This window comes from Mytilus galloprovincialis, chromosome 7 (assembly GCF_965363235.1).
Source record: "Mytilus galloprovincialis chromosome 7, xbMytGall1.hap1.1, whole genome shotgun sequence".
Classification (NCBI taxonomy): domain Eukaryota; kingdom Metazoa; phylum Mollusca; class Bivalvia; order Mytilida; family Mytilidae; genus Mytilus; species Mytilus galloprovincialis.
Genome location: NC_134844.1, coordinates 42908834 through 43053012, shown reverse-complemented (window position 1 = coordinate 43053012; position 144179 = coordinate 42908834). Strand labels below are relative to the sequence as shown.

Below are 144179 nucleotides of genomic sequence, written 5' to 3'. Positions count from 1 at the left end.
GGAAGCAGATTAAAATCTTAATTTGTCTTGATATATGCAGGCGGAAACACTTTTGAAACAGAACAAAAGAATCGAAGCTCTGTGTTTATCGAGAAAGCGATAAATGTTAACTGTAATGTTTGATATAGTAAAAAAAAATTAAAAAGTTAATAGAAACAAATAAAACGACAATTTTCTTATTTTAAAAACACCATTTGCATAAGTTTTCAATGTATCTATTACATAGTAATGCAAAACAATAAGATATCAAGTCGACGACATGGTTCTTATCGGGGCCTTTTATAGCTGACTATGCAGTATGAGCTTTGCTCATTGTTGAAGGCCTTACGGTTACCTATAGTTGTTAATGTTTGTGTCATTTTGGTCTTTTCTGGATAGTTGTCTCATTGGCAATAATACCACATCTTTTTTATATATAGTATCTATAAGTTGGATGTAGAAAATGCATAACCTCCGATTTTTTTTTTATCACGGACGGAGAACATATCAATCTTTTAGTTCAGAAATTTTCGTGTCTGTCCTTCCATTATGTGAATCAAGAAAAATCGAGTGCACCTTTTTATGTTAGGGCATGTTTGGGGTGTATATTTTGTCTTTAAAACGTACAAAGCAAGAGTATTTTATATAACATCTCGCTTCAGATTCTATCATTATTATATATCAAAGCTACAGGTTGACTTTATAACGTAAAAAAATGACAGTACGAAAAGATGAAATATATGGGTCAAGTGAATCACAAAAACAGAGTAGGTGTGTTCGAATAGCTATTTTTTCTAAAAGTACTTGACGACAGTCTTTTAATTTGGATGATGAAAATGGATATCTTCGAAAAAATATGATTGTCTTGTGTGTGATAACTAGGGTTTATAATCTTCAACTACTGAAAATGTTTAGTCTGCCCTTCCACGAAATATTTAATTAGAATTTTTTTAAATGCTTAAGAATTTTCAAAAATTCCATCTGACATCCGAACAGACAATATTTTTAAGTTGAATCAATGCAGACAAGATCATTAACTAATGCTCATTAGCTAGTGGATACATTTGTCTTTTAAAATATAACTGACATATAACGATCGATCGTAATGGTGCTATGTGGATAAATTTATCAGTTTTCAAGAGCAAAATTGGCAGAGCATCATCCCTACCATGGCTTCCATTTCTACGATTGTGAGCATGAACTGGCGTAATGGGGAGATAATTTTGAAGAAGTAGAATCCTGACTGTATGAATAACATTTCTGTATATATACAAATTGACAACGTTCCGCCTTGTGATACGCTTTTCGTACAATACTATTTTAAGGATCTACTTTGCTGGAGCTCACCTTCACTTGTTTATTCGAATGATATTTTCAAAATGTTTCTGTTATTTTATTTGCATGACAAAATGAAAGACGATATAATATCAATGGGTGTACATGCAAATTTTTGGCATTTTTAAAAATGTGTATTTATTATATGTCTTTTAACGGAATCCCAGAAACAAACAAAAATCTTTTGTCGAGCAGTTGAAGGCTGTGCACCGCATTTTTTTCATTATGCTTGTAAGGTGTCATTTTATCGCGCTTTTGTAGCATTTTTTCCTTCCTGTTCATTTGCATGTCTTTTGTCAAATTCATTTTAAAAATTAAACCCTCTACTGTAAAAAAGATACATATGGTAATCTTTGCATTTGAAGCACGTCTTATTTTCTTCTACCTATAGGATAAAACTCTCATATTAATATGTGTATACCAACACGATTAATCATTTGATATAAAAAGATAGTTATATAAATACGGATATTTCTTAGAATTGAGGGTCATCCTTTAAAAGTTACGGTCATCATTTACAAATTACGGTCATCTTAAAAGCAGTTACGGTCAGCCTTGTTATGAATCTCTGATTCTGTTACGGTCATCTCGATTGTGATTTACGGTCATCTTGGCGATTTTTTCAAATCGAATTTCCCGTTTCATGAACATTTCTCGGAAGTAATTAGTGATTTCCGAGTGATTCTTTTATAAATTTACATCGTTTCAATGTATGATTTGTAAAGAAAATGATATAGAAACACTTTAACAGACAATACAGAAACTGACCTAATTTTTCATCCGACATCTTGGGATGACCGTGAATGCAGTTACGGTCATCAGCTTTACCCCAGTGATTATCATACAATGTGTAAAGAGGAGAGAAGAGCCGTACACCCAATGAACGTACGGGTAATACTCACACCCGTTGAGGGTAGAGGTTTACCAGCAGCACTAGACCGAAATAAAACTGTTTACTAGACTGCGGTTGGATTAACAAATGTCCTTTGGAAACTTATTTGTAAATATTATTTGTTTAAAAAGGTATGATAAAAGAAAATATTTCAAAGTTTTGCAAAATTTGTGTTTTTTATCAAGAAAAATTCATGATGAAGACTCAATTAATGATTGATCTGTTGTTCAAAAGTTTTGGAACTTTTAAATTTTAATCTGTACTGATCAAAAATTCAAAAATTACGAAAAATGCCAAAAGCCTTACAAACGTATATAATACGTATATAAACGATTCGGATTTTTTCAATACCTTCTCTGAGGAAACTATAGCGAATTGTGTACTATATAAGGATTTAAAACCGTTTACATAGTATGCTAACCTCTGAAAGAAGCAGCTTGTTTTGTTTCGTATTAGGTTTGAGAATCATTTTTTTTTTTGTGTCTAGCTTTTGTCTTTTACATTATTTTGTGTTTTGCTACTGTTTTTATAGAAAAGGGGGGTGCCGTGACATAGATTATTTTAACGATAAACTTCAGCTATAAAATGAGTCAATATGTTTAATGTTCAGTTAATAGGTTACCATTTTATAGCTGACTATGCAGTATACATGTGTGTTGCTCATTGTTGAAGCTTGTACAGTGACCTAAAGTTGTAAATTGCTATGCCAGTTGGTCTCTGGTGGAGAGTTGTCTGAATGGTCATCATGCATACCACATCTTCTTCTTATTATGTATCTCTCTTAATCATGAAAAAACGTGCACCAATGTTTCATAAAACTCTTTGACGGTATGGCAAGGTTATGTACTACCGGTATTTTAATTATTGCATTGCAATGCACACACATATTATAGATTTATGAGGGTCTGGATGGGATTTACTGAATAGAGAATAATAGGCGAAACGTGCAAAATAAATGGCCCATCAAAATAAAGAAAAGAGAAAAATACGCCAAAATATTAAGAATAATGAATGACAGGGTGTTGAAATATTAAGAATAGAGAAAAATTGGCTGGATTTATGAAGAACGGAAGTACAAAATAGGTGTATAAAAATATAGAAGAACACAGAATAGAAAGACCACCATCAAGACCCTCAGATATGTCTTCCTCTACTGTTTATGGCATTGCCGTAATGGATTTTCTCAGAAGTACAGTGACTGATATCAGAGTGTAGGATACACGACAGCATAATTATTCTTTATTAAACTAAAGTAAACAAAACACGATGAAACCAACTGACACAATGGCTTTAATAGTCGTGAAATATTTGCTGCGTGACTTTAAGTAAAAAAAACCTACTCAAATCATACATCACCATATTTGCTACAAAAACATAACTGACAGTCCTATCAGATTTATATGCTACGATTTTTTTCAGTCATCAGCCCACATGGGGAAAAAAAGTGACGCTCGAATAAAAGGAGATGTTTTGTATACGTCAATGAGACAGCAACCGAACTACAGTAATAACCGAAAGACATCTAGAGGGAGACGTGTAGACTTCAACAAAAGACAAGAGTTATAACATTATGTCTCATAAGTGCTATCATATTTGATATCCTTTTTTTTCAGCCAACAGTGTACTCGGAAAATCAATTGTGAAGTAAAAATAAATTAACTCGTTGATGTATTCATAAAAACTACGACACATAGACAGAACACCACACAAACACAATATGTCTCGCTCTTAGTTGTCTCGATTTCATGAGATATAAATGAAGTCAACAGAAACAATCAACGATCTGCTATTACCACGTCACTTTTTTAATAAGGGGGGACATTTCTTATTATTTCTTTTTTTTTAGTGGGGGGGGGGGGGGGGTTACGATATGACATGCGACCACTAACGAATGTCATTCGGCACTGCTGCAGAATGACGTTTAGGAAATAAACTAGTTGAATGTATTTAAATCTAAACCATCCCACTTTCCATTATCATACAATGTGTAAAGAGGAGAGAAGAGCCGTACACCCAATGAACGTACGGGTAATACTCACACCCGTTGAGGGTAGAGGTTTACCAGCAGCACTAGACCGTAATAAAACTGATTACTAGACTGCGATTGGATTTTTAAATGTGCTTTGGAAACTTATTTGTAAATATTATTTGTTTAAAAAGGTATGATAAAAGAAAATATTTCAAAGTTTTGCAAAATTTGTGTTTTTTATCAAGAAAAATTCATGATGAAGACTCAATTAATGATTGATCTGTTGTTCAAAAGTTTTGGAACTTTTAAATTTTAATCTGTACTGATCAAAAATTCAAAAATTACGAAAAATGCCAAAAGCCTTACAAACGTATATAATGCGTATATAAACGATTCGGATTTTTTCAATACCTTCTCTGAGGAAACTATAGCGAATTGTGTACTATATAAGGATTTAAAACCGTTTACATAGTATGCTAACCTCTGAAAGAAGCAGCTTGTTTTGTTTCGTATTAGGTTTGAGAATTATTTTTTTTTGTGTTTAGCTTTTGTCTTTTACATTGTTTTCTGTTTTGCTACTGTTTTTATAGAAAAGGGGGGTGCCGTGACATAGATTATTTAAACGATAAACTTCAGCTATAAAATGAGTCAATACTTTTAATGTTCAGTTAATAGGTTACCATTTTATAGCTGACTATGCAGTATACATGTGTGTTGCTCATTGTTGAAGCTTGTACAGTGACCTAAAGTTGTAAATTGCTATGCCAGTTGGTCTCTGGTGGAGAGTTGTCTGAATGGTCATCATGCATACCACATCTTCTTCTTATTATGTATCTCTCTTAATCATGAAAAAACGTGCACCAATGTTTCATAAAACTCTTTGACGGTATGGCAAGGTTATGTACTACCGGTATTTTAATTATTGCATTGCAATGCACACACATATTATAGATTTATGAGGGTCTGGATGGGATTTACTGAATAGAGAATAATAGGCGAAACGTGCAAAATAAATGGCCCATCAAAATAAAGAAAAGAGAAAAATACGCCAAAATATTAAGAATAATGAATGACAGGGTGTTGAAATATTAAGAATAGAGAAAAATGGGCTGGATTTATGAAGAACGGAAGTACAAAATAGGTGTATAAAAATATAGAAGAACACAGAATAGAAAGACCACCATCAAGACCCTCAGATATGTCTTCCTCTACTGTTTATGGCATTGCCGTAATGGATTTTCTCAGAAGTACAGTGACTGATATCAGAGTGTAGGATACACGACAGCATAATTATTCTTTATTAAACTAAAGTAAACAAAACACGATGAAACCAACTGACACAATGGCTTTAATAGTCGTGAAATATTTGCTGTGTGACTTTAAGTAAAAAAAACCTACTCAAATCATACATCACCATATTTGCTACAAAAACATAACTGACAGTCCTATCAGATTTATATGCTACGATTTTTTTCAGTCATCAGCCCACATGGGAAAAAAAAGTGACGCTCGAATAAAAGGAGATGTTTTGTATACGTCAATGAGACAGCAACCGAACTACAGTAATAACCGAAAGACATCTAGAGGGAGACGTGTAGACTTCAACAAAAGACAAGAGTTATAACATTATGTCTCATAAGTGCTATCATATTTGATATCCTTTTTTTTCAGCCAACAGTGTACTCGGAAAATCAATTGTGAAGTAAAAATAAATTAACTCGTTGATGTATTCATAAAAACTACGACACATAGACAGAACACCACACAAACACAATATGTCTCGCTCTTAGTTGTCTCGATTTCATGAGATATAAATGAAGTCAACAGAAACAATCAACGATCTGCTATTACCACGTCACTTTCTTAATAAGGGGGGATATTTCTTATTATTTCTTTTTTTTTAGTGGGGGGGGGGGGGGTTACGATATGACATGCGACCACTAACGAATGTCATTCGGCACTGCTGCAGAATGACGTTTAGGAAATAAACTAGTTGAATGTATTTAAATCTAAACCATCCCACTTTCCATTATCATACAATATGTAAAGAGGAGAGAAGAGTGGTGAGCCGTCTATGATTTACCCCGTACACCCAATGAACGTACGGGTAATACTCACACCCGTTTAGGGTAGAGGTTTACCAGCAGCACTAAACCGTAATAAAACTGTTTACTAGACTGCGGTTGGATTTTCAAATGTGCTTTGGAAACTTATTTGTAAATATTATTTGTTTAAAAAGGTATGATAAAAGAAAATATTTCAAAGTTTTGCAAAATTTGTGTTTTTTATCAAGAAAAATTCATGATGAAGACTCAATTAATGATTGATCTGTTGTTCAAACGTTTTTGGAACTTTTAAATTTTAATCTGTACTGATAAAAAATTCAAAAATTACGAAAAATGCCAAAAGCCTTACAAACGTATATAATACGTATATAAACTATTCGGATTTTTTCAATACCTTCTCTGAGGAAACTATAGCGAATTGTGTACTATATAAGGATTTAAAACCGTTTACATAGTATGCTAACCTCTGAAAGAAGCAGCTTGTTTTGTTTCGTATTAGGTTTGAGAAACATTTTTTTTTTGTGTTTAGCTTTTGTCTTTTACATTGTTTTGTGTTTTTCTACTGTTTTTATAGAAAAGGGGGGTGCCGTGACATAGATTATTTAAACGATAAACTTCAGCTATAAAATGAGTCAATACTTTTAATGTTCAGTTAATAGGTTACCATTTTATAGCTGACTATGCAGTATACATGTGTTTTGCTCATTGTTGAAGCTTGTACAGTGACCTAAAGTTGTAAATTGCTATGCCAGTTGGTCTCTGGTGGAGAGTTGTCTGAATGGTCATCATGCATACCACATCTTCTTTTTATTATGTATCTCTCTTAATCATGAAAAAACGTGCACCAATGTTTCATAAAACTCTTTGACGGTATGGCAAGGTTATGTACTACCGGTATTTTAATTATTGCATTGCAATGCACACACATATTATAGATTTATGAGGGTCTGGATGGGATTTACTGAATAGAGAATAATAGGCGAAACGTGCAAAATAAATGGCCTATCAAAATAAAGAAAAGAGAAAAATACGCCAAAATATTAAGAATAATGAATTACAGGGTGTTGAAATATTAAGAATAGAGAAAAATGGGCTGGATTTATGAAGAACGGAAGTACAAAATAGGTGTATAAAAATATAGAAAAACACAGAATAGAAAGACCACCATCAAGACCCTCAGATATGTCTTCCTCTACTGTTTATGGCGTTGCCGTAATGGATTTTCTCAGAGCTACAGTGACTGATATCAGAGTGTAGAATACACGACAGCATAATTATTCTTTATTAAACTAAAGTAAACAAAACACGATGAAACCAACTGACACAATGGCTTTAATAGTCGTGAAATATTTGCTGCGTGACTTTAAGTAAAAAAAACCTACTCAAATCATACATCACCATATTTGCTACAAAAACATAACTGACATTCCTATCAGATTTATATGCTACGATTTTTTTCAGTCATCAGCCCACATGGGGAAAAAAAGTGACGCTCGAATAAAAGGAGATGTTTTGTAAACGTCAATGAGACAGCAACCGAACTACAGTATATAATAACCGAAAGACATCTAGAGGGAGACGTGTAGACTTCAACAAAAGACAAGAGTTATAACATTATGTCTTATGAGTGCTATCAGATTCATATTTTTTCAACCAGCAATGTACACGTAAAATTCAGTGTATATGAATAAAAGGAGATGTGAGGTATACGTCAATGAGACAGCAACTAAACTACACAAATAATCGCAGCCTTCTCACGGAGACGTGTAAAATCTTCAACAGAAGACAAGTGTCATAACCTTATGTCTCATAAGTGCTATCATATTTGATATCCTTTTTTTTCAGCCAACAGTGTACTCGGAAAATCAATTGTGAAGTAAAAATAAATTAACTCGTTGATGTATTCATAAAAACTACGACACATAGACAGAACACCACACAAACACAATATGTCTCGCTCTTAGTTGTCTCGATTTCATGAGATATAAATGAAGTCAACAGAAACAATCAGCGATCTGCTATTACCACGTCACTTTCTTAATAAGGGGGGATATTTCTTATTATTTCTTTTTTTTAGGGGGGGGATTACGATATGACATGCGACCACTAACGAATGTCATTCGGCACTGCTGCAGAATGACGTTTAGGAAATAAACTAGTTGAATGTATTTAAATCTAAACCATCCCACTTTCCATTATCATACAATGTCATTATCATACAATGTGTAAAGAGGAGAGAAGAGTGGTGAGCCGTCTATGATTTACCCCGTACACCCAATGAACGTACGGGTAATACTCGCACCCGTTGAGGGTAGAGGATTACCAGCAGCACTAGACCGTAATAAAACTGTTTACTAGACTGCGGTTGGATTTTCAAATGTGCTTTGGAAACTTATTTGTAAATATTATTTGTTTAAAAAGGTATGATAAAAGAAAATATTTCAAAGTTTTGCAAAATTTGTGTTTTTTATCAAGAAAAATTCATGATGAAGACTCAATTAATGATTGATCTGTTGTTCAAAAGTTTTTGGAACTTTTAAATTTTAATCTGTACTGATCAAAAATTCAAAAATTACGAAAAATGCCAAAAGCCTTACAAACGTATATAATACGTATATAAACGATTCGGATTTTTTCAATACCTTCTCTGAGGAAACTATAGCGAATTGTGTACTATATAAGGATTTAAAACCCTTTACATAGTATGCTAACCTCTGAAAGAAGCAGCTTGTTTTGTTTCGTATTAGGTTTGAGAAACATTTTTTTTTGTGTTTAGCTTTTGTCTTTTACATTATTTTGTGTTTTGCTACTGTTTTTATAGAAAAGGGGGGTGCCGAGACATAGATTATTTTAACGATAAACTTCAGCTATAAAATGAGTCAATATTTTTAATGTTCAGTTAATAGGTTACATATATTTCTTTTCGTTATAAGGCTTAACGAATACCGTTATGCGTAGTAATTTGCACGGGTGGATTCACCCGTGCATACCTAAGCGGGAATTAAATCATTCGACGGTTTGCATTCAATCAGTCTACACGTTTAATTCAATTGCTGTTAAGGTCTGTTTGACTTTTTTCTACTTCATGTCTGACGAGGAAGTCCAAAGTTCTCCTGGATGTGCACTCGCAAGAAGTCATTATAGGAGTGAAGATGACAATCCTACTAGCATCCCTACAGCTGATGCTTTCTCGTTGTTTTCCACAGGACATTTGTCGTCTAATTGTCCAGAAACAAGCGGTCTAACAACACCAGCAGTTCCAAATGAGGTATTATCGTTGATTGACTTTAATTTATGTTTAGACACATATGAGTATGACAATGAGTTTGTACAAGTTTATAATGTAAAAGGTCGATTGTACAATAGCCTATAATTTTGGAAAGAAAAACTTTTATTGGCCGAGTTAAAAAAATTAGTTTTACCTATAGAATAGAATAGAATAGAATAGAATATACTTGAATCTGGCTTTTTTTTTGGAAAATCACCGATGCACCTACTTCTGTATTTTTGGTATTTACGGGAGTCGCTAAGGAAGTTAGCACTCCCCCTTTTGTTGTAAATCCTTTATCGGTGTTGATTCTTGACCTCAGACACGTACATCAATACGAAATGTTATTTAAATTTAAATACGAGGTTGTAAAAGAGGCCAAAACGTATGCAGCAAATAAAAATTTTGCATTTAAGTTTGATTCAAGTCATCATCGGGGTACCTTCATATAGATATGCATGTTGAATCACAAAAGTTTCTTGTGTTTTCATAGAAAAGTGACACTTATAAATCCTTGTTATACGACTGCAAGGAAATTTGCAGCGGATATTGGTAAAATCATTGCATTATCACCCGCATTTGGTAATATATGTAGAATTTTGACAAGACACTTACACCATTTAGTAAATGATCGATCCTCTTGGGACTCTAGAGTTAAGTTAGATCTTGTGTCTATTAAAGAGTTAGAATTTTGGCATTTTTCACTAAAATTTCAAGGTCAACTTGGCGAGAATTAAAGGCAGTGATTTTGACTTGGAAAGCTTTCCTGATCATTTTAAAATAAATTTCAAACTACTCACCGATTACCAAAACATAGATAAAATATTCGAAGTTGGCAGTATGAAACTGGATTTGCCCAATCTAGCTATGGAGATTTTTTATTTTTGTACAGAATATTCGATGTGTTAGAAAATTGAGTGGATACCAAGAACTTTGAATACTACCGCGGATCAGTTTAGGAAAATATTTGATTTTGACGATTAGTCGTTGTCGTACAGAATTTTCCATTATTTTAATAAAATATTGGGACCTTTTTAGCTTAGATCGGTTAGCTAATTGTGACAATGCTTAACTCCCAAGGAATAATTCAAAGCTTTTTGATCTTTTAACAAAAGGTACATTTTTATAATTGATGCATTCACGTTTGACTGGTCAATCGATAATAATTAATTTTGCTCTTGTCACATGTATCTTTAATAGCTCACACTGTAAAACATATTCAATTATGTAAAGCTAACGGTACATTGGGTATCCCTTACTTAAAATCGAGAGTTTTCTGGCCGATACTGGAGTCGGTTGACACCGGCAAGTTTGTTGGTTTAGTGCAAGACTTTGTTGAGTATAAAACCCCTTCTAATTTTTTTTTTCAACAGGGGATGTGCTGAGAAATCGGTTTTAAACGATTATAGGTTTATTTCAAATGTGTTTGTATTGAAACTTGATGCTAAAGTGAATGAATGAATTTCGAGAAAAAATTCTTTATGCGGACCTTGTCGCTTTTTGATTTTTGATATTGTAACTGTAGATTGTACAGTGTACATAATATGTTTAATATGCGGACCTGGCCGCTTGTATCACGGACCTGGCCGTGACGTCTGTCCTTGAAGGATAGAATTTTGCATATCTTTCCATGTCTTGTATTGAAACTTGATGCTAAAATGAATGAATGAATTTTTAATAAAAATATCTTTGTGCGGACCTTGCTGGTTTTTTTTTGGGTTTTTTTTTTTTTATATTGTAACTGTAGATTGTACAGTGTACATATGTTTTATATGCGGACCTTGCCGCTTTTATCACGGACCTGGTCGTGATTTTCTGTCCTTGAAGGATAGGACATTGCATATCTTTCTATGTCTTGTATTGAAACTTGATGCTAAAATGAATTAATTAATTTTGAGTAAAAATTTCTTTATGTGGACCTTGCCGATTTTTGTTTTTTGGTATTGTAACAGCAGATTGTACATTGTAAATGTGTTTAATATGCGGACCTGGCCGCTTGTATCACGGAAACCATACAAAAGAAAGAATTTAACTTCCTATTTAACCTGTATCATGATAATTCTAACCTGTCCTATTGTAGGTTACTTTGTATGTTATAATTGGCTTATGCTTGATTTTTTAGATACAAAGAACTCTCGCTTATAATAATGAGTGATATCAATTTTCATAAAACACACGTTGAAATTATAGTTTACAATGGCAAGACCGATATTTATAGACAAGGTAGTATAGTTATGATAGCAAATTCGGATATACCAACTTATCCTGTTATTTTTTTTTTTTTTTTTTTAAATATTATTGTGACTTAATTAGCAATATTAAGATTAGTTCTTAGGAGTACATTTTTGTTCTTTGCAGCCCCCAAAAGATACCTTAGTATTGAGTAAAATATGTAAGCCTTCATCTTATACTAGAGACAGAGAAGCTTTAAGTGCAATAGGGTTAAACAAAAACAATTTAGTTTGTATAGTTTACGAAGAGGAGGCGCTTCTCAAGCCGCAAACAACGGTGTTTCAGATATGCTTTTCAAAGTTAATGGCCGTTGGCGAGCCGAAAATTCTAAAGACGGATAGGTGAAAGACAGTCCGTTTCTTATACCTTGGCATCTAACATACACTCTTTCGCCTTTTGTCTCGACTGGATGCTGCAAACCTTCATCCCATAGTATATTTGTGTTTTGTGTTATTAAGCCTTGTATAGAAAAGAAATGCTTTATGTTCGGTTGAACCCGTGAAAAAGAACATAACATTTTATAGCTGACTATGCAGTATACATGTGTTTTGCTCATTGTTGAAGCTTGTACAGTGACCTAAAGTTGTAAATTGCTATGCCAGTTGGTCTCTGGTGGAGAGTTGTCTGAATGGTCATCATGCATACCACATCTTCTTCTTATTATGTATCTCTCTTAATCATGAAAAAACGTGCACCAATGTTTCATAAAACTCTTTGACGGTATGGCAAGGTTATGTACTACCGGTATTTTAATTATTGCATTGCAATGCACACACATATTATAGATTTATGAGGGTCTGGATGGGATTTACTGAATAGAGAATAATAGGCGAAACGTGCAAAATAAATGGCCTATCAAAATAAAGAAAAGAGAAAAATACGCCAAAATATTAAGAATAATGAATGACAGGGTGTTGAAATATTAAGAATAGAGAAAAATGGGCTGGATTTATGAAGAACGGAAGTACAAAATAGGTGTATAAAAATATAGAAGAACACAGAATAGAAAGACCACCATCAAGACCCTCAGATATGTCTTCCTCTACTGTTTATGGCGTTGCCGTAATGGATTTTCTCAGAACTACAGTGACTGATATCAGAGTGTAGGATACACGACAGCATAATTATTCTTTATTAAACTAAAGTAAACAAAACACGATGAAACCAACTGACACAATGGCTTTAATAGTCGTGAAATATTTGCTGCGTGACTTTAAGTAAAAAAAACAACTACTCAAATCATACATCACTATATATTTGCTACAAAAACATAACTGACAGTCCTATCAGATTTATATGCTACGATTTTTTTTCAGTCATCAGCCCACATGGAAAAAAAAGTGACGCTCGAATAAAAGGAGATGTTTTGTATACGTCAATGAGACAGCAACCGAACTACAGTAATAACCGAAAGACATCTAGAGGGAGACGTGTAGACTTCAACAAAAGACAAGAGTTATAACATTATGTCTTATGAGTGCTATCAGATTCATATTTTTTCAACCAGCAATGTACACGTAAAATTTAGTGTATATGAATAAAAGGAGATGTGAGGTATACGTCAATGAGACAGCAACTAAACTACACAAATAATCACAGCCATCGCACGGAGACGTGTAAAATCTTCAACAGAAGACAAGTGTCATAACCTTATGTCTCATAAGTGCTATCATATTTTATATCCTTTTTTTTCAGCCAACAGTGTACTCGGAAAATCAATTGTGAAGTAAAAATAAATTAACTCGTTGATGTATTCATAAAAACTACGACACATAGACAGAACACCACACAAACACAATATGTCTCGCTCTCAGTTGTCTCGATTTCATGAGATATAAATGAAGTCAACAGAAACAATCAACGATCTGCTATTACCACGTCACTTTCTTAATAAGGGGGGATATTTCTTATTATTTCTTTTTTTTTAGGGGGGGGGGGTGTACGATATGACATGCGACCACTAACGGATGTCGTTCCCCACTGCTGCAGAATGACGTTTAGGAAATAAACTAGTTGAATGTATTTAAATCTAAACCATCCCACTGTCTATTATCATTCAATGTGTAAAGAGGAGAGAAGAGTGGTGAGACGTCTATGATTTACCCCGTACGCCCAATGAACGTACGGGTAATACTCACACCCGTTGAGGGTAGAGGTTTACCAACAGCACTAGACCGTAATAAAACTGTTTACTAGACTGCGGTTGGATTAACAAATGTCCTTTGGAAACTTATTTGTAAATATTATTTGTTTAAAAAGGTATGATAAAAGAAAATATTTCAAAGTTTTGCAAAATTTGTGTTTTTTATCAAGAAAAATTCATGATGAAAACTCAATTAATGATTGATCTGTTCTTCAAAAGTTTTTGGAACTTTTTAATTTTAATCTGTACTGATCAAAAATTCAAAAATTACGAAAAATGCCAAAAGCCTTACAAACGTATATAATACGTATATAAACGATTCGGATTTTTTCAATACCTTCCCAGTCTGAGGAAACTATAGCGAATTGTGTACTATATAAGGATTTAAAACCCATTACATAGTATGCTAACCTCTGAAAGAAGCAGCTTGTTTTGTTTCGTATTAGGTTTTCTTTTGTGTTTTGCTTTTGTCTTTTACATTATTTTGTGTTTTGTTACTGTTTTTATAGAAAAAGGGGGGGGGGGGTGCCGTGACATAGATTATTTCAACGATAAACATCAGCTATAAAATGAGTCAATATTTTTAATGTTCAGTTAATAGGTTACCATTTCATAGCTGACTATGCAGTATGTGTTTTGCTCATTGTTGAAGCTTGTACAGTGACCTAAAGTTGTAAATTGCTATGCCAGTTGGTCTCTGGTGGAGAGTTGTCTGAATGGTCATCATCCATACCACATCTTCTTCTTATTATGTATCTCTCTTAATCATGAAAAAACGTGCACCAATGTTTCATAAAACTCTTTGACGGTATGGCAAGGTTATGTACTACCGGTATTTTAATTATTGCATTGCAATGCACACACATATTATAGATTTATGAGGGTCTGTAGGGGGATTTACTGAACAGAGAATAATAGGCGAAACGTGCAAAATAAATGGCCTTTCAAAATAAAGAAAAGAGAAAAATACGCCAAAACATTAAGAATAATGAATGACAGGGTGTTGAAATATTAAGAATAGAGAAAAATGGGCTGGATTTATGAAGAATGGAAGAACAAAATAGGTGTATAAAAATATATACAGTCCGCCAAAAGTTAAGCACCACCGAAATATAACTGGCAATAATTTTTTAACTATTGCGAAAAAAATATTAATGTTTGGTGTTATGAATTACCTTCAACATACACTAAGAAAATCAATTACGACCAAAAAGATTGAACTCCGATAAAGCAGTCAAGCAACCTCTTATCAATGTCATCTGCGCGTTTAAAAATACACAGTTTCTCCAGGTGGTCGTGTAAGTGTTCGTACATTGGTCAGTCGACTTCTCAGAGGCAACTGAAGAGCAAGTCTTGGTGTATAGAGACCTGTACTTACAGGAAGGCACTCCACCGTCAGGTTTTAATGGGATAATGACTATCTATGCTTGAACATAAGAAGCTGACAAAACACTCATTGTTCAGATGGTAGTCAGTTTCTTTTACTACCAGTAGACGCCAAAATACGAATTTATCGGGGAAACAAAACGGCCTATGACCAAAAACAATGTTTGCACAAGGACTGCATTCAGTGCTGGTGGTGTTCCAGTACGGGGTTGCTTCTTATACCGTTATAAGCTGGGTATGCATGTTCTGCAGGGTAGCATAAACGGACAGACAAACAGAGATTTGTAGCCTTAAAACATTTTAGTCCCTCATTTTAATAATCCCCCACTTGCGTCTACATTGCCAAGACTCTTGTACATGGACGACAACGCTAGAACACACAGAGCAAGGATTTTAACCGAGTCCAAAGAGCAAAAAGCCATTTTCACTATTTTTTAGCCTTCCATGTCCCCATACATAAACCCTATCAAACATGTCTGAGATACCATTGGCGGAAATCTCAATCACAGAGATCCACCTTCACAATATTTTGTCGATTTAAAAGTGGTATTTGTTGTTTAATGCAACAGATTTCCTAAACTAAAGCTTGAAGGCTTATTCCGAGAATGAAACGTCGTGTTTTGAAACTCTACCGGAAGTGAGGTTGTAATGCATGCTGTTGACTCAAATGTTGTTATTAAAATTGCCAAACATACCAAAGCTTATGTGTAGAAAGTTTTAATAATATTGGGTGATCATTTTTCGTAGAAAAATAAAATCAAAGTGAAACTTAAATTCTGTTTCTGAATTCAGTAATTTACACTATTTCTATGAATGGAAAACCTACATGCATAGAACCTTCATAAGTGACTAAAATTACATTTCTGGTTTGTTTATGGTATACATTAGCAAAATTGCTATATGATTGTTTTATTTTTTTCGTGGAATAATTGATTTTTTAAATTTGAAAAAAATCTGTGCAATAAAAACAGGTGGTGCTTAACTTTTGGCGGACTGTAAGAACACAGAATAGAGAGACCCCCATCAAGACCCTCAGATATGTCTTCCTCTACTGTTTATAGCGTTACCACTAACAGATGTCATTCCCCACTGCTGCAGAATGACGTTTAGGAAATAAACTAGTTCTTTCGATTATCATACAATGTGTAAAGAGGAGAGAAGAGTGGTGAGCCGTCTATGATTTACCCCGTACGCCCAATGAACGTACGGGTAATACTCACACCCGTTGAGGGTAGAGGTTAACCAACAGCACTAGACCGTAATAAAACTGTGTTCTAGACTGCCATTGACTAGACTGGTTGGATTAACAAATGTGCTTTCGAAACTTATTTGTAAATATTATTTGTTTAAAAAGGTATGATAAAAGAAAATATTTCAAAATTTTGCAAAATTTGTGTTTTTTATCAGGAAAAACTCATGATGAAGACTCAATTAATGATTGATCTATTGTTTAGAATTTTTTGGGACTTTTTAATTTTAATCTGTACTGATCAAAAGTTCAAAAATTATGAAAAATGCCAAAAGCCTTACAAACGTATATAATACGTATATAAACGATTCAGATTTTTTCAATACCGTCTCTGAGGAAACTATAGCGAATAGTGTACTATATAACGATTTAAAACCCTTTACAAAGTATGCTCACCTCAGAGAGATGTAACTTCTTTTGATTCGTATGAGGTTTGAGAAACATTTTTTTGTGTTTTGCTTTTGTCTGTCTTTTGCATCGTTTTGTGTTTTGCTACTGCTTTTATAGAAAGGGGGGGGGGGGGGGGGTGACATAGATTATTTTAACGATAAACATCAGCTATAGAATGAGACAATATTTTCAATGTTTAGTTAACAGGTTACCATCTTTTGACATATGAAACATAGAATATGAATAAAAGGAGATGCAAGGTATAATACATGAATAAAACAGCAATCCAACAACACACAATTGATCATCACTTTGGTACTAGATGTAACGGAACTGTAGAGAAACACAGTCTACATTGCAGTTAATCACTTAAGAAAGAGTGTATTTTTTTTTCTTTAAACACTGCCGAAGAAGCGGTTAAAATTATTACACCCAGACAGATTATTACAGAACGAACAAAATTGCATATTGTAAACAGCCTTTTTTTTTTAGAGCCACGAAATCTCTCAAAAAGAGTCATATAACCATTTAAGAAGGTGTGTTTTTTTTTTCTTTCTTTTATTTTCCTCTTCATTTTGTTTTTGCTTATTTGAATGTGTCTCCAAAAGATTAGTAAGACTTACATAGAGCGTGCAAGGATGTCTGTGCTAATTTTCCAAAATTTTGCGTTTAACTTGACTAACCGAACCGAAGGCATAGAAGCATTCAGAATTGGGACCCGGTGACAAAAGAACGTACCGGAAAGTAGTACATATTTAAAACAAAATAGTTCCTACGGATAGGTGTAAATATAAAACTTTGAAGACTATATTTTAGTTATTAAGGTATCAAATGAAAGGCGAAGCACTTGTGATCCTTGTAGTACACATATTGACTGACAGTTCTGAGTAATGCAAAAATGTGTAAACGAATTCTAAAATTGAGTGCATATTTTGCCTGTTTCTCAGTTATGAAGTACCTGGTTTGGTGTGTCTAAAGTTCCGGTAACCAGTACGTCTGATGTTTAAATACTCAGTCTGGTATATTGATCCCGCCCTCATAAAATGTTTGAAAGTAAAAAAATAACTACCTGGATAGGAATGAGGACCAAGAAAAAGTGGTGTAACTGTCCCAAGTCAGGAGCCTGTAATTCAGTCGTTGTCGTTTGTTGCTGTATATTATGTTTGTTTTTCATTCATTGTTTTGCATTTGTCATTTCGGGACCTTTTATAGCTGATTATGCAGTATGTGTTTTGCTCATTGTTGAAGCTTGTACAGCGACCTATTATAGTTGTACATTTCTATACCAGCTGGTCTCTGGTGGAGAGTTGTCTCATTGGTCATCATGCATACCACATCTTCTTCTTATTCTGTATCTCTCTTAATCATGACAAAACTTGCACCAATGTTTCATAAAACTCTTTGACGGTATGACAAGGTTATGTACTACCGGTATTTTTAATTATTGCATTGCAATGCTCACAAATATAGATTTATGAGGATTTGGATGGGAGTTAACTGAATAGAGAATAATAGGAGAAACGTGCAAAATAAATGACTATCAAAATAAAGAATAGAGATAGAAAAATAGGCCAAAGTTAAGAATAAAGAATGAAAGGGTGTTGAAATATTAAGAATAGAGAATAATGGGCTGGATTTATGAAGAACAGACGAAAAAAATAGGTGTATAAAAATATAGAAGAACACAGAATAGAAAGACCCCCATCAAGACCCTCAGATATGTCTTCCTCTATTCTATTCTATTCTATTCTACTGTTTATTGCGTTGCTGTAGTGGATTTTCTCAGAAGTACAGTGACTGATATTAGAGTGTAGGATACACGACAGCATATTATTCTTTAATAAACTAAAGTAAACAAAACACGATGAAACCAACTGACACAATGGCTGTAATATTCGTGAAATATTTGCTGCTACACGTTAAGTAGAAAACACTTAAATGCAAATCATACATCGCCATATTTGCAACAAAATCAAAACTGGCATTGCTATCAGATTTATATACTACGAATTTTCAGTCATCATCCCACATCGGAAAAAAAGTGATGCACGAGTAAAAAGGAAATGTTTTGTATACGTCAATAAGACAGCACAACAGTAATAACCGAATGACATCTAGAGGGAGACGTGTAGACTTCAACAACAGACAAGTGTTATAACATCATGTCTTATGAGTGCTATCAGATTCATATTTTTTCAGCCAGCAATGTACACGTAAAATTTAGTGTATATGAATAAAAGGAGATGTGAGGTATACGTCAATGAGACAGCAACTTAACTACACAAATAACCGCAGCCATCTCAAGGAGACGTGTAAAATCTTCAACATAAGACAGGTGTAATAACCTTATGTCTCATAAGTGCTATCAGATTTTATAATTTTTTTTTCAGCCAACAGTGTCCTCGGAAAATCAATTGTGAAATAAAAATAAATTAAGTCGTATCCGGGTGTTACCTTTCCACGTCAGTTTTAATCTAGCGTCATACTACAGTACATGATATATAAGGCATGAAGATGTTATTTTTACAGATCAGCTAAATTATCTATAGTAAAGGATCCTACAAATTAATGTAAGATACAGTCACAGAAATGATTATATTTCTAAGAACGTCTGAACCAGTGACAACTCTACAACAGATTTATCCATTGGATCACCAGCAGTGATGGTGATACATGGCTCTGTACATTCTGTATATACAACTCGTCTAAACATCAACCCAACAATGTTAGATCTGTAAATTTGTATTATAGTTGCTTACATCCAAGTCTTTTGGTTGTCCAGAAATTAAAGGAAGTATATTGTTTTGCCTTTTGCACGTTTTTAGATATGTAATGTATTTATATGCATGTTTCTTTTTCAGTTCAACATCCAACCCAACACAGGAAGACTTTCACAAAAGAGAGTCACCACTTAGTAATTTTTATGCCGCCCGATTCAAGGTGTCTGGAAAGTGGCACACTAGTACAGCAGTTCTACATGTACCAAAAAAAACCGGTAAGTGCTTAGAAGTAACTGTTATCTTATAACATGTGGATTGTATTTCTCCACTACATGAATTTGAGAACGTATACCGATTAACACGTATGAAAAAAATCTACCCAATAAATAAAAGGGGCGGATCAAGAACTTGATGTCTTGGGTAAGGGGGGAGGGGGGGGCACCATGAGATCAAAATTATATATTTATTTAGAGATATATCTGCGAGTGTGGTTGGTCATGGTGAGGGTGTCAGATCATCATTTATATAGTTCTGTTACAAGGGGAAGTTGCGCTTACAATTAACATCGGTGGATAAGAAGATGGACAGACAGCTTTATTCGTATATATACACATCAAAATTTAATTTTCGGTGGTACAGCTATTTATTCCCGTTTAATAATACAAAAAATAAAATTAGCTTAAATCTGATTGTTGACGGAAATATAATTCCACTTTGGTTTCAATTATAATTCAATATTTATTATGTAGTTGATATAAATCTTTGATAATATACATTTTGGTGTTCAAAAATGCAATTTGTTTTTAAAAATAGCTATACTCCTTAACAATCGTACATTCAATGTTTGCAATGATGATGGGGAGGACAGGGGTTATCCTTCTCCCTTCTCCCACCCCTCTTCTCCTTTCTCCTACCCCCGTTCTCCTTTCTCCCATTAGAATAAAACATCTCCTTTTGAGATATTTTTTCTTGAAATATTAGAAAATTTTTTAAAAGGAGAGATATTTTATTTTTTCTCCTTTCTCCAACTTTTTCTCCTTTCTCCCAGCCTTCCTCTCCTTTCTCCCACCTCTTTCTCCTTTCTCCTACCCCCTTTCTCCCTGTCTCCCTTACCCCTGTCCTCCCCCTCAAAGATAAAGAGTAAATATGTTTCCGTTTTAAACTGTCTCCCTTTACATTGAATACATTTTTTTAGTGAATTCTCCCTAAACAAATAAGGAGTAATTCAATATTTGTGCATTTCATTCCAATCATAATACTAAGTTTAGATTTTTCTACCCTATATACCTCTTTGCTTGATATTCTAAAGAAAAAATGCACACATCTAATTAAATGGACATTTAAAAAGTCAGAATGCGAATATATATGTTCAAACTTTGTTTATTATAGGTCATTTTTAAGTAACAACAATTGAAATAACTATGTCAATTGGACGGCCCATGAATTTTGACTAGATACCATTTTTTGTGCGCTTTGGAGATTCCATGTATCGTCAAGTTATCGGAATTAAAATGGTGACTAACTGTGCACTAGTACTTGTTTGGTTTATAACTATTTTGATATGAGCGTCACTGATGAGTCTTATGACTTATGTAGACGAAACGTGCGTCTGGCGTATTGAATTATAATCTTGGTACCTTTGATCACTATTTACACCACTGTGTCGATGCCACTGCTGGTGGAAGTTTCGTCCCCGAGGGTATCAACAGCCCAGTAGTCAGCACTGCGGTGTTGACATGAATATCAATCATACGCTCATTTTTATAAATTTCCTGTTTAAAAAACTTTAAATTTTTCGAGAAACATCATCTGATACAAACATTAAATAATACTTTTAGATATTTGGATGACATATTGGCTATCAATAGTTACGACTTCAGTACGTACACTAAAGAGATATATCCTGTTGAATAAACTTTAAATTAAATTTACTAAATTTTATCACCGATACAAGGACATCATTCGTAAATATAAATCGGCATGCAGACATCTTATACGTTCCGGTATTTTACGCCAATCATTTAATGGTTCTATTCTTTACATAGCACAACAATTTCAGCATTCACCTCAAAAGCTACATGTAACAAAACCTTTAAACATACATTAGAAAGGGATATAGTTATGATACTGTTGTTAGATCATTAAAGATGGCATGTTTTGGCTTCGATATTAATTCAGTTATAGGGTCTTTGCATCGAAAATAAACACATTCATTCTTAAACAAGCTCTTGGCAAGATACGGGTTATGTTCTTCTAATATAGTTTATGATGGTATGATACTAAACAACTAACGAGAGGGATTGTTCTTGATATTCATATGATGAAGACATAATCTTTCAAACAGTTTAATTGAGGTCTGGATCTGGCATGTCAGTAACTGCTATTAGTCCTTTGTTAATTAATGTATCATTGTCATTTTGTTTCACTTTACTTTCCGCTATATAGAAGATGATTATGTTCTCTCACTAAATAATTCAAAATTTGGTGACTATGTTGAACACATCTATACCATCGATTCAGAGATAAAGGATACAGTTAAGTCTGCCTCATATCTTTACTTACATCTAAAAATTGACAATGAGGGTCGGTTGAAAACAAACTTTACGACAAACGAGATGATTTCCCAATTGTAAACTCTCCATTTCTATGTAGCAACATTCCAGCAGCGCCTGCGAACGGAGTATATATCTCCCAATTGATAAGATATTCCCGCGCTTATTTACTATCATGATCATAAATAATACTTTTAGATATTTGGATGACATATTGGCTATCAATAGTTACGACTTCAGTACGTACACTAAAGAGATATATCCTGTTGAATAAACTTTAAATTAAATTTACTAAATTTTATCACCGATACAAGGACATCATTCGTAAATATAAATCGGCATGCAGACATCTTATACGTTCCGGTATTTTACGCCAATCATTTAATGGTTCTATTCTTTACATAGCACAACAATTTCAGCATTCACCTCAAAAGCTACATGTAACAAAACCTTTAAACATACATTAGAAAGGGATATAGTTATGATACTGTTGTTAGATCATTAAAGATGGCATGTTTTGGCTTCGATATTAATTCAGTTATAGGGTCTTTGCATCGAAAATAAACACATTCATTCTTAAACAAGCTCTTGGCAAGATACGGGTTATGTTCTTCTAATATAGTTTATGATGGTATGATACTAAACCACTAACGAGAGGGATTGTTCTTGATATTCATATGATGAAGACATAATCTTTCAAACAGTTTAATTGAGGTCTGGATCTGGCATGTCAGTAACTGCTATTAGTCCTTTGTTAATTAATGTATCATTGTCATTTTGTTTCACTTTACTTTCCGCTATATAGAAGATGTTCTCTCACTAAATAATTCAAAATTTGGTGACTATGTTGAACACATCTATACCATCGATTCAGAGATAAAGGATACAGTTAAGTCTGCCTCAGATCTTTACTTACATCTAAAAATTGACAATGAGGGTCGGTTGAAAACAAAACTTTACGACAAACGAGATGATTTCCCAATTGTAAACTCTCCATTTCTATGTAGCAACATTCCAGCAGCGCCTGCGAACGGAGTATATATCTCCTAATTGATAAGATATTCCCGCGCTTATTTACTATCATGATCATGAATAATACTTTAAGATATTTGGATGACATATTGGCTATCAATAGTTACGACTTCAGTACGTACACTAAAGAGATATATCCTGTTGAATAAACTTTAAATTAAATTTACTAAATTTTATCACCGATACAAGGACATCATTCGTAAATATAAATCGGCATGCAGACATCTTATACGTTCCGGTATTTTACGCCAATCATTTAATGGTTCTATTCTTTACATAGCACAACAATTTCAGCATTCACCTCAAAAGCTACATGTAACAAAACCTTTAAACATACATTAGAAAGGGATATAGTTATGATACTGTTGTTAGATCATTAAAGATGGCATGTTTTGGCTTCGATATTAATTCAGTTATAGGGTCTTTGCATCGAAAATAAACACATTCATTCTTAAACAAGCTCTTGGCAAGATACGGGTTATGTTCTTCTAATATAGTTTATGATGGTATGATACTAAACCACTAACGAGAGGGATTGTTCTTGATATTCATATGATGAAGACATAATCTTTCAAACAGTTTAATTGAGGTCTGGATCTGGCATGTCAGTAACTACTATTAGTCCTTTGTTAATTAATGTATCATTGTCATTTTGTTTCACTTTACTTTCCGCTATATAGAAGATGTTCTCTCACTAAATAATTCAAAATTTGGTGACTATGTTGAACACATCTATACCATCGATTCAGAGATAAAGGATACAGTTAAGTCTGCCTCAGATCTTTACTTACATCTAAAAATTGACAATGAGGGTCGGTTGAAAACAAAACTTTACGACAAACGAGATGATTTCCGAATTGTAAACTCTCAATTTCTATGTAGCAACATTCCAGCAGCGCCTGCGAACGGAGTATATATCTCCCAATTGATAAGATATTCCCGCGCTTGTATTTACTATCATGATCATAAATAATACTTTTAGATATTTGGATGACATATTGGCTATCAATAGTTACGACTTCAGTACGTACACTAAAGAGATATATCCTGTTGAATAAACTTTAAATTAAATTTACTAAATTTTATCACCGATACAAGGACATCATTCGTAAATATAAATCGGCATGCAGACATCTTATACGTTCCGGTATTTTACGCCAATCATTTAATGGTTCTATTCTTTACATAGCACAACAATTTCAGCATTCACCTCAAAAGCTACATGTAACAAAACCTTTAAACATACATTAGAAAGGGATATAGTTATGATACTGTTGTTAGATCATTAAAGATGGCATGTTTTGGCTTCGATATTAATTCAGTTATAGGGTCTTTGCATCGAAAATAAACACATTCATTCTTAAACAAGCTCTTGGCAAGATATGGGTTATGTTCTTCTAATATAGTTTATGATGGTATGATACTAAACCACTAACGAGAGGGATTGTTCTTGATATTCATATGATGAAGACATAATCTTTCAAACAGTTTAATTGAGGTCTGGATCTGGCATGTCAGTAACTGCTATTAGTCCTTTGTTAATTAATGTATCATTGTCATTTTGTTTAGGGTTTTTTATTATCTTTCTGACATCGGAATCGGACTTCCTTTTGAACTGAGTTTTTTACTGTGCGCATTGCTGTGTGTTTTTTTTCTACATTGGCTAGAGATATAAGGGGAAGGTTGAGATTTCAAAAACATGTTTATTTTCGCCGTATGTTTGTGCTTGTCACAAGTCAGGAGCTTCTAACCTTTGTTACTCTTGTATAATTTCGTTATTTTAGTTCATTCATATATTTGCGACACAATGTCGTTGCAATGACAAATCTGATGGTATAGGTATTATATCTAGTCCTTCGTGTAGCTCGGTGAATGTGATGAATATTTTCAACTCTACTCCTCATGGTCATCGTCATTATAAATCACCTACTCTGCATGATGTTTCAATTAATGACTTGCTGCCATTTATACAAAAGCCGTTAGTTATTCATCACATTCGCACGAAACTTTATTCATTACCACTTTCAAAATTTCATTTTCTGTTCAATTTATGTTTGGAAACCACTGTTACAAACCCTCATTCAAACCAATACAAACTTATAGCTATCATTTCGGATATTGTAAGTCACCGACTTTTCAAACCAGTTCGCATTGAAAAAGATGAAAAAGAGAAAAAAAAAATTCTTAAACTTTCCTTTTCTAACACAGGTCTCGATGGCGTCAACTTAGGCAATATCCTCCATCATAAATTAGTTCAGTCGATAATACCTCCTTATTTCAAAGATCTGTCTGTACCAATCATTTCTTATACCTATACCAAACCAATTGCAACTAAAATTTTCAATTACAAACACGTTTTGAATGATCTCAATATTGACGACTTCAAGTCTAAACCTCCAGATTGCACTTGTGATAGTTCCCAATTCACATATAATCCGGTTGGCCACGTTACTACCGGTGACCTCACCATTGTCAATAACACTTCCCTGTGAAATGTGTTATCCAAAAGTCCGAAATATCGTGAGGTTAAATCCATCAATTGGAAATACAATTTCAAATACTGATGGATTCAGTCAAGGATTATGCCAGGCAATGGGCGAAGCGCGGGAAGGAAGTCGTAGATACTCTTTCAGAATGGATTAAAACTGCGAAGTCGTTGATTCAAATCAGAATTAAGAAACTGAATGGGTCTATCAATACCCATGCTACGTCAATCTTTAAAGACTCGAATGTTGCAAAAAAATTGTCCTACCTCCATGACAAATATGTTGTTGTCCCCGCAGATAAAGCCCCTAACAACATCGTTTTTGTGTGTAAAACTCATTACATAAACTGCTTGATAAATGAATTAGGTATTGACAATTTACTTGGAAACTCAACATATACCCTCACGACACTTACCAAATAGGAAATCCTGGATTATTATAGGTCTTCACTGTATTGGATACATAAATAAGATCAGTGTCCTTACAAACAACGGTATATTGCTGGGTCTTCCAAGTGCTCCACGAAACCTCTTTCTAAATTATTAACATCTATTTTATCAACTTTACTTTCCGCTATATAGAAGATGTTCTCTCACTAAATAATTCAAAATTTGGTGACTATGTTGAACACATCTATACCATCGATTCAGAGATAAGGGATACAGTTAAGTCTGCCTCATATCTTTACTTACATCTAAAAGTTGACAATGAGGGTCGGATGAAAACAAAACTTTACGACAAACGAGATGATTTCCCAATTGTAAACTCTCCATTTCTACGTAGCAACATTCCAGCAGCGCCTGCGAACGGAGTATATATCTCCCAATTGATAAGATATTCCCGCGCTTGTATTTACTATCATGATTTCCTTGATAGAGTGTTGCTGCTCACAAAGAAGCTATTAAACCAAGAGTTTCAAATGGTGAAGTTGAAATCATCCCTTCGTAAATTTTACGGACGCCATTACGAGTTGGTACACCGTTATGGAATAACCATTTAACAGATGATATCGGATATGTTTCTTACGTCGTAACTACCGAATTAGACTATTTTCTGGGTTTGTTATAAGATGAGCAACACGACGGGTGCCACATGTTGAGCAGGATCTGCTTGCCCTTCCAGAGCATCTGAGATCACCCCCAGTATTTAGTGGGGTTCGTGTTGCTTAGTCTTAAGTTTTCTATGTTGTTTCTTGTGTACTTTTATTTGTCTGTTTGTTTTTTCATTCTTAGTCATGGCGTTGTCAGTTTATTTTCGATTTATGAGTTTGACTGTTCCTCTGGTATCTTTCATCCCTCTTTTCGGATGATGAGTTTAGTATGACGTCCATTATTACTGAACAAGTACACATTTTTGTTTAGGGGCCAGCTGATGCACGCCTCCGGGTGCGAGATTTTCTGGCTGTTTTGAAGACAAATTTGTGGCATTCGGCCGGTTTCAGCTCTTTGGTCGGGTTATTGTCTCACATTATTTGACACATTCCAGGTTTCCATTCTTAATTTATATATCATAATTTGCCTCTAAAAGTGAACCATATATCGATTATCCTGTTTATTTATGAATTTGTTTTTACTCGTACAAATCATTTAGGCAGTGGTTAACAAAACAGAAATTATTAAGGGACTTGCAAAATAAAATTTCAACCATTCATACAAAGCTGAAAAGTGTTAATAGATACGTTCAAAATTAAATCGCGACTTCTTCACAGTTTTCTGTGATCGTATTCATAATTTCAATGATACGACCTCATTCTTTAATTTACTTCTTAAAACAAGTCAACAACAACATAAAGAATTACTTATATTCTTTATTTCACTTTATTGTTATTTATTTTTGTTGTTCTTTCCCTTTCTCGTTCCGTTTGCCTTTCCCTTATTATTTTTCTTCTTTTTCTTATCCTTCTTATTCTTATTACTTTTTTTATTAATTTTGTCTTTAATCCAGTCCAAGTATACAGAAATTCTAGTATGCACACTTGGTAAAGTTCCATCGCAAAGGTAACTACCAAATGATAATGTGCCTACAAGTTTATTACTGCATACCATTGGTCCACCACTATCACCCTGAATGAATAAATATAATTCAAAATTAAAACTGAGAGAAAGCATAGATACAAACTTAAATTTTTGTGAATAATACCAGTCGCAACTTTAATCGACGATTTGAAGTAAACTAATGACAAGAACTTCATAAAAAAAGCTTTTTTAATTTAAAAGTTTTATTCCAATTAATTTCAATTTAATGACTGATCTTATAAGTATCAAGGGTTTAGACTTGGGATAAAGCATGAAATGGTATATCCACCTTTTATTTTTCAAAACATTCTGATCTTGTAATGCATTTGGTTTTGTTATTGATACTGTTGCTTAGACGTTACACGTTACACGTTCATCTAAAATACAATTCAAGATAACCATGTATTATTGACTACTGTTATATGTCTTCGATTTTTCGTTTTTTGTGGATTGTTTTTCAAACACACCATTCATGTACGGATATAAGGAAAGATAAGTGTTGGTATTTGTTTGATATCTATAACGTTTTTGATATATATATATATATATATATATATATATATATATATATATATATATATATATATATATATATAACATCTTCATGCCTTATATATCATGTACTGTAGTACGCCGCTAGATTAAAACTGACGAGGAAAGGTAACACACGGCCAGCGAAAGCTCTTTTTTTGAGAGCCCAGGTGGTCGTGTGGTCTAGCGGGACGGCTGCAGTGCAGGCGATTTGGTGTCACGATAACACAGTAGCATGGGTTCGAATCCCGGCGAGGGTAGAACCAAAAATTTGCGAAAGCAAATTTACAGATCTAACATTGTTGAGTTGATGTTTAGACGAGTTGTATATATATATATATATAGCTGCAGTGCAGGCGATTTGGTGTCACGATATCACAGTAGCATGGGTTCGAATCCCGGCGAGGGAAGAACCAAAAATTTGCGAAAGCAAATTTACAGATCTAACATTGTTGGGTTGATGTTTAGACGAGTTGTATATATATATATATAGATATAGGTCAAATTTTTTGTTCTTCCCTGTATATATATAAGGAAGAACAAAAACTTTGCGTAAGCAGATTTACAGATCTAACATTGTTGGATTGATGTTTAGACGAGTTATATATGTGTACAGATCTAACATTGTTGGGTTGATGTTTAGACGAGTTGTATATATACATATATAACTCGTCTAAACATCAATCCAACAATGTTAGATCTGTAAATTTGCTTTCGCAAATTTTTGGTTCTTCCCTCGCCGGGATTCGAACCCATGCTACTGAGATATCGTGACACCAAATCGCCTGCACTGTTACCGGCGCGCTAGACCACACGACCACCTGGGCTTCATAAAATGAAGCTTTCGGTGGGTTACCTTTCCACGTCAGTTTTAATCTAGCGTCGTACTACAGTACATGATATATAAGGCATGAAGATGATATTTTTACAGATCAGCTAGATTATCTATAGTAAAGGATCCTACAAATTAATTTAAGATAAGTAATCTAGATCAGTGAAAACTCTACAACAGATTTAACCATCGGATCACCAGCGGTGATGGGGATACATGGCTGTATACATTCTGTATATACAACTCGTCTAAATATCAATCCAACAATGTTAGATCTGTAAATTTGCTTTCGCAAATTTGTTGTTCTTTCCTTACCGGGATTCGAACCCATGCTACTGAGATATCGTGACACAAAATCGCCTGCACTGTAACCGTTGCGCTTGACCACACGACCACCTGAGCTTCATAAAATGACGCTTTCGGTGGCCGGTTGTTAACTTTCCACGTCAGTTTTAATCTAGCGTCGTAATACAGTACATGATATATAAAGCATGAAGATGTTATTTTTACAGATCAGCTAAATTATCTTTAGTAAAGGATCATACAAATTAATGCAAGATACGGTCACAGAAATAATTTTGTTTATAAGTACGTCTGAACCAGTGACAACTCTACAACCGATTTATCCATCGGATCACCAGCAGTGATGGTGATACATAGCTGTGTATATTCTGTATATACAACTCGTCTAAACATCAACCCAACAATGTTAGATCTGTAAATTTGCTTTTGCCAGGATTCGAACCCATATATGCATGCTACTGATATATCGTGTCACCAAATCAGTCATTAAAATGAAGCTTTCTGTGGCTGGGTGTTACCAGTCCACGTCAGTTTTAATCTAGCGTCTTACTACAGTTCATGATATATAAGGCATGAAGATTTTATATAAGAAAAGGTTAAGTCAAGTCCGTATGCTGGTAACATATAAGAAAATAATTAAAAGATAATAACGGTTTCAATTCATCACTTTTACTAGTACTTTCACTGCTTTCACAGATCTTCAGAGGGACATGAGAATATATAGGCTCAAATTTATATAAATTCATGTCTTAATTAAAAACATTGTTCAAACCTATGATTGTGTTGGATAAAAACCGCAATTTTTATACGTGTGAATGCAAAACAAATTTCGTTGTAGAGGGGTCTAAATACAGTACAAACAACATTTTCCAAAAAGACCAAAAAAGTGAAAAAGTATATTTAACAAAACGCATTTGACTCACAGGTCGAACTAATGATGTTCTGAAACCCTGTTGGCTGCCATTGACGATTGCCAAATAAATTGATCACAAGATGTAACAAAGTGGATCTTTATATTAATTTAATACCATAAAAACAATAAACTCGCGGCAAAGATGGTAAACCATAAAAATGAGGTGCTTAAATGTGTACACCATATCCGGATTTCGACAATTAATGTCTCTTTAGTGGTGTAAGGGATCGAAACAGTAAGTGGAAGGCCATATAATTTACCTCAATTTAGAATAGACTCTTGAGTTCTAAAGAGTCGAAATGGGATGAACGGATTATATAAAACGGAGGGAAAATATAATACAAGCCCAAACGAAAAAAAATATAAATAAGTCTAAATTGAAAACAACGTTATATATGTAAGACTCATATGGCGTCCGGTCTCTAATCGACGTCCATTCCTAAAATTGACGTCCAAAGTTGATTTCACAATAAAATAACATCCCAAATCGACGGCACTTTTATGTCCCTCTAATCGACGTTTATTTTTTATTTTTTTTTTAAATCGACGTCCAATTTTTTGCTTCACTAATCCACGTCCTTTGCATGGCCTCGTCGCAGTAAAATCAAAATTTTATTAAAGTGTATGACTGAAAAAGTTGATGAAAATTATAAGACCAAATCATACTAGTAATACTTTTCAAAAAAATGGCCGAACGTTTTATTCTTGTCATTGTTTGAGTCTATATACTGCCATCTTAATGTCTTTTGGTTATCTTTGGCTTTTTTTGTATTGGTTTGTTGTCTCATTTTTGTACAATGTATACCCACATTTATGTATGTGTATGAACTAAAAAGGAACTAGAAAGAAAAACGACAATAAATGTCGCGAATATGAAAGTCTTTCACCAAAATATTAAAATATGCATGAACATGTAATAGTAATATGATGTCGGCGATTGTGTTATTATCTTATTAATACTACGGTTAACCGGTCGAACTACCGAATACCGAATACCAAAAACGCTAACCGGTTAACCGGACTTTTTTTCAATTTTGATAGATTTGATACAAATTTGTATTGAAATCAATAAATAGTTATGTCTTATCTAAAATATGTCGTCGTGGTAATTAATTTGACAGATCAATTGTCCAGTATGTTGATTGGTTTTGTTAATCCTAAAAATATAAAGTTGATTAGAGCTCGGGCAGGATCTTAAAGAAACATAATTAGTACACATGTTTTTTTAACAGTTACTTTCAATCAATAATGCGATTAAATTTTACTAATTACTTCATTATTTCGTTTTTGATATAATATTGTGTAAACCTACATTTAAATGTGCAACCTCCGTAGTGCAAGGCTTAGTCTTACTTTAAACAAAATGTTAACAAAATGTTAACTCAAAAATTGTGAAATGCAAACCAATGTGAATGTTCTCAATGTATACGTGATAGTACGAGTAACATGCTTAAAGAAACAAGCAAACAAAGTAAAGAAACGTGTCATTTTGTTTTCTTGTGGAGAATTGTCTCATTTGCAATCATACCACATCTTCTTTTTAATAATTAATCATTTAAAATTAAAAAAAACTCCACCTTGTTTTCGGAGACAACAAGAGAAAAGGAAAGAATAATTGGTTTCAGACATAATCAATTCCAAGAGATCAAGAAGTTTTTTTTTATTATTTTTCGATCTGAAGTTTGTACAAACACTATAGTTAATATGGTGTATTTGATTATTAAGAGTCAAACTTCACCATGAATCCTCACAGACAAGCCTTATAATGCCAAAGGACAAAATTTAATTCCATAAGCGCAAATTTTTGACTTTGATGAAAGGTTGTCAAATTGACACTCATACCACATCTTCTCTATGTGACGGGTACTATTGACAAGGCTTTTAAACACCAAATTAAACTACCGGTTAATCGGTTAATCGGTCGAACGATTATCCGAGTAACCGGTTAGAAGAAAGTGTCCGATTTGACAACACTAATTAATACCAATATAAGAAAACAGTTAAATCTGTTATTATAGTTTCTGTAAGCTACTTTACAAAAAAAACCGATACAGATAAGATAGATTACAGGAGACATATATGCGTCAAATGAAATGTACTTACAACACAAGAATCCTTATCCTTGTCTTCAAGACAAATAATGGTGTTGATAAAGTTCTTTGGAAACAACCGAAAACCGTAAAACGAATTCCAAGTATTATTACAGTATGCTTTAGAAACAGCAAGCATATACTGTATTTGTAGACGATCCGGCAAAATCCCTCTGGGTAAACGCTGTCCTGTAATCAGATTAAGTTGTATAGTCAATATATATAATAATTTACACAATAAATGGTTGTGAAATTTACTTATTGTGTGTACGAGTTTGTCACTGTATGTTCTATAATACCACTATCCGAGATTTTTCATACTATATCAGTAAATTAAATTGTTGAAAATTTAAAGTTTACTTTTCTTGTATGAACTGTTTCACATTTTTCATGTCAGTTGTTGCTATGTTTTCATTGCTTAAGATCATAAGTTGGCCTATCATTGCTAACTGTCCACCATTTTAACAATGTGGAATAGTTTGAGGGTTGGCACAAACACGGATTAGATGAGCATTGCCTAGTCCAGTGGGAATTAGTGGGTAAACCCCAGTTTTAATTGCATGGTTTTATCGGGAAATACTAGGTTAAATTCGATGCTGGCCTGAATTTTAAATAGGATTTAGAAATCAATAACAAATGCAATATATTAAAGATACTTTATAAAAATAAGACATAGTATTTTGATAAATTATATATTGATTTGTTTGAGAGTCTTCTAATACAAGTGAATGAATCTTAGAAAGAACTATTCTAGCAACTATGATATAAGTGTACATGAAGACACATTAGACAAAATAAATAGCTTTTCTCAATATTCTTTCTAAATTATATCATAAAGCCTTAGAATTTATTGTTTGTCGGTCAAATATATATAGAACTAATATATTGAATTTACAGTCTACGTACATTTTTACGAAAAATTTATTTAAACACAAATTTGTTCATTGTTAAAAAAAGTTTAATAAGTTTTGGTATATTTGTCTGTACATTGTTATCATTTGGTAAATAATCATTCAGATTAGAACGCAGATTTGTGTATATAACTTTGTCAGTTTGTTTTCGATTAATTATGAGTCTGAAGTTCCATTTCTCATCTTTTGCCCTTTCTTTTTCAAGGTTAAAGCTTTGAAAAAAACATACCTTTTGTTTCATCTGTATCTCCCCATCCTGTTATTGTGCATACCTCTCCTGTATAATTATGGCCTACATTAGTGTCCAGGTCGATTTTGTTTATAGTAGACCCGAATTTAAGCGGTTTCTGAAGCTCCAGTAGCATAAGGTCATTTTGAGTAACATAATTAGCTGTACTATAGTTTTCGTGCTTAAAAATATTGAATAATAATCAGTCAATCAGTATATGCAAATAGGGTAATTTACATGTTAACAACTTACAATTTAAAAATATTTTTTTCGATTTCGTCTTCTTGTGAACCTTGTTTAAACTGCACAGTGTTGTGTCGTATTATACAAATTTCCTCTTGCATGCATTAAGATGGTTTTCGGGTGAAACATTTTAATATAATACTTGAAAGCTGATTCTCTCATACAAAATATTTGTGAATTCTTTCACGTAAAAAAAGATTCTAGGTATACTTTATCTTGTTTATATAAAATTGCACCAAATAGATTTATGAAAATTACATATCACTATTATAACTATTATCAAATCATATTTATAAAAAAAAACTGCTGTGTGGTCACCGCGAAAACATCGTCATATATACACGAAGATGAACCACAGTACATTCAAGTAAAATATTTGAATACTTATTTAAATTTTAAACGCTAATCGATAACACCTTATTTGAATAAATGACGTATAGTTCAAATATTGAAATCATCCACCTTCAAAGTACAGGCAATGTTTAAATATTGTCACAATTAGACCTTGAAAAAATGTTCCAATAACATTAAATATTTACAGTCATGCATACGGAAATAAGTTCTGTTCGTTTAAGGTGAAACACAACACTACGTGGAGATGAATCTATAAAAACAAGTTGAACGAAGAAAAAAAGTTCTATTATTTAAGAAATATTAGTCTTTTCAATTATTAAAATTGTGTGTTTGTCAAACTGCTATATAACCAATTTATTTTTTCAGATGAAGTGTGTGTTTTAAGATTTTTTGAAATCTTATATTATTGTAAAAGTGTCACAGATAATATTTTGTTGATATTTTTTACAAGAGGGCACACGCTGAAATGTCTTGCCTTCTTTACTAATCATTGATTTTATGTACATAGTCCTAAATATAAAGCTTTATTACAACTGTCCCATAAACTCAACATTAATCAAGAAAACAAAACATTGATCAATAAATTTAGAAAAACAAACCAAAACACAAATACTCAACACTTTGCAATGAACCGTGAAAATGAGATCAAGGTCAAATAAAACCTGCGTGACTGACATATAGATCATAAAATATTTCCATACACCAAATATAGTTGACCTATTGCATATAGAATTAAAAAAAAAGACCAAACTCAAAAATTTAACTTTGACAACTGAACCATGAAAATGAGGTCAAGCTCAGATGACACCTGTCAGCTAGACAATTACACCTATTGCATATAGTATTAGAAAAAAGACCAAAACACAAAAAATTAAGTATAACCACTGAACCATGAAAATGAGGTCAAGGTCAGATGACACCTGCAAGTTGGACATGTACACTTAACCTTGTTCACTGATCCATGAAATGAGGTCGAGGTCAAGTGAAAACTGTCCGACGGGCATGAGGACCTTGCAAGGTACACATATACCAAATATAGTTATCCTATTACTTATAATAAGAGAGAATTTAACATTACAAAAAATATTAACTTTTTTTTCAAGTAGTCACTGAACCATGAAAATGAGGTCAAGGACATTGGACATGTGACTGACGGAAAGTTCGTAACATGAGGCATCTATATACAAAGTATGAAGCATCCAGGTCTTCCACCTTCTAAAATATAAAGCTTTTAAGAAGTTAGCTAACGCCGCCGTTGCCGCCGCCGGATCACTATCCCTATGTCGAGCTTTCTGCAACAAAAGTTGCAGGCTCGACAAAAATTAAACGAGTAATTATTTTCAGTTAAGGTGTTTTGTACAACATTAAAGAGCAAAAAAAGTCGAATTGAAACAAACAATGACATGGCCGAAACAAAATCGATGATTTCAACGTCACCGCGTGGAACTCTTTGTTTGATAGATTCCTTGTAAGCAAAAAGTAAAATCACAAAATGAAGTGGGATATCATATATACTACTAAAAAGTAAAACAACAAAAATACCAGTGAAAAATTCTAAACGGAACGTCCGTAATCAAATGGCAAAATCAAAGCTCAAACATAAAAGTGCATACCATATAGTACTTTTTCACTGGTATAATTTCTGTCATCTGACTCAAAAAAGAGCTTCCAGCTGCAATTTGCATATCCTTCACACTAAAATGAAAAAACAGTAATATAAAAAAAACTAGTTGTCAAAACTACTTCTATAAAAGCGTCATTATGAGATAAACATTTTAAAACCTATTTTGATAGATTTCAATCATTTAAAATTTCCATATTGCGAAAATAAACTTTTCATCAAATCACGAAATTAAAACAATCCCAATATAGCACCTAGTAAATACAGTTTAATTGCAACTTTACAATCACATCACTAATGTTTTGGAAGAATGATTACCCAAATGTTAATATTTGTTACAGTATTTATAGAATTGTAAAACACCTACATGTACAGGCTTTGTATGATATATATAAATGTTGATTTAAAAGTATTTTTTAGGGTTTAATTTGCAGTTGGAAATCTTTGATAAAATGGTTAAACACTTTGAACAAGGGTGATATAAAATTGACGATAATGTTTACCTAAACACAACTATAACTGATCCACATGTGGTACCCGTTGTATTTAAATGCAAGATTATATATAAACATTAAATAAGAAAGCTCACTTATTGTAAAGATTGCAATGTCCTGCTGTAAGAACCCAGCTTTTGTCAATAATTACTCCTCCACATTTATGGGTAAAATTTACTCCACTTTTTCCTAGCTGAAAAGAGACCATCCATGGATGATCTTTTATGTCGGCATCGTCACCATTAACAATCTTTACACTTGCAGCCGTAGAAACCTGAATAATGATATCAAATTAATAAAAAAAAAAAATGGTTAAATATTCTTTATTAAACCCGAAAAAAAAAGAAACGCATTTCTTTTATATAAATGTTACATTATTACTAGTAATAAATAAACCACCAAGTAAAAGCAGCTTCTTTATAGCGAAAACAATCTTGTCATTAACAAATCACGAAATTAAAACAATTCTATAATAGCATTACTAAAATAATCATTATGAAATAAAATAAGCCAGTCTTCCTTTTGCAACAACACATCAGATCACTTAGTTTAGTCTGAATGATAACCCGAATTTCATGACTTGTATGTTTGATATGTAGAAATGATGATTTAAAAGTTATTTTGTGGGCGAAATTACAGTTGGATCTCTTAGATAAAAGAGTTAAACACTTTATACTTTGGAACAAGGGTGATATAAAATTGAAGATGATTTGTGCCTATACATTACTGAAAACTTTTATCTAAGTTTTGTGAGTTCGATTTGCTTTGTGTGGTAAGATTCGTCAAGAAACGCTCAAACCTGAACATATCACCAGAATACATACATTAACTTTGATACGCTTACACTTGAAACAGTTGGAATCCTTAACAATGCAAATCATTGAAATAAAAAAGTCGACACTTTGAACCAAATGGAGCTATGCTTTACAGCCATTGGATAAAACCCCATAGTATGTCAAATAGTTCAACATTTTATAAACAGTACATTTTCCATGTTGAAATACTCTTTATCTATTAAAGATAGTTCATGTCAAAAAGGGGCTTAGTAACCGAGTGGTTTACATATTTCAATAACCATAGCACTTGCAGGTCGACACTGAGGTTTTGAACTTCGCTCGCGGCAGATGTGGTCGACTCCAATTAACTTGAATTGAATAGTCAGTTTTTTTAGGTTGACGGTTGGAATTACTTTTTGGGCAGTCCGACTTTTTTAATCAATATAAACGGACCGGCACTAAATATCTAATAGTGGTGAAAGTGGTTTTAACACAAATCAATATATAAAACAACTGATCATATCGAATTCATTGATGTTCATTGATAAGGAACCGTGCTGATAACTGCTGAATTTTTTTTTATTATCATCAAATATTTGAATTATATTAATATACTCACTGTAGCCATGTAGAACACTACAAACACATCATAATGTTTTGTATACGTTATTATTATGATTATTACAATTTATTAGTTTACATATAAGCATTAATTTCCCAATGCATTAGTTTAAATAATATTAGTATTGTTATAGTTATTCCTGTACTAAACTGACTGCTTGAGAATGGTCTGAACAGTATTCAATATTACGTATTGGATGTGTCTACACATAATTTAACTAGAATTAAACATACCCAAATAATTGATTGTTCTCACTTTTCGATTATGTTAAGATCAGAATTGTTTCAAAAGACTAAAATTCATTTAATTTTGTGATTCATCATACTATTTGACGCTAACCCTATCGATGGTTCGTGTCCTTAGAAAATTCATTTTATTCCCTCAGTTTGTTATCTTGATTTATCTCTTCCTTATCAATTATATTTGAAAATATATAAACTATTGTCACCTTCATGCATCATTTACCTACCCACAAATACACTGACAATGAATACTCGATACATCTTTATGTTTCTTAACAACAACACGTCTGAAATTGCAAAAAAAACACAAACTTACACAACCAATTACCTGTATCTGATGACTTATAGACCCTGAACATGATGTCATCAAGCCGTCAATCAATCACTCAGAAACTTTAATAAACTATCGCATCCTTATTGTGATATTTCTCAAAATAATTTCAATTTCCCTGTTATATTGTCAATAGGTGTCAGAAGGTGTTATTTCTATAACAACTCCTCCAATAAATGTTTGCAGAACAGGGGAAAAAAATTCAAAACAATAAATTAATTCCTACTGTTCAACAGCAAGATTTAAAATCTTCAAAATGCACGAAAAATACATTTAAGGAATGACTGTAATATTTTTTCTGTCTATGAAGAAATAACATAACAAATGTGGTGCACACTGAATAACGCGCGTAGCGGGTTATTTAACAGTGTGCACCACATTTTTTGTGTTATTTCGAATAGACAGAAAAAATATAACAGTCATTTCTTATAATTTCATTCTAAATTCCATTTTAAACCGTAGAAAACCATGAAAAAACGTTGATGACGTCACGGTCACATGACTACATTATGTCTATGGGCTAATAACAAAATAACGTCAGCCAATCAGAAGACGCTTTACATCCAAAATTAAATTATTTTGAAAGATGCGTACTCTTATGGTTGCTGTTTTACCATTTTCTTGTTTAGGCTTTTAACTAGCTATCAGTAACTGAGAGTACAATCAAATCGTACTTACTTGTTAATTTGACCTGTTGATACTATTTGTAATGCTTTTTTGTTATTTAATGTTAACTTATATCTGGTCTATATACCAGCTTTGATAAGTGTTAGGAATTACTATAATTTTTCACTTCTTCGTACTATATATGAACTTCAAAACTATTTCCTTTCTCCTTTTATACTGTATATATCACACTTCCGCGTAGAAGTTTTATCGAGCACCAATTTTATAGTTTAGTTGATGATATTCATCTCACATTTACCAGTTATTAAAATAGGTTAACTGGTATACAAGAAATATCTTGTTGTTCCTAAACGTACGGTTATACAGACAGAAGAAGTATACTTATCTACAAAATTATTTTCATTTACCTGTGTTTAATTTTGATATTCCAAATGGCGTAATTTTTTTTCAAAGCTGATGTTTTTCTGAAATTGTTTAGGATTTCACAGCGTTATAATACTTTTACTTTAATAATGCATCTTTTTTTTTATTAACTTTGTATTTACATTGTATCATAGGTCAAATTTATTCGTTCAGCGTATGTTCATTTGGTCACTACCTCTTTTGATGAGTTAAGTAATTCCAATTAATATTTTGTAGTGTGTCTTTCTATGTTTTGCTGTTACACTATTGCTTCAGATAGGGGTGAATGTTTGGTACTATTAAAACGTTTAAACCCGCTGCAATTATTTGCACCTTCTTCTTCTTTATTCTTTCCTCCACTATCTGGAATACCACTACTTGTGTAGTGTAGCACGAGTAAGCATCTGATTGAAACTGTAAGCAACTGTGTGCATGTGCAGAAATATTTTACAGTGAATATGATCGGCGCACAAACCCGTATTATTTCGCCTAAAATTAATTGTCCAAGATACTGGTGTAATGGATATAAACACAGCCTGGCGTATCCACCACCAATTTACAACGCTGTCCTAAGCCAGGAATCTGATGTTCAGTAGTTGTCGTTTGTTGATGTGGTTCATAAGTGTTTCTCGTTTCTCTTTTTTATATAGATTAGACCGTTGGTTTTCTCGTTTGAATGGTTTTACACTAGTAATTTGTTTGGGCCCTTTATAGCTTGTCGTCCGGTTGTGAACATATATTTGTTCCGCATACTTGTTCCCCCTGGAACAAACTATGAATAACAAAAGTTCTTTGGAACAAAAATTACATAATATTAATTCCACCTTAATAAGATTTTTTCCTGGAACTAAAACATCATATGGTTTCATAATATTTGTTCCTTTAAAGAAAGAGTGTCATTTGATTTTTTACACCTGATTACATCTTAATTAATGTTACCTCACATGACATTTACCTGTACATGTAGTACATACAAAGAATGGAGTCTGAGGAATACATTTTTTTTACATATTTAAACGATGGCTCTTATTCTAGACAAGGTATGAAAATGTCTGTACTTTATTATTGGAAATTTACTTCCATACATTTGTAGGTAGAAAAATTTTTGGATATTGTAGTATATATTCCTAGAACTTTGATCATATAATAAATATTTCTAGAACTTTAATTATCTAATAACCATGATAACTATTTCTGGAACATTTATAATATAGCCAATATTCCAATATGCCTGGAACTTTTTAATATAACAAATATTCCTAGAACTTTTATAATACATATATATAGCAAATATTCCTGGAACTTTTATTATATAAAACATTGTCCATACTACGGCTAATTTGTAAAGTGAAATAAAACTCATTAAGTAATCTACATTTAGCAATCATTGTTCTGTTCAATAGGATTATCACTGTAATTACAGGATATTAAAAGACACACACGAATTGTTACGGTGTATAAAAAGTACAAGCCACGTTGTAAGAAATTTATTATCAACTTAGTTTATGAAAGGGGGATGATATGAGTTTTATTTGTTTATACTTTTGTGACATTTTCATCGCAGAAAAGCACTTTGGAACGACAATACATTTTTTTAAACAGAGAACTGAGTCAGCATTAAATAGTACATCATCCCCACCCCCTTATCATAACGTGGCTGTAAATATTTGATCATTTCATCATATGATCGAGTAAAAAGTATCGGTATTTATAGATGTAATGAATTCAGAACTGACACGACCAGAGCACAAAATCGTGATATGTGTACAAATATCACGAAAAATAGATAGTTATCGGTCAATGTAGGATTTCAAAAATTTTATGAAGTGTTTAGTATTTTAGAATTTATCTAAAATATTGTCCCTCCATTGTAGCGATACATTTACAAAATTTTACATTATTTGTTTCGAAAGTTAAAATGTGCATCCACGACTATATTTTCGTGATTAAATCTTAAAAAAAATATGACAGGATTGTTTATTTCTTATCCACAGCAGTGCATGATAATTATCAAACGAATTAAATGTTCTAAGTAAATTAGAGTTAGCATATACTTACACAGTCAGGTCATTATATCATGCTTTGAAGCAAATTCAATTGAAACTTGGTATCGTCCGGGTTATTTCTTCAAAAGAGAGACCTGTTGTTCTGAAAGGAAAATATCTCCACATAGGTACTAGTATATATTAATTCCCCATACCTGCTGCAATCTTCAGTGTTATCTATAGAAAAAAATGTTATAAAAGTATTCAAGCTCACAGCTACCATTAGATAAATCTTAATTTTCTCGTTCATCAAAGCAGCAAACACATCTTTCTTTATATAATAATATTGTAAGATAACGTTTAAGACGAATTAGTTAATAATAAAAAATTATAATAATTATAAATTAACAAACCTGAATTGAAATTTCAAAGTTGAAATTGAAATGTCGTTGTATCTACCTCTTTTGTTATGATATAATGATCTGAACAGCCAAGTATATATACATCTATACATCTACGTAATGTGTGGTATGTTGTTGAAGCTGTTACATCTTGTCGAACATAAATTTAAATAACGTTGTCAGCACGTCGATTAAAATATACCAGTTGACATTGGTTCAGGGAGCTGAAATAAATAATGGTAATATTTATGTAATTTAATGAAACAGCAATACAAAAAGGAACAATCCATCAGTCAAAGGAAAACAGCCTAATACCAATACACAAAAAACAAGGTTTAAGCATATTTCTGCATAACAATCAGCATACAACAAAAAACTTGAACTAAAAGAAACCTAACATATACCAGGGATCAACTCTGGTACTCCGAAAGGGTGGGGTGTTCCTGTTTCACTGCTTGCACCTACCATGACATTTTAAGTTAAAATGAGGCCGCATTCGGTGATATCATCAGCAAAGAAACAAGAAAGATATTGTGGCGACAGGAAGTGTAACTAAAGTCTTTGTGTTTGCCTAATATTCCATATTTGTCAACAGACAGCACGATTTGAAACTAATTTACATAACATTTTGTTGTATAATGCTCCAAATTCAGAACAATCATTTGAAAGAATGAAACTATTGATAAAGTCTAATATGGATTCAAATAATATATCTACTCTTCACAAATATCATAAACTATGTAGATTTTAGTAATATTGTTTAGGATAACGAGAAGTGCCACATGTCGAACAAACATTTTGGAAGAAGATGTTCCTGTTCTAGAGTTTGAAGTTCAAACTTATAATAATATTCAAAACATATACGTAAATCAAAACGAAATATTCGATATTGAAAATAACGTTTGGTCTAAAAATGCAATGAGACAATATTTGATTTGTCAAAGAAATCTGAAAAATATATCGTGAGAGAAAAAAAATGAACTAACTGTAAATAACAGGTACCATTACGTATATAAACGTTAGAGTATGCAGGTATTAATTCAAAATCTAATGAATAGCTCAAGTACAGAATAAGAACATTTGAATTATTTTTTGTAAAAAAAAATACGTCGGCTAACTGGGCTGGTGATAACATTTTCGACAAATAGTGGCATCGAACCAGTGGTTGTAAAAACTACGTAGAAATACCAGATATATTTCATTAAAACATCAAGTTGTGCATTTACTTGATATTGCAGTCTCGGGTTTACTATTTCTGCAAAGTAATTTTATCAAGACTATGGATATACTTACCTTTCAAAACGCATTGCCGCTTTGTCGTTATTTCAAATGAGTCAAGATTAGATAGATTGTCCATCTTTTACAATATTAAGGCATAAAAAAATGTTCGGTTGTTTGGTCAATTAGTGTAATAAATAATTTAGTAGTTGGTTTTTTTTATAATAATTTAGATGATGATTTATTCTCTGCTGGACAAATCACGTTTGCAATAACATTTTTATGAATACATGTTTTCAATATTTGTACATGTATATTTTTTAAAATATTTGTATATAAAATATAACTAAATGCGACATCTTGTATGTCAAGAAAAAACATAATAAGTAAGCATTTCCGCATTTAAATATATATTTACATAATGATACATAAATTAACTTATGAATCCAAAATGATGTAATCTTACTCTTGAAAGTACAATAATTTCATCTTTAAGTTAAAATGTTTTAATGTTTCAGACATGCTGGTATATCAATATAGTTTTAGCTACCTTTCAAAACTTCCGTTTCTATTTTTGTTGGCGTTTGTTTTTGTTGCAGTTCAGTGTTTCTATTGTTCCGATGTTTTTCTTTAATAGTTGATGTGTTTTTCTCGATTTTAGATTTGTTTCCACTTTATCGATTTATGACGACAATTGAACAGCGATAGTCTACTGTTGCCTTTATTTACCTTTTATGTAGGTTTGAGAACAGAAACCCTGAATAGAAAATTTCTACTGCTACTCATGTTATTATGTCAAAGTTTTTCGTCATATGATTAAAATTATCATTTCATAGGGCCGTTGGGTTATTTTCTGAAGTAAAATTAATCTGTTTACGACTTTGGTTAGAAATCACTTGAAGAAATCACAAAGACAAATATCAGTAGCTTATATTTCTATGGAAAGAATTATTGTATTTGTTCTGATTAATTTTTTTCTTCTTTCGCCAAATTTCAAAACTTTTTGTGGATTTGAAAGACGTCGTTTAGACTTTTTGCATATGATATCAAACAGTTATTGCGCTTTTGTGACTGATCCTGTTAAGTCGAAGACTTTTTCTTTTTAGAGTTATCTCCCCAAACACTGTTTTCTTTGTGGTTAGATCTCCTCCGTAATTGCTCGCTATATCCTCGGTATTTTTTTCCAATTTTCACGGAGGAAATACGAAGACTCCATATGAAAGTTATTTCCCCTAGTGCATTTGAAATAAGTGATATGCGTTTGTAACTGGGAAACCATAAGTGATAGAGACCTAGGGTCTGTTGATTAGTAATATAAAAGTAGGTCAAGGTCAAATTTTAAATGTTGATTTTTCCTTGTTCCAATATCTCTTCTGTCACATTTAAAATTAACTTCTCGATCTCGATCGTCAATGATTTTAAAATCTGCTTCATATTTAGACCTTTTCTCGAAATGACTACTGATGATCAATACCAAAATTTATGACAAACACGATGATTTTAATTTTCCTATAGTCAACTTTCCATTTCTGTGTAGCAACATCCCAGCGGCACTAGCATATGGAGTATATGTGTCTCAATTGATACGTTACTCTAGAGCTAGCTCAAAGTAAGTTGATTTTGTTGAACGAGGAATACTACTTTCTCAAAAGCTGCTAAGACAGGGCTATGAATCAATCAAATTAAGGTCTTCACTCAAGAAATTTTACGGTCGCCATCATGAGCTGATTGGCCATTATGACAAAAGTGTTTCAGAAATCATATCTGATATTCTTCCTCAGTCATAATAACCTTCCATCATTACCGTGCACAAGTGCCGTGTACGGTGCAGGATATGCTTACCCTTCCGGAGCACCTGATTTCACTCCCGGATTTTAGTGGAGTTCGTGTTGTTTCTTATTTTTTATTTATAACTGTTGATGTAAATGTCTTTTGGTTTTGTGAGTCTTTGTTTACTCCTTGGTTTTGATTGTTATTGTCTTATAAAATTGATGTGGAATGACCTTTTATTTTATTCATTTATGTTCTAATATGCAATTTATAAGTGTATCTATAAAAAGTCAACAACTTAATATGTTTGTAATATTTAGGAAAATTTAAATTCAAGATTAGAGTCATTCATTTCATTTTCGAACTGTTTATCGAAGATCTCGTTTTGTGCATCTGTGAACCAGTTTTTCCAATCACCGACTTGACCTACAAATAAGTGATAAATTAAAATCTAATTTTTAGATGTCTGTAATTGGTTTCACAAAATTGATAAAACTTATGGATAATTGAAGCTGAAGAAGAGAAATCATTACTTAAAAATTACGAATAATGTTGATCACAATAAAACAAATTTCAAGTGTCCAGATTTACTGAGTCCCTTGTTATCCCCTTTTTTACTCCCTAAGTCAAAATATATGTTTTTGAATTTAAAATCCACCCAACCTCCCTGATTGTTATTCACATGAAAAGATAAACTTTCCAGGTTTTCTAAATACAAATGATATAAAATAAATATGTAATACAAAATAAAGGTCACAAAAACTGCATTTAATGGAAATCTCTAATAAACCTGTAATAATGTGACGGGGAAAACAAATGCTGTGTCGGATGTCCAGGCGCACACAACGTGTTTCTGGAATAACCTTGACCTTTCAGTGCGGTTAGTTTATTCCCACGCCGTGACGTGACGGTGGTTTAGAGCTTGTATTGTAGACACCTGTTACTTGTTGAAGACTGACAAGACTGTGTGTTTGTGTATTTTTTTTATCGTTCTGTATACCACATATCGCAAATACATAATAATATGGCCTGCACAGAACTACCAGCTAACATAGTTTATTAAAACTGTATCGTCAAAATAATGCTAGTACGAAAAAAACTAAACGACCATTTTCTTCAAATTGGGCATTTGGGATATATGTTTATTTCCCTAAAAAATATTCTGATCCTCAATTGGATTAATGTAAACAATCTTGTAGTAGATCAGATAAAAGATTTTGTTTATCATTTTCAACTTAACATACAAGATAAAACAAAGCACAAATTTCTGAAGTATATGTTCTTACAAAAAAAAAACGTGTAAAGTAGCCTTTTTCAAAGTAAGGTGTCACCTAACATTAAAGGAAGGTAACTCTGTAAAAACCAGCTAAACGTTTTAATCACGTTGTCTTGTTTAATAAGGAAATATTTTCAGCTTTTCAATGTTCAAAATTAGTGTTTGTCAATCTGCTATATATCTAATAATTTTTTTCCGAATGAAGAGTGTGGTTCAAAATTTTTTTTAGTCTTTTTTATATTTTTATTAAAGGGTCAAAGTTAATATTTTGTCAAAATTTAAAGAAAATTAAACGAGCTAAAATTTTAGTCAAGGGGTTACGTACCACCTTAAACAGCCTCCTAAAGTCCCTAGTTGAATATAAAGAACAATGTATGTTGATAAATTGTTATACAATATACCTTTCCGGAATATTAATCCTTTGCCTTCTGGGTCAAAAATCTTTGATAACTCCTTCTTATTTTGTTTCATATTTTCAAATGATGTAGTTTTAATGATGTCTGTAACTAAATCGTTGGTACACGATATCTTTAAAGATTCTGCTAAATTTGTTATTGCTGATTGTGGTTGCTGAAAAAAAAAGTAGTACTGTAAATGACTTGTAAGAAAACTGAAACTTTTACAATTTGACCAAATTTAATACATAGAAAATAATAAAAGAAGATGTGATATGAATCGATTGCCAATGATACAACTCTCCAAAAAAGACTTAATAACATTGACATTAACAACTGTAGGTCAACGCAAGGCGCTGACCCAAACCCATACCGCATACTGCATATTCAGCTTTAAAAAGCCCCTAAAGGACAAATGTTAATCAATTCAAATGAGAAAACTAATTTTAAATTTAAAATGTACTTTAAGGACTGATAATTAATACTTCTGTCAAACTAATGTACCAAAGCAAAAAAAATGGAGGCTCTAAAGAGCCTGTGTCGCTCACCTTGGTCTGCCTCTGCTGGTGGACTATTAGCCCTCGAGGGTATCACCAGCCCAGTAGCCAGTACTTCGGTACTGGCATGAAAATACGGATTTTTTGTGTTATTAAAATTTGCTGTTACAAAATGATAGAAATTATTATAAATAAAGGAATGTATCTCCCTCATGCAAAGCTCTGATTCCTTTCACGGATTTGGCTATACTTTTTGGACCTTTTGGATTATAGCTCTTCATCTTTTATATAAGCTTTGGATTTCAAATATTTTGGCCACGAGCATCACTGAAGAGACATGTATTGTATAAATGCGCATCTGGTGCGAGAAAATTGGTACCGTTAATTTTATTACTACCACTGGGTCGATGCCTCTGCTGGTGGACTATTAGTCCCCGAGGGTATCACCAGCTAGTAGCCAGTACTTCGGTACTGGCATGAAAATAAGGATTTTTTTGTGTTATTAAAATTTGCTGTTACAAAATGATAGAAATTATTATAAATAAAGGAATGTATCTCCCTCATGCAAAGCTCTGATTCCTTTCACGGATTTGGCTATACTTTTTGGACCTTTTGGATTATAGCTCTTCATCTTTTATATAAGCTTTGGATTTCAAATATTTTGGCCACGAGCATCACTGAAGAGACATGTATTGTCGAAATGCGCATCTGGTGCAAGAAAATTGGTACCGTTAATTTTATTGGTCTATGTGCATAATAAACAAAGGACACAGATAGATACGTGACAAAATTGTGTTTTGGTGATGGTGATGTGTTTGTAGATCTTATTTTAATAAACATTGTTGCTGCTTACAATTATCTCTATCTATAATTAACTTGGCCCATTTGTTAGTGGAAAATATTTTGTAAATATTTATGAAAATTGTTAAAAATTGACTATAATGGGCAATAACTCCCAATTGCCCATTATGATTATGTGACTTTTTTTGTAGATATTACTTTGCTGTACATTTTGCTGTCTACAGTTTATCTCTATCTATAATAATATTCAAGATAATAACCAAAAGCTGACATTTTTTCTTAAGATAGATCTTAACCTAATGAACAATTTTATCCTGTCAGATTTGATCTGAACGGTTTGTTTTCAGAGATATGAGCCAAAAACAGCATAAAAACCATCTTGGTTCGCAGACGGGAGCATCTGACACATTGTTTAACTAAATACCCTAATGATGATTGTGGACAAGTTTGGTTTAATTTTTCTTAGTAGTTTCAGATGAGAAGATTTTTGTAAAAGATTACATAAATTTACAAAAATGTTAAAAATGGACTATAAAGGGCAATAACTCCTTATGGGATCAACTGACCATTTTGAACATGCCATAGCCAGAAATTAGTAGTGCTTTTCTAATTAATATGCATAATGTGTAAATGAGAAATGTACCACGTACGTGATTATAGTTTGAACTGGACTGGCTTGATATCATTAAAATCCTTAAAACACGGATATTATAAGTTGTCCGTCACAGAGTCCTTGTTTATAATCACTCTGATATTTCCGTAAAGTTGTCAGGCGGTCAAAATCAAAATAATAAACGCGAATTACGTGATTTTTTCTTGTTTTCGTGAGTTTATTCTTCTTGAAATATTGGCATTTTAACTTTACGTGGGAACCTAGAGTTCAACGACTACACATACAAGGTTTGGACTTGCTTATACATTGGACATTCAAGTTTCAAGTTTAACCCCGGCAACCTGTTTATCTAATGACCATGGTAGCCAATTTTCAACACGAAGTTTGCAAATTTGACGTTTCAGCCATTTTTAAATAGCCTGAACTTTATACTGCAATACACCTTATCGCTATTTGTCCGCCATTGCTGGAAATCACACAGGTTCCCGTAAAATTTTGACGTCATAAAACAAAATGTCTGACGCCACAATGGAAAAGTGATTGTTGTTGACGTCAAAAGTTCAAGCGGACGGGTCAGCCGGGAATAGCGATAAGGTGTATGTTAAAAGCCTCTCGCTTCAGTTTTTTTTTAATAGCTCAGGAACCTTGATTTGTGCACCGACAGCCGGTCATTATGTTTCGTTTAAATGCCAGGTATATATTGTTGTGTATATTTATTTTCTGCCCCGGCAACCTGTCTATCACTTAATCATTTCAATATAATTTCCGTGACCCGTATCCGATTTCTTTATAATAATATTCAAATTAGCAAAGTGGCGTTGATTTTTGGATATGCTGACTTATTTGTAGACCTAACTTTGCTGAACATTATTGCTGTATACAGTTTATCTCTATCTATAATAATATTCAAGATAATAACCAAAAACGACAAAATTTCCTTAAAATTACCAATTCAGAGACAGCAACCCAACAACGGAATGTCCTATTCATCTGAAAATTTCAGTGCAGATATATCTTCACCTGATAAACAATTATAATATGACGTGCTTCTTTTGCTTACAACAGCGTGTGAAAATTCTCGATATATATCTATACTTAGCGCAGACTCAGAAATATACATAATAATGGATATACCTCCCACGTAAATCCACATGTATTTGAACCTATTTGCAAATGCATTGCCGATTTTATTGTACTAGAAATTGTAATAAAACAAAAGACAAAAGAACTTTTATTCTTATTCGATTGCATAATAAAAAGAAATTAATTAATATACTGCAACTAAATGTGTTTATTTCCTAAATATAGTAAAAAGTAAAATCACAAAAATACTGAACTTAGAGGAAAATCAATTCGGAAAGTCCATAATCACATGGCAAAATCAAATAACAAAACACATCAAAAACGAATGGACAAGAACTGTCATATTCCTGACTTGGTACAGGCATTTTCAAATGTAGAAAATGGTGCATTAAACCTAGTTTTATAGCGCCAACCCTCTCACTTTGATGACAGTCTCACCAAATTCCGTTATATTTACAATGATGCGTGAACTAAACAGACACAATAAATAAAAATAGTCAAAATATGGGTACAGCAGTCATCATCGTGTAACAATTTTTAAAGGGACAACAGAACACAAAAACATCTATCTACAAACACATTCATTGATTCGCGTGTCTGACGTCAGAAAATTTTACATGTCACATATATTTGTCGTTCAATGTACATACAAACAATTTTAAAATTTCACATAGGCAATGTTAGCATACAGGGTTAAATGATCAAAAGTATGTAAGAATAAATTTCATAAATAGACCGAGATTTAAAATAGTCCAAAAGTTATATAGAATTTATAAGAATCCACAAATAGTTAATTCCACTACGTGATTGAATGATTTTGACGTTTGTGGTTCAAAGTATTTTGTAATTCATAATAGAAATATATCATAATGGCATAAAATAGAACAATATCATACTGACGGGATCTTTTAAAGTACAGAGTCACGTTATAAGAACCAAAGAAATACAAAAAGTCGCATATACAAAACACACCAGCAAAAAATACAAACACATTGACGGAATACAGCTATATTGTGTGCAATGTTAATTTCATCATGGAACAACTTCTCCACAATCAGGGGTTCATTAATTAAGGATGTTTGCTCCTCTACTTTTTGAATTTTTGCCAGATTTTTGGAATCCTCTGGTTTTATCCTTGTATTAACATTAAAAAATTGCCCACTAACCCCTCCTTTTCTTTTCATATTTTTATGACATCTTATTTAAAAAGCCATATTTCAAAATCTTATGAAATCCTTGTTATTTCTTCTTAGTTTTTTAAACAAAAACGGTGTCAATATTAAGTGAAAGAAAAATCTAGAGAGAATTATTTCCCGCCAAATTTTCAACGGCTTATATCTCGAAAACAAGCACACGGACCCTCCATTTTTTCTGTTACATACTTTCAATTTATAACAGTCTTTTTCAACCAGAGTAGCGAACATCCTCAAGGGATGAAATATAAAATAAGCTTGATATTTACGATATGTTACGATATTAAAAGCTGTCAATATGTATACTAATCTAAGCTGCAGTATAAAAACAATATAATTTTTTTGTAACCATCGAAGTTCTTATAATATTGTATTAAAATGGAATCTGAGTAAGGTTTTGTTGTATTTTCTATTCTATTGCATTATTCGCATATTAACTGATTTCAGCGAGTCAACATGACAGCTCCTTCGTTGTGAAATGTCAATTTTGGATTTGACGGTAGCTTCCGAGAAAACATGTAAATTAAAAATCACAAATATTAGATTTGAGAATTAAACATATTTTTTCTAGTGGCTATTAACGAAATAATCAATGCAAGCTAAAGATTTATGAGAATATTTGAGCTTTATCTAACAAGGAGTAAAATAGAAAGCTACACACACAGCATACCCATCCTCGCTTCAGTATTTGAATGAACTTATTTGTTCTATTAGAATCGAAATAATTCATGGAAGCCATAGATTTGTTGTATTTACACATGGCCTGGGCCGTAATATTCGTTAATTTTATCCCTCGCTAACGCTCAGGATAAAATTCGAATATCACGGCCAAGGCCATGTGAAAATTTCCAACAAATCTATGGCTTCCATGAATATTTTTTCTTAATTTCACTCCGGTAAGATTTCCTGTAAATGCTTTGGTTTCAGAGATATCAGCCAAAAACTACATTATACCCCTTTGTTCTATGTTTAGCCATGGTTGCCATCTTGGTTGTTTGGCCGGGTCACCGGACACATTTTTTAAACCAGATATCCCAAATGATGATCTTGGCCAAGTTTGGTTAAATTTCGCGTACAACCTAGCAGGAGAAGTCAGTGTCCACAAGTTCTTAAACAGTAAAAGCTACAGAACAATACATTATATATAGATAGGAACTATAAGGACATATAGATCTATTATTTGCATTAAAATACTGTAGGTTTGTATTGAATAATTTACATGTTTTCATTCTAAACACAACAAACCTAATCATGTCATTAGACTAAACACTTAAATGACAGACACATTTAGACTGGAAGCACTTTCCTAAACATGTTTAGGTATACATGTTTAGTTCCTAAACATGTTACCAATTCGTTTACATGAAATGTACTTTGAAACGTGTTAAGGCAAACACTCAATTTTTACTGTGTAAGCCTCCCACTTTAATGAATTATTGTAAAATCTTCCTTTATTGCTCCTTACCGTCAATAAATCTTCGTAGTGAAGAAATGTTACGTTCAAGCCATTCTTCTTTGCCTTTTCAAATTCTTTAACATGTCTGTACCATGAGCCATACGGTACTGTCAGAACAAAACTGAGTTAGGGCTGTTCAATTGAAATGTATGTGGGAGGGTAGGAAGGGAAGTTTAGTTATTAAATGTGGGTCATGGGTCTTTTTCAATATGTGTCTATATTAATTATCATTATGCAAAATTATCTAAAAAAATGGTTCCTGGTTGCAAGGATATTTTGAAAGTCCCTTCCTTCCCTCCCACATACATTGTAATGGAATAGCCCTTAAGGATGTTTGCTTGTCATGTTTTGGATTTTCTTGTCAGATTTTCGGAATCCTCTGGTTTTATCCATTTGAATGCCTTAAAAAATTTTGCCCATGAACCCCCATTTTTCTTTTTATAAATCTTTTACATGTATAATTATGAGCTATTTGTAAAAGTCTTTTAAAATCTTATTTATTTTCTAATAGTATTTGAGAACTTTAACTGGTCAATGATAAAGCTATGAAAAGTCAAGAGAGAACATTTTCCCGCCAAAATTCCAATAGCTAATATCTCGAAAACAAGCACATTGACCCCTATATTTTTGTTGCTTTTTTGATTCCTCAATTAATTCCATATAAATATATACTAGTTTTATGAAAAGTTATTCATTTTGAATCTGAGCAGCGAACATCCTTAAGATATGGTTATCAGTAATAATAAGTTTACGATATGGTGAAATAAAGAAAAAAATATTAGTATATGCAAGTCTGTATACCATTTAATTACCATACCCAGATATGTAAAGAAAAATTATGGACGACCGTCTTTTTAAACAAAAGTTTAGTGTGAGAAAGCAAGAAAACTTTTCTAGTTTTTACAGAGAGATCAGATATAACAAAAGAAATGGACTACAACAAATAATTAAAAAAAAAGTGTTCATATACGCTGCAGCTTTTTTGATTCATTTGACCTAAGTGTAACATTGAAGTTTTTTTAACAACATATTTTTTATAATATTAATATTGGTTGTTTAAGATTCAGAAATACTAGAAAACTATAGACTGAGTGTAAACAATTTATTTCAAAACTTTTAGAAAAAAATCCGATTACCTTTCCTGTATATAGTAACATACACAAAATGAAATTTTTAGGAACTGAATTTTCGGCTCTCCCTTGACACTATTTGCGAGAATGGTGTTAAGAAACGATGATAGTCCGTAGGAAGGGGACGATTAATGGCTGACCCGTGTTAAGAGAGAGTCATAACTCTTGCACGTTAAAGACACCCTCGTAGATTTCGAAAAAGAGCAGGCTAATACCGCTACAAGGCAGAACTCGCAACCGCAAAGTGGGAAGGGATTAATATAAGTTGTAAAATTTGTTTCCAAATCCACTATATATAACTAATAGTACTTACACTCATTCCGTGTCCATATATCAAAGAAGTCATTCCAAGGAACATCCAAGTGTTTAATGAAGACATCTTTTTTACTGTGATGGTAAAATGAAACACAGACGTCCTTGGGATTCCGTAATATTACTACAATTTTTATCTTATTAAGCTTTTTATTGGACATCAGGAACCGGAGGGGTAAATGAGTATGGAGCGTTCTTCGTGCCATGGTCAAGTTTTGTAGATTATCAATGTCGCAGAATTCCAAAACAAGATCAGAGAAAATCGTCTGTGTTAATTCACCCTTTTGGTTAACTATCAATTCTATGATTTCTTGTGACCAATGATTTCCTGAAAAGATTAGAAATATTGATATATAACCATGTTTTTTTTTATATTCAGAATATATATCAGTGTTATAGAAAACACTATAACTGTAATGAATTGCTAGCCAACAAATATTTCTAACTGTAATGTGTGACTTTTTAACAGAAATTAACGGACGTACATACTGATTACTGCAAGACACCACCAACTTACTAGCATTGTCCTTATTTCATCTTTAACAGTTATGGTACTTATAGTGGTTCAAATATTATTCAGCAGAAATTAATTAAAGATGCGGCATTAGAAATATCAACTAATTAAAATATTGATCTTTGATTTCGTTATAAGTACATTATGTAGTATAACGAAATCAGAGATCAATATTTTAATTAGATTGTATAAATACAGTATTTATTATAATAATGTCACCTGATTTCGGATAACCGCATATTAGTATGTCGCTTTCAAGGAAGTTAAATTCGGTAATTTCTTTCATTCTCTTCTCAAGTCCATCCCCTCTTAGAGGTAAAAAGGATGGTAATTTGATATCTTGGTAAACCAGCAATGGTCTTGGCTCCTCAGCCAGGAATGCTTCAATATTTGCTTCTGACATCCTTAAAAACAAAAACTTCAATATACCACATGCACACCTTCAAAATATGTACAAACAGCCAGCAAAGTGAAAACTTTCTAGCATTCAAACTGTGTGTAGTCCAGTCAATCTAGCATAAATTTGACCCTAACCCGAAAGTAATTGCAACAGAAGATTTTTAAGTTTTAATCTTTAGTATTATACCCCAAACAAACACAGAAAAAGTCCCATAAAATCTAACTTGAGGAAGACTTAGAAAATCACCATTCAAAATTGCTATGGAGATTTGCATTGAAAAGGGAGATAACTCTTGCAAAAAGGCAGAAATATCAATAAAATGGATACAAAATTATAATTTTACCGCTTCTTTTCATCAGAATGTACTGATTTTTTGTGTTTCTACAAATTTATAACCCCATCAAAGTATCATACTTTACATAAATTTGAAGAAAAACAACCAAAAACTGACCAAAAAAGACTCATTTTTGCAAGTTATCTCCCCTTCCACTGTTAATTTCCATAGGAAATTAAAAATGCTGATTTTGAGTTTAAATTTCCTCAAGTTAGATTTTATGGGACTTTTTTCTGTGTATACAAAGGGCATAATGCTATAGATTAGAACTAAAACATTTTATTTTGCAATTAGTTTGAGGTAAAATCTGTGTTTGATTGGACAAATGAGATGTTTTCTGGAAACGCTATAGCATATATGCACCTCTTATGCAATATATATAATATAATAATCCAAAAATGACAAATATAAACTAACTCCAAAAAGAGCAAATATCAGTAAAAATCTAAACCCTAACCACATGCTGCTTGCACATCTTTAATATATAATACTTTTAAAAACAACCAGCAAAGTGCATGAAAACTTCGGCCTAGCATTCAAACTGTAGGCGGAGTTATCTGGAATAACTATATACCCATAATGAGACAGAAAGATGGAAGGACGGACGGATACAGATAAAACCATATGCACCACCCCCTAACATTTAGTTGCGGGGAAACGCAACAAAGCAAGGTGGTTACGAGCACAAGAGACATAAATTTAATATAAGAATAAAAATGAGAATTGGAACGGGGAATGTGTCAAAGAGACAACAACCCGACCAAAGAGCAGAAAACAGCCTTAGGCCACCAATGGGTCTTCAATACATCAAAGTCAAATCATATAACAACAAAGATCATTAAAATAATAAAAATAAGTACAAAAGACACTTCTTATAATTAATGTACAATTTAGGCATGTTATATTACTTATCTGATTATCTAAGTCCAACCACTTGCTCTGTGTGATTTAGCAAAACAAATTACCACTACATGGATTAATGATTTTTTCAATCTTTTTACGTGTTGACATAAAATCAGTCACCCAGGATGCATAATATATAAACATTGCTGAATATTTAGTTCAAGGACGCTAGGTTAAATCTTTCGGTTCATTCAACCTATGTCAACATTTTGAAATTTAGGTATAAAATTGTATGAAAATATGTTGGCATAGGTTGAATAAAATATAACAGATTAAGTGTTGTAAAAAAAAAAAAAAAATTAGAAGCCAATCAATTTACAACCAGTTTAAAATTGACGTTAAGTGTACACAGGACTATTTGTGTTACTTGTAATCGTCAAAATAAAGGCAACTCTATGTTTTGCTGATCTCTTATGTATTCGAAATTAACATAACAAAACAATTGATGATTGCCGGTTGCTTAATGACCAGTGGCAACTATTTCATGCATGTTCAGAATACACCATTATCATGTGAATATAATACAATATATGATGAAAATATTTGATGATATTTTCTAAAAGTAGAATCACATCAAATGCATGGAATTAATGAATATAGATCTATTTAAAACCTGCTTCACATTGAAAAGTGTATTTTTTCACAGTTCAGTATTTATGAAATAATTGTGTTTTGTATATATTTATTTTACTTATTAGAAAAGTGCTTTATTCTACCTTTCCATTTATTCTATTCTACAAATACACATATTTCGTAAATACTGACATCAGAATGAAATAAAAATTTAAATTGAGATATATATAGTTTAGATTTAAGAATGTACTTGGGTGAAATTCAAAGAAAAATCAAGAATTTAAAGTTTAAACTCTAAGTCAGAAGAGCATTGGTTAAGAGACGAAAGGAGCCTGTAATTCAGTGGTTGTCGTTTGTTTATGTGTTACATATTTGTTTTTCGTTCATTTTTTTACATAAATAAGGCCGTTAGTTTTCTCGTTTGAATTGTTTTACTTTGTCTAAACGATTCAGATTTTTTTCAATACCTTCTCTGAGGAAACTATAGCGAATTGTGTACTATATAAGGATTTAAAACCCTTTACATAGTATGCTAACCTCTGAAAGAAGCAGCTTGTTTTGTTTCGTATTAGGTTTGAGAAACATTTTTTTTTTGTGTTTTGCTTTTGTCTTTTACATTATTTTGTGTTTTGCTACTGTTTTTTATAGAAAAGGGGGGTGCCGTGACATAGATTATTTTAACGATAAACTTCAGCTATAAAATGAGTCAATATTTTTAATGTTCAGTTAATAGGTTGCCATTTTATAGCTGACTATGCAGTATGTGTTTTGCTAATTGTTGAAGCTTGTAACGTGACCTAAAGTTTTAAATTGCTATGCCAGTTGGTCTCTGGTGGAGAGTTGTTTGAATGGTCATCATGCATACCACATCTTCTTCTTATTATGTATCTCTCTTAATCATGAAAAAACGTGCACCAATGTTTCACAAAACTCTTTGACGGTATGGCAAGGTTATGTACTACCGGTATTTAAATTATTGCATTGCAATGCACACACATATTATAGATTTATGATGGTCTGGATGGGATTTACTAAATAGAGAATAATAGGCGAAATGTGCAAAATAAATGGCCTATTAAAAAGCGGCAAAATAAAGAAAAGAGAAAAATACGCCAAAACATTAAGAATAATGAATGACAGGGTGTTGAAATATTAAGAATAGAGAAAAATGGGCTGGGATTTATGAAGAACAGAAGAACAAAATAGTTGTATAAAAATATAGAAGAACACAGAATAGAAAGACCCCCATCAAGACCCTCAGATATGTCTTCCTATACTGTTTATGGCGTTGCCGTAATGGATTTTCTCAGAAGTACAGTGACTGATATCAGAGTGTAGGATACACGACAGCATAATTATTCTTTAATAAACTAAAGTAAACAAAACATGATGAAACCAACTGACACAATGGCTTTAATAGTCGTGAAATATTTGCTGCGTGACTTTTAGTAAAAAACCACTCAAATCATACATCACCATATTTGCTACAAAAACATAACTGAGAGTGCTATCAGATTTATATGCTACGATTTTTTTTTTCAGTCATCAACCCACATCAAAAAAAAAGTGACGTACGAATAAAAGGAGATGTTTTGTATACGTCAATGAGACAGCAACCGAACTACAGTAATAACCGAAAGACATCTAGAGGGAGACGTGTAGACTTCAACAAAAGACAAGAGTTATAACATTTTGTCTTATGAGTGCTATCAGATTCATATTTTTTCAACCAGCAATGTACACGTAAAATTTAGTGTATATGAATACAAGGTGATGTGAGGTATACGTCAATGAGACAGCAACTAAACTACACAAATAATCGCAGCCATCTCAAGGAGACGTGTAAAATCTTCAATAGAAGACAGGTGTCATAACCTTATGTCTCACAAGTGCTATCATATTTGATATCCTTTTTTTTTCAGCCAACAGTGTACTTGGAAAATCATTTGTGAGGTAAAAATAAATTAACTCGTTGATGAATTCATAAAAACTACGACACATAGACAGAACACCACACAAACACAATATGTCTCGCTCTTAGTTGTCTCGATTTCATGAGATATAAATGAAGTCAACAGAAACAATCAACGATCTGCTATTACCACGTCGCTTTCTTAATAAGGGGGGAGATTTCTTTTTATTTCTTTTTTTCTTGAAAGGGGGGGGGGGGGGGGGGTGCTGCTGCAAAATGACGTTTAGGAAAATGATATGTTACAGGGTTAAACTTTAGTTAAATGTATTTAAATCTAAACCATCCCACTTTCCATTATCATACAAAGTGTAAAGAGAAGAGAAGAGTGGTGAGCCGTCTATGATTTACCCCGTACGCCCAATGAACGTACGGGTAATACTCACACCCGTTGAGGGTAGAGGTTTACCAACAGCACTAGACCGTTATAAAACTGTTTACTAGACTGCGGTAGGATTCAAAAATGTGCTTTGGAAACTTATTTGTAAATATTATTTGTTTAAAAAGGTATGATAAAAGAAAATATTTCAAAGTTTTGCAAAATTTGTGTTTTTTATCAAGAAAAATTCATGATGAAGACTCAATTAATGATTGGTCTGTTGTTCAAAATTTTTTGGGACTTTTTAATTTTAATCTGTACTGATCAAAAATTAAAAAATTACGAAAAATGCCAAAAGCCCTACAAACGTATATAATACGTATATAAACGATTCAGATTTTTTTCAATACCTTCTCTGAGGAAACTATAGCGAATTGTGTACTATATAAGGATTTAAAACCCATTACATAGTATGCTAACCTCTGAAAGAAGTAGCTTGTTTTGTTTCGTATTAGGTTTGAGAAACATTTTTTTTTGTGTTTTGCTTTTGTCTTTTACATTATTTTGTGTTTTGCTACTGTTTTTATAGAAAAGGGGGGTGCCGTGACATAGATTATTTTAACGATAAACTTCAGTTATAAAATGAGTCAATATTTTTAATGTTCAGTTAATAGGTTACCATTTTATAGCTGACTATGCAGTATGTGTTTTGCTCATTGTTGAAGCTTGTACAGTGACCTAAAGTTTTAAAATTGCTATGCCAGTTGGTCTCTGGTGGAGACTTGTCTGAATGGTCATCATGCATACCACATCTTCTTCTTATTATGTATCTCTCTTAATCATTAAAAAACGTGCACCAATGTTTCATAAAACTCTTTGACGGTATGGTTATGTACTACCGGTATTTAAATTATTGTATTGCAATGTACACACATGTTATAGATTTATGAGGGTCTGGATAGGATTTACTGAATAGAGAATAATAGGCGAAACGTGCAAAATAAATGGCCTATCAAATTAAAGAAAAGAGAAAAATACGGCAAAACATTAAGAATAATGAATGACAGGGTGTTGAAATATTAAGAATAGAGAAAAATGGGCTGGATTTATGAAGAACAGAAGAACAAAATAGGTGTATAAAAATATAGAAGAACACAGAATAGAAAGACCCCCATCAAGACCCTCAGATATGTCTTCCTAAACTGTTTATGGCGTTGCCGTAATGGATTTTCTCAGAAGTACAGTGACTGATATCAGAGTGTAGGATACACGACAGCATAATTATTCTTTAATAAACTAAAGTAAACAAAACATGATGAAACCAACTGACACAATGGCTTTAATAGTCGTGAAATATTTGCTGCTTGACTTTTAGTAAAAAACCACTCAAATCATACATCACCATATTTGCTACAAAAACATAACTGACAGTACAATCAGTTATTTGCTACGATTTTTTTTTCAGTCATCAGCCCACATGAAAAAAAAGTGACGCACGAATAAAAGGAGATGTTTTGTATACGTCAATGAGACAGCAACCGAACTACAGTAATAACCGAAAGACACCTAGAGGGAGACGTGTAGACTTCAACAAAAGACAAGAGTTATAACATTATGTCTTATGAGTGCTATCAGATTCATATTTTTTCAACCAGCAATGTACACGTAAAATTTAGTGTATATGAATACAAGGAGATGTGAGGTATACGTCAATGAGACAGCAACTAAACTACACAAATAATCGCAGCCATCTCACGGAGACGTGTAAAATCTTCAACAGAAGACAGGTGTCATAACCTTATGTCTCACAAGTGCTATCATATTTAATATCCTTTTTTTTCAGCCAACAGTGTACTCGGAAAATCATTTATGAAGTAAAAATAAATTAACTCGTTGATGTATTCATAAAAACGACAGAACACCGCACAAACACAATATGTCTCGCTCTTAGTTGTCTCGATTTCATGAGATATAAATGAAGTCTACAGAAACAATCAACGATCTGCTATTACATGTACCACGTCACTTTCTTAATAAGGGGGGATATTTCTTTTTATTTCTTTTTTATTTGGGGGGGGGGGGGTACTGCAAAATGACGTTTAGGAAAATGATATGTTTCAGGGTTAAACTCTAGTTAAATGTATTTAAATCTAAACCATCCCACTTTCCATTATCATACAAAGTGTAAAGAGAAGAGAAGAGTGGTGAGCCGTCTATGATTTACCCCGTACGCCCAATGAACGTACGGGTTATACTCACATCCGTTGAGGGTAGAGGTTTACCAACAGCACTAGACCGTAAAAAAACTGTTTACTAGACTGCAGTTGGATTAAAAAATGTGCTTTGGAAACTTATTTGTAAATATTATTTGTTTAAAAAGGTATGATAAAAGAAAATATTTCAAAGTTTTGCAAAATTTGTATTTTTTATCAAGAAAAATTCATGATGAAGACTCAATTAATGATTGATCTGTTGTTCAAAATTTTTTGGGACTTTTTAATTTTAATCTGTACTGATCAAAAATTCAAAAATTACGAAAAATACCAAAAGCCGTACAAACGTATATAATAGTATATAAACGATTCAGATTTTTTCAATACCTTCTCTGAGGAAACTATAGCGAATTGTGTACTATATAAGGATTTAAAACCCCTTACATAGTATGCTAACCTCTGAAAGAAGCAGCTTGTTTTGTTTCGTATTAGGTTTGAGAAACATTTTTTTTTGTGTTTTGCGTTTGTCTTTTACATTATTTTGTGTTTTGCTACTGTTTTTATAGAAAAGGGGGGTGCCGTGACATAGATTATTTTAACGATAAACTTCAGCTATAAAATGAGTCAATATTTTTAATGTTCAGTTAATAGGTTGCCATTTTATAGCTGACTATGCAGTATGTGTTTTGCTCATTGTTGAAGCTTGTACAGTGACCTAAAGTTTTAAAATTGCTATGCCAGTTGGTCTCTGGTGGAGACTTGTCTGAATGGTCATCATGCATACCACATCTTCTTCTTATTATGTATCTCTCTTAATCATTAAAAAACGTGCACCAATGTTTCATAAAACTCTTTGACGGTATGGTTATGTACTACCGGTATTTAAATTATTGTATTGCAATGTACACACATGTTATAGATTTATGAGGGTCTGGATAGGATTTACTGAATAGAGAATAATAGGCGAAACGTGCAAAATAAATGGCCTATCAAATTAAAGAAAAGAGAAAAATACGGCAAAACATTAAGAATAATGAATGACAGGGTGTTGAAATATTAAGAATAGAGAAAAATGGGCTGGATTTATGAAGAACAGAAGAACAAAATAGGTGTATAAAAATATAGAAGAACACAGAATAGAAAGACCCCCATCAAGACCCTCAGATATGTCTTCCTAAACTGTTTATGGCGTTGCCGTAATGGATTTTCTCAGAAGTACAGTGACTGATATCAGAGTGTAGGATACACGACAGCATAATTATTCTTTAATAAACTAAAGTAAACAAAACATGATGAAACCAACTGACACAATGGCTTTAATAGTCGTGAAATATTTGCTGCTTGACTTTTAGTAAAAAACCACTCAAATCATACATCACCATATTTGCTACAAAAACATAACTGACAGTACAATCAGTTATTTGCTACGATTTTTTTTTCAGTCATCAGCCCACATGAAAAAAAAGTGACGCACGAATAAAAGGAGATGTTTTGTATACGTCAATGAGACAGCAACCGAACTACAGTAATAACCGAAAGACACCTAGAGGGAGACGTGTAGACTTCAACAAAAGACAAGAGTTATAACATTATGTCTTATGAGTGCTATCAGATTCATATTTTTTCAACCAGCAATGTACACGTAAAATTTAGTGTATATGAATACAAGGAGATGTGAGGTATACGTCAATGAGACAGCAACTAAACTACACAAATAATCGCAGCCATCTCACGGAGACGTGTAAAATCTTCAACAGAAGACAGGTGTCATAACCTTATGTCTCACAAGTGCTATCATATTTAATATCCTTTTTTTTCAGCCAACAGTGTACTCGGAAAATCATTTATGAAGTAAAAATAAATTAACTCGTTGATGTATTCATAAAAACGACAGAACACCGCACAAACACAATATGTCTCGCTCTTAGTTGTCTCGATTTCATGAGATATAAATGAAGTCTACAGAAACAATCAACGATCTGCTATTACATGTACCACGTCACTTTCTTAATAAGGGGGGATATTTCTTTTTATTTCTTTTTTATTTGGGGGGGGGGGGGGGTACTGCAAAATGACGTTTAGGAAAATGATATGTTTCAGGGTTAAACTCTAGTTAAATGTATTTAAATCTAAACCATCCCACTTTCCATTATCATACAAAGTGTAAAGAGAAGAGAAGAGTGGTGAGCCGTCTATGATTTACCCCGTACGCCCAATGAACGTACGGGTTATACTCACATCCGTTGAGGGTAGAGGTTTACCAACAGCACTAGACCGTAAAAAAACTGTTTACTAGACTGCAGTTGGATTAAAAAATGTGCTTTGGAAACTTATTTGTAAATATTATTTGTTTAAAAAGGTATGATAAAAGAAAATATTTCAAAGTTTTGCAAAATTTGTATTTTTTATCAAGAAAAATTCATGATGAAGACTCAATTAATGATTGATCTGTTGTTCAAAATTTTTTGGGACTTTTTAATTTTAATCTGTACTGATCAAAAATTCAAAAATTACGAAAAATACCAAAAGCCGTACAAACGTATATAATAGTATATAAACGATTCAGATTTTTTCAATACCTTCTCTGAGGAAACTATAGCGAATTGTGTACTATATAAGGATTTAAAACCCCTTACATAGTATGCTAACCTCTGAAAGAAGCAGCTTGTTTTGTTTCGTATTAGGTTTGAGAAACATTTTTTTTTGTGTTTTGCGTTTGTCTTTTACATTATTTTGTGTTTTGCTACTGTTTTTATAGAAAAGGGGGGTGCCGTGACATAGATTATTTTAACGATAAACTTCAGCTATAAAATGAGTCAATATTTTTAATGTTCAGTTAATAGGTTGCCATTTTATAGCTGACTATGCAGTATGTGTTTTGCTCATTGTTGAAGCTTGTACAGTGACCTAAAGTTTTAAAATTGCTATGCCAGTTGGTCTCTGGTGGAGACTTGTCTGAATGGTCATCATGCATACCACATCTTCTTCTTATTGTGTATCTCTCTTAATCATGAAAAAACGTGCACCAATGTTTCATAAAACTCTTTGACGGTATGGTTATGTACTACCGGTATTTAAATTATTGCATTGCAATGTACACACATATTATAGATTTATGAGGGTCTGGATAGGATTTACTGAATCGAGAATAATAGGCGAAACGTGCAAAATAAATGGCCTATCAAAATAAAGAAAAGAGAAAAATACGGCAAAACATTAAGAATAATGAATGACAGGGTGTTGAAATATTAAGAATAGAGAAAAATGGGCTGGATTTATGAAGAACAGAAGAACAAAATAGGTGTATAAAAATATAGAAGAACACAGAATAGAAAGACCCCCATCAAGACCCTCAGATATGTCTTCCTATACTGTTTATGGCGTTGCCGTAATGGATTTTCTCAGAAGTACAGTGACTGATATCAGAGTGTAGGATACACGACAGCATAATTATTCTTTAATAAACTAAAGTAAACAAATCAAGATGAAACCAACTGTCACAATGGCTCTAATAGTCGTGAAATATTTGCTGCGTGACTTGAAGTAAAAAAAACCACTCAAATCATACATCACCATATTTGCTACAAAAACATAACTGACAGTGCTATCAGTTATTTGCTACGATTTTTTTTTTTCAGTCATCAGCCCACATGAAAAAAAAGTGACGTACGAATAAAAGGAGATGTTTTGTATACGTCAATGAGACAGCAACCGAACTACAGTAATAACCGAAAGACACCTAGAGGGAGACGTGTAGACTTCAACAAAAGACAAGAGTTATAACATTATGTCTTATGAGTGCTATCAGATTCATATTTTTTCAACCAGCAATGTACACGTAAAATTTAGTGTATATGAATAAAAGGAGATGTGAGGTATACGTCAATGAGACAGCAACTAAACTACACAAATAATCGCAGCCATTTCACGGAGACGTGTAAAATCTTCAACAAAAGACAGGTGTCATAACCTTATGTCTCACAAGTGCTATCATATTTGATATCCTTTTTTTTTCAGCCAACAGTGTACTCGGAAAATCATTTGTGAAGTAAAAATAAATTAACTCGTTGATGTATTCATAAAAACTACGACACATAGACAGAACACCACACAAACACAATATGCCTTGCTGTTAGTTGTCTCGATTTCATGAGATATAAATGAAGTCAACAGAAACAATCATCGATCTGCTATTACATGTACCACGTCACTTTCTTAATAAGGGGGAGATTTCTTTTGATTTCTTTTTTTTTTTGGGGGGGGGGGGGGTGCTGCAAAATGACGTTTAGGAAAATGATATGTTTCAGGGTTAAACTTTAGTTAAATGTATTTAAATCTAAACAATCCCACTTTCCACTATCATACATTGTGTAAAGAGGAGAGAAGAGTGGTGAACCGTCTATGATTTACCCCGTACGCCCAATTAACGTACGGGTAATACTCACACCCGTTGAGGGTAGAGGTTTACCAACAGTACTAGACCGTAATTTTTTTTTTATCTTTATTCAATTCTTCAACATATATATACAACAGATATATTACATATTACACAAAATTATCACAAGGCAATTTTTTTAAGTATAATCACATATATAATCAGCACAATAATTAGAAATTAAATGTTATGACACCTTCGGTTTCTTGTACCAGAATATTATTCTTTAAAAAGTGTTTCTCAAAAACATTTCTCATACATCTTGCATCACACAAATATTCATACAGGTAAGTTATATAATGTTTTACAGTGTATTTAAATAGTCTAATAAGATCAACATTACTGTTTAAATTTTTAAGTAAATTCCTTCTTCTGAAGATACAATATCTTGCTACAGATAACATGAAATTGACAAAACTTACATTTACGCCTTTGATAGATCCAAATAAACCAAACATAAATACCTCTTCATACACTAAATTATCAATTTTGTCAGAATCAACATTATCAAATAAAACTGACAACTTTTGTTGCATAAACAGATGAAATTCTACTAATTCAGAACATAATAGAAATAAATGAGTGATATTTTCTACTTCCTTTTCACATACATCACATACATTGTAATTTATAAGTTTCGTAGTCATAAGTTTAGAATTTGTGAAAATACAATAATGTGCTATTTTGAAATCTAGATCCATTAATATAGATGGTTTCCAACAAAAATTAACGTTTTTCCATACTTTACAAAGATCATTCTCTCCAATCTCAAAAACTTCCGTCCACTTTTTATAGCAAATAGGATGCTGACATAGTTTACTAGTAAGTAATAAATACAATTCTTTTGTCGAACACATAGAAAACTCTGACAATTTATCTTTGAAAATGACATTAATATTTATAGAGCGAGAAACATTTCTCCTATGAATATTTTTATGAATAATTTCTGTCCATTCTTTAGGCAATACAACTTTTAAAGTATTATATCTTTTTACAATACTGCTAATATCACAATGATTAGTTACATTTTGTATCATCTCAACTATAGCCATTTCTGGTAAAAAAAAACCTCTATAACTTCATAACATATATCTTTTACTTGAACAATTCCAGCATTTATAAAATCATACCATATAACAGTTTTTCCATCGAACAACACATTTGGATTACAAAATAAGGGTTGATCGTATACATTTTCAGTGCTAAGATCAAATTCAATATCATCTCTTAAGAGATCAAAACCTTTAAACATTTCTTTGTAAACATTAGGAATACACTTCAAGTTTTCAGGTAAAGACATGAATAATATTTCTTCTGATAAGTTCATATTTAAAATTTTTGAAATAAAATATTTAAATGTAGACTTCCATAGCACTTTATAATTCTTGTCTAAAAACCTGGCTAAAAATTTTAGTCTAAATGCATACATCTTTGATTCAATATCAGGTAACTGTAAACCTCCATTACACTTTTGATCAATGATGGTGTTATATTTTACTAAGTGTGCACCATTATTCCACACAAAACTAACACATGCAGTTTTAATATCTCGTCAAACTTGATCTGGCATCGATGTTACAAACAAAGAATACTGTTTACTAGACTGCGGTTGGATTATCAAATGTGCTTTGGAAACTTATTTGTAAATATTATTTGTTTAAAAAGGTATGATAAAAGAAAATATTTCAAAGTTTTGCAAAATTTGTGTTTTTTATCAAGAAAAATTCATGATGAAGACTCAATTAATGATTGATCTGTTGTTCAAAATTTTTTGGAACTTTTGAATTTTAATCTGTACTGATCAAAAATTCAAAACTTACGAAAAATGCCAAAAGCCTTACAAACGTATATAATACGTATATAAACGATTCGGATTTTTTCAATACCTTCTCTGAGGAAACTATAGCGAATTGTGTACTATATAAGGATTTAAAACCCTTTACATAGTATGCTAACCTCTGAAAGAAGCAGCTTGTTTTGTTTCGTATTAGGTTTGAGAAACATTTTTTTTTGTGTTTTGCTTTTGTCTTTTACATTATTTTGTGTTTTGCTACTGTTTATAGAAAAGGGGGTGTCGTGACATAGATTATTTTAACGATAAACATAAGCTATAAAATGAGTCAATATTTTTAATGTTCAGTTAATAGGTTACCATTTTATAGCTGACTATGCAGTATGTGTTTTGCTCATCGTTGAAGCTTGTACAGTGACTTAAAGTTGTAAATTGCTATGCCAGTTGGTCTCTGGTGGAGAGTTGTCTGAATAGTCATCATGCATACCACTTCTTCTTCTTATTATGTATCTCTCTTAATCATGAAAAAACGTGTACCAATGTTTCATAAAACTCTTTGACGGTATGGCAAGGTTATGTACTACTGGTATTTAAATTATTGCATTGCAATGCAAACACAAATTATAGATTTATGAGGGTCTGGATGGGATTTACTGAATAGAGAATAATAGGCGAAACGTGCAAAATAAATGGCCTATCAAAATAAAGAAAAGAGATCGAAAAATACGCCAAAGCATTAAGAATAATGAATGACAGGGTGTTGAAATATTAAGAATAGAGAAAAATGGGCTGGATTTATGAAGAACAGAAGAACAAAATAGGTGTATAAAAATATAGAAGAATACAGAATAGAAAGACCCCCATCAAGACCCTCAGATATGTCTTCCTCTACTGTTTATGGCGTTACCGTAATGGATTTTCTCATAAGTACAGTGACTGATATCAGAGTGTAGGATACACGACAGCATAATTATTCTTTATTAAACTAAAGTAAAAAAAAACACGATGAAACCAACTGACACAATGGCTTTAATAGTCGTGAAATATTTGCTGCTTGACTTTAAGTAAAAAAAAAAACTACTCAAACCATACATCACCATATTTGCTACAAAAATATAACTGACAGTCCTATCAGATTTATATGCTACGATTTTTTTTCAGTCATCAGCCCACATGGAAAAAAAGTGACGCTCGAATAAAAGGAGATGTTTTGTATACGTCAATGAGACAGCAACCGAACTACAGTAATAACCGAAAGACATCTAGAGGGAGACATGTAGACTTCAACAAAAGACAAGAGTTATAACATTATGTCTTATGAGTGCTATCAGATTCATATTTTTTCAACCAGCAATGTACACGTAAAATTTAGTGTATATGAATAAAAGGAGATGTAAGGTATACGTCAATGAGACATCAACTAAACTACACAAATAATCGCAGCCATCTCACGGAGACGTGTAAAATCTTCAACAGAAGACAGGTGTCATAACCTTATGTCTTATAAGTGCTATTATATTTGATATTCTTTTTTTTCAGCCAACAGTGTACTCGGAAAATCAATTGTGAAGTAAAAATAAATTAACTCGTTGATGTATTCATAAAAACTACGACACATAGACAGAACACCACACAAACACAATATGTCTCGCTCTTAGTTGTCTCGATTTCATGAGATATAAATGCCCAATGAACGTACGGGTAATACTCACACCCGTTGCGGGTAGAGGTTTACCAACAGCACTAGACCGTAATTTTTTTTATTATCTGTATTAAAACTGTTTACTAGACTGCGGTTGGATTATCAAATGTGCTTTGGAAACTTATTTGTAAATATTATTTGTTTAAAAAGGTATGATAAAAGAAAATATTTTCAAATTTTGCAAAATTTGTGTTTTTTATCAGAAAAAACTCATGATGAAGACTCAATTAATGATTGATCTATTGTTTAGAATTTTTTGGGACTTTTTAATTTTAATCCGTACTGATCAAAAGTTCAAAAATTATGAAAAATGCCAAAAACCTTACAAACGTATATAATACGTATATAAACGATCCAGATTTTTTCAATACCGTCTCTGAGGAAACTATAGCGAATTGTGTACTATATAAGGATTTAAAACCCATTACAAAGTATGTTAACCTCTGAAAGAAGTAGCTTCTTTCTTTTCGTATGAGGTTTGAGAAACATTTTTTTGTGTTTTGCTTTTGTCTGTCTTTTGCATTGTTTTGTTTTTTGCTACTGCTTTTATAGAAAAGGGGGGTGCCGTGACATAGATTATTTTAACGATAAACATCAGCTATAGAATGAGACAATATTTTCAATATTTAGTTAACAGGTTACCATCTTTTGACACATGAAACATAGAATATGAATAAAAGGCGATGCAAGGTATAATACATGAATAAAACAGCAATACAACAACACACAATTGATCATCACTTTGGTACTAGATGTAACGGAACTGTAGAGAAACACAGTCTACATTGCAGTTAATCACTAAAAGAAAGAGTGTATTTTTTTTTTCTTTCAACACTGCCGAAGAAGCGGTTAAAATTATTACACCCAGACAGATTATTACAGAACAAACAAAATTGCATCTTATAAACAGCCTTATCTTAGAGCCACGAAATCGTTCAAAAAGAGTCTGACTATTGCTGATATATATGAAACCATATAACCATTTAAGAAGGTGTGTTTTTGTTTTCTTTCTTTTATTTTCCTCTTCATTTAGTTTTTGCTTATTTGAATGTGTCTCCAAAAGATTAGTAAGACTTACATAGAGTGTGCAAGGATGTCTGTGCTAATTTTCCAAAATTGTGCGTAACCGAACCGAAGGCATAGAAGCACTCAGAATTGGGACCCGGTGACAAAAGAACGTAGCGGAAAGTAGTACATATTTAAAACAAAATAGTTCCTACGGATAGGTGTAAATATAAAACTTTGAAGACTATATTTTAGTTATTACGGTATCAGATGAAAGGCGAAGCACTTGTGATCCTTGTAGTACACATATTGACTGACAGTTCTGAGTAATACAAAAATGTGTAAACGAATTCTAAAATTGAGTGCATATTTTTCCTGTTTCTCAGTTATGAAGTACCTGGTTTGGTGTGTCTAAAGTTCCGGTAACCAGTACGTCTGATGTTTAAATACTGGTATATTGATCCCGCCCTCATAAAATGTTTGAAAGTAAAAAAATAACTACCTGGATATGAATGAGGACCAAGAAAAAGTGGTGTACCTGTCCCAAGTCATGAGCCTGTAATTCAGTGGTTGTCGTTTGTTGCTGTATATGAGGACCAAGAAAAAGTGGTGTACCTGTCCCAAGTCAGGAGCCTGTAATTCAGTGGTTGTCGTTTGTTGTTGTATATTATGTTTGTTTTTCATTCATTGTTTTGCATTTGTCATTTCGGGACCTTTTATAGCTGATTATGCGGTATGTGTTTTGCTCATTGTTGAAGCTTGTACCGCGACCTATTATAGTTGTACATTTCTATACCAGCTGGTCTCTGGTGGAGAGTTGTCTCATTGGTCATCATGCATACCACATCTTCTTATTATGTATCTCTCTTAATCATGAAAAAAACGTGCACCAATGTTTCATAAAACTCTTTGACGGTATGGCAAGGTTATGTACTACCGGTATTTTAATTATTGCATTGCAATGCACACACATATTATAGATTTATGAGGGTCTGGATGGGAGTTAACTAAATAGAGAATAATAGGCGAAACGTGCAAAATAAATGGCTATCAAAATAAAGAATAGAGATCGAAAAATAGGCCAAAGCTGAGAATAAAGAATGAAAGGGTGTTGAAATATTAAGAATAGAGAATAATGGGCTGGATTTTTAAAGAATAGGGAAAAATCTGCATAAAAATATAGAAGAACACAGAATAGAAAGACCCCCATCAAGACCCTCAGATATGTCTTCCTCTACTGTTTATGGCGTTGATGTAAGATATTTTCTCAGAAGTACAGTGACTGATATTAGAGTGTAGGATACACGACCGCATGTTTTTCTTTAATGAACTATTAAAAGTAAACATAACACAATGAAACCAACTGACACAATGGCATTAATATTCGTGAAATATTTGCTGTAAGACGTTAAGTAGAAAACACTCAAATGCAAACCATACTTCGCCATATTTGCTACAAAAACAAAACTGGCAGTGCTATCAGATTTATATACTACGATTTTTTTTTCAGTCATCAGCCCACATGGAAAAAAAGTGATGCACGAAAAAAAGGAGATGTTTGGTATACGTCAATGAGACAGCAACCGAACTACAGTAATAACCGAAAGACATCTAGAGGGAGGCAACAAAAGACAAGTGTTATACATGTACCATTATGTCTTATGAGTGCTATCCGATTCATATTTCTTCAGTCAGCAAAGTACACGTAAAATTTAGTGTATATGAATACAAGGAGATGTGAGGTATACGTCAATGAGACAGCAACTAAACTACACAAATAACCGCAGCCATCTCAAGGAGACGTGTAAAATCTTCAATAGAAGACAGGTGTCATAACATTATGTCTCACAAGTGCTTTCAGATTTGATATTCTTTTTTTTTCGGCCAACAATGTACTCGGAAAATCAATTGTGAAATAAAAAATGAATAAACTCGTTGATGTATACAAAAATACTACGACACATAGATAGAACACCACACAAACACAATATGCCTCGCTGTTAGTTGTCTCGATGTCATGAGATATGTATGAAGTCAACAGAAACAATCAAAGATCTGCTATTAACACGTCACACTCTAAATAAGGGGGAGGGATACATTTATTTATTTATTTTTTTTTTGGGGGGGGGGTTGAATTACGATATGCCATGCAACCACTAACGAATGTTGTTCCCCATTACTGCAGAACACGTGTAGGAAACTGATATGTTTCAGGGTTAAACTATAGTTGGATGTATTTATATCTAAACCATCCCACTTTCCCTTTTCATACAATGTATAAGGAAGAGAGAAGGGTATAGAGCCGTCTATGTTTAATCCCGTAGGCCCGATGGACGTACGGGTAACACTCATTCCCGTTGAGGGTAGAGTTTAACCAACAGGACTAGACCGTAATTAAACTGTGTTCTAGACTGCGGTTGGATAACCAAATGTGCTTTCGAAACTTATTTGTAAATATTATTTGTTTAAAAAGGTATGATAAAAGAAAATATTTCCAAATTTTACAAAATTTGTGTTTTTTATCAGAAAAAAACTCATGATGAAGACTCAATTAATGATTGATCTATTGTTTAGAATTTTTTGGGACTTTTTAATTTTAATCTGTACTGATCAAAAGTTCAAAAATTATGAAAAATGCCAAAAACCTTTCAAACGTATATTATACGTATATAAACGATCCAGATTTTTTCAATACCGTCTGTGAGGAAACTATAGCAAATTGTGTACTATATAAGGATTTAAAACCCTTTACAAAGTATGCTAACCTCTGAAAGAAGTAGCTTCTTTTGTTTCGTATGAGGTTTGAGGAACATTTTTGAGTGTTTTGCTTTTGTCTGTCTTTTGCATTGTTTTGTGTTTTGCTACTGCTTTTATAGAAAAGGGGGTGCCGTGACATAGATTATTTTAACGATAAACATTAGCTATAGAATGAGACAATATTTTCAATGTTTAGTTAACAGGTTACCATCTTTTGACACATGGAACATAGAATATGAATAAAAGGAGATGCAAGGTATAATACATGAATAAAACAGCAATCCAACAACACACAATTGATCATCACTGTAATTGGTACTAGATGTAACGGAACTGTAGAGAAACACAGTCTACATTGCAGTTAATCACTTAAGAAAGAGTGTATTTTTTTTTCAACACTGCCGAAGAAGCGGTTAAAATTATTACACCCAGACAGATTATTACAGAACAAACAAAATTGCATATTGTAAACAGCCTTTTTTTAGAGCCACGAAATCTTTCAAAAAGAGTCTGACTATTGCTGATATATATGAAACCATATAACCATTTAAGAAGGTGTGTTTTTGTTTTCTTTCTTTTATTTTCCTCTTCATTTAGTTTTTGCTTATTTGAATGTGTCTCCAAAAGATTAGTAAGACTTACATAGAGCGTGCAAGGATGTCTGTGCTAATTTTCCAAAATTGTGCGTTTAACTTGACTAACCGAACCGAAGGCATAGAAGCACTCAGAATTTGGACCCGGTGACAAAAGAACGTAGCGGAAAGTAGTACATATTTAAAACAAAATAGTTCCTACGAATAGGTGTAAATATAAAGTTTGAAGACTATATTTTAGTTATTACGGTATCAAATGAAAGGCGAAGCACTTGTAATCCTTGTAGTACACATATTGACTGACAGTTCTGAGTAATACAAAAATGTGTGAACGAGTTCTAAAATTGAGTGCATATTTTCCCTGTTTCTCAGTTATGAAGTACCTGGTTTGGTGTCTCTAAAGTTCCGGTAACCAGTACGGTCTGATGTTTAAATACTGGTATATTGATCCCGCCCTCATAAAATGTTTGAAAGTAAAAAAATAACTACCTGGATAGGAATGAGGACCAAGAAAAGGTGGTGTGCCTGTCCCAAGTCAGGAGCCTGTAATTCAGTGGTTGTCGTTTGTTGTTGTATATTATGTTTGTTTTTCATTCATTGTTTTGCATTTTTCATTTCGGGACCTTTTGTAGCTAATTATGCAGTATGTGTTTTGCTCATTGTTGAAGCGTATACAGCGACCTATTATAGTTGTACATTTCTATACCAGCTGGTCTCTGGTGGAGAGTTGTCTCATTGGTCATCATGCATACCACATCTTCTTCTTATTCTGTATCTCTCTTAAAAATGACAAAACTTGCACCAATGTTTCATAAAACTCTTCAATGATGGTTTAATCAGTACCGTGCACAGGTGCCGTGTACGGTGCAGGAAATGCTTACCCTTCCGGAGCACCTGATTTCACTCCTGTCAAACTAATGTACCAAAGGAAAAAAAAACACAAAAAAAAAAACTACAGGCTCTAAAGAGTCTGTGTCGCTCACCTTGGTCTATGTGCATATTAAACAAAAGACACAGATAGATTCATGACAAAATTGTGTTGTGGTGATGGTGATGTGTTTATAGATCTTACTTTAATGAACATTGTTGCTGCTTACAATTATCTCTATCTATAATGAACTTGGCCCAGTAGTTAGTGGAAAATATTTTGTAAAAATTTATGAAAATTGTTAAAAATTGACTATAAAGGGCAATAACTCCTTAAGTGGTCAATTGCTCATTTTGATTATGTTGACTTTTTTGTAGATATTACTTTGCTGTACATTACTGCTGTCTACAGTTTATATCTATCTATAATAATATTCAAGATAATAACCAAAAGCTGAAAAATTTTCTTAAGATAGATCTTAACCTAATGAACAATTTTATCCCGTCAGATTTGATCTCAACGCTTTGTTTTCAGAGATATGAGCCAAAAACTGCATAATACCGTATGTACTATTTTTAGTCAAGTCGGCATCTTGGTTCGCAGGCGGGAGCATCGGACACATTTTTTAACTAAATACCCTAATGATGATTGTGGACAAGTTCACTTTGGTTAAATTTTTCTAAGTAGTTTCAGATGAGAAGATTTTTGTAAAAGATTACATAAATTTACAAAAAAATGTTAAAAATGGACTATAAAGAGCAATAACTCCTTATGGGGTCAACTGACCAATTTGAACATGCTGACTTATTTGTAGATCTAACTTTGCTGAACATTATTGCTGTTTATCTCTATCTATTATATTAATATTCAAGATAATAACCAAAAACGGCAAAATTTCGCAAAAATTAGCAATTCAGAAGCAGCAACCCAACAACGGGTTTTCCGATTCATCTGAAAATTTCAGTGCACATAGATCCACCTGATAAGGCAGCAACCATTTGATTTTCTGGGGGGGGGGGGGGGGAGCTATGGATTTTTTTCTTTCGATTTTAGCATTACATTACATATAGTGGCAGCTGAGGGTGAAACAAACATTTTTTGTTCTCAGGGTCAAAAACAAATTATTTTTTTCTCCAAAAACTGGATACAAATTTTTTTCCAAAAAAATCCATAGCCGATTTTATTGTACTAGAAATTGTAATAAAACAAAAGACAAAAGAACTTTTATTCTTATTCGGATGCATAATAAAAAGAATTAATATACTGCAACTTATTGTGTTTATTTTCTAAATATAGTAAAAAGTAAAATCACAAAAATACTGAACTTAGAGGAAAATCAATTCGGAAAGTCCATAATCACACGGCAAAATCAAATAACAAAACACATCAAAAACGAATGGACAAGAACTGTCATACTCCTGACTTGGTACAGGCATTTTAAAATGTAGAAAATGGTGGATTAAACCTGGTTTTATAGCGCCAACCCTCTCACTTTGATGACAGTCTCATCCAAATTCCGTTATATTTACAATGAGAGGGGGTAGGAGGGGTCCTGACCCCGAAATCCCGGGCTTAAAAACACGAAATCCCGAAATCCCGAGGTCCCGAAATTCGAAAAAAAAAGAATTCACGGATCCCGAAAGGGTCAATCCCGAAATCCCGAGCTTAAAAACACCCAATCCCGGAGTCCCGATAAAGGTCATATCCCCCTTCTACAATGATGCGTGAACTAAACAGACACAATAAATAAAAACAATCAAAATATGGGTACAGCAGTCATCATCGTGTAATAATTTTAAAAGGGACAATTTAACAGAACACAAAAACATCTATCTACAGGACAATTTAACAGAACACAAAAACATCTATCTACAAACACATCCATTGATTCGCGTGTCTGACGTCAGAAAATTTTACACGTCACATATATTTGTCGTTCAATGTAAATACAAACAATTTTAAAATTTCACATAGGCAATGTTAGCATACAGGGTTAAAAAATCAAAAGTATGTAAGAATAAATTTCAGAAATAGACCGAGATTTAAAATAGTCCAAAAAGTTATATAGAATTTATAAGAATCCACAAATAGTTAATTCCACTACGTGATTGAATGATTTTGACGATTGTGGTTCAAAGTATTTTGTAATTCATACAAGTGTGGACACAGATGAGTGTGGATAGTATGTTTGGATGTTTGACAGTGTTTTATGATAAATGTAGTTCTATGATTTTCCTATATGTGTTATTAACTGTGTTGCACGATGACAACCAACCGGAGCATTAGGAGTATTGTTTATTTTATATTTAGTTTAGTTTTTATGTTCAAGACAGGCATGGAAGAGACACTAATTGCATTAGTTACCAAATGATTATGATAGAATATGTTCCACATCTTTGATTTTGGATACATTAGCTAGGAGAGCAACACATAATAGGTTAAATTTTTCGTGATTTTTTTAAATTGGGAGATGATATCTGAGAACATGATATAAAGAGCCTGTAATTCAGTGGTTGTCGTTTGTTTATGTGTTACATATTCGTTTTTTCTTTATTTTTTGTACATAAATTAGCCTGTTATGTAATTCATAATAGAAATATATCAAAATGACATAAAATAGAACACTATCATATTGACGGGATCTTTTAAAATGCAGAGTCACGTTATAAGAACCAAAGAAATACAAAAAGTCGCACGTACAAAACACACCAACAAAAAATGAAAGACAATACAAACACATAGACGGGATACAGCTATATTGTGTGCAATGTCAATTTCATCATGGAACACTTTCTCCACAATCAGGGGTTTATTAATTAAGAATGTTTGCTCCACTACTTTTTGAAGTTTTTGCCAGATTTTCGGAATCCTCTGGTTTTTATCCATGTATTAACATTGAAAAAAAATGCCCACTAACCCCTCCTTTTCTTTTCATATTTTTATTACATATTATTTAAAAAGCCATATTTCAAAATCTTATGAAATCCTTGTCTTTTCTTATTCTATATATATTTCTTTATTTACATACTTTCAATTTATAACAGTCTTTTAAAAAGCTTGTTTTTTTAACCAGAGTAGCGAACATCCTCAAGGGATGAAATATAAAATATATAAGCTTGATATTTACGATATGTTACGATATTAAAAGCTATCAATATGTATACTAATCTAAGCTGCAGTATAAAAAACAATATATTTTTTTTGTAACCATCGAAGTTCGTATAATATTGTATCAAAATGGAATCTGAGTTAGGTTTTGTTGTATTTTCTATTCTATTGCATTATTCACATATTAACTGATTTCAGCGAGTCAACATGACAGCTCCTTCGTTGTGAAATGTCAATTTTGGATTTGACGATAGCTTACGAGAAAACATGTAAATTTAAAATTGCAAATATTAGGTTTGAGAATGAAACATATTTTTTTCTAGCGGTTATGAACGAAATAATCAATGCAAGCTAAAGATTTATGAGCATATTTGATTTTTATCTAACAAGGAGTAAAATAGAACAGCTACACACACGGCATACCCATCCTCGCTTCAGTATTTGAATGAACTTATTTGTTCTATTAGAATCGAAATAATTCATGGAAGCCATAGATTTGTTGTATTTACACATGGCGTGGGTCGTGATATTCGTTAATTTTATCCCTCGCTAACGCTCAGGATAAAATTCGAATATCACGGCCAAGGCCATGTGAAAATTTTCAACAAATCTATGGCTTCCATGAATTATTTCTTAATTTTACTCTGGTCAGATTTGCTGTAAATGCTTTGGTTTCAGAGATATAAGCCAAAAACTACATTATACCCCTTTGTTCTATGTTTAGCCATGGTGGTCATCTTGGTTGTTTTGCCGGGTCACCGGACACATTTTTTAAACCGCATATCCCAAATGATGATCTTGGCCAAGTTTGGTTAAATTTCGCGTACAACCTAGCAGAAGTCAGTGTCCACGAGTTCTTAAGGATGTACTTTGGTGAGGTTTTGGAATTTGTGTTAAATGTTCGGACTCCTTGGTGTTTTTCCTTACAATACAATGTAAAATATTTTGCCCCATAACACCCATTTATTTTTTCATATAAGACTTAATAGCTCATGAAAGGTCATTTACCAAAATTTTAGAAGATTCTCGATTTTCATTCTTTTGTTTTAGACACAAATGATACCAATGCAAATATAAGGTAAAAGTCCGAGTCAGCCTTTTCCCGCCATATTTTAAATCTCAAATATCTCGAAAAGGAGGTCCATGACCTATCAATATTTTTAGCTTATCTGTTTCCTTAATTAATGCTCTACCAGCTTATAGTATCAATTTTAATTTCTTAATTTCTTAATTTTTACCTAACCTCACCTAAGTACATCCTTAAACAGCAAAAGCTACAGAACAATACATTATGGGAACTATAAGGACATATAGATCTATTATTTGCATTTAAATACCGTAGGTTAATTTCTATTGAATAATTTACATGTTTTCATTCTAAACACAACAAACCTAATCATGTCATTAGACTAAACACTTAAATGACAGACACGTTTAGACTGGAAGCACTTTCCTAAACATGTTTAGTCCCTAAACATGTTACCAATTCGTTTACATGAAATGTACTTTGAAACGTGTTAAGGCCTAAACACAATTTTTACTGTGTAAGCCTCCCACTTTAATGAATTATTGTAAAATCTTCCTTTATTGCTCCTTACCGTCAATAAATCTTCGTAGTGAAGAAATGTTACGTTCAAGCCATTCTTCTTTGCCTTTTCAAATTCTTTTACATGTCTGTACCATGAGCCATACGGTACTGTCAGAACAAAACTGAGTTAGGGCTGTTCAATTGAAATGTATGTGGGAGGGTAGGAAGGGAAGTCTAGTTATTAAATGTGGGTCATGGGTCTTTTTCAATATGTGTCTATATTAATTATCATTATGCAAAATTATCTAAAAAATAGTTCCTGGTTGCAAGGATATATTTTGAAAGTCCCTTCTTGCCCTCCCACATACATTGTTATGGAATAGCCCTTAAGATATGTTTATCAGTAATAATAATTTTACGATATGGTGAAATAAAGAAAAAAATATTAGTATATGAAAGTCTGTATACCATTTAATTACCATACCCAGATATGTAAAGAAAAATTATGGACGACCGTCTTTTTAAAAAAAAGTTAATTAAGTGTGAGAAAGCAAGAAAACTTTTCTAGTTTTTACAGAGAGATCAGATATAACAAAAGAAATGGACTACAACAAATAATTAAAAAAAAAAGTGTTCATATACGCTGCAGCTTTTGTGATTCATTTGTCCAAGTTTTTTTAACAACATATTCTTTATAATGTTAATCTTGGTTGTTTAAGATTCAGAAATACTAGAAAACTATAGACTGAGTGTTAACAATTTATTTCAAAACTTTTAGAAAAAATCCGATTACCTTTCCTGTTTCAATAGTACATACACAAAATGAAAATATTAGGAACTGAATTTTCGGCTCTCCCTTGACACTATTTGCGAGAATGGTATTAAGAAACGATGATAGTCCGTAGGAAGGGGGGCGATAAATGGCTGACCCGTGTTAAGAGATAGCCATATCCCTTGCACGTTAAAGACACCCTCGTAGATTTCGAAAAAGAGCAGGCTAATACCGCTACAAGGCAGAACTCGCAACCGCAAAGTGGGAAGGGGTTAATATAAGTTGTAAAACTTGTTTCCAAATCCACTATATATAACTAATAGTACTTACACTCATTCCGTGTCCATATATCAAAGAAGTCATTCCAAGGAACATCCAAGTGTTTAATGAAGACATCTTTTTTACTGTGATGGTAAAATGAAACACAGACGTCCTTGGGATTCCGTAATATTACAACAATTTTTATCTTATTAAGCTTTTTATTGGACATCAGGAACCGGAGGGGTAAATGAGTATGGAGCGTCCTTCGTGCCATGGTCAAGTTTTGTAGATTATCAATGTCGCAGAATTCCAAAACAAGATCAGAGAAAATCGTCTGTGTTAATTCACCCTTTTGGTTAACTATCAATTCTATGATTTCTTGTGACCAATGATTTCCTGAAAAAGATTAGAAATATTGATATATAACCATGTTTTTTTTTTATTCAGGATATATATCAGTGTTATAGAAAACACTATAACTGTAATGAATTGCTAGCCAACAAATATTTCTAACTGAAATGTGTGACTTTTTAGCAGAAATTAACGGACGTACATACTGATTACTGCAAGACACCACCAACTTACTAGCATTGTCCTTATTTCAACTTTAACAGTTATGATACTTATAGTGGTTCAAATATTATTCCGCAGAAATTAATTAAAGATGCGGCATTAGAAATATCAACTAATTAAAATATTGATCTTTGATTTCGTTATAAGTACATTATGTATAACGAAATCAGAGATCAATATTTTAATTAGATTTTATACTGCACTCGTTCTATTTGAGCAGTCAAAATGCGTTGACTGTATATTTCTGTCATATACAGTCACTGACCTGATATCACTTTTTCTCATGAATATTTAAATAGAAATTGACGAAATTATTAATTAATTATTCATACGACCTTTTCAACCTGTTCTTGGTTCCAATGTATACAACGACATAAACTTATTTCTTTTGCAATTTTTAGAAAAAAAAACATATTTCACTTGTTAATATTTTTGGTTTGCAAACTATATATCATTATGTTTTATGCTTATTGTTGATATTTTAGTTCATTCTCAAACAAGCTTGTTCATCATCGACTGGAGGTAGATGTACATTTCATTGTGCTGTACATTTCCCCGCCTGCATGATATGAGGCCTTTTTATAAAAGGGGGAAGTTTCCCAATATTTAAATCAAATAATTACATACACACTAAACAACAATTGAAAATGTACTATTTTAGATTGCAGTATAAAGACAATAATAGTGCATTGACTTGACATATCAGGGGCGTAGCTAGAAAGAAACGATGTGCAAGCAACTACCGACGAGCGGAGCGAGGCGAAAAAAATTTGGGACCCTTTTATGCAGGAAAATGGTTTTTTTTTCGGTTTTCGGTCATAGGACAGTTGAAAGAGGAGCTACATGTAGATAGGACTTATAAACAATTTATGAATGTGAAACTATTCACAAAGTTTCTGAATAGAGTAAATCATGGTTAATTGAACATTTTTCTGATACAGAATTTACTCAAAATTGTCCAAAATCTGCTCTTCGGGTCTAGGCAGAAACGAGCTTCTCTATTTATTTGTCAATATTCACACTGAAATCCCGATGAATATGCAGTAATGCTAGCGATGATAACCTGTCATTGTTCATTGTTGATCGTATGATTTGATTTCAACAGACGTAGTACACTGATAGATCTCCACGGTAGCACTCGCGAGATGTTATAAACCAGTGTACGTGCTCGCCATCGAGCGACCTCCCAATTGAATTCGTCAAAATTACATACCAGGTCAGTTTCGTATGTCTCAGACAATGTTGAGATTTGTTCATTTGTTATATTTCCTACAACACGAGGAAGCAGATACGGCACAAAGAAGCGATTTTCTGATAATACCCGACGCGACTCCACTGTCCAGTTCCATTAGTATATGGTCTATAAACACAAAATATAATGAGACTTTCCAATACTGTTTTGGCGTGTTTGCAGGATGAGTGACTCTGGTAGTCCGTCGAGCACATCGCCGTGGCATAATTTCAACGATATCGAAGGGTTCTGATAAATCTAATGCCGATTGGTACATCTCATTCCAAACAGATAAACCGTACTCTGTAAAATGTGCTCCGAAACTACATGTATTAGACTGAGTATAACAAATTCAAATCTTGTGAAAGATACAAGTTTAATACTGTCCGATTTTGTCATGCATGATCTCCAATAAAACTTCTATTTTGAAACCAAATGCCGTGATTTAATGACATTTCATCAATTAAAAAAGTGACAACATATGTGTTTCCTTTAAAATTTAATTTATAAATTTTTAATTTTGCAATAATTTTTTTTGCATGCCAAACCGATGTGCACGCAACTGCGTGTTAGCGTATAGGGAGCTACGCGCCTGCATATCAACGATATAAGGATTCGGCCCGAAACGGGGAAAAAGCTCGGCAGAGCCTCGCATTTCCCCGTTTCTAAGCCTCATCCTTATATCGTTGATATGTCAAGTCAATGCACTATTATTGTCTATGTATAAATACAGTATTTATTATAATAATGTCACCTGATTTCGGATAACCGCATATTAGTATGTCGCTTTCAAGGAAGTTAAATTCCGTAATTTCTTTCATTCTCTTCTCAAGTCCATCCCCTCTTAGAGGTAAAAAGGATGGTAATTTGATATCTTGGTAAACTAGCAATGGGCTTGGCTCCTCAGCCAGGAATGCTTCAATATTTGCTTCTGACATCCTTAAAAACAAAAACTTCAATATACCACATGCACACCTTCAAAATATGTACAAACAGCCAGCAAAGTGAAAACTTTCTAGCATTTGAACTGTATGTAGTCCAGTCAAACTAGCATAAATTTGACCCTAACCCGTAATTGCAACATAAGATTTTTATGTTTTAATCTTTAGTATTATACCCCAAATAAACACAGAAAAAGTCCCATAAAATCTAACTTGAGGAAGACTTAGAAAATCACCATTCAAAATTGCTATGGAGATTTGCATTGAAAAGGGAGATAACTCTTGCAAAAAGGCAGAAATATCAATAAAATGGATACAAAATTATAACTTTAACGCTTCTATTCATCAGAATGTACTGATTTTTGATTTTTTAGCGGTCTTTAGAGTATAACAAACAACTCTAAAGGTGTTTTCATATATTTTATCAAGCTATAATCTACATTTCGTAATTCATTAGTGAGGGTCTGGATGGAGAAGGGGGGGGGGTCTGTTATGTAAACATTTAATTTTCACCCCTTTTTTCTCTAATCTTCAAAAAATTGACCCCTTTTTTCTCTAATCTTCAAACAATTAGACCACGCATTTCTCTAATCTTCATTTTTTTGCCCCTTATTCTCTAATCTTCATTTTTAAGGGCATTATTCTTTAACCATTTAACCCCATCCAAACCCTCATTAGTTGAACATTGATTGAATTTTTCAACATGTCAAGGTAAAGAATCTCAAATTTAATAAAAATAATTAAGCAGGTATTTTTATTTTTGTGGTTTAAAGTTTCTTTAGATAAGTTAGTTGCCGAAAAAATTTTAACATACAAGTATAAACAATACCACATTTTCACGTTATTTTTTCAAAATGGTTATAAAGCTTCAAGTTTGCATTTTCTTTAGTGAAAAACGCACGAAAAAAATAAAACTACCCATAACACTTCGGTTTTGTACATTTCATGAGCAGAAGATTATATAATATAGTCAACTACAAACTTATAACCCCATCAAAGTATCACACTTTACATAAATTTCAAGAAAAACAACCAAAAACTGACCAAAAAAGACTCATTTTTGCAAGAGTTATTTCCCCTTCCACTGTTAATTTCCATAGGAAATTAAAAATGCTGATTTTGAGTTTAAATTTCCTCAAGTTAGATTTTATGGGACTTTTTTCTGTGTATACAAAGGGCATAATGCTATAGATTAGAACTAAAACATTTTATTTTGCAATTAGTTTGAGGTAAAATCTGTGTTTGACTGGACAAATGAGGTGTTTTCTGGAAACGCTATAGCATATGCACCTCTTATGCAATATATATATAATCCAAAAATGACAAAGTTAAATTAACTCCAAAAAGAGCGAATATCAGTAAAAATCTAAACCCTAACCACATGCTGCTTGCACATCTTTAATATATAATACTTTTAAAAACAACCAGCAAAGTGCATGAAAACTTCGGCCTAGCATTCAAACTGTAGGCAGAGTTATCTGGAATAACTATATACCCATAATGAGACAGGAGGATGGAAGGACAGACGGATACAGATAAAACCATATGCACCACCCCCTAACATTTAGTTGCGGGGGATAAACGCAGCAAAGCAAGGTGGTTACGAGCACCAGAGACATAAATTTAATATAAGAATAAAAATGAGAATTGGAACGGGGAATGTGTCAAAGAGACAACAACCCGACCAAAGAGCAGAAAACAGCCTTAGGCCACCAATGGGTCTTCAATACATCAAAGTCAAATCATATAACAACAAAGATCACTAAAATAATAAAAATAAGTACAAAAGACACTTCTTATAATTAATGTACAATTTAGGCATGTTATATTACTTATCTGATTATCTAAGTCCAACCACTTGCTCTGTGTGATTTAGCAAAACAAGTTACCACTGCATGGATTAATGATTTTTTCAATCTTTTTACGTGTTGACATAAAATCAGTCACCCAAGATGCATAATATATAAACATTGCTGAATATTTAGTTCAAGGACGCTTAATTGGTTTAATCTTTTAGACGACGGTTCATTTAAACTAAGCAACAATTTAAAATTCGGGTAAAAATGTATAAAAAAAGAAACGTACTAAATACTTTGAATGACACAGCTAGGTGGAGCTAGTATTTGAAGCTAATCAATTTATATCTAGTGTTTAATTAACATTCAATTGTTCTGCAGTTGCAATTAAATTATGTTGTTGCAAACAGTAAAAATGTGGATAAGGAACTAATTATTTTTGACCTGAGAGGGGGGCTGGTCATTTTGAAATCAAACATGTAAAATTTTCTTAACCCCCCCCCCCTAATATTTTACTATTTTTAATTTGATCCCCCCTCCTCGTCAAAACATTTTTAAAATATGACTCCCCCATTTGTATGAAATTAAATGCTCCGCAGGGCACAGATTGATATGACCGCAGAGGTCGAACCCTGAACAGTTAGGGCAAGTATGGACACAACATTCAATCTTGATACAGCTCTAAATTTGGATTGTGATTAAAAAGTTGACACAACAAAGGTTTCTGACACAGAATGAATGTGGTCTAAGAACTTAAGCTTAAAAACTTAAAAATTTCTCTTTATGGTCCAATATCCAAAATCTAAATAAATGGTTAGATTCAGCATATCAAAGAACCCCAAGAGATCAAATAAAGTTCAATTTTGGACCATTTAGACTTCAGTGTGGACCAATTTGAAAACGGGACCAAAAATTAAGAATCTAAATACACGGTTAGATTCAGCATATCAAAGAACTCCAAAAACGTTTTTTTAATGAAATCAAACAAAGTTTAATTTTGGACCCTTTCGTCCCCTAATTCCTAAACTGTTGGGACCAAAACTCCAAAAATTAATCCCCAACTTCCTTTTGTGGTCAAAAACTTTGTGTAGTAGATTTCTATTTACTTATACTAAATTTATTGTGCGAAACCCACATGCCTTCGGACGACGACGACATGATATGATAATATCAATCGCAAAAATTTTTTTACGGTCGTATAAAACGCTTAACTTTTTAAAACATGCAAAACCATATTAGGAGGAATAATTGCCTTGAAATAGGACTCTATCATGAATATTAGTAGGTAGAGCAAGCCAGTGCTTATGAAAGCTTTTTCTGACTTTTTTTCGAATTTTCTTTATTGGGCTATTAAAGGAAACTTGTCTTAAGTAACTCTGTAAAAATATACATTAAAATGTAAACCTTTTGAACTAGTAACAACACATTGTTTACTAATAGGGATCAATCATATGTCCCTCTCTTGAACGCTGCATCAGTAAACTAAGTTTTACATTAGGTCATATGGAAATCTCCATTGAGTCTGTAAACTTTCATGTGATATCTTACTTAATTGTACATGTATATGATTGGTGGTAAACATATATTTCCATTTGACTGTTGTAATGTTCTATTTGACATTTTGTCTTTTGAAGTATGTTAACTTTTTATTTACATGTACATGGAATATTGATTCCCCCACTTTGAAATTATAAAAAAAATTGAACCCACCTTTTCCATATACAGAAATAAAAACTTTATCCCCTGTATTTTGACCATATTTTGAAAAAAATGATGGTTTTTATTGCTTATCATTTTAGTATAGGAAGGCTCGGATAATCCATACAGAAATATATAACTATAGTATTAATGAATGGGTATTTTTATATGTTATATGTCCAAGGTCTGTAATAATGGTCGAGGGTCTGTAATGGCCCGAGGCAACGCCGAGGACCATTACAGACATCCGAGGCCATTATTACTGACCAAGGACATATAACAGGGCCATTATAAAAACACCCATTTCTTAATACATTTATTAACCAACTGAAAAAAGTGTATGTGTTGCTGCCAACTTGATGTACTTTCTTACTCTTTTAATGACAGTTTAGTTTGAAAAAAAAATATTTGTACTTCACCATGATCAAGATTTAAATATACATTTACCAAATATCCACGATATTAAGTTGAAAGACAGGATGAACAGTGATCCCTTTATATGGTTCTTTAATGTTTGTTACTGGTTACTAAATTAAATAAAATACAAAAAGGTATTATACTCTTTACAGCTTAATTTTATTAACTTTATTAAAAACCCTAACTGGGCTAAATACAGACAAGTTGGGCATTAATACAGAGCCATTACAGAAAAACAGGGCCATTACAGAAATAACAGGGCCATTACAGAAAAACAGGGCCATTACAGAAAAAAACAGGGCCATTACAGAAAATATGTTATTTTTAATAACCAGTCATTTTTGGCAATAATGTACTTAGTTGGTTAATAAAAGAAAATAAAGGACAAGTACTTATTACCAGCCCATTACTCACTGATGTAACGTTTACACATCGTTTCCAAAGTTTTGCATCAAAGTGCATATATATATATATACGTACATGTCTCGACCATGTCTGCAGACTAAATTCTCGGCTTGTCTTATCAATCAAAAGTTGGATATATTTAGGCCTAACACTTCCCAAAATCACACCAAATTAGACCAACCGTACAATACTCTCACAGGTAGCCAAGTTCGGTAAAAAAAAAACTTATCGAAATCACAAATATTAGGCATTAACACTTATGTGATAAATTGTTGGAAATTACTAGTATTATATATTTTGATGTCTTATTAGATGTTAGGTAGAAAGTACAGAATTATAAACCGTGATTACCCAATCAAACTGTAAAATGCCCATGGTAGGCCTTTTCGAATCAAATTATACTAGTAAATGTAGGCATTCAAAAAAGGAAAGTCAATTTATCTATGATTGTTCTTGTTTGAAGATATTCAACTAGGATTTACCTCCTACATGGGTACTCAGGACAAAATCATGAGCAGATCCCTAGTATATAACATGCATTTCTTATGTCAAATTTTCCACTATGCCGAATCTCCAAAACAATGACACGAGAAACAAATATCTCTCAGATCTGTTCATTGTGTCTTTTTGTGTCGGGATATATAAGTACCAGGCCTCACGGTCATAAAACTTTCGAGCATGATTTTTGTACTCAGACTCGAAAATCAACCAATCAAATTGCTGGATTTCATGTTTCGAGCATGATTTTTGTGCTCCGAGCACCGAGCAAAGTTTTATGCCTTCAAGGACAGGTCACGTCCACTTGTATTTTTGTCCATCTGATGAGTTAAGCCTTTTCAACTGATTTTTATAGTTCGTTCTTATGTTGTACTGTTATACCACTGTCCCAGGTTAGGGGGAGGGTTGGGATCCCGCTAACATGTTTAACCCCGCCATATTATTTATGTATGTGCCTGTCCCAAGTCAGGAGCCTGTGATTCAGTGGTTGTCGTTTGTGTGTTGCATACTTGTTTTTTGTTCATTTTTATTTCATTTCTCGTTTGAATTGTTTTACATTGTCTTATCGGGGCCTTTTATAGCTGACTATGCGGTATGGGCTTTGCTCATTGTTGAAGTTGTCTCATTGGCAATCATACCACATCTTCTTTTTTATATGATATACAGCAACACACGAAGTGTATGCTCTTGACTGTGCACAGACGCACACAGAATGTGTCGGGTTAAATATGTGTGTCGGCGCTTAATCTACCCCTTACACAAAATTGTTAATAAACAATGTTCACTATTTTAATTACAAAGATCTTATCGACGGAAAAAAATATCAGTTTTATTTCTTTTTCAAAGAATTCTATTCTATTCTATTCTATTCTATTCTATTCTATTCTATTCTACCATATAGTGACCGCCTTCAACAAATTCAACAGTATGTCACAGAAAGAAACTTACGACAAGACATAGATTGATAAATATACAATTTTTTTTTTTTTAATACGAAAAATTAGGATTCTCTGTATTGTGTTTTCATTAGGATGGAATTTGGAAGCTGTTCGAATTATAATGTCTTGTTGTCTTTTTTGTTGGATAAATTTATTATTTTTAGGTATTTCAACCTTTCCGTGTTCAATTTTATAAAGCATTACCAATCTGGAGTCTTTTCTTCTGTCAGAGAGATTGCGCTATCCAAGATGTTGACCGTGTTACCAACGCTTGAGATGTTTATGTATTCGTTGGTAACAAAACGCACAGTCCTCCTTTGAACTTGTTCAATGCCATCTAAAGTCTATGTCTTGTTGGAAGTATAGATCTCAACTACAAAGCAAGCATACTCTAATGATGGTCTTACTAGGAACTTATATGCTTGCTCTTTAATGGATGTTGAGCTTAATATGTTCATGTTCCTCCTTAGAAAGCCTAGTATGCTATTAGCTTTCTTGCATAGCGGTTGTTTACGGATGCACATTCCATTTAAGGTTGGAACTGACGGTGACCCCTAGATATTTTGCTGTTGTTACATGTGCTAATGAATGATTGTGTAATGTGTAGTTAAATGAGGTCGGTTATTTTTGTTTTATTTCTGGTGACTGAAATTACATATTATACTTATCTAGGTGGAATGCCATTTTCCACTAAGTTCCCACGATGCCAGTTTGTCAAGATCTTTTAGTTATATGGATACATCGGAATTTGATTTTATTGCCAAATAAACTATTGTGGTGTCTGCAAATAAACGTCGTTAATATAGTACAAGAAGATACTTGGTCCAAGAACTGACCCCTGTGGAGTGGGTCTCATTGGGGCCACGGTCTAAATATATTTTAAATTTAAAAAAAAAAAAAAAAAAAAAAAAAAAAAATGTAAAAAGAATGACATTCTTGCTGATGGTCCCATATTTCTTTTTTGATGCAACGACCTTCATTGGTTTCTGAAAAGGACGAAATGTTGTAGGGACGAGTTAAACTTCTTTGTAGGAAAACACCGCAAAGTTCTGTGTATTTTTAGAAGCAGAATAAACCAATCATCATCCGAGTTAATTTTAGTCTTTCATTTATATTCTCGTTCCCTGTACACGCTGCGTTAATTCATGATTGACTCACAGAGGTAACAAGACTCAGTTTTTTCTGTTTTGAAAGTTGAAAGGAATGAGTTCTAAGAATTCATAATTGTATACAAACAAACTAAAGAGGTCAGTAAAAATAAACATAACCAAGCAGGTAATGATAGGAAGCAGAATTTTCGGCAGGGGTTATGGGGGTCGATAATCAGACTCCCTGTGGGTCTGGCCCTGCATGGGGCAGAGTGAACCTCCGGAAACGTGTTACTGTTAGCTTTCGTCATAACATTGTAATGTATTTTTAAAACATTATATTGTCAGCAAGACATAAGTTGGTTTTTGACTATTCGATTATCGCCCACAGTTTTGTCTTATCAAGGGCGGATCCAGTCATTTTTAAAAAGGGGGGGTGTGTCCAACCCATGATAAAGGGGAGTAGCTGCGAAACCGTTGCTCTTAGGTCCTTATGTTATTTTTTGATTACTATTTGCGGACCATAAGGACCTAAGAGCTTCACTTCTGTAGCTAAAAGTGGAGGGGTCCAACTAGTTCAAATAATAATGACGTCTGGCAAGGCTATTTTGATATTTTCTGGGACCCCTACCTATGAGTTATTCAAATGCATTGCTCATCAAAAAGAGGGGAGTTCCAACCCAAAGAACCTCTCCCTCCCCATGGAATTTTATAACATCAGTTTAACGCTCAATTAATTTAAGTCCTGGGAACAATTTATCTGATATATATCAATATTATAAGACTAAAGTGGGTATATACATGTATGTAAGACTCAGATCGACGTCCGGGCACTAATCGACGTCCGTTCCTCAAATCGACGTCCAAATCGACGTCCATTTTTTTGCCTATCTAATCGACGTCCATTGTTTTGGCTTCTCTAATCGACGTCCAATTTTTAGCACTTTAATAAACGTCCGTTTTAGACCCAGAAAACCAAATTGAACTAAACCGACAGCAGCTGAAACATTTAGACCTCCAAACATAATATGTTTGTTACATGCTAGAATAAGTATGTAAACAGGTTGTGATATCAATTTTCAAACTTTTAGAGATTACATAAAACTAAGGAGATGTGGTATGATATCCAATCTTTCCACCAGAGTTCAAATAAAATGGATGTGAGCAATTATAGGCAACCGTATGACTTTCTACAATGATAAAAAAAGCATACCACAAAGGCTATAAAAAAATCACAATATGAATAATATAAACAATTAAAATTGGAAAATTCACGGACCCCACTTATTTATATTTTTTTTCTTCCGAAAAACAAATATGACAGCCATAAATCATCGAAAGCCACTACACTACAGGCCCATAAAGAATATGTCAAGGTTAAACATGTGTGTGAGCACTTAACCTAGAACAGTGGAGTAACAGCACAACATAAAACATAATGCCATTTTTTAGCGTATACATTTCACTCCAGGTGTAAAAATCAGAAATTTGTTAAAAATGTCCTATAGAGTCCGAAATTAAAATACTCTCAAAACAATTGCCCCAGTGTACTTCTTTATTTTGTCTATTGTTGCACATTAGATAATGCTCCTATATGTCGTTTGGTTTTCTTTGTCGTTGGGTTGCTTTCTCATTATCAATATGAATAGGAATGACACACTATTATGTACATCGATTGGGATAACTTTTATCAAGATAAACATTAAAATATGCATGTTACCTATTTCGAGTTGAAAACAAGCTATATGGAAAGTATGTATAAATATTTGAAAATTAAGTTGTAATAAGAACCCTAGTAAACATGTAAATTCCCATTTCCATTCTCAATTTTATATGTATAAGTGTAAATTAAGTTCAGTAATTTATTATTTACGGAAATTGAACATCGATTAAAGACGACTACAATCAATAGGACGTCGTTTTGGCAACACACGACGTCACATTAGACGTCGATTTGAGTATCAAAATATTGGACGTCGATTTGAGAATGTGAAGTCACATTTGGACGTCGATTTGTGAAAAGGACGTCTATTTGAGGAACAGACGTCGATTAGAGACCGGACGTCGATCTGAGTCTAACATATATGTGATGTTTGTGCTGTTTTGTTGGGTGTGTTGGATGTATAAGTTTCAGTTTATAGTGCCTTTCATTTATACAAGGACGACAAATGATACACTTTAACAGGATTACGCTAGTAAGTCTAGAAATCTACTGGTACATTTTGTACATGTTAGTAAGTCTAGAAATCTACTGGTACATTTTGTACATGTACTGTAATGTAGTGTGATAAAGGGAATTTTAATCCTGGTCACATAAAAAAATGAATCCTGGTCACATAAAAAAATGAATCCTGGTGTAGTCGGAATGAATTCTTTCTTGAAAGTGAACATAAACACTAAAGTCAATTAAAAGTTCAACACTGTATAAATTCAAAAATCTTTAGTAACAGTAATATTGTAATAACATTTAAAACATCTAAACTGCAGGTATTCAGAAAATGATAATAAAAGCTAGCCTACTGATGTAATAAATGAACAAATCTACATATGTTCCTATAAAATAGTCCCAGGTCAAAAGTGATTCAGGTTTCTGGAATTTCCAAATTATTTCTTATAAAAACACATTTTTAAACATTATCAAAATATGATTCCAAGGGGTTACACTATAGACCTGAATTCGGTCCTGAAAATGTAAGATTTGGTTTATAGATACATTTTGTAGTAGAAAAAATAATAACCTTTTTTTATGCCCCTGCCATAACAGAGGGGGCATTGAGTTTCACCTTTATCCGTCTGAATGTACATGTATGTCCTAAAATTGCTTTCCGTTATCTAACTTAAGTTTGCCTCAACCAAATGTAATGACACTTTTACACAATGCTTTTTACCGCAAAACACTAAATCAAGGTTGAATTTTGGAAATGTCACTTTAACTGTACTAGAGTTATGCTCCTTTACAAATGGAAAAGTTGCTAAATTTTAGTTTCCATTTCCGACCATGGCAAAAATTTTATAGAATAGAGAAAAATTATACAAAAAATAAAGATTGAGAATGATGAGGTACTTAAATTTAAAGAATACAGACATGACAGAATAATGGACATATATATTATACATGATTATAAATTAAAGAACAGAGAAAAATGACCTAAAATATTTAAGAATACAGAAATGAAGGAACCCCCAATCCAGACCCGCAGTTTAAAATTTCTTGTGTAAAAACAGAATTTCAACAAATGAATTTCTCTTTCTTACAACTTATATATCATGATATTTTGCCTGAATGGCTAGCTAGTTGGGCCATAAAAAAGAATAGGTTTGTTTGCCCAAACGCTACTACCCAGAAAAAAGCTGCCTATTCAAATTCTTTTATTTAATTGATTTGAAGAAGTTTTTTTTTATTCAGATAGGCATGAAGACTAATAGACACCCGATACTTCAATTTCTCTTTTGAAAAAAAAAAGAGAAAATGCCTACCTACCTACCCACTGTCTCAACCTTTGGGTAGGGTTTGGGCAAACCAAATGTTTTTTTAATTGTGGCCTTGTTTTAAACTAGATAGAGAGAAAGAAAAATAAAACAATTTATTTATATACATACATGTATATTAGGCCAAATAAAAGTATATGTGTGGTTCCAGTAACCCTATCGTCCCTACTTTTTTGGCTTAAAAATAGCCTACCCTAAAAAATTTATTGTCATTTTTCATTAAGCACTGTTAAAGTCAGAATGTTGCTCCCATAGACTCAATGTAAAAAAAAAACATAAAATAAAAAAAAATCCTTACCTTCCTACCCTAACTTTTTTCAGATGTAACTGGAACCACACATACTTTTTTTATTTGGCCTTACCATGTGAACATTTTATAACTTCCAAATGGAAAATAATGTACATGTAGTTAGTTTCGTTTCTTCACAGACAAACATCAATACACAGATACATGTAATAATGGCTTTAAATGGACATGATGAGACATCAGAAATTCCAAGGAAAGTTCAAAGATTAGAACCCAGTGAACTGGAACAGTTTGATGATCTCTTTCCTGAAATTGTAAATATCTTGCACCAGAGATGGTCAGACAATAAAGAAATTACTGATGCTGTAAATTGGTTTAAAGAGGTACAGTATACAATATTTAATAATACAACTCATACTAGTGATCCTGTCCTACATGTAAAATCAGGGTGATTTAGGACTGCATTATAGTATAGACTAGAACACACCCGTGATATCGCGGGTCAGTGACTGAATTAAAGTATATACATGTAACTATGCGTAAGCCTTATTTTAGTATTGGTATTGTCATCTGGTAAAGTCGTGCCGATTATCGATTATAAGATACACAGTTTTCTCTGCTTTCAAATCTTTCTGTTTGAACCCGTCAACCTGGAACTTTTCAATTATTGGTAATATTCAGGTCCTGGAATTGAGTATTTTTTAATCAACAGCATTGTCCAATAAAGTTCAAATCTTTTATTCGCTGTTTTGCATCATGCCCGCTACAAATTGAAAACTGTACCTATACGCCTTAGTCCAAATTTTTAGTATTCGTATTGTTATCTTAGAAAGTTTTACTAATTAAAAAACTACAATTGGGAACAATTTGACAATGATTGAATTTAGTTGTGTCGACTTTGTGATTATGACCCGTGTATATAGTAAAATCAAATACACCATTTGGTGGTGCGCCTGTTAGATGCGGAACGTACAGATAAGGTAATGGGTAACAGGTGCATATACTTTTGGTATCGGTACCGGATTCGACCCGGAACTTGTTAATTATTGGCAATATTAATTATGTGGAAAACAAAAGGGTCTGGAGTGGTGTAGTTTTTAATCTACACAATTGTCCTATATTAGCTATATATAAAGTTGAATTCTTTGATATGTCGTTTTTACCTGATGCCGGCTGATAAATTGGGCCTCGTAATTTTAGTATTATAGATATTACATTGAGGATATGTTGTCCTGTCCCCTCAGTCATTCAAGATTAAAGATTCAAAGTTTTATTTAGAGTCGATATTCAATAAACTACATAACACACTAGAGCTTTTCAAATCGACTTAATAACAAAAAACAACACACACACACACAATACAATACACACATACAATTTTATGTCATGAAAACAACACAATTTTAAACATATAATGCATAGTAAGATACCATAAATGACATATTTAAGTTAAAAGTATATATAGTACACTTAAAACATAGCACAAGTTATTAATAAGATTGCACAAATCATATACATGATATAGTCACACAAAAATAAAAGTAAAATAAAACAGGCATAAACACTATATGCATGCACTGCACTGGCATGAGCTGTTACTTGGTTCCCATGTTTAATGTACCAATTTTTTTAATTGGTCAAAAGATGTTTCCATTCGACAATTGTTCGGTAGCTTATTCCAGATTTGTGCAGCATTATAGCGAAACGATCTTAAGCCATACTTACACAAAAATGTAGTAGTTCGAACTCTTGGGAGTACTGCTGTTTCCTGTGATCTGAAATCATACTTGTTAATTTTTATATCAATCAAATCATGAAGGTAGCTCGGACTTTTTTTGTGAATTATTTTAAATGTTTCTATTGCAATTGTTTTTATTCTTCTTATTTTTAAATTTAGATTTTGCTAGCAGTTTTTCGTAAGGAATATTATAATCTTCATAAATGAATCTTAGACATGTTAGAGCTCTTTCTTGAATTTTTTCCATTTTAAAAGAATTTTTTTCACTACAGTAGTGCCAAATTACTGGACAATAGTTAAAATTCGAAAGTATGAAAGAGTAGTATGCTGTTAACCTACCTAGCCTATTTAAATATTTACCCATACCTTTTAGAATATTTAATTTACTTGATGCCTTTTTAGCTCACCTGTCCCGAAGGGACAAGTGAGCTTATGCCATCACTTGGCGTCCGTCGTCGTCCGTCGTCTCGTCGTCTGTCGTCGTCTGTCGTCGTCGTAAACTATTTCAAGAATCTTCTCCTCTGAAACTACTGGGCCAAATACTTTCAAACTTTAACTGAATGTTCCTTAGGGTTTCTAATTTATAAATTGTATCCGAAGTTTTGATCTATCAACAAACATGGTCGCCATTGCTAAAAATAGAACATAGGGGTCAAATGCAGTTTTTGGCTTATAACTCAAAAACCAAAGCATTTAGAGCAAATCTGACAGGGGTATTATTGTTTATCAGGTCAAGATCTATCTGCCCTGAAATTTTCAGATGAATCAGACAACCTGTTGTTGGGTTGCTGCCCCTGAATTGGTAATTTTAAGGAAATTTTGCTGTTTTTGGTTATTATCTTGAATATTATTATAGATAGAGATAAACTGTAAACAGAAATAATGTTCAGCAAAGTAAGATTTACAAATAAGTCAACATGACGGAAATGGTCAGTTGACCCCTTTAGGAGTTATTGCCCTTTACAGTCAATTTTTAACCATTTTTCGTAAATCTTAGTAATCTTTTACAAAAATCTTCTCCTCTGAAACTACTGGGCCAAATACTTCCAAACTTTAATTGAATGTTCCTTAGGGTATCTAGTTTGTAAATTGTATCCGAAGTTATGATCTATCAACAAACATGGTCGCCATTGCTAAAAATAGAACATAGGGGTCAAATGCAGTTTTTGGCTTATAACTCAAAAACCAAAACATTTAGAGCAAATCTGACATGGGATAATATTGTTTATCAGGTCAAGATCTATCTGCCCTGAAATTTTCAGATGAATCAGACAACCTGTTGTTGGGTTGCTGCCCCTGAATTGGTAATTTTAAGGAAATTTTGCTGTTTTTGGTTATTATCTTGAATATTATTATAGATAGAGATAAACTGTAAACAGCAATAATGTTCAGCAAAGTAAGATTTACAAATAAGTCAACATAACGAAAATGGTCAGTTGACCCCTTTAGGAGTTATTGCCCTTTATAGTCAATTTTTAACCATTTTTCGTAAATCTTAGTAATCTTTTACAAAAATCTTCTCCTCTGAAACTACTGGGCCAAATACTTCCAAACTTTAACTGAATGTTCCTTAGGGTATCTAGTTTGTAAATTGTATCCGAAGTTGTGATCTATCAACAAACATGGTCGCCATTGCTAAAAATAGAACATAGGGGTCAAATGCAGTTTTTGGCTTATAACTCAAAACCCAAAGCATTTAGAGCAAATCTGACATGGGATAATATTGTTTATCAGGTCAAGATCTATCTGCCCTGAAATTTTCAGATGAATCAGACAACCTGTTGTTGGGTTACTGCCCCTGAATTGGTAATTTTAAAGAAATTTTGCTGTTTTTGGTTATTACATGTATCTTGAATATTATTATAGATAGAGATAAACTGTAAACAGCAATAATGTTCAGCAAAGTAAGATTTACAAATAAGTCAACATGACAGAAATGGTCAGTTGACCCCTTTAGGAGTTATTGCCCTTTATAGCCAATTTTAACCTTTTTTCGTAAATCTTAGTAATCTTTTATAAAAATCTTCTCCTCTGAAACTACTGGGCCAAATACTTCCAAACTTTAACTGAATGTTCCTTAGGGTATCTTGTTTGTAAATTGTATCCGAAGTTATGATCTATCAACAAACATGGTCGCCATTGCTAAAAATAGAACATAGGGGTCAAATGAAGTTTTTGGCTTATAACTCAAAAACCAAAGCATTTAGAGCAAATCTGATGTTGGGTAATATTGTTTATCAGGTCAAGATCTATCTGCCCTGAAATTTTCAGATGAATCAGACAACCTGTTGTTGGGTTGCTGCCCCTGAATTGATAATTTTAAGGAAATTTTGCTGTTTTTGTTTATTATCTTGAATATAATTATAGATAGAAATAAACTGTAAACAGCAATAATGTTCAGCAAAGTAAGATCTTCAATTAAGTCAAATTGACCAAAATTGTCAATTGACCACTTAAGGAGTTATTGGCCTTTAAAGACTTTTTTCACAATTTGTTCATCATATTGACTTACTTTAAAAAATCTTTTCCTTTGAAACTGCTGTATCAATTTCAGCCAAACTTAGGCTAAATGAGTTTCAGAGTATCTAGTATAAATTTTATATTTTATTTCCTTGTATGTCAAGAAACATAGCTCCTATGGCTAAAATAGAACATAGGAGAAAATGATTATTTTTTTTGGCTTTTGAAGAAAATAGGACGATCCAAAAAACATATAAATAAATTGAAAAGCCAAAATAATCATTGATGAGAGATTTAACCGAAAGAATCAAGGTGAGCGATTCAGGCTCTTGAGAGCCTCTTGTTACATATTTCAGATATGTGATTGTTAAAATTTAAGTCCGAGTCTATAGTTATTCCAAGAAGTTTAACATGTTCTTCACAAAAAATTTTGTTTCCATTTAAATCAAATATCAAATTATGTTTATTTGGTTTTTTTTCCCAATGGCTATAGCCTGGAATTTGTCAGGATTAGCCTTTATTAAATTTATAGAAAACCAGTTTATTAGATTTAAACTATCAGTTTCTAAACTTTCAACAACTTTATCTAAATTCTGATCACTGTATGATACAGTGTTGTCATCAGCATAATTATAAATAGTGCTTTTTTGTACAAAATGAAATATGTCATTTATGAAGACATTGAAAAGAACTGGACCAAGAATTGACCCTTGTGGTATGCCTTTAAACATACGATCCCATTCACTGTAAGAACTTCCAATTTTAATGCATTGTTTTCTGTTTTCTAAATAACTTTTTAATAATTTTGGGGATTTTTAGACAGACTGTATGCTTCCAATTTAAGTAAAAGTAAATCGTGTGGTAAACAATCAAATGCTTTAGATAGATCCATCAAAATTGCAGCAATAAATTTGTTCTCATCCAGAGCTTTTTTCCAGTCTTCTATTATTTTATAAGTGCAGTTTTGCAACCAAAACCTTACCTAAATGCCGAAAGAAGAGGATGAAAATGTTTATTTAAGTCATGGTCTATTGACTTTGAAACTTCTTAGTTATGTAATTATATATAATTATCTATTAGATCAGTGATAGAGACCTGTCTGTAGACTTTATGTTGTAAACAGACATGGTGTAATCATAATCAGCTGAATTGTAATGTAATCACATGTAATCAGTAATCAATGTAACTAATAACATAGGAATTTAGGTGTTGCATGTATTATTATTCAAGCAATTACATTAAATTAGCGAAGTAATTGTCAGTGTAAAATAGACAGTGCTTTAGCTAATATATTTAACAGTGTTTTAAACGTTGACATCTTAAGCAGAAGGACGTCTCAAAGACCAAGCATTATTATTATGTTATAAATATATGTTCCAGACCATACGAGTATTTGGACCGTACGCGTACGGTCCAGCTGACCATACATGTTTTGGGATCATATGGGTTAAATGTTAACGAACATTTATCAAAATCTTTATTTTTAGTTATACAAATTGTTATTATTACAATTAGATGGAGAAAGTGAATAAGCGAACAATTAACATTAAATATAAAATTTTGTTTAATTTTATATCCGTAAATCCTATTTTGTTACTCTGGCCCAAGATGACACTTGCTTCCACAAGGAACGTCATATATTTTTAACATTAACATGTTTTGTTCATGCATGTTCCTTTGCATATGCATTTTTTGTAAAGTTCCTAAATATTCTAAAACAATTGTCCTCCCACATTATGTTTACTTCCGATAACTTCAATGTCAATGAGCATACTGGGCTGTAATTAATGAATTACTGACATGCTAAGTACAGGAGATTAACAGATTAAATAAGCCTGATTTTTTACAAATAGTTAAAATATTAAGCTTTTATTTCAATAACTATTCAACTTTTTATGTAAATTTGAGATAAAAGTTATGTTGATCTGTTATATACATTTGTATCTAATAAACTTGACCAAATTCTTAATATTAGTCCGACCGTATGCGTATATTGAAAAAGTACGCATAAGGTCCAGACCGTACGCGTACGGTCCAAATACTCGTACGGTCTGGAACATATACAGTATAGTTTCTTCTTATATCTTCTCTAATGACATTGAATACAAATATAAAAAGATGGAAGCTGCTTAATTTAGCATGAACAAAACACTACGCTTAAATTTTATCTGTAATTTGTAAACATTTTAAAGGAAAGCCACAAATCTTAATACATGTACTTTATTATAAACATTGCAAGCAGTCAACAATCCAAATCAAAACCAGAAACATTAGAAATGTTATCTTGTATTAAAATAATTCTTTTAACTGATGTTATTCAAATAGACCATGTAGACAGACTACAAGTATGACACAGATACTATAAACATATTGATATCCTACATTCAGATGAAAACTTGAAGAAAAAACACACAAAAAAAACCCTAATTTTATATCTGACAGTTACATTTATGACATATGACAACTAAAAGTTGATATAAAAAACTCATATTTATATGCATAATTATTATTATATCCCTGTCAACAATTTTTAACATTTAATTGTTAGGTGTGCATAATTCCTGTTTGCCAAATATATTTTGTTTTTCAGTAATTAACAAATGTATGTTTCAATCTTGATTTGTATGAAGTTCAATTTTTTGTAGGTCTCTGAATACAATGTACCATTTGGTAAAAAAAATCGTGGAATCTCAGTAGTAACAACATACAAACTTCTGGTAAAAGACGTTTCCAATGAGGACATAAAACTAGCAAGAATTCTAGGATGGTGTATAGAATGGGTAAAAACTATAATACTGTTGATAATATACATATGTAGATTCAAATGAATATGTTTAAGGTCCTTAGAAAAACATGTTATTCATATAATAGTATTTTTATACGACCGCAAAATTTGAAAAAATTTTCGTCGTATATTGCTATCACGTTGGCGTCGTCGTCGTCGTCGTCGTCTTCCGAATACTTTTAGTTTTCGCACTCTAACTTTAGTAAAAGTGAAAGGAAATCTATTAAATTTTAACACAAGGTTTATGACCACAAAAGGAAGGTTGGTATTGATTTTGGGAGTTTTGGTCCCAACATTTTAGGAATTAGGGGCCAAAAAGGGCCCAAATAAGCATTTTCTTGGTTTTCGCACTATAACTTTAGTTTAAGTAAATAGAAATCTATGAAATTTTGACACAAGGTTCATGACCACAAAAGAACGGTTGGGATTGATTTTGGGAGTTTTGGTTTCAACAGTTTAGGAATTAGGGGCCAAAAAAGGGCCCAAATAAGCATTATTCTTGGTTTTCGCGCAATAACTTTAGTTTAAGTAAATAGAAATCAATGAAATTTAAACACAATGTTAATGACTACAAAAGGAAGGTTGGTATTGATTTTGGGAGTTTAGGTCCCAACAGTGTAGGAATTAGGGGCCAAAAAGGGACCCAAATAAGCATTTTTCTTGGTTTTCGCACCATAACGTTAGTATAAGTAAATAGAAATCTATGAAATTTAAACACAAGGTTTATGACCATAAAAGGAAGGTTGGTATTGATTTTGGGAGTTTTGGTCCCAACAAAATAAGGGGCCCAAAGGGTCCAAAATTAAACTTTGTTTGATTTCATCAAAATTGAATAATTGGGGTTCTTTGATATGCCGAATCTAACTGTCATGACTGTGTATGTAGATTCTTAACTTTTGGTCCCGTTTTCAAATTGGTCTACATTAAGGTCCAAAGGGTCCAAAATTAAACTTAGTTTGATTTTGACAAAAAATGAATCAGTTAGGTTCTTTGATATGCTGAATCTAAAAATGTACTTAGATTCTTGATTATTGGCCCAGTTTTCAAGTTGGTCCAAATCGGGGTCCAAAATTAAACTTTGTTTGATTTCATCAAAAATTGAATAAATGGGGTTCTTTGATATACCAAATCTAACTGTGTATGTAGATTCTTCATTTTTGGTCCTGTTTTCAAATTGGTCTACACTTAAGTCCAAAGGGTCCAAAATTAAACTTAGTCTGATTTTAACAAAAATTGAAATCTTGGGGTTCTTTGATATGCTGAATCCAAAAATGTACTTAGATTTTTTATTATGGGCCCAGTTTTCATATTTTATTAAGTATTGTGCAATAGCAAGTCTTTTCAATTGCACAGTATTGCGCAATGGCAAGAAATATCTAATTGCACAATATTGTGAAATAGCAAATTTTTTTTTAATTAGAGTTATCTTTCTTTGTCCAGAATAGTAAGCAAGAAATATCTAATTGCAAAATATTGTGCAATAGCAAGATTTTTTTTTAATTGGAGTTATCTTTCTTTGTCCAGAATCAACTTAAATCTTTGTTATATACTATATACAATGTATATTCACTTTTTACTACCAACTGATAAATTAAAATAATCTTTACCATTCAGTGATAACAAGCAGTTTTTTTACATCTTAATATTTTATGATGTATTTAAATGAGTAGTTATTGTTGCAAACTCCATTAGAAATTTTAATTGAGATTAGTTTTGGAATAAGGGAAAGGGGGATGTGATTAAAAAAATTGGGTTCAATTTTTCTCATTTGAAATTTCATAAATAAAAAAGAAAATTTCTTCAAACATTTTTTTGAGAGGATTAATATTCAACAGCATAGTGAATTGCTCTAAGAGAAAACAAAAAATTTAAGTTCATTAGAACACATTCATTCTGTGTCAGAAACCTATGCTGTGTCAACTATTTAATCACAATCCAAATTTAGAGCTGAATCCAGCTTGAATGTTGTGTCCATACTTGCCCCAACCGTTCAGGGTTCAACCTCTGCGGTCGTATAAAGCTACGCCATGCGGAGCATCTGGTTTAAATTTGTTTTGGTATTTATAGCATATACCATGTATACAACAAAAAGAAAACACCAAATTATACATTTATAAAACTTACATAGTACTAGTGGATCAAGTAAAAATTATATAAAATTTTCTATTATTTTTTTTGCTCTGATATGAAAATGATTTCAAAATAAGAGTAGATCTAGGGGGAAGTATGAGAAAGATAATCATATATAGTTATGAGCATTTCATTTATTTTTATGGAAATTTTTCAGCTTCAGGCATATTTCTTAGTTGCTGATGACATCATGGATAAATCTATAACTAGAAGAGGAAAGCCATGCTGGTATAAACAGGTAAAAACAGTTGCCTTTTTCATCAGAATATATGTTCGAAAGCTAGAAATAAAATGTAAATTTAATATATATGCAGTGGTATTTTCTGAATTTAAACTTCATTGAAACTATTAAAACAGCATTCCTATATTCCTTAGGTATAAAAATCTAGGAACCAAGTTTTAATTTTATTTAAGAAATTTATGAATTTTTGTACTTCAGGTGGGGTTGTCTGTTTTAAAATACAATGTATAGTCAATAGGCCGATGACAAGAAATAATGTCATTTTAAGTAGGAATTTAATTCAAACTAAACTTTGACTGTCAGAATCAAAAAGTTTAAGAGAGAAATATGTTCAAAGTTAAATGAATGATGTTTTAAAGATAGAAATTGTGTTTAATTAACAAGAAAATGCTATTTTGTTGAAACACCTCTTTAAACACAGTGAGACTAATTTTAAAAGGAAACTATCTAAGTCATGTGACAATTTACCTTGTTGAATAATGTGAAATAATTTTTAATTTATATGAGACTTGTCTACTTTCAGAATAATGTTGGATTGATAGCTGTTAATGACGCTATATATTTAGAAGCCTGTGTTTATGAAATACTTAAACATTACTTCAGGAAGAAACCATACTATATTGATCTTGTAGAACTTTTTCATCAGGTAGACATCATTTTTACAATTTTTCTTAAATTTGCTTGAACTGCTAGTAGTCTTTTCTTTTGTTACATCTTCTGACATCGGACTCAGACTTCTCTTGAACTGAATTTTAATGTGCCTAAAGGGTTGAGATCTCATAAACATGTTTAACCCCGCCCCAATTTTGCGCCTGTTTTCGGCTGTTGTCTGCTCAATGGTCGGGTTGTTGTAGCTTTGACACATTCCCCATTTCCTTTCTCAATTTTATTTGATCTTTTTTATTGTGATTATTTTCCATTTCAAGCTACTTGACTGAGAAGGTAAGTTGCCTAGGAAAATAGAAAAATAACATGTCTATTTTATGGTCTTTTAACTTGAAGAATTCCTTAGGTACATCAATTAAAAAAATACAAAAATGATCACCAAGATCTGCAAATAGGTCAGCATACATGTACATTTAGTTTAGTGTGTCAGTTGTATTCTGTTAGGAGTTATTGCCCTAAAAGTGACAATTTTTATTCTTTTTTGTGTTTTGGGCAAGAGCTTTTGAAGATAAACCAGAGATATTGTAATCAGAAATGGTCAGCCATACAAGTTCAACATGTTCAACAAAAAAGAATTATAAGTCATGAATAATTTTCTAGTTAGGGACGACATCAAAAGATCGATGTAGGATAAAAAACTTAAATCGAATAGTTTGGGGGTGGGGGTGGGGGTGGGGGTGGGGGTGGGGGGGGGGGGGTGGTTCAACATTGCTGCAAGTTTTGTTAATCTAAAATTGATTTTACATATATCCATATAGGTAAATCAATTTTTCCCAAATTAAGGTAAGAAGGGGGGTAGGGGGGTCAGCGAAAAAACTATGTGAATTAAGTTTTTTATCCTACATTAAACTTTTGATGTCGTCCCTTAACTATATTGGAGATTGCCAATTGATTTAAGAAGCACATAGATTTATGTGAGCGGCATGGGCACTCTAGAGCCTCAAGTTTTAATATGTTGAAAGTTTATGTTTATAGAACTCCATGCAAACCGTTATGAGAAAATGTCAAGATCTGATCTCAGTTACCAAATAATAGTGAAAGTATTTTAAACTATTTCAGATCTCCATGCACACAGTGATGGGACAGTGTTTAGATCTAATTACATCCCCTATTGATGGTAAAGTAGACTTTACTAAGTTTACAGAAGAGAGGTACAATGCTATAGTGAAGTGGAAAACAGCATATTACTCCTTCTATCTGCCTGTAGCATTAGCTATGTATATGGTAAATAGACAAATCTTTACACTTAACACATTGTAACATGTAGTTAATCATACAATGAAATTACTGATAGATTTGGAAGTGTTCTACCCTGTGAAAGAATTCTGAGGAAATTGTACAGTCTTTGAATGCATTTGAATTCAGGCATTATGGTGAACTTGGCATTCTCTATTTTAAACTTTGCAAAATGTGATATCCTCTATGAGTGAATTTGTCAATCAGCCTCTGAATTAAACCAGACTAACTTTTCTGTGGTAGTATAAAAATCTTAGTGCAAGAGAAAAGTAGTTTCACTATGATCAGGGTGTTTATCGTTCTGACATAAAGGCTGGTGAAAACAAACAGGATCACAGGATATCTTGAATTTGATTTGCTAATTATCATTGATCACAATTGTCTCCCTTTGAAACAATTCAAAATATGGAACCATCAAATATTTGGATAGAACTTATGAAAATCAGGATTTTGGCTTGTTTCAGGGAACCTAATAATTTGATACTGATTTAGGCATGACAATCAGGATAGTTGGCTGGTCTGCCTTTGGATCAAATTAGCTTAAAAGGAGGATTGTGAATAAAAACAAATTCAGCATTTTTAGCTACTTTTGCATGTTTTCACCGATATTCAAACCAGAATAAAAGGTGATATTATGCAAATCCAATATTATAGAAGACAAATTTGTATATTAATATTTCGAGAATTTTTGAAAGTAAGTAATCTCTTTACGCAATGTACATGTATGTATTGTTTACAGGCTGGTATAACAGATGAAGATGTACACTCAAAGGCTAAAACAATTCTGATTGAGATGGGTACATTCTTCCAAGTACAGGTAAACATACATTTTATATACTTTGAAATCACCTTATTTTTGCATTTATTGTAAAAGGTGTATGTGTAATTTATACCAATTATTGGTTATCTGTGACCTCATTTGCATTGTTCAGTGACTTAACAAATAATGTTGAGTTTCCATGATTAGTTAAATCCTATTAATTCAACAGAATCATTGTCAAATTTACATGTAAGTATTATTAGATGTTTCATATACACTTAAAATGTAGAGCAACCCAACAATACAAAAAAAAATAAGAAAACCTTTTTTTGATTACAGTAACCATAGTTTTGAATAGTACTTATTGAAATCAAGATGTTTCCGACCAGACTGTTTCAGCGAAAAATGTGTAAAGTTCGGGTGTTACTGATCTTAATGTAGCTTATAGTCATATATAAGGACAACTGTTTAGATTCCAGTACAGAACCATCAGTTTAGGTGGTACATAACACTACAGGGAGATAACTCTGTAATAATCTTAAGGTGGTACATAACACTACAGGGAGATAACTCTGTAATAATCTTAAGGTGGTACATAACACTACAGGGAGATAACTCTGTAATAATCTTAAGGTGGTACATAACACTACAGGGAGATAACTCTGTAATAATCTTAAGGTGGTACATAACACTACAGGGAGATAACTCTGTAATAATCTTAAGGTGGTACATAACACTACAGGGAGATAACTCTGTAATAATCTTAAGGTGGTACATAACACTACAGGGAGATAACTCTGTAATAATCTTAAGGTGGTACATAACACTACAGGGAGATAACTCTGTAATAATCTTAAGGTGGTACATAACACTACAGGGAGATAACTCTGTAATAATCTTAAGGTGGTACATAACACTACAGGGAGATAACTCTGTAATAATCAGCTGATTGTTTTAATCACATTTTATTAATTAAATATTAAATTTCTCAATGATTAAAACTAGTGTTGTCAAACTGCTATATATAAAATGAACTTTTTCTAATAAAGTGTGTGATCAATGTTAAAAGTACTGTTTGTTATTTTACAGGATGACTATTTAGATTGCTTTGGAGATCCTTCAGTTATTGGCAAAATAGGAACAGATATACAAGACAATAAATGTTCCTGGTTAGTAATACAGGCATTGAAGAGAGTCAGCAAGGAACAAAGAACTGAACTACAGGTAACAAAATTACTGTGATAAAGATCATGGACTCATTTTCACAAAAAAAAAAATACAAAATAAATTACTTGTGAAAGCATGAACATTTCCGTGAAACTTGTGATCAGCTTTGTCGTATTAAAGATTTTCATGGAAAGAGCCTCAGCATTGCTCCTTCTTGCTACAAGATTTATTGTGTATCTAGGAATGAAGAACTTTTTTAGAGGTTAATATTGAAGACGAGAGTGGGGTACAGGACTTTAACTAATAAATTCATACTTTTATAAAAAAAATGTTTTCTTTGAAAGATCAAGGCTTTTTCTTCTTTCTTATTTCACAAAGTAACTTGTGACATGGTTTTCTTTAAAGAAACTATCTCTCCTGGTTTTTTAGAAACATCTATTACAATTTGAGTTTTACATCAGTACATAACATATTTATCAGAATGTATACATTGATAATACAAATTAAATATGATTGAAAAAAAAAATGAGTCAAAATGAACCAAACATTATCATGTTAAACATGTTAGATGATAATTTTCATAATTTTTTTTCTTTTTGTTTGCAGAACAACTATGGATGTGATGATCCTACTAAGATTGAGAAAGTCAAAGATTTATATGAACAACTAGATCTACAAACAGTTTATTCAGACTATGAAGAAAATAGCTTTAAATTATTAATGAATCTCATAGATAAAAATTGTGATATTTTACCGAAAGAAGTTTTTACGTCATTTGCATATAAAATTTACAAAAGACAAAAGTGATGATATGAATGAAAGGGTTTAAATGTTATTTAATGTCTAATTGTGCAATGTAGTCCAATGAGTTTTATAAGGAACACAATTTTTATGATAAGAATGTTTTGTTTTTACTTGTCTGCTCATTATTTGGAATCATTTGAAGCATCATGTCAGTCTATTCCTGAAATTGCTTGATTTTTTTGGGGATGTTACAATGTCAATCAAGCATTATATCCATCCTTCAAAGACCTCTCACAATAATCATCTTTCTAGGTTACAAGTTTTGAGAGTGTTCATTGTTGAATATGCCTAAAGACCTATGTGAGCGACACAGGCTCTTCACAGCCATGGTTTTGTTCTGCCAAAAAAGTGTAGAAAAGCAAATTTAACTGTGCTGTTTCCTAAAATCAATCAATTGAAACTTCAAAACAAAATACCGGTATTCAGATCTCAAGTGAGTGATTGACAGCAATAGACTTATACATGGGTGGTGTATAGTGATTACCTGTTATCTATACCTACATATGAGATGTCAAGAAACTGCCTTGGTGTCTAAAGTGCATGGCTTTGTTAAATTTGAAACCAAGCCAGGTTAAATCAAAGATTTGAAAATTAGTTCTAGTTCTAGTTTGTTAATGTTTCCAAGAACCATGAAACTTTCCACAGGATTCAGTGTTAGGTATTATTGTATAGCAATATAATATTTCCCACTGAACATAACCAAAAGTTAGCGTGCAATAAATTCTAATATTGCACTAGTGCAATAAATCTTCAAAATTCATGACGTCATCAACGTTTAAATCTTAGTTTAAACCAATTGTTACTTTCAAATATTATATTGCTATACAATAAAAGAGTTATTGCATGAATATTGGGGAATATTGTCCCTCGTAGAACATATATTGCACTCGCAAGCTTGTGCAATATAAAATTCTACTCGGGACAATATTCCCCAATATTCATGCAATAACCCTATAATATGAGGCAGGCATTACCTGTAAATGGGGACGAAGTCTGTATGAATTATTTTTTTGTAACTTTTAAAAATATTTGTTTAAAAAAAAAGAAACGGAAATACCGTAACGTTTCCGATTTTGGTTCTGTTGTTAGGGATTTAGTTGTGACGTTATTTAAATTATGACGTCATATGCAATGTAAACAAAGAAACGCTATCATCAGGTAACGTTTTTTCATATCAATGAATTATTAAAAATGAAATTGGTATTGCGCGTTCCTTCCTATTTTATACTAGACTGATAAATATATATTTTACTCAAAGTTTCATACAAACGAGACCGGAAAAAGGAAGTAAATTGTACATTTCTGCGCAGGTCCGGGATTTCAAAACACGACAAAAAAAATTTGAACGATTTTGAGTTCATTAGTATAATGAAAAATTCTGTCATTTTGGTCTTTTGTGGATAGTTGTCTCTTTGGCAATCATACCACATCTTCTTTTTTATATTTGTATGCATTTCCCATAGGGTCCTATGTTAAACTAAGTCCCCTGCTGGCGGCCATCTTGGATGATGGATCGGCTACAAAGTAACAACACTTGGTCAGCACCTCATAAGGAACATTCATGCCATGTCAAAAAAGTCAAAAGTGACCTATAGTTGTTAATGTCTGTGTCATTTTGGTCTTTTGTGGATAGTTGTCTCATTGGCAATCATACCACATCTTCTTTTTTATATTTGTATGCATTTCCCATAGGGTCCTATGTTAAACTAAGTCCCCCGCTGGCAGCCATCTTGGATGATGGATCGGCTACAAAGTAACAACACTTGGTCAGCACCTCATAAGGAACATTCATGCCATGTTTGGTTTCATTCCATTCAGTGGTTCTCTAGAAGAAGTTCAAAATGTAAAATGTTAACGACGACGACGGACGACAAGTGATCAGAAAAGCTCACTTGGCCCTTCGGGCAGGTGAGCTAAAAATGTGATTTCCTATATATGGTCAAAAGCAATGTGGTCTTATTGCCCCCTTTTCCTACACAACCAGTTGTGAAACAAACAGCCTCAAGTTTCAGAGGATAATGTCTTGTAGTGTCAGATGAAATAATCAGAAACAGTATTCCATAGAATTTATTAGAAAAAAACAAAAAGGTCTTGCAAAAATACTTTTATATAAATTTTTATAACCATTTTCTCACAATTTTTAAAACTAAATTTAGGATAAGTTAATGAACAGACAATGTAACAGATAGGTTGTGATGTTTTAGCTCACACTGACCGAAAAAAACAAAGAACACCTAAAAAGTAAAACAAAAGAAACAAGCAGAATTTTGCAATCTTAAATCCTTAAAACATTTCAACCACTTATAAAACACACTAACCACCTCGGATTTTATGCAGGAGGTTGAGATTTTGATTCCAAACTGGGTCAAACAAGACTTTTATAATAGTAATTTGCTTTTTTCAATGGGGTATTTTAGAGAAAGTGTCAAAAATGGCTGGTTCAGTGTCAGGGAAGAGTGGCATGTCTTGCTGTGTACTGTTATGTGTGAACTTGCATGTGAACATCTGTGTCAGTATTGTACAAAATAATATTCATATCACAGTAACTAAAGTTTGTCTGTACTTCATGTAATATTTGCCACTGGTAGTTCCTGTACCTTATGTTATATGTGCCACTAGTATTTAAACACCAATCCAACATAATCAGCAATGACAAACAGTAATACAATTTTGCAGATCTTTATTTTATAACAAAGTACATTATACAACAATGATACAAATCATTAACAAAAAATAGCTGCAACTTGAATGATGCCTTTTTGATACTTTTTACAAACACACATTACAAGACTTTATCCGACAGAAGAAACAAGGTTAACTCATCAGTTTCTTGAGAGACTGATTTTGCTACAGCCTTGCTACATTTATATCTCATGATCAATATAGCTTGGTCCAACTTTATAAAATCTCTTATACTTTTGAGGTTGACACTTTTACATGATTCTCTCTTGTAAGACCTCTTTCATTTATGATTATGTCCTTGTCATTATGACCTCATTTTATTTATGATAATGTCCTTGACATTATGACCTCTTTTTATTTATGATTATGTCCTTGACATTTACCACTGTCACAGATACTGTGTATTGGCTTTTAGTGGTGACAGAGCTAGGAATAGTTTAGATACAGCTGTTTGTAAAACTTGTTGTAATGTCTCATCCTCACAGGCCACATCCTGTAATGTAAAAATAGAAATTTAAAGAAGAAAGTTAAAATGGTAAGTGAGTACATACATCCTAATCCTGGACTGCAATGATAAAAAATTTGAAAGAGTTGTCTCACCTGCTATTGATAATGTCAGATTAAAAGTGTTATGTGGACTGGCAAAAAGTCTATTAGAATAAGGAGATGTGGTATAAGTCCATTTAAAAGTAAAATACTGAATAATTCTATTTAAAATTTTTTTTTCTTCAGGTGCTATTTCTTGATCTTTAAAAAGCCTCTATCCAAGGTTCATATCATTTCATGATGGTTTGACAAAGTTATTGATGACTAAAGCCATATAATTCCAGACTGTTTCTACTGCAAAACTCCTTTTACTGATGCTTTGAATACTGTCATAAAAAAGCTTCTGTAAAAGTAATGAATACCCTGAAGGACTGACAATGTTACAGAGGTCTGAAAAAAACTTAAGACTGTATCTTTATGCTAACAGCAAAAATAACTAAGTCCTTTTATTTGTAAAACACTGAAAAGAAGAAACACTTTTAAAACTTTTGCTCAGGATTATCTCTTTCGATCATTAAAATGCTCATGTCCAAGTTTTCATACAATTTCACAACAATTTGACAAAATTAATAATGTTTTAAAAATTTAACCATAGACTGAACAAAACTACTGCTCCTGATATTGATGGTATATATTGCTTTGCTATGGTTTGCTTCTATTACAAATTGTTGAAGGATCGACAAAATAATGATATTTGACTAGGGCTTATCAATATTGTTGGCTACAGATTAGCTGTTATCTATGCCCTATCTTTCGAACTTAACTGAAGAAAGTTAAAACTTTTAATATTTTAAGAATGTGTGATATATATATAACTTTAATAAAAAAAAAATATTTAAGAAGTCGGCTTGTATGCAAACTTCAGCAAAACCACAAATAAAACATCCACTTACAAATTGGTACATGTACTAACAAAAATAATTAAATCCACAGTACATTGGCCAAAATTGCTACTAAATTACTACTAAGTGCAGCACCATACCAATACTACTATAATTCTTACCAAAGTGTCTACATTAATTACAGCTGTTTTATCATCTACTGTAACTGTCATTCTGTCATTCTTGATGAGTTTACTGATAGAACTAGAACCAAACATGTCTGTCAACATTTCTAGTAAACATTCCTGTACATGACTTTTGTCTACCAACAAGGCTGGTGGTACATCTGCAAATAACATACAGTCGTAGCTATTAATATCACTTTTATATGTACATGATGTATATGTAAGACACCAATGCCCTTGCAAAAATGTCAAACTCTGAGAAAAATTTAAAACAGATAGTCCCTAATCAAATGGCAAAATCAAAAGCTCAAAGACATAGAACTGCTCTTAAACTATATATAAATATCAAGGCTGAGTTAAATTTGGTAAGAGATTTTGAAATCTGTTAAGCGTTTACATACTGTTGGCTGATTCTCTTTAGTTTTAATTACACCCACTTTGCATGGATTTTTTTTCATGAGTCTGTAGGGTATACATTTGACAGCTGTATATGCTTCTAATTCAAATTTTGGAAATCTAAAATGACCGTTGAGCTGACTGTTCAAAAACCAAGTACTCCTGGAAATTTCTACTCTAGCACGGGGTTGTATAAACATTAAAGGATGTTGCATGACTTAAACATCAGTTCTTTATTTCTGTATTTTGCTTGCATTCAATAAAATGGTTTCTATTATTAAATTCTTACTTCTTTGTGGCATAGGATCTGATTCTGCTCTCAGTACAACTGTCATTACAGCATCTGCATACATATCAGCTACCGGATTAGCCATCCACTATTAAAACAAACAGACAATAATAAAGACTTCACTATATAGCATGCATGCATTCAATGACTCTAAAACATACAATAAGATATTTTGAAATCAAGATGACAAGGACAAGCATTAAAATTGCAATAATACAGTTTTGGGGTTGAACACATCTCCACAAACTTTAGAATAAGGATTTTCTTATTTCAGGCATAGATTACCTTAGCCGTATTTGGCACAACTTTTTGGAATTTTGGATCCTCAATGCTCTTCAACTTTGTACTTGTTTGACTTTATAAATATTTCGATTTGAGCGTCACTGATGAGTCTTATGTAGACGAAACGCGCGTCTGGCGTACTAAATTATAATCCTGGTACTTTTGATAACTATTAGAATAACAATTGTTTTCAGGTATATTGGTAAAGGATACTGGAACAAGATATTGCATATGACCATAGATAAATAACTGGCAAAAAATCCACCATTTTCTACATTTGGAAATGCCTGTACAAAGTCAGGTATATGACAGTTGTTGTCCATTTGTTTGAAGTGTTTTGTCATTTGATTTTGCCATTTGATTAGGGTCTTTCCGTTTCGAATTTTCCTAAAAGTTTAGTATTTTTGTGATTTTACTTCTTTTTTTTAATCACATGTGAAATATAGATATGCCCACCCAAGGCAGTATTGTCATAAAGATGATCAAGCCAAGCAAGTAAAAACTATTTGGTGCAGGCAGATCAGGAGATCATTGCTGATGCCAGTTAAAATGAACACTTTATCTCCATTTTTGAAAAAAAAACATACTGATTATTGAGAAATCTATTTTGACATACTGGTAATAATGTACAAACTAAATGGCATCATTGAATTACTATGCTTACTTCTATCACAGCCATTCTTGCTTCAATAACAACAGTTATACATTTAAAGACTTTTAAAGCTGGTTTACTAGAGATCTCAAACTGCTCTACATCACCAGATAACTGCTGTAGGTAATAACGTAATAGTGGTAGGGTACCAGTAAAACCTATACTGATTCTTTGTGTCACAGTGCTCATGGCTAGATCAGTATAATCTGAAATAAAAATAAACTCATATTTGGAATCAAAATCCAATACTACATGTATTTGAAAGACTTACTAAAAATAAGTAAATCTGAAGCAAAATTTAAATAAATATTACTTAATCAAATTAAACATTTGTATTCTAATAATCAAAATCAAAACAATCATAAACACTTTTCTTCAGATGAAAACACTGAAATTTCCAAATTTGTTATTCTTTTTATGGATTCATGATTAATTTCAACATTATCAACAACATATATAATTCAGGCTTTAAAAATAAAGTATACTTTTTTTTCTTCTGAAAACAGTAAAATACTTTTTAACTGAAATATCAAGCAAAGTGGGAAGTGTAGTAAATTATAATTACTGTTGTTCATTTAAAAAGAAAAAATCTCTTCGGTAACTATAAATTTTCAAGCTTAAATAAGGGCCTTGGTGGCAGAAAGGTCTAATTGATCCAACAATTGCATGTCAACACTGAGGTGGTGAGTTTGAATACCCCATCTGCCAGATGTGTTAGACTCCATTTTTGATCGACTAGGATTGTTAATTTTCCTACTGAAGTTCATGGTTCTTCGGGCACTCTGGCTTCCTCCATTGATAAAAAAAAACAGCCACCAAAAAACCATATGTGCTTAAATTGGCATAAAAAATTAAGCTAAAATATTATGCCAGTTATATCAACATAGACTAAATGCATGCTTACTAGACAAATCTGATGGATCCAGTATATGATAGTTGAAGTTCCTCTTTAATAAGATACCAGATATTTTCTTATTCTGTACATTTGTACGATCTGCTGCCAATTTGCCTACAACCTGAAAAAGAAAACCCAACAAAAACATTATTTAAAACTAGTGTTGTCAAATCGTTTACTTTTGCCTAACCGGTTACTCGTATAATCATTCAACCTATTAACCAGTTAACCGGTAGTTTAAGTTAATGTTTGAAGGCCTTATCAATAGTACCCTACACATCGATATAAGAAGATATGGTATGAGTGTCAATGTGATTAGTGGAGGATCCAGAACTTTTCATAAGGGGGGCCTGCTGACTGACCTAAGGGGGGCCCGCTCCAGTCCTTCAATGATTCCCTATATAATCAACCAAATTTTTCCCACGTAAGGGGGGGCCGGGTCTACTAGCAGTTAACTGACATGCCAGCTCCATGAAGTTACAAAAAGAAGCATTCAATACTTATAATTACATTTTTTAGCTAGGATCATGAAAACACGAATTTTATCATTTTTTAAAATTTAATTCACCTGTGCACTTTATTGTTGGACCTCGTGCTATCATGTATGATAAGTTTTATCGAGTAATGCAATTATTTAAGGCATAACACATGATATGCAGTTAGCCAAACAGAATAAATTTTTATAATGAAACATACATCTAATGTAATGATATCAAAATACAAGATATTTTGTTATGTTCTTTTTCCTAATAGAATAACAAAATGGTTTTTTTTTACCTTTGCCATTTTTTCTCCTCTAAAGTTTAATTCTACGGACACTGTATTACGAGGATTGTGTACAAACGGCTGGTATTCAGTATCATCTTCATACTCTCTAACCAAAGCTGCCTTTAATCTGGACATTTCATTCTGTTCTCCATGGACAAGTACCTGTGTATAAATAAAATTCTGTTATATAGATAGCCACATTTAATAAAGATAGTATTATCAATTATATTGTGGTCCTTTATCATTAAACATCATGCATAAACTAACCAAAGATCCTCCATCTATAATGTGTAGTCTTGAACTGAACTTACAACTTGTCTACTGTGAAAATACTTTTATTTGTGGGTTATACATTTTTGTGGTACGAGCAAAATTTACATATTCATGGTCACTTAAAGTCATATGAAACGAGTGACTGGTGAAAAATAATGTTTATCCAATTCTTGAACCAATGCATGTATATAAGAAGATAAGATAAGATAAGAATTTTATTAATCTAATCAAGAACCCATAAAGGGCATCATTTTACAACACAATATGATTGGAAAAAGCAAAACAGAAAACTAATACATACTTTAACGTTATGAACAGGATCAGAGCCTAACACAACATGTGTTTTATATAACTATTATATTAAATCTTATAACAATAAAATACTAAATTACTTCATATATTTTGTTTACATCTGGATCTTATTTCTAACCCTTTAATAATGTAATTTCCTAGGCACATGAGAGTTGGTAAATGCTCATTTGTGAACAGCCAGAAATATTTCTTATCATTAGGTAGTTCTTTAAAATTAGTACAAAAAGTTGTAGCTTTATCATATAATAATTTCCTCTGTTCATCATATAATGGACAATTTACTGTAAAATGGGTCTCATCTTCAATAGAATTTGATCCATGTGATAAGCAATGATGACATAGACGTTGAGTTCTCTCTATGTATTTTTTATTATATCTATCTTTCTCAATTTTAAGATCATGAGCACTTATTCTCATTTTACATATAGCTCTTCTTATACTAAAATCTTTAATTGATAAATAGTCCTCCTTTACAAAGTCAGTCTTGAGGTTGAAATAATTCTCTAATTTGCTATTACCTTGTGATAAGGTTTCAGATCTTTTGACCAACCAAAATGTTTTGAAACTATTACAAAGTTTACATTTTACAAATTTAATTAATTTATTGAGCTTTGTATCTAAATTTTGTATATCAAGTGATTGAAGTACATATTTCATAGATGAATACCAACAATTAATGTTTTCTGCATCTAAAATTTTATTACAAACATAAGCATCATAAAGTAACCCTGTGTCCAACTTGTTAAGCCTGTGTACATATTTTACCATAGATATAATGACAGAAAAATAAAGAGGAAATCTTGCAACCTCTGATAACACTGCTAAATTTGAGGCTTTCTTATTTACACCAAGAATATACTTTAAATATCTGAAATGTGATTTTTCCAAATAATCATTTATGTAGATTAATTCAAATAGATAATCACTTTTTTTCTTGCAAGCAGCAGAGTTAATTTTAAATGAACCCCAAATTTCACTACAATATAATAAAATTGGTTTTATTGTGTGATCTCATAAACTTAGTCTTCTGTGCACGATTTTATCATTTTTTACGCAAAAATAACGTATAATCTTCATTTTGTTTTTCTTTCTGTCTGCTATGAACAGAAAATATGGCAGCTCATTAATTGTCATGCTTTGAAGCTGTAGTTTACCAATGGTCACCTTATAGTAAACAATCAAAGAAGAAGCATGGATATTGAGCACGTGTATAACATGTACAATCAGATAATAGTTTATTTCAGTTACAGATCCATGTGTATTGCGACCACCGTATTTTTTCGAAGAGGGGTCACACTACAGAAAATATGTCTGTGAATTGCTTCCTGAAAGCCAGCAATTAAAAAAAGTAAACTTCTTCTAAATGTGGACAAATTAAAGAATTTTTTTCAGAAAAAAGTATATGTACATAAGTTTAATAATGACAAATATCCATTTTGTTATAAAAAACATATGCATCATATTTTTTTTTTTACATATGACATTTGCACTGATTTTTTAAATTGTCATTATTTCATTTGCGCCGATTTAAAATTTTCTCCTAATTGCATTTACAGTTTAGCACAGGTAAGTAAATACTTGTACATGTACTATAAATTGAAGGTATATTGGTAAAATTAATTTATTAATTAACATCATGCACTTTTGTTTAAGTTAAGAAAATCCAGGCAGTTACGTATGTTAAAATGCAAACTGTAGAAATGCCCGCATCAGTATGTAAGTCAGAGAAAGGAAAAATGGACTTCAATATTGACAATAACTACAAATATAGAAGAGATGAAATCACAAGAAATTAATATATTAGATGTGTTGCCTATAAATACTCTGCAAGAACAGATTTATGCTTTTAATGTATTCCGTTTTTATGAATTTTAATGTTGTAAATATATTTTCAATTCGTCATTTTAGTATAAACAGGGTGCTTTTATCTAAGGTTTTTACTTCTTTGTTTTAAAGTATGTGAACATAGTGCGTTTAAATAGACTTATCCTGCTCGACATCATACTTCCACCTCCTTGTGGTGAGCACAGGACAACCGTCATATACATGTTATGATTGACAATTTATATGATTTGTACAACTGGCTAACGGAAGAGGTCAGTAATGATAAATGAAAAATAACATTAACCTGTAATTTACCTGTAAAAAATCGGCGTAAATGAAAAGAAAAATCAGCGCAAATGAAATGCAGATCGGTGCAAATGCAAAGCGCCAATTTTTTTTAATTTGAGATTTCATATGACTTGGATTTCAGCTTTGTGAAGAAAAAGAAATGAGGAAAGAATTGGAAACCATCACAAAAGAAGATTCTTGAAAATAATCACATGTCTGTTTTTTAAGATTTGTTGGACAATGCAAAATAGTGTGTTCATCTTTGTAAGACAAGGGGGTAAAAAGGAGGTGATGAGATGTGTTTGAAATAATCATTTTGAATAATGTTGATAAATTAAAGTGGATGGGTATTTTTTATCAGGAGTTTTTGTCTCATATTATTCATAAACATATTTTGATCTCTTCAATCTCAGTTGGTAGATCCAAACTTTTTTGGGGGGTTTGTTTTGGTGCCAATTTTATTTTTTTGGTAGCAGAAGCGTAATTATTCACAGAAAAGAAACTTTTCCTCAAAATTTTTATATTTAACAACCCATTTTTTGTTACATGTAAGTTATAAAAACACTCTCTGTGTCTTTCATTCTACACTTACTATATGTGTAGGCTTGAGTATTCTGATGAATTCACTAGTCTGTTGGTAATCTGTATGAGCAGAGAATGAGATATAATCTACGGAACATTTCAAAGGTAGTCTGGCGCCAGCCATTGTAACAATATCTTCTGGTGCTGACAAAATGTGCTGTAAAGAAAAGTTACATTCATTCATTAATTTTATCACAATAATTTGTAAAATAAGTGCTTCCAGTGGTTGGCCTTTTTCATACAACACCCAGCAAGGTTTTTTAATTTAATTTTATCAACAAGTGAATTTAATTTTCTTTTGCAATAAACTGTTAATTTTTAGAGGAATGGGAATGAAAGGTACACATATTTTTTTAATAAGAGAAATTTGTATTTTGTCATTAAATATCACCTGATTATGGTTACATGATACCAGAAAAGAAATGGGAAATGTGTCCATGGGACACAGATGATGCCACACCTTGCACATAACATTATACAATCATATAACTCGAGAACAGTAAAAGTGACATTACCAAAAGTTATATTTGATCTGAGTTTTGTGATACTAAGCATTGTGTATAAGATTCATAACATTAGGTTGAGGAAAGCATAAATTAGAGAACAGAAAGCAATATTCAGCTATTTTTTTTCTATTTGTAAAGGAGCATAACTCTTAAAAAGTCAAAGTGATGCCACCAAAATTCAAACTTGATCTGTGTTTTTGGTGGTAATGAGCATTGTGTATAAGTTTCATAACATTTGGTTGAAGCAAACTAAAATAAGAGAGGTGAAAACAATTTTAGAATGCAGATTGACAAGGGTAAACATTCAAAGGCAGGGGTATAAAAAGTCTGTTATAATTTAATAAAATAAGATGAAGCCGATATATTATCCCCCTTTTAATTGCACAAAAAACTAATAAGAGCTTATATGTGACAATGATCACTTTCCCAGTACTTTAGATTGAAGTAATAATCACCTTTGCTAATGTACCCTCTACACAGTAGCCAGCAATAATACAACCATTTCTTTTATCTGTACACCAATTCTCAAATAGTTCCCTGGAAAGTCCACTCTGCATCATACCTGGGCTTGCCAGTACAACTGAAGGTCCAATATCTTCAAAATGTTCCATGCTCTATAACAAGAGATTAGATATATGTAGCTTATAAGTAAAATTGTATTGAGCATTTTTTGTTTTGCCCAAATTTGCTATATATTTTCTGCTAACATGTAAACATTAGTTTTTTAATCATCCAAAGTATTTTAAACATTCTACGATAATCACTCCCAAGGAAAGCATTGATAACCATTAACATTAATAATTCTCAAAAAATGGTCAAGGTTTTATACCAACATGTTTAGATCTTATAACCCAGGTAATTTTAGAAATGTTAGTGTGCATTTAAAATTGCTATTTTTGAAGAATGGACAAAAACATGAGATTAATTAATTGAGATTTGAATAAATACTACATAGAAATTATGCACTCAAATTTATAATTAGATTTTTTATTTTTGTGATACTGATTCCATTTCATTTTCGTACAATAAAAACATGGCAGAAATACAAGACTTACAATAATTATCAAATGTGACTGACTAAGGGACGACATCAAAAGTTCAATGTAGGATAAAAAACTTAATTCACATAGTTTTTTCACTGACCCCCACACCCCCCTCTTAACTTAATTTGGGAAAAATTGATTTACCAAAAGGGATATATGTAAAAATCGATTTTAGATATACAAAACTTGCAGAATTTTAACACCCCCTCCCCCACCCCACCCCCAAACTATTTGATTTAAGTTGTTTATCCTACATCGATCTTTTAATGTCGTCACTAACATACCTTTAAATTAGATATATGTTTGAAGACGAAAGGATTGCTGATGCTGATCTGTCGTTTGATTTTGTCATTCATGGCATTGATATAAGTCTGATAGACTGTCATACATTTCTTAGCCAGCGATGAAGCATAGTATATAGGTATATCATGTAATTCAGGGTGATTACTCCAGTATTCATCTAAAAACAGAATTGTAAAAATAAATTTTAAAACTTGACATTTAAAATAGCAAAGAAAATTTCAAACTATATCTTCTGCTGATGAAATATTTTACTGGTTTTTTTTTAATTTCCCTTGTGAAGTTTTTTTGACATTTGAAATTGGACTAGGCAAAATGTGATACGATAACATTAACTTTTATATTCATATAGTTATTATATTCTTGAGCATACACAAACCTAGAATCAGTAAAAGTTCTTGAGCTCTTCCAAGTGCAAATACTGGAATGAGACACCTTCCACCCCTACTGACTATATCATGGACTAGTCCAGTAAATCTTGCTTCCCTGTCTTCCCTCTTCTCATGAATGTGTGTGCCATATGTAGCTTCCTGGGAACATAACACATTTATAATACAGAATAATGTACAAAAAGTGGGTGTGTTGTATGTGTAATACTGCATTTAAAACCATTAGTTTCAATTAAGATGTGAAAGGACACTTTCAGCTTTTCAACAAACTTGACACTACTTAAAGTCATATGAAACAAGTGACCAGTGAAAATAATGTTAATACAATTCTTGAACCAATGCATACAAAATATCATCAACTTAGTCTTCTTTGCACAATTTTATAATTTTTTTCGCATGAATTTCGTATAATCGTCAAAAAATATTTCAATTGGTAAGTGTTCTTGTCAAAATATGGCAGGTAATTAATGGTCGTGTTTTGAAGCTGAAGTTTAACGATTGTCACCTATTTGTCAACAATCAACAAAGAGGCATGGTTATTTAGGTAAGCACGTGTATAACAGGTACATGAGATATACTTTATCTTGATAACAGAGCAATGATTAAGTTTGGTTTTCTATTCGCACTTGCGGACTGCGATCACCGGATTTTTACGAGAAAGGTCATGATGCATACGGAAAACATGTTGGCGAATTGTTTGCTGGAAGCAAGCAATATAAAAAAAGTAAACTTCTTCTAAAATTGGACAAATGATTGAATGTTCTTGAGAAAAAAATACAAGTACATAAGTTTTATAATAAAAACTAGTCATTTAGTTATAAAAACCATATGCATATTTTTTTTTAATTTGAAGTTTCATATGACTTTTATCTCAATAATGCTTGAAAAAATATATATTTCATATATTCCAGCTCTATTTGGAACATTTTTGCTAACAAGTGAATATTTGGTTTTAGATAACCTGTGCTTTATAAAAATGAAAGTAAAGTTTCTTATCCTGATTTAGAGTAATTTCTCGCAATTTGATTGGCTGATATTGTCCTAATAAATTTAAGTACAATTTTTTATTACGTCAATTGGAATTATCTCCCTTATTTATTACATCAATCGGAATTATCTCCCTTATACCATTGACCTAATAAAAAATTATTAAGTTGCTTTATAGTCCTAATATTTATAATTTTCACAGTTTTAGATTAAATATATAAAATATATTTAGTTCACATTGTCCTGATATTGAATTAGAATATAATAATATGTAATATAACAAAATCAGGATAAATTTGTTACACAGTGCTCAATTGTCCTAATACGGAATTTATCGGGTCAATAAAATTCATATCAGGTGAGGAGAAGCCAAACCCGATATGAATTTTCGTATTAGGAAAATTGAACACTGTGTAACTAATATTATCCTGATTTAGAGTAATTTCTCGCAATTTGATTGGCTGATATTGTCCTAATAAATTTCAGTACAATTTTTTATTACGTCAATAGGAATTGTCTCCCTTATTTATTACGTCAATTGGGATTATCTCCCTTATACCACTGATCTAATAAAAAAATTTAAAAACGAGTTGCTTCATAGTCCTAATTAAAAAAAAATCACAGTTTTATATTAAATATCTAAAATATATTTGGTTGATATTGTCCTTATATTGAATTCAAATATAATAATATGTAATACAACAAAATCAGGATAAATTCGTTACACAGTGTTCAATTGTCCTAATACGGAATTTATCGGGTCAATAAAATTTATAATCGGGTTTGGCTTCGCCTCACCCGATATGATTGTTTTTGGCTTGATAAATTCTTGTATTAGGACAATTGAACACTTTGTAACTAATATTATCATGCTATTACTGCATCAATTAAGACTTTTTGCATGAATCTAACAGAACTATAATTGTATGTGTTGACATTCAGGTGTATAGGTATCAAGTTTTTTTTTCCCAATTAGTCATTGTCCAATTATTACCTTGATTACATTTTTTACAAAGTTAAAAAAAAAAAGATGCAATTTAAACTGGATTTTCGCATACCAATACTTGACATTTAATTCTAGTAGACCAGGTTCCTTTTACATCAGTGGTATCTAACTATAATTGACAAAATAAAAGTTGAAATAATTTTGAATGTGATTATGATAACTTACAACAATCAATATATCTGGGTGAACATTTGGTATTTCTGCTTGCATTAAATGTCTGTCTTCCTGTCTGGAGAAATCACCTGTGTATAAAACCTGGAAACAACAAAAAAAGAAATATGGTTCTATAAAATGGTTTTAAATTATTGGTTTTTTATGTTAAAGTGGGGAAGTAAATACAAGAATTGAACAAATAAGGAATAAAGTAAAGTTTTGATTATATATACCTAGTTTGTTTTTTGAACTTTTTCATTTTGATAACAATGAAGTTTAAACAAATTTATATTGTTTGAAATTAAGTTGAATTTAAAGTTCGACTATTTCTGTTTGTCTTTCAGTTCATATCTTTCTATTCCTCTATTAGATGATTTTATTCTATTATTGGTTCACAAGAAAAGCTATTATTGTATTATAACACATGAAGCAAGGACCATGTATACCATGAATGGAAAAAAAATAATCTCATATGAAGGTAGCAATGTTAACCATGCATGGCAGTGCAAGATATTGATTTGATCTGCTCATGTTTTCTGACAAATTGATTTGTGGCACTGACCTTGACACCAGCAATTTCTATCATAAACATGGCAGCTCCAAGAACATGTCCTGCTGTGTAGCACCAAAATTTAATTCCATTCACCTCTACTTCCTGTTAATAAAAGAGTCTTCCATTACTATACAGAGTACATGAATATAACATCATAGAAGATATATTGTTCAAATATCAAAGAAAACTTTCAAGATACAAATGTGTAAGTGGTGTAATAGCAAATGAGACAAATTATCAGTATAAACCATGACCTACAGCCATCAACAATGAGCAAATGTATAATAATCCAAACAAGAAAAACTAACAGTCTGATTATGTACAAAACTATAAAATACAAAATTGTGATGTTTTCTTTTTTTCACATTTTTATGTACTTGCTACAAATACAAAATGTAGTATAATTTATGAGGTATGTTTTTTCTTAGCAATACAAGCACTAACACAATTTTTAAACATAAAATTGAGAATGGAAATGGGAAATGTGCCAAAGAGACAACAACCCGACCATAGAGCAGACAACAGCAGAAGGTCACCAACAGGTCTTCAAGGCAACAAGAAATTCTCGCACCCGGAGGCGTCCTTCAGCTGGCCCCGAAACAAACATATACTAATTCAGTGATAATGAACACCATACTAAACTCCAAATTGTACACAAGAAACTAAAAGTTAAAATAATACAAGACTAACAAAGGCCAGAGGCTCCTGACTTGGGACAGGCGCAAAAATGTGGCGGGGTTAAACATGTTTGTGAGATCTCAACCCTCCCCCTATACCTCTAGCCAATGCAGAAAAGTAAACGCATAACTATACGCACATTAAAATCAGTTCAAGAGAAGTCCAAGTCTGATGTAGAAAATGTAACCAAAGAAAATAAACAAAATGATACATGTACCAGCTGATGTGAATTGCTGTGTTCTCAATTGCAAATATCTACATAGTTCATAATTTTTTTAATTTTTTTTTATTATTTCACTTTTTGTCTTAACGTAATAATCAAAGAATCACCAGTGCTAATCTGACTTGAATATGAACATTGATACACTTTAAAGGTACAACATTAAAGTAATTTCTTTTCAAATGTTTTGTTTAGAGCAGTTGTTAAACGTTTTTTTCCCCAAAGTACTGAAAGGAATATTAACTTGCTATACATGTAGTGAAAATGTTAACTGAAATGAAGCACAGTCACCAGATATAATATGAAAACTTTTATGAATAGTGGTCTCATTGAAAATCATATCAAATATCATAATATAAATGTTAAATTCATTTATTTTGGATAACTCAGACTTATCTGTTACCCTTAATAAAGGGGTTCAGACGTTCTTTAAACAATCTCTAAGGAAATCAGGATGCCTGGTCTATTATCCTGCATTTAGGTTGTAGGCATCAGTTTCACTTTTCTTCTTCTCAGAAAGAATTACAAGCTGGTGGTAGATGATTAAAATGGTATTTTATACTTTCTGTTAGTCATGTACTCATATAATGTTTTAATAATTTAGATTTCTCTCATATTTTAAAATCTAGAGCAATGACATAGACTCAATGGTTGGGTTAAAAATGTCATCATTATTTTTGTCTTACCTGATGAAAATTTAAAGTCTCAATTTTGTCCATACTTTTCTCTATATCACTGTCTGCATACAGCTGATATTCTGACGATATATTACTGCAAAATACAAAACAAATGAAAATACTAAATGTATAAGTCTATAAGACACACTGTTTGATGATAATATCAGAAAAAGATGTCAATGTAACGTATAATACCACAAAACAGGAAATAAGTGTAACTTCATCAATTTATTAGCTGTAAAAAGTAGATTATTAACATTTTTACCAAAAAATGAGGTCAGTGACCATATGACTATTCAATGTCCATCAAACAGAAATCAACAATGATTTCAACAACATTCTCCTCTAGAAACCTTGCTGATGTCCATCTATTGAAATCCTTATCAGTATAAAATTAATTCAAACTGATGATGAATATAAATTTTGGAAAGAAAAGCAACCTTATCATTTAATACAGTTATAACTTCATGCAGTATTTATTATTACTTTACTTTCTTAATGTAAGTGTCACTGATAAGGGTGACATTAAAATCAGTTGGACTGCTATATTAATGTACCTGACTTTGACGTAATCTGACAAAAGCCATCTATAAATAGCTTTTGTTGCATGGGTCATGAAACACCGTCCTTTGAATGCTGTTTTCTCTAAGAAATATGGCAATGCTCCACAATGATCTAAATGAAAGCTGTAAAATATAAAGAACATAGAACTATATAGAACTAAACAAAAACTAAATCTCGCTATAGAAACTAAAATACTTAACAGATCTGTTTTATTCCACATTTGCCAGAGGTATAAGAGTAGAGATCTCACAAAACATGTATTACCCAGGCCCTGCAACATTTTTGGGCTTGCCCCAAGTCAGGAGCCCCTGGCTTTTGTTAGTCTTGATTTTTCATTTTAGTTCAATTATATGTTTTGGAGATTAGTATGGCCTCCAATATCACTGAACTAGTACTCATCTTTGTTTAGGCAAAGCAGGCTTTCAGTGCGGGATTTTCTCGCTGTGTTGAAGACCCATTGGTGGCCTTCAGCTGTTTTTTGCTCTTTGGTCAGGTTGTTGTTTCTTTGACACATTACCTATTCTCTATTTTATCTGTTTTAGTTCAACCATGTTTCATTCGATCATTTTTCCTGTATGGCACTGCCAAACTATAATCACTGCAAGATAAATGCAAATTGTAATAATGCATAATCGGACTCGGACTTCTCTTCAATTGAGTTTTACTATTGGTATTGTTGAGCTTTTGTTTTTTCTACATTGGCTAGAGGTATAGGGGGAGGGTTTAGATATCAAAAAACATGTTCAACCCCACCACAATTTTGCTCCTGTCCCAACTCGGGAGCCTCTGGCCACTGTTAGTCTTGTATGATTTTTAATTTTAACTTCTTGTGTATAATTCAGAGTTTAGTTTCACGTCCATTATCACTGAACCAGTGACAAATTTGTTTAGGGGCCAACTAAAGGACTCCTCCAGGTGTGGGAGACTCTCACTGCATTGAATATCCATTGGTGGCATTCGGCTGTTGTCTGCTCTATAGTCGGGTTGTTGTGTCTTTGACACATTCCCCATTTCCATTCTCAATGTTATAAACCATTTTTGCTTTCAATTAATCACTTACTGACTGATCAGCAATAGATCTATGTCTTCAACATCTACACAATCTAGGTATGGAAGGGAAGCAACTCCATGAAGTCCTGGGTGAATGCCACAGTCCAACTACAATACAAAAAATATGGCGTTTTAACAATACATATGTACTCTTACAATAGTAACCTTAATTTTAATTGTCAATTGTACATATTGGTTGCATGGAGAGTTAACTTCTGTAAATTAAAAAAATTAGTTTGTGGTTTGTTATAATTTAAATAGTAAAACAGATGTGTCTGAAACTGAGTCCTTTGAAGAGTTTTCTTTCAGGTAATATTCTGCAATATATACTGAGATTATATTCCCAAGGCGATATTTGATAAATATGCGAACCAAAAAATCTGCCTGTTTTAGAACATATTTCATGACTCCTAATTATAACTGATTTAATCTCTTTCTCTGAGCTACCTGAGTATATATTGACAGAACTGATCCTAAAACAATCTTTCCTTATCATGCTTATATATATATTATAAAAGAGGTATTTTATGCACCTTTAATGTAATTAAAATGTACATTCATTTGACATTAAGGTTTTTTTTTTCATTACAAAAAAGTGAATTAATCAAAGGTGTTGTTTACTTTTTTGGATCAACCGGATAAGCATGATAAGGTAATCTATGTGTGTGTTTTTCTATGTTGTGATGTTATGCAATTGTTTCAGAAAAACAGAAAAAGGGATCCATTAAAACGTTTTATCCCGCCGCAAATGTTTGCACCTATCCTAAGTCAGGAATTTGATGTACAGTAGTTGTCGTTTGTTTATGTAATTTATACGTGTTTCTCATTTTTTTATTTTATATAGATTAGACCGTTGGTTTTCCCGTTTGAATGGTTTTACACTAGTAATTTTGGGGCCCTTTATAGCTTGTTGTTCGGTGTGACCCAAGGCTCTGTGTTGAAGGCCGTACATTGACCTATAATGGTTTACTTTTTTTAAATTGTTATTTGGATGGAGAGTTGTCTCATTGGCACTCACACCACATCTTCCTAGGGTCCTACTAAACATGCTAAAATGCGCCCTGGAGCGCCCGGGTGAAGAAAAAGTGACCGGGGAAAAGAAAAAGCGCCCGGGGAAGAAAAAATAGCGCCCGGGGAAAAGAAATAGCGCCCGGGGGAGAAAAATAGCGCCCGGGGAAATTATATAGATATTTTATTGGCATGAGATAACTTTGTGTCCGGCGATGAAATAAGTTATGCACATTGATTTTTTTTTTAAATTTTAGACAAGTAATTTGTAAATTAAGATAATAGACATTTTTAATAAAACACAAAAACAAGTATAAATGTTTCAATTTTAACAATAATATATGAATAGGCCTACTATTTCGAAAGACAGATAGTAATGGATCACAGTTTATGCTGAAGATTTATAAATTGTAAGACATCAAAAGACATGTTTTTCAAAAACGATATCGAAATGAAAAATGTAAAAAAACTTAAATTTCACAGATAAATATCACTCTAATCAATATTTAAAGAGTTACACATAATAAATCAGCAAATAAAGCAGGACTATACATGTACCGCAGTTAAAACAAGGGGGTAAAAAGCAGGAGTTTTGTTTAAATTTAAAACTAAGCATTAAAACCCTGATAAGAATTGCCATTAAAACAGTTGTAGTTTTATAAAAAGATATCATATATATTTATCAGCATCTGCATAAAAAAGGTGTTCACCATGCAGTTGCTAAAATATTAGACCTCAGGTACTGATTATTTTTAAGTAACAAAATATACGTTTTGATCGAGGACAATATCGTTCATGATTCTTTTATATACTCTCATTTATATTTATTTACTTATTTACATTGTATATACAATTTTGATATCTAAAATGCAAAAGTGCAAGAACCGGCACTTTAGATGTAGCATTGTACATATATTCCAATTTATATTAAGGACAAAATGAGCAATGATTTTTTTTTATGGAAAATATTTATTGTTATATAATTTTATTATTTTATTCTCCCGGGCGCTAATTTTCCTTCCCCGGGCGCTTTTTCTTTTCCCCGGGCGCTCCCGGGCGCTTTTTAGTACATGTAGGACCGTCTTCCTATATCTACATTTTGTATCTACCATGATGAAGATTTTTCTGTATTTCGTCACACTCTTGTTAAATTGATTAACCAATGTCAATTGCAACCAACTAATATTTGCTTAAGCAGACAAATGTGATTTTGATATTTGATCTTACTTGCTTAAGAAATTATTACATTTTTAAATGACATACAACTTTTTATGGTCACATTATCATTATTATGAAAGGTGGATAAATTGTGATTTCTTTTCCCTCAATAGTCATGAGAGTCATGATAGTGAAAGATTTGATCACTCAAATGTCCCAGGAAAGTGTACTAGACAGAAAAATAGGTTCTGGAAAGTTGACACCAGTAACTGAATATTTACCATAATTTTCTTTCCTTTGAATTCCAGTATGTGACATGATCTACCTACTTCTTGACCAGAACCTCTGAAACAATTATTAATAAATGAGAGAAATATGATATATAATAAACTATAAATAGAGGTAATTCTGAACCAGCATGACTACTGTAAATTCAGAAATTTTTGCGGGCATTTATCCATTTTTTATCATTGCATTTTAGAAGAATGGACAAAAATGCTAGACTAATTTTTGCGATTTTGAGAAAAATCTGCATAAAGATGTATGTCATGTATGTATCAGATATCAAATTTAGAGTTCTTATTTTGGTATGCGATACTCAAACAGTCCTATTATTTGCATAAATTAAAGGCACAGATTCCTTGGTCAAGCTGTGTAGATATCCAGATTGTGATATAAAGGTACGTCTAATGGAACCTACAGTTCTTCAAGTTCATCGCTGTCAGTAGGTGCTCTCTTAAAGATACAGTTATGTTGTAATTATTCAATTTGGGCGCCCTGTTTTGCAAAATTATATGAATCTAATTAACTATAGCTTTGTCTCATGGGTTTTCGTGCTGTTAAGAATGCATTGTGACGTCACAATTTCCAATAAAAAAACATGCATAATACAAATTCGTAAGAGGTACGAAAGCATATGATCTGACCATATACATGTATTCATGGTAGGTAGAATGTGATATTAGTAAAAAAAAATCACAAATGTTTGATTGTTTTTTTTTGTTTGTGTGTGTGTAAGCACAGTTAATAATACTTTATATGAAAGGACGAACAAGCTTAGAATCTATAGCTATTTTTTATGAGTGAAAATATATGCTAACAATGGTTTTATAATCAACTGATCACTTTCTTCTATAGGAACTTGGCCCTCTGTTGTTTCATTAGAAGCCATTTTTATTCTGATTGTTACTTCTTAATATGACAAACAGAACTTACATAAATACCGTTAAATGTCATACATTTTCATAAAATAACACAAAAATAACTTCATTTCATTGCAAATTCATCTATATTTGTTAACTATCTATTTAATTTTATTTGTTTTGTTTAATAATACCTCCTTATTAAATAGTTTCGTTTCTTTTAAAAATCTGCATTTGTAAAATCCAAGATGTCTGCGCCCATGATGAAAAATATGCCGAAAATTATAGTAAGGATCTTATACAAAATGTATCTTAGTATTTAGGTCAAATACAATCTTTTTCATTTTATATCTCTAGTCTTCTTAGGGGATTACCATTTGATTTTCTTGGGAAGGGGTATCAGGAGGATTTTGAAAAACAATTATCCTGGCCTGGTTACAGCTGAGGCATAAACATAAATACATGTAACCTTGGTTAAACTAAAAAACAGGATGCAAATAAATTGTGGCAAACAAATGTATCTCCCTCAAAACCGCAGAAAAATTTAGCATACTTAGCTACAGATCCGTTGTAGGGGCCGTTGTGTAGTCTAAATAATTAGTTAGGAAGGCGTCACAGATACAAATTTAAACCTCTTGCTACCAAAGAGACACATATGTCCATGGTAAAATTTATGCAAGTTTCTCATCAATGCTGTATCTCTTGGAATTAAAAAACCAATGATTAAACAGTGTTATGATTTTCTCCAATTGGTCCCAAATGTAATGTTGTTGTTTGGCATGTTACTTCACAGACGTCGAGCTGTCATATTCTCCGGCATATGAAATGCAACCTTGAAAAACGGTCGGCAGCAAGAAGGTTAAAAAGCCTTTCAAGACGTCATAATTATTTTGACTAGCAATAGTCATGATCATGATGATAGTGGTAATCTGACGGTCAAATAGTCAAATGATTCAATGGTCTGACAGTTCAAAAGTTAGATAGTTTAGTGCTATTATAGTGATTCATTACTGCTAGACCGAATTATTCTGTATTTATGAAGCCTATATTTCCTGATCTTCATTTGCTTTTAACTGTGTTTTCTTTTTTCTATTGATTTATTTATTAATTTCATTTTGATATGTAAAAACAAAAATGGAAAATCAAAAAGCTTTTTACTATGTTCTCTTTTTTCTATTGATTTATATATTAATTTCATTGTGATATGTAAAAACAAAAAGTGAAAATCAAAAATAGGAAAAACTAAATGAAGATCACTCTCAGGAAATATACTTTTTCTGTGGACGCTGATGTTTGTTTGGTTGTTCATATATTAGCTTTCACAACATCTTCACATCTGGGGAGGGAACAACCCATCCAAAGAGTTTAATTCTACGTAACTCAAGAAATCCCTCAGTCCAGCATATCAACTGCTGAGTCTCCGAGTTCCATGGGATGTTTTCAAAAGACGAAAAGTTGGACACACAACAGCAATTGGTTAAGGCACCCTTTAGGTCTTTCCACCACCAAACACCACCACACACCGTGAAACACCAGCGAAAACCCCCATTTTTTTTTATTTATCTTTTATCGTTATAAATGTGACCTAACTATAATATTTAAGTTATAAATTCAACAAATAATAAAATTAACAGACCAAATATCTACATCGAACACAGTCACTGGACATGCTGGACACCTCAACTTTGAGGCTCAAATATGTTTTTGTCTTTTTTTTTCATCTTTAAAATATTTGTACCAATATTAATACTATCTTGTACTATTATTTGTCTGTTTGTCTTTTTCTTTTTTGTTGTCAGTTGTCAGTCATTGTGTCAGTTTATTTTCGATTTCTGAGTTTGATTGTGCCTCTGGTATCTTTTGACCCTGGCCTCTTTTAAGAAGAGACATATATCAAATAATATCATACATGTATATATATATCAAAATCTAACTGACATGACTGATAAAGAGAGATCAAGGACAATGAAGGATACTTGAACTGATAACTTATTATGAATATGTTTGAATTTTATTTGAAATATATATATACATTTACATGTACACACACAATGTAATCTGGAAAAAAAGGGATGGATCTGGGGACAATTAACTCTATATTGATTTATTGATTATCGACTTTGACATAACAATGATGCACTTAAAAATCTAAAAACTGATTTGATAATATGCAATTTAATTTATTTTATCGTTTTATTGTATAGTATCACTGTTTTTCTTAGTGGTCAGTGTTTTTTGGGGTGTTCAGCAGTATACCGTGGTGTTTGGTGGTGAAAAGACTCTGTGGCCATGATTTTGCTGATTATCCTTTTAACTGGTTGTCTGGCCACACGACCAAAGTTCTGTACTTTTTGCCACCAACTCTGATTTAATTGAAAAAAGCACCCACTCATCTGAGCAGTAGATCAGTTTCAACTGCTGCTAATAGAGCAAACTTACACATATGACTCTTGTTGGGCAACATCTGCACCCTTCTTTTTTGGCGAATTTTGACTGTCAGTATTTGCAAAACATGAAAGTGGTCATCTCTGTTAGGATCTGTAACTAGACACTTCACAGTAGGGTCAGTACCAGTACCCTTTTCTGGTACCTTCCATGTATTGTAAAGAATTGTACATTTGCATTGGCTTAGGCACATTTGAAAAGTCTTGTTGCATATATCATGTATATTTCTCAAGTTTGCATGTGTTGAATGGATTAGAACACCCCAATCATTGTTAATTTCTGTACAGCATGAATCTACATTCTGAAGTGTTCAAATTTAAATGAATATGTTGACAATTTAGCTGTTTTCTTTTTGACAGACTACCTACTTAAGTATTGTCAAATAATACTCCATATATCATGCATATTTCTACCTTTCTTTTCAGATTTACATTCTCAGTAAAAGTACAGTAGTAATTGATGGAAGATTTTAAGAGAAAAAATACGTGCACAGTCTGATAGCAGTAATTGATTGAAGATTTAAGGGAATCTTTTCAATACAATGGTAATACAGAGGATAAACTATTGTTTTGGAAAGAATTTGTACAGAATAAAACAAAAATGGAATCCGGTTATGACTTGGTGTAAATACTCACACTTGCTCTGTGCTGTTAGAGAGTCATGTGACATGTTACAGACCAGGAAAGGATTACTATTATCACAAATAACTGTTAGATGTCGAACTCTTCAGACACTTGTTGGTGTAGAAACTATCTTAAATTCAGGGAGACATCGTAAACCATTACAGAAGTGTTGTATGAAAAATGAACTTTTAATTTTTACACGAGGATATGCCTCTTTACAGAATATAGATGATGGCCTATTGATAAAATATTTGGACAGTTTGAATAAGGAATATAATGATATTTTCGAATTATACCAATCAGGAAAGAAAACAAAGGAAATGGGTTCTAGAAGAGTATTTTTAGAACCAATTGTGGATGTTTATAGTGGAATGAAAGAAAAATATAAAGAATTAGAGGAATTAAAACTTCTTGCTGAAGGTAAGTAGATCTACATACATATATTATTAATGTACATGTATAAAATGTATGCTTGCATGAAACATGTGTAATGTCTTAAGTAGAGTAGATGCTACAAGGCTGAGATATCGATATGGTTATTTTATATTTCTCTCATCATTCTTATTAAAAGCTCAGCATCTTAATATAAAATCTATATACATGTAGTATAAAACTATAAATTTCATGTTCAGATTTCTGCTTTTACATAATGAATACCGTTATTACACATATTTATATTGCAAATTTTTTAAGGTGGTAGTTTTACAAAAAATATGGATAACTACAATTATATATGATTAAGTTTCACTTTTATTATTTTTTTTATCTGTTATGTTCTTTAAACAATTAATTTTCAGAAATTTTGTTATTCAGAAGATGAAGAAATGAAGACAATGGCAGATGCAGATCTTAAGGCAATAAACGAACAGATAGACGACATGAAACAACAGGTTAGTGGCCAATCATTAAAAATCAATGTTATAATTGTGCTGTATATGTGCATGGTATATATATCAATATGCGTTTAGAATGATTGTATGTATTTGGATCACACCTCTATTGTCATGATTGTGCTCTTTCCAATAAAATAAAATATTGAAACATTGAAATATTGAAATAAAACATATAAAACATTCCAAAAATTAAATATGTTAAATATGCATCCTTCCAAACAAAAAACTCTAGAAACCATATTTTTGGCATCACACTGCACAAGCTAAGACATGAATATACTAGAACACATATTTTTTAGGGGTTTTTGTTGTGTTTTTTTTTTGTTAACATTTTATAAATATTTAGACAGCTGAAAGTCAGAAAATTACTTACAAATATCAAAATGACATATTCAGTTTTATTTATTGAACATTTGTTGGAAAGTAATAAAATGTTTAATACAAGACAATTTGTCATTTTGAATTACTCTCTTTGCATGGAAGAAATGAAATGCAGTCAGGATTTTACAATTGTGAAAATTTGACTATAAGATTTATCTGACCACATATCAGAACACTATCAATGCTGTCTTACTGTTTAACATATGAGCTGCTTCGGATGGAAATCAGCCTTTTGCAAATGAATATCAGTACATTTGTAAAATCTTTTTCAGGTTTAAAAAATCTCTACAGAAAGTCATGGTATATGTAACTGTTTGAAAATTAAGTCGTTGTAAACACCCTACAAAAAACAGACTTAAATTCATCTTGTATTTTATATTTGAATGTTCGAAAAGAATTAATCAAAGTCTATAAATTTATAGGTGTATTATATGGTTGAATTCTATCTGATGCAGCTCATATATATATTCTAACATCTGAAAACTAAATTTCTGCATAAAAAAATATTCCTGATCAAGATTTGATATGTACCTCTTTATTAGATTTTAGATATCCTCGTACCAGACCTGAAGTATGATAAAAATGATGCTATACTGGAGATAAATCCAGGAGTAGGTGGGGAGGAGGCTAAACTATTTACCTTAGACTTGTGTAACATGTACCAGAAATATATCAGTTATAAAGGATGGTCAGTAGAGACAGAAACGTCATTGTCGAAGGAAAGTGGTAAGAATGATATATTTTATTACTGTGGATTCATTATTATTCGTTGGGCCATAAAAAAGAATAGGTTTGTTTGCTCAAACGCTACCTACCCAGAAAAAAGCTGCCTACTCAAATTCTTTTAATTTTGATTTGAAAAAGATTTTTTTAATCAAATAGGCATGAAGACTAATAAACACCCGATACTTCAATTTCTCTATTTCAAAAAAAAAAAGAAAGTGCCTACCTACCTACCCACTGTCTCGACCTTTGGGTAGGGTTTGGGCAAACCAAAATATTTTTAATTGTGGCCTTGGATACCAATTTTTGTGGATTTGACCTACCCACTGTCTCGACCTTTGGGTAGGGTTTGGGCAAACCAAAATATTTTTAATTGTGGCCTTGGATACCAATTTTTGTGGATTTGACCTACCCACTGTCTCGACCTTTGGGTAGGGTTTGGGCAAACCAAAATATTTTTAATTGTGGCCTTGGATACCAATTTTTGTGGATTTGGTGGTCACACAAGAAGCACTAATTCCCATGTCCAATGAATTAAAAAATTTCTATAGGAATGTATAAAGTCTTTGGCCAAACCACAAAATCAAATATCCACGAATATGCAAGTTTTCCTCAATCCACGAAAATTGGTACCCACGAAAATAAATGAATCCACAGTACTACATGTACAATAATCATGGTGACAAGCAAAATAAGAAGAAGACTGCCACACAGTAGCTATAATTCCCTGATTTACTGTACAATTTGTCCTAGTATGGTGAAGTCCTCAAAAGCACTGAATTTCAAATTTAACACTAAGATAAACATATGAAAAATATGAAACTTACATGCAAATTTCACTGAAATGCATAAACTAAACATTGACTATGGACTGCATGTTATCAAAACCTGATTTAAATTACATGTATTTTTAAAACTGTTAACATTGATTTATATCAACGGGAAGGTAGTAGAGGTAGAATTTAGTGTTTATTTTGTATAGTAATTATATGGGTTTATGAATGTATATACATGTATATATATATATATAAGTACGTCTGAGTCAGTGACAACTCTACAACAGATGTATCCATCGGATCGCCATCAATGATGGTGATACATGGCTGTGTACATGTATATATATATATATATATATATATATAATTTAAGATAAGGCCTCAGGTCTACAAGGGCTTGCCCATAAATTAAATGTTTTGAACGTTAAAAAAATCATTATATTTAAATTTTTCAATGGAAGCACATGTAAATGAATTATAGTTAAGCAAATTAGAACTATGTTTATTAATGCACATTTTTCGTTATTGTAGGTGGTTTGGCATATGCTAGATTATTAATATCTGGTTATGATGTTTTTAAAACATTAAAGTATGAATCTGGTATTCATCGTGTTCAGCGAGTTCCTGAGACAGAACGAGGTGGGCGTATCCATACCAGTACATCAGCTGTTTCTATTTTACCACAACCAACAGAGGTTTGTATGCATTAGGTCTACCTTAAGTTATGATTAATATATAAAAGAAGATGGGGTATGATTTCCAATGAGACAACTCTTATGAATGTTGTTTATACTCTATGGTAGTGATAGATTTATGAAATCAAGGAAATCAGGTGATTATTATTATCATTTTATAAGTCAGCATGATATTCCATAAGCCTGATTCTACTTAATCTACTAATAATTGCAGTACATAAAAGTTTCATTATAATACATTATTTTGATCGACTAATAACAATCTTGCATCATTTTAGAATTAACCTTCATTTAAAAATAAAATGTAACATTCATGATGACACAAGCATCCACAATAAAGTGCACAGTTAAATAAAAAAAAAAAACATTTTAGAATGAAGAGCTTCTGTGCTTCATATAAAATATACACCCCAATACATTTTCAAAGGAAGCATTCAATTTTTAAATAAATGTACAACAGAGCAATTTAGCAAATCTACATTAAGTTATGAATTTAGGCAGGTGATATTAGCTTTTTAGCATTGTTCTTTAAAAGTGAGAGGCATGTATATTATACCATTAACCCATCTATTGTTATATTTGGTTGCAAGTATCACGAAAAAAATGAATTTAAAAATTTAACATCAAACGAAAATAACTTTGTAAGTTTAACACCAAAGGGAAATAACTTTGTCTCAATTTCATAAATAATTTTGATGTTCAAACAAACTTTTTCAGTATTTTTATACTGAATTAAACATGAGGGTATAATTGTTAGACTAGTATTTAACATGAATTATAAATTCAAATGCAACCAAATTTTTTGACTTTCCTTATTTTTTCATCAGACAACAACAAATAAAAGGAAATAAGTTATTTCATTGATCAATGCACTAAAGTGTGCTAAATTTGAAAGAGTAAACTTTTCTATGTTCATATTACCATACAATAAATTTTGTCTACAAGCAGTTTGTGGCAGGAAAAAGGGTTATTTTGGTTATCTCTTTTATTTAATTAGGGGTTACAATTATAGTACAGAATGAAAATTTGTATATTTAATGAATTCACAATTCTCTGTTAGAAAATGTTATATATCATTTGATCAACCATGTCTGTTAATACTGTTTCAGATTGATATTGTAATAAATCCTAATGATCTTCATATAGACACATTTAAATCTAGTGGACCTGGTGGTCAGAGTGTCCAGAAAAATGACACTGCAGTCAGACTTACACATACACCTTCAGGTAAAATACCATTATGTATTAAACTATAATTTAAATACTTAAGTTAAATTAGTATGCTGTTTTTATGCACTACCTACGATAGTAGAAGGGCATTATGTTTTCTGGTCTGTGCGTCCTTTTTGTTTGTTAGTTTGTCTTTCCGTCCTTTTGTTATTCCGTTCGTCCTTCTTTCCTGCTTCATGTTAAAGTTTTTGGTCGAGGTAGTTTTTGATGAAGTTGAAGTCCAATCAACTTGAAACTCAGTACACATGTTCCCTATGATATGATCTTTCTAATGTTAATGCCAAATTAGAGTTTTTACCCCAATTTCATGGTCCACTGAACATAGAAAATGATAGTGTGAGTTGGGCATCCGTGTACTGTGGACACATTCTTGTTACATGATGTTTCATATAAAATTACAAATATATGTAATTTAAATTTAGAAATAAACACATGCATTTATAATTGCAGTATTTGCAATAGTAAAAAGCTCCAAATAATTTCTGAATTTACAGTATAACTACCAGTACTGTGAGGATGAGGGCAAACGATACCAGAGGGACAGTCAAACTCATAAATCAAAAATAAACTTACAATGCCATGGCTAAAAAAACACAAACACAAACAAATGTACACAACACAACATAAAAAACTAAACACTGAGCAATATGAACCCCACCAAAAACTGGGAGTGATCTCAGGTGCTCCAGAAGTGTGAGCAGATCCTAATCCACATGTGGCACCCAAAAAAAAGGGGTTCATCATTTATCAGGTAAGGACAATCACTTTGGTCATCTTTAACGAGTATGGAATGTAAATGTCAACATGCAAGTAGTTACTTATTTAAGATAGCCATTGTTTATATATCTTTATTGCTTTTCAAAACTAAATACAATATTCATGATATTAAGAGTAAACCTGTAGTAATATAATTTGAAAAGATATAGATTAAATGGTTATTTTTTTACCATTTACAGCAATGGTCAAGAATTATGACTACTCTATTGTAGAAAAGATTTTAAATATTTGATTAAGCACACAACGGTTATTTTTTTATCCAGTCCAGTAATGACAATGGTCCAGAATTGTTATTACTCTATTTGTATTTTTTTTTTCAATATTTGATAAAGCTGACAAAGTTACGAGTTATTCATTTATTATTTCAGGTGTTGTTACTTCTAGTCAGGAAAGTAGATCACAAATACAGAATAAAAAGAATGCAATGAACAGATTAAGAGAAAAGTATGTTTCACCTGATTCAGAATGGTTGATTGTTTGTTCTTTTTATTACTCTTGAAAAATAGATCAACAATATTTTAGTTTGTGATTAGGTCTAGGTTATGGTGAACCACTAGTGCTAAGTCAAAAATATTTGGTATGCAGTTGTGTTAGTATTGGCGCATCTCATTACCATGGAGATTACTTGGCCCCGCCTCCTCAGTCATGGTCTATTGACTTTGAAATTTTTGCTTAGTTTTCATGTATTAGTTTGTGATTAGGTCAGTTTATGGGGAACCACTAGTGGTAAGTTAATGATAATTGGTATGCAGTTGTATAAACATTGGCATATCTTATTTCCATGGAGATTATTTGGCCCGCCACATCAGTCATGGTCTATTGACTTTGAAACTTTTGCTTAGTTTTCATGTATTAGTTTGTGATTAGGTCAGTTTATGGGGAACCACAAGTGGTAGGTCAATGAAATTTGGTATGCACTTGTAATAGCATTTGCACATCTCATTACCATGGAGATTATTTGACCCTGTAGATTGTTTCAGCTATGTGCCTTCGGTTATGGTTATTGACTTTGGATATTTGCAAAGCTTACACATTAAAGTGTTGCTATTTTAATTTCAACATTTTCTTTATCTTAATTAAGAAAAAAGAGAGACATATCTATGTGATAACAGTTAATATGATTGACATATATAAAGCAAAAAGCTGAAAAAGAATCCATAACTTTTTCTTAAATGTGTTAACCTGTACTTACAAACATTACTTATTTCAAGCACTCTTTATGCCTATACACTAAGGATTTTTTATGACGTGATTTATTCTAGCTGGTAGATTTTAGACAATGAGCAAGTTTTTATTGCATTAGACTATGTTGAGTTCCATAATACATATTTTTTAAATTTGTTAGGTACTTATTCAATGCATGTTTGTTGGTAAAATTTCACAAAAATGTACATTATAGATTTTGGCTTTATATTTCACACCTCTTTACATTGATAAACAGTTATGATAACTACTGTTGCACTTATGAATATCTTTATTTATAATTACATGTATATATATATACATATATAACTCGTCTAAACATCAACCCAACAATGTTAGATCTGTAAATTTGCTTTATACATATATATATATATTGATGTATTTTTTCTAAATTAAATCGAAATAAATGTTCGTCACTATTTATAAATTATAAGATTATACAAAATTTTAACCTACCCAAGCATGGCTTTTGTCGAGAATCATTTGTACATATAATGTGGTATTGATAATAATTTAACATGTAAATCATACAAATTATACCTACCTTTGTATTTGAGTAAAAGAATCTCTCATCAAAATATTTTTTTGTTTCAAAGTTTGTAAAATTTGTTTTCTCATTTTCAGGTTATATGAGATTGAATTTAATGCACAGATGAGCACGATGAAATCTCAACGCAAGGTACAAGTAGGAACCAAGGGGCGATCAGAGAAAATAAGGACATATAACTTTCCTCAGAATAGAGTGACTGATCATAGGATTCATCATACTTCTAATATACAGGGCATCTTGAGTGGAGAGGATGTTTTGGATGAATTAATAAATCAATTACACGAGGAATCTAGAAAAGAAACTTTAATTGAAATGTTACAGGAATTCGTGTCAAAGGGATCATTGTGATGCTAATTATTGTATTAAAGTAAATTGAATTATTTTCATCTTGAGGTTTTTTTTTACATATTTTTAAAAAGAAAAGGGTGCGAAAAGTAAAATAACATAAAAAAAAAACTCCCAGTAAAATTCAAAAGGGAAAGTCTCTAAACAAATGGCAAAATCAAAAGCTCAAACACATCAAACAAATAGATAACAACTGTCATATTTCTGACTTGGTACAGGTATTTTTTTTATCAAATTATCAATTTTCATTGTCTCTGCCATTTAAGTTGTGTGTCTTCACATTGTTTAACATGTATTTCTTATATGCATCTTAATATTAACATGAAAATGGATATAATTGAATATTTGTCCTATAAGAATAGATTTTATGGGACTTTTTCCTATGTTTATTTGGGATTTAATGCTATAGATAAGAAGTAAAACATTTTCTGTTGCAATTAGTTTGAGGTTCCAACTTAGTTTGACTGGAGTATATTGATCAATTATGGTTTTAATGTTCTAAAGTAAAAGCATTATATTGCAATCACCCTCTATTCATCTGTCTGTTCAATAAATATTTTCTCATGTACTGCTTTTAATAGAAAGACTTCATATTTATTTAGTCATCAGCTTGACAGTAATGAGTATATAAACACTTTTCCAATCTGTTAAACACAAAACTACTGTTAGCAAATACTTTGCATTTTTCAATATAGTGAATGAATTTCATATTTTTGTCACATATTTCTTCAGTGCTATGGAACAGTTAATTCATAGATCTGGTCTGAATCATGCCAGTAATGACTGGTAATGTGTAATACCTTTTCGGATCTTTCAGACACCTTATTCCTATTTTCTGATATTTTGAATTATAGGGGTATGCTTACAAGTATGACTACACATGCAATTTTTTGGCTGCTTATTTGCAACTGGTTGTAGAGCAAACAACAATCAATCACTCAAACTTGTTAGCTTTGACTGCAGACATGACTTTCTTCACTTTTGAACTTTCAAACTGATAAAAAAAAATTGTATATCTTTACAAAGTTTCTTTTAAAATGTTTTTGTTTGTCTTTAAAAAATCTTGCAGGAAGAAACCCTTGTTTATATATTTTGAAATTATATCAGATATGAGAGCCACATGAACTATTGTCAGCATTGCATTTATGGTTCCATCTAAACAAATCATTGGTTTGTCCTTGCATAAATATGCCATTTTGGTTATAATCGAAATGTATGCAAGCATGCAGCTTTTTGGAACCATTTCACTGACGAGTTATATAACATAGGATAAATCTATGATGGCTGTTTCTTTAAAATAAATTCTGATCAATGAGTTTGAGCAGAGAATAAAATTGGATCACATGGGACATACATATACATTTGTATATTTAATTACTTTCGTATGAACTGCCTGCAAACTAAATTCATATCATTAATAAGACGAAAATTCCTCAAGTCATGATTTAAAACTCCTATGGCTGTTGTCAGTTAGCAAAGTTGAAAATAAATGGTATTTAAAATACATATGATTAAAAAGAATGGTAATGGGATATATGTCAAAGAGACAACAACCAGACCAAAGCAGAAAACAGCCGAAGGCCACCAATGTGTAATCAACACAGCAAGAAAATCTAGCTTGCTCCTAAATAAATGTGTACTTCTAGTGCACTAAAAAATGGACGTTATACTCGATTCAAAAACATATAATTTAGAAAAATACAAAATCATACAAGACTAACAAAGGCTAGATCTTGTTAGATAAATACTATCATATGTAAAAGAACCGTGTGATAAATCACTGATTTTAGGAGCCTGTTAGTTTATACTGTATAAAATGCATGACAAGCTACAATATGGAGGGCAAAACATAACTGGTTATATAATAAGGGCAAGAAATTGGTCTAGAACAATAACTTCAGCAATGAAGCATTTTTGTTGAAACTTTCAATTTTTTAATCAAGTTTCACTGTACATCAATAAAAATGACAAAGAGTGATGGATCAAACTGTTTTTTATCCTTCAGTACTAAAAAGTATTTACCAATTTGTCAGGTCAGCAGCAGATCAGATATTAGGAGATTGCGTGATAAGTTGCTTATGCAAATATTTCCTGTGATCCTTGTTTGCTTGTTTATTTACATTCCTCCTTGGAGCCTTGCTCGAATATATATTAAAGGCAAAGGGCAGACAGGCATTTGTGTAGATAGAGATTTTCATTGACAGAAAATTGGATGTTTAAAAATGAAATTCACAAAATAAAACCACATATTAAAAGAACCTCTACGAGATACTGATTACTTCATAAAAGTTAACAATAATTTAGCGTTTTACACATGTGAATACCTCAAAAAACAAATTTGGGTCACAAACCAAAACTGATGAAAAAACATCATCTTTCAACAACTGAACTACAAACAAAAACGCAAGCATACATATAATCGTACTCTTTGATAATGACTGCCATATTCCAGACTTGGTATAGAGCATTTTAAGAAGAAAAAAATGGTATGTTAAATCAAATTTTAATAGCGAGCCGCAAACCTTCAGCTTATATGGCAATGTTCAATTATTAAGAAATACCGCTAAAATAACAAAATATCGTGACAGAAATACAGTACAAATAAACGAAAGAACACTCAGTACAGAGAAATACTGTAACATATTAAAGAAAAAATATAGACACTGGCTACGGTTACATGGAAATGTAACAATAATCAAAATATTATTGTTACATTAGTGACAAATTGCCGCATTGCAAGGTTGGATTGATAACGAATGTAACAACAATTATTGAGTATACGGTTACATTGCGTTTTTACTTTATGCACTTCAAAGTACGCTACATTAATTAAACTCAAAACTTAAATAGTCGTGTTGCTGAATTGTTTCGCCAATAAGAATGAAACTACTATCATGTAACTAAATGTTAACATCAATTGCCTTCACAATTGTCTTGTATTTAAATGTTTTATTGAGTTTTTAAGCTATGCGAAGTTGGATATGGAAATCAGTAATGGACGGTAAAGAATAAAGGCAACAGTAGTATACCGCTGTTCGAAACTCATAAATCGATAGAAAAAATCAAATCTGGGTTACAACCAAAACTGAGGGAAACGCATCAAATATAAGAGAACAACGACACAAAAGAAACACAACATTTAAATGTAACACAGACAGAAACGAACTAAGCATTAGACAAAATCTGATGAAAATAACAAATATAACATCAATACTAAATACATGAATTTGGGATAGAAAAGTACCGTGACACGTCTTATAGCAAAGCGAATTCACACTCAAATATAAGAGGATACAAACGACACAACAGAAACACACCATTAAAATGTAACACACACACACACATACACACACACAGAAACGAACTATAATATAACAATGGCCATTTTCCTGATATGGTACAGGACATTTTTTTAAAGAAAACAATGGTGGGTTGAACCTGATTTTGTGGCATGCCAAACCTCCCGCTTTAATGGCAATGTTAAAGAAAACCTCAAAACGACAACACAACATGACAGGACCACAATAAAATAAATAGGAGAACATATAGGACAGAGAATGATAGCTAACAAAGGGCACCAGGTTTAAAATTTAATACGCCAGAAGTGTTGACTAGATAATAGATATACGTGATAATACTGAAGTGTTAACTAACTACAGTATAAAAACGGATACATAACATAGACCAACATAATCCAGCACAAAAGAATACACACCCGAGTTAGCAAAAGCCTCAACGCACAAAGTGACGTCACATTTGAAATTGTAAAAAAACACACAAAGTGACGTCACATTTGAATTACTAAAAATATTTTCCAAAAATAAGATCAAATTAGGATTGATTTAAGATTAGTTTTGTAATACTGATATAACATTTTAATAACAACGAAAACTACAATACTTATCAATATCAAACTGCGGTACCATCAGATAACTAATTATATTATCTAGCTATGTCGGTGTATCTTCTGAATAAAAGTTAAACAAAAAAATCTTGTAAATTTTGTTGAACCAAACTAAAATCCAATAAATGATCAGGAGGTGATTAATAATGAAATCATATTACAACTTCACATGTGCTTCCAATAATTGGACGAAACTATAAACATCGCAAAAAGGATTTTTATATTCAAAGTCTTGATTGCAATATTCGTCTGACTGAAAAATTATCATGCTCCGAAAGCCATGTAGAAACCGTGTAATATTGCAAATAAAACAATTATAAATTGTTATTCAAATAAAAGTTTAAAAGTTTTATTTTTATACATATCACTAGTCCTAGCAATTAATGTAACACTAACACAATGTAACCGTAGCCTCAATAGTTATTGTGACATTCGTAATTAATCGGTTCCTTGTCCAACCTTGCATTCCGGCAATTAGTCACCATGTAACAATAATATCTTTATTATTGTTACCAACAATAATATCTTTATTATTGTTACCTTTCCATGTAACTGAGGCCAGTGCCCATAATATAATAGTGCATTACAACATGTAAACCACAGAATAACAACGGACACCTTCCATTCATTTATGACAGTACACCAAAATAGAATTATGAAGTATGCGTCACACGAATGTATCAACG

At 32.1% G+C, this 144179-nt stretch overlaps 4 protein-coding genes across 8 annotated transcripts; 2 read left to right on the top strand and 2 right to left on the bottom strand.

Moving 5' to 3' along the window:
* Positions 1 to 44836: 44836 nt before the first annotated feature.
* Positions 44837 to 82608, bottom strand: LOC143083053 (sulfotransferase 1B1-like). Of its 3 annotated transcripts, XM_076259190.1 has the most exons (6): positions 55522 to 55623; positions 54099 to 54283; positions 53367 to 53693; positions 51933 to 52030; positions 46287 to 46455; positions 44837 to 45035 (listed from the first exon to the last, which is right to left on the bottom strand). In XM_076259190.1, the coding sequence occupies exons 2-6, from the start codon at positions 54280 to 54282 to the stop codon at positions 44926 to 44928; spliced, it is 888 nt and encodes a 295-aa protein (XP_076115305.1). In that variant the 5' UTR covers position 54283; positions 55522 to 55623; the 3' UTR covers positions 44837 to 44925. The 3 variants fall into 3 exon arrangements, with proteins under 3 accessions (XP_076115305.1, XP_076115306.1, XP_076115307.1); XM_076259191.1 differs by lacking the exons at positions 51933 to 52030; positions 53367 to 53693; positions 54099 to 54283; positions 55522 to 55623 and adding exons at positions 78449 to 78546; positions 79481 to 79807; positions 81970 to 82608; XM_076259192.1 differs by lacking the exons at positions 51933 to 52030; positions 54099 to 54283; positions 55522 to 55623 and having other exon boundaries at positions 53367 to 53502.
* Positions 82609 to 89037: 6429 nt separating this feature from the next.
* On the top strand, positions 89038 to 106816 carry LOC143083052 (farnesyl pyrophosphate synthase-like). 2 transcript variants are annotated; one of them, XM_076259187.1, is made up of 9 exons: positions 89038 to 89155; positions 92915 to 93115; positions 99576 to 99710; positions 102003 to 102083; positions 102610 to 102732; positions 103812 to 103976; positions 104728 to 104805; positions 105838 to 105972; positions 106522 to 106816. In XM_076259187.1, exons 2-9 carry the CDS (start codon positions 92945 to 92947, stop codon positions 106720 to 106722), a joined length of 1089 nt encoding a protein of 362 aa, XP_076115302.1. In that variant the 5' UTR covers positions 89038 to 89155; positions 92915 to 92944; the 3' UTR covers positions 106723 to 106816. The 2 variants fall into 2 exon arrangements, with proteins under 2 accessions (XP_076115302.1, XP_076115304.1); XM_076259189.1 differs by having other exon boundaries at positions 89046 to 89070.
* A 2566-nt stretch (positions 106817 to 109382) lies between these two features.
* On the bottom strand, positions 109383 to 128984 carry LOC143083051 (cleavage and polyadenylation specificity factor subunit 3-like). Its single transcript, XM_076259186.1, has 17 exons — positions 128907 to 128984; positions 128088 to 128151; positions 125651 to 125748; positions 124584 to 124712; positions 124036 to 124120; positions 122461 to 122553; positions 121911 to 122000; positions 119743 to 119893; positions 119348 to 119523; positions 118476 to 118634; positions 117525 to 117671; positions 114245 to 114397; positions 113477 to 113588; positions 112585 to 112778; positions 111639 to 111726; positions 110951 to 111114; positions 109383 to 109894 (listed from the first exon to the last, which is right to left on the bottom strand). The coding sequence occupies exons 1-17, from the start codon at positions 128975 to 128977 to the stop codon at positions 109790 to 109792; spliced, it is 2079 nt and encodes a 692-aa protein (XP_076115301.1). The 5' UTR covers positions 128978 to 128984; the 3' UTR covers positions 109383 to 109789.
* Positions 128985 to 131899: 2915 nt separating this feature from the next.
* LOC143083049 (peptide chain release factor 1-like, mitochondrial) lies at positions 131900 to 139625 on the top strand. Of its 2 annotated transcripts, none has more exons than XM_076259185.1 (7): positions 131900 to 132436; positions 132833 to 132906; positions 133833 to 134016; positions 135321 to 135484; positions 136594 to 136711; positions 137860 to 137935; positions 139319 to 139625. In XM_076259185.1, the coding sequence occupies exons 1-7, from the start codon at positions 131935 to 131937 to the stop codon at positions 139590 to 139592; spliced, it is 1392 nt and encodes a 463-aa protein (XP_076115300.1). In that variant the 5' UTR covers positions 131900 to 131934; the 3' UTR covers positions 139593 to 139625. The 2 variants fall into 2 exon arrangements, with proteins under 2 accessions (XP_076115300.1, XP_076115299.1); XM_076259184.1 differs by having other exon boundaries at positions 131902 to 132436; positions 132830 to 132906.
* The last annotated feature ends 4554 nt before the right edge of the window (positions 139626 to 144179 follow it).

Excerpts from the sequence above, each read along its gene's own strand:
- LOC143083049 (XM_076259184.1), top strand. The coding sequence starts at position 131,935 with ATGGTAATACAGAGGATAAACTATTGTTTTGGAAAGAATTTGTACAGA. Across the intron at positions 132,907-133,832 it reads TAGACGACATGAAACAACAG|ATTTTAGATATCCTCGTACC; the intron begins GTTAGTGGCCAA and ends CCTCTTTATTAG. Across the intron at positions 135,485-136,593 it reads TTTTACCACAACCAACAGAG|ATTGATATTGTAATAAATCC; the intron begins GTTTGTATGCAT and ends ATACTGTTTCAG.
- LOC143083051 (XM_076259186.1), bottom strand. The coding sequence starts at position 128,977 with ATGGCTTCTAATGAAACAACAGAGGGCCAAGTTCCTATAGAAGAAAGT. Across the intron at positions 125,749-128,087 it reads TCAAAGGAAAGAAAATTATG|TTGGACTGTGGCATTCACCC; the intron begins GTAAATATTCAG and ends TTTGTATTGTAG. Across the intron at positions 117,672-118,475 it reads TAGAGGGTACATTAGCAAAG|CACATTTTGTCAGCACCAGA; the intron begins GTGATTATTACT and ends TTTTCTTTACAG.
- LOC143083053 (XM_076259191.1), bottom strand. The coding sequence starts at position 82,153 with ATGTCAGAAGCAAATATTGAAGCATTCCTGGCTGAGGAGCCAAGCCCA. Across the intron at positions 79,808-81,969 it reads ATGCGGTTATCCGAAATCAG|GAAATCATTGGTCACAAGAA; the intron begins GTGACATTATTA and ends AATCTTTTTCAG. Across the intron at positions 78,547-79,480 it reads TATATGGACACGGAATGAGT|TACCGTATGGCTCATGGTAC; the intron begins GTAAGTACTATT and ends TTGTTCTGACAG.
- LOC143083052 (XM_076259187.1), top strand. The coding sequence starts at position 92,945 with ATGGCTTTAAATGGACATGATGAGACATCAGAAATTCCAAGGAAAGTT. Across the intron at positions 102,084-102,609 it reads AGCCATGCTGGTATAAACAG|AATAATGTTGGATTGATAGC; the intron begins GTAAAAACAGTT and ends GTCTACTTTCAG. Across the intron at positions 103,977-104,727 it reads TAGCATTAGCTATGTATATG|GCTGGTATAACAGATGAAGA; the intron begins GTAAATAGACAA and ends TATTGTTTACAG.